This window comes from Pseudonaja textilis, chromosome 1 (assembly GCF_049901715.1).
Source record: "Pseudonaja textilis isolate UNSWEBS1 chromosome 1, rPseTex1.2, whole genome shotgun sequence".
In the NCBI taxonomy this organism is placed as follows: Eukaryota; Metazoa; Chordata; class Lepidosauria; order Squamata; family Elapidae; genus Pseudonaja; species Pseudonaja textilis.
This window is the reverse complement of record NC_141990.1, coordinates 286,844,282-286,965,166: the sequence shown is the minus strand read 5'-3', so window position 1 is coordinate 286,965,166 and position 120,885 is coordinate 286,844,282. Positions and strand designations below refer to the sequence as shown.

The window sequence follows — 120,885 nt, the reverse complement described above, 5'->3', positions numbered from 1 at the left end:
TTTCCTTTGTCCCCAATGATGCTTCCTTTCTGGGTTCACCTGCAATGATTCTTCGATTGCTTTTCCTTGTGTTTTCCTGTGTCATGTAGAGCAGTGGTCGCCAACTGGTGGGCCGTGGCCTACTGATGGGCCACGAGAAAATTTTGGTGGGCTTCAGAGAAATCTCACCCCCAGAGCACCTCCCCCAAAGCAGTTAATCCAGGCTGCACAGAAACATAAGGCTGCGTTGCCCACATGGCTCATGGGAACCCTCCCCCCCACTCACTCCTTACCTGGCAAACTTGCCTGCTAAGTTGCTATTTTTCCTTTTTCCGACCATCAGCCGTACCAGGAGATTTAAATTAGCTAGGAAGCAGGAAATGGTTGGATTTCTGGCTTTCTAGCTAGTCTTTAGATCTTCGGCTCTGCTTTTAAGCAGAGCCGAACCTCCCTTAGGACTGAAGATTCTATTATTCAGTGCAGACTCACAGCAAGCAAATTTTATGTGACAGACTCAGGTAGCTGATGGCAGATAGATCACTGAATGATTCTGTGAGCAACTCAATTTGCCTGTCTGCTTTGCCTGATTTTGGGTAAAAGTTGCTCTTTTTTATAAAAAAAATCAATATTTACGTACATGGTATGTTGTGAATTAATTTTATGAATTTGTTTGCAAGCAAATTTTATGTGACAGACTGAGTTAGCTGATGGCAGATAATAGATCTCTGAATCTGTGATTCTGTGAGCAACTCAATCTACCTGCCTGCTTTGCCTGATTTTGTAAAAGTTGCTCTTTTTTAATAATAAATTCAATATTTATATAAATATTTATAATATTTACATACAAGCCATGCCCAGCCAGACACATGACCACCAAGCCACACCCATAAATTAGGCCATGCACAAGAACCGACTGTTAAGTAACTTGAATCCTACCCCTGCGTCTATATGTTTGTGTGTATGAGAGAGAGAGGGAGGGGGAGAGAGAGAGGCTAGATCAGATCTCTCTCTCCCACCAACATCAGCAAGCCACCATCAGTCACAATTCATATTAGTGGTCCCCGGCATTTAAAATTATGAGTTTGTTGGCCCCTGAGGTCCAAAAGGTTGGCGACCCCTGCTCTAGAGCAACTTTTACCCAAAATCAGGCAAAGCAGGCAGGCAAATGGAGTTGCTCACAGAATCATTCAGTGATCTATCTGCCATCGGCTACCTGAGTCTGTCACATAAAATTTGCTTGCTGTGAGTCTGCACTGAATAATAGAACCTTCAGTCCTAAGGGAGGTTCGGCTGTGCTTAAAAGCAGAGCCGAAGATCTAAAGAGTAGCTAAAAAGCTAGAAATCCAACCATTTCCTGCTTCCTAGCTAATTTAAATCTCCTGGTACAGCTGATGGTCGGAAAAAGGAAAAATAGCAACTTAGGAGGCAAGTTTGCCAGGTAAGGAGTGGGGGGGGGGTTCCCGCGGGCCATGTGGACAATGCAGCCTTGTGTTTCTGTGCAGCCTGGATTAATAGCTTTGGGGAAGGTACTCTGGGAGTAAGATTTCTCTGTGGCCCACCAAAATTTTCTCACGGCCCACCCGTTGGCAACCGCTGATCTTGAGTGCCGAGATGACATAGGTAGTCCTCAACTTATGATCACAATTAAGCCGATTTCTGTTCCTAATTGAGACCGTTAAGTGATTTTGCTTCATTTTATGACCTCCTTTTCCACAGTTGTTAAGTGAATCGCTGCAGCTGTTAAATTAGTAACACAGCTGTTAAGTGAATCTAGCTTCCCTATTGACTTAACTTGTCAGAAGGTTGCAAAAGGCAATCACTGGGACATTGCAACTATCATAAATGCAGGCAGTTGCCAAGCTTCTAAATTTTGAACACATGGGGATGCTGTATAATGGTCGTAAATGTGAAAAAGTTGTAAGTCACTGTTTTTCAGTGCTATAGTAAGTTTGAACAGACTTACTAAACAAATGATTGTAAGTTGAGGTCTACCTATTGTGGACTATCCAAGTTTTTAGGCCCTTACAGAAGCCAAGAAAGTGAGGACAAATCTCACCTTTAGTGGGATAATGTTCCAAAGGGTAAGTAGCATAGCAGAAAAGACTCTTATCCTGGACTTTGCCAGCTGCAAGTCCTTGACATATGGGATCCACAGCATGCCCCTTCTGAAAGCACAAGTGGAGTGGGCCAATCCCTCAGCCTGGACCTATGTCAAAAAGGGCTTTAAATGTAATAATCAACATCTTTAATTGGATCTAGAACAAATCAGCAACCAGTGCAGCTCAGGCATGAGAGATGTTACATGACCCATCCCAAGGGCCCCTGAAACTCTTCATGCTGCTGCACTTTGTGCCAGTTGAAGCTTCCAAATAGGCTTCAAGGGTAGACCCATGTAGAGCGCATTGCAGTAATCCAAGCATGAGATAACTGAGCATGAGTGACTGAGTTTAGGATGTCATAATCCAAGAAAAGGCACAGCTGGAACACACTATGAAGTTATTCAAAAGCTTTGTTAGCCAACTAGCAAATAACCTCTAGGTAAAGCATGGAATCTGTCCAGGGAAGTGCAATCCCGTTGAACTAAAGATGTTAAACTCTCAACTCTTGAGGCTCAGTGTACCCATAGTCACTCACACTGTTCAGGCTTTATCTGAACTCTGTTGTCCCTCATCCAGAGCCCCACAGTTTCCAGGCACGGTGAAAAGGCAGGAACAGGAACACTTTTATCACCCAGGATGGAGATATAAAGTTGAGTTATCAGTGACTGATGATATTTCATTCCATGATGTTGAATGATATCACCTAAGGCTTCATTTAGATGTTAAAAGGAAGTGCAGAGAGTAGTGACTACAGGCTGGACCTGTTGCTTCCTATCCCTGTGAGGTGCATGTTTCTATTCTAAGCTAAACAGGAAGAGAAAAGTTTTGTTCTTATAGATACCTACATATTCAACAAGCTGGATGCAGTTGATTCTTCTGTTAGATTTTGGCACTGTGAGCAATGCAAGGCCAGACTTCACAGCAGAAACAGAGAAATAATCAAGAGGATTAAAGAGTATTACCATTGCCCTTCAGCAGGATTCCTGACTAGGATGAAGCGCCAAGCTGAAGAGACAGTGGAAGGAACATTCCAAGTTATTAATGTCTATCTGGCCAACATGAGGCCCCAAGTCTATTCCGCAATACCTGAAACTTCAGCCTTGAGAAAAACTATGTGGCACAAGCAAAATGAAGTACAGGCAGCATCTTTAGACCCAATCAGTCTGGATGAACTTGTATTACCTGAGGAATACAAGATCTATTTGCCAACACTGGGTGTAGAAGAGTCGTTCTTACCGGGCAATTTCAGAAAGGGACCTAGGACAATCAAAATATTCGGCAGAGGTACTTGATTGTACATTCTGCAATTATCTGACACTTGGTATGTGGACACCACTTTTGCAATTGCTCCTAAAATCTTTGTTCGGGTTTATGTCATCCTAAGCAAAGCAGTACGAGGACGTACTCCTGTGTTGTATGCACTTCTACCTAACAAATAGCACCTTACGTACAAACAGCTGTTTCACTTCATGAAAAACCTAGTGGCTAACACTCAGATGCTGTCCATTTACTGCGATTTTGAAGTGGCTGCCATGAATGCCACCAGGAGATGTTTCACAGAAGTCACTTTCTTCCACCTCACCCAGAACACGAAGCACTTGATAAGAAGTGGAGCTGCCCATAACTTCACCACCAATGCTATAAAGACAAAACTAATTGTGGCCTTGGCATTTGTGCCTGCCCTGGACCTGGAAGAATATGTTGCTGCTGTAGAAGAATATCTGCCAGGAGAGCTGCAATCTGTTCTGAACTGGTTTGAGCACAACTACATAGGTCATCCAGGCAGGAGGGGATAAAGAAGACAAGCTTATTTTTTAGCCCACACAGTGGAAATACAGCATTTTCTGTGGAGGGAAATGCTTTGCGGATGTGTGACAAGACTTAACTTGGAGGGGAAAAGGTAGCTGATCTCTTGGTACTCATTTGGGAGGGTGGGAAAGAGATATGGCATGTCAGGTCTTCGGAGCAGCTTGGGGACCTCTGTCTTCTTGAAACTCCCCGTGCCCTCTTCCACATCTTCACAGATTCACTCAAGCGCACACCAAACATTCAAAGAAGATGAAAGAGTGGGAAGGAAAGCCCCACGGCACTTAAGCTCACAGTCAGCACTCTGATAGTATGCAAACACCAATCTCCCTACATACAACCATCCACCCCTTAGAAAACCTGTTCCATTGGCTAGCAGAAGAGAAAGCGTACTCGTCCATGCCCTCCATCCAACTCTTACTCGGGACCTAGTAACTATTTCTTTAGATGCAGTCCCACCCAGGCTCCTACCCTGGTAATGGGCTATCACCTTGAAGTAGTCTGCCTTCCTCTAATGTTGGGGCTCCTATCTAGTTCTCAGTGTCATCATCAGTGGATTGTTTCCAGCCTCTTGGCCACCAAGTTCCACTTGCTCTCTCACATCTCAGTTTCATCACTTGTTGCTACTGCTGTTGAAAACCCCAGGTCCAGCTGCCAGCTGTTATCTTTGGCCCTTTTGCTTTCGCCAGCTATGCAGCTCCACTGTTGCTGTTGCTTGAGATATTTTGGTTCCACTCTGGCTTCTCTGCTGGATCACTACCATCAGCATCCTTATCATGGGGCTCCATACAACTGCAGCCAGTTCTGGCCCTGATCCTAGCCCTAGCAGAGGCCCTGGCTCCAAATCCAACCCACCACTAAATCCACACCTGCTGGATCCTCGCCTCCGCCTCTGTGCCAAATTGACTGCCATCACTATTCCCAGGACAAACTTTGACCTTACCATTGCTACGCAACCAATCCCCTCCACATTTAGGTAGGAGCACATACACAGGTACTAGCTAGGGGAAGAAGAGGCACTAGAGAGGAGAAGGAAGTGTTAAAAGAATATTGCTGCAAAGTGCCTAGTGCAACAGATTTCAGCAATTGACTTATTGTTTTGTTTCCCATTTCAATTTTCTTTCCCATTTTCCTTGCTCCTGCCAAACTCATGCCCTCCACCAATTACTCATAACTCTTTCTCATTGTTGCTTCTCCATTCTTTGTGTTGCTCCATGCCATGCATATTCCTCATGTTTTACATCAGGGGTGTCCAACCTTGGCAACTTTAAGACTTGTGGACTTCAACTCCCAGAATTCTGGGAGTTGAAGTCCACAAGTCTTAAAGTTGCCAAGGTTGGACACCCCTGTTTTACATGATCTTTTGCCTCTTCCCCACCCCCACTCAACTATTAGATATATTAACAGACTTCTAGTAGCTGATCTGTTAGATTGAGTAGTTTGCAAGCAGTTCCTCCCTCTTTCTCACCCCTGTCCATTTTACTGTAACTGCCACTTTAATGCACAAATAGCCCTGTGACATAATGTGATGGGATTCATTCATTCATTTTTTTCTGGATGTGCATTGTTTTGCAAGTGTGACAATGAAACAGAAAGACATAGGAGCAAGACTGGATGCTTTTAAGCTGTTTGTTTGTTTGTTTATTTATTGAATGTGTATTTCCGCCTATTCGCCCATGGCGACTCGAGGTGGCTTACAGAATGTAAATCCATATTTAAAATAAAACAAAAATAACAAAAAGAATCAAATAAATTAATAAAGTACAACAGAACAAAATCTGGAAAAAAATAAAACAAAAAATCAACTCCCACCCCACTGCCCCGACGACACCAGATCATACGAGCCATTTGATGGGCTCCATCCCGCTCTAGGTTCCCCAGGCCTGCTGGCAGAACTATATACATTGTTTATACACTGTATAAAACTATATACAGCTATATACACTTTTTACTATATACACTGAAGTTATTTACAGCAAGTATTTGCCACAGGTATGTACACCACATACCCAGTGTTGGATTTCCTCCTATGTCTTTGTCTCCCAGAGATAATCCCCCTCTATCTCTCCAACTCATCCTCCATTTCAGGCTTGACGAGAATGCATAAAGAGAAAGAAATGGGCTGTAATTTTAGTATAGTGTGCTCAGAGCAGCTTGACCTCCTGGAACCACTCAGCTGAACACCTGCTGCTTCTTTGAGGGAAGAACCTCCTGTGGTCTTCTTATCTTGATGTTTCAAAATAAAAAATCTAGCTAATGGCCAGGTCAGCTCATCATACCTTGGGACAGCACACCTGCCCATCCTTCAGGGCCAAAACTGACCTTTATACCTCTTTTATTCTTAATGGCTAGCTCAAACAAACAGAACTGCAGCAGGCGAGGCACTAAAACCCATATGTCACCAACAGCCTATAAATTTAATAATAATCAAACCTCTTGAGGCACTTTGCTCACTGCATATGACTACATCGTCTTTCCTGAAAACTAACTCTTAAATGTTGGCTTTCCTGGAGTCATGCTGTGCTGACGAGAAATGCTGTAAGATTTTCAATATTTTTCAAATCTATTAAGTGATACAAAGGATTCATTTTGTGAGCAGAATGGGCTCTTTTATTTAAAACATCTTCCATTCTTGGAGCAAAATAATTAGAAATTATCTGGTGATTTTTCTTTTCAAAATGTCCTTTGCTTCTCCTTGTCTATGAATACCTAAACAGCCCTGTTCCATCAGCATCAGGCCATTTAGCTGCATACATAATGCAATCTTCGCAGCCTGCTTCCTTTAGGAGCAGATTGAAGAGAATGACTTTACAAATGGGAACAATGAAGTTGTAGAAGAAGCACCCAATAAGAAAACTAATCAGTGACTATCTCTGTTGCCCAAAAGGTAATATATTGAAACAAATAAGGACAACAGTCTTTTGTGCCCATCTATTTTAGTATCCTGACTTCCTTATCTAGCTTTTAATGCAGTTTTAATTGCCAGAGTGAATGCTCTATCCCAGAGGTATTTTGCTATAATTCTCCCATAAATAAGCTTACTCTATTTTAAATTAAAGATCTCTATCTAGTTTGAAGAACAGATTCCATCACCAGCTCCCTCTTTATCCTCACCTTTGTTATTTTGCTGTATTGCTTAAACTCCTCATTCTTTTCTCCATTTTCTAGTTAGCCATGCTACTTAGCTGTTCTTTGTAGAAAAGGGGCATCTGTTCATCTTTTCTGGGTTACAATATAAGCAATCTGTGCCCAGTATTTTTCCAATATTCAGCCATAGTATGGATTTAGTTTTGTCTTTTGTATCTCTTCCTCTGTAACTTGCACAGTTATTGATTCCCAAAGTATTTTCCCAGGAATTATTGATACTGTTTCCAAGTGTCAGCTTCTTAATTGTTTAGACAGGGGAAGTTATTCCAGATAAAGGTTGAACCATATTTCTATTTTCTTGGTTATAATTATTGTAATTATTGAGTATTCTCAACAAGAGCTATGGTGGTACAATGGTCAGAATGCAGCCTTAATGGCTAACTGTGCTGACTGCCAGAAGTTCGATCCAGACCGGCTCAAGTTTGACTCAGCCTTCCATCCTTCTGAAGTTGATAAAATGACCCAGATTGTTGGGGGCAATATGCTGACTCTGTAAATCGCTTAAGGGAGTGCTATGAAGTACTATGAGACAGTATATAAGTCAAAGTGCATTGCTATTGCTATTCTATTGTTCATCTGTATGATGGGGATTACTATAGTAAACACTTTACTGTGATCAATCTAGTTGCGTAATAGCAGTTTTTCCATATAATCCAGATTTTGGGTGGGGGAATTGTCCTTGTGGCATATAATAAGGGTGTCTTAGCTGATCGCACTATTGAATCCCTATTCATTGTTATACCTTCTTTTTTTGCATATTGGCCACATTATTGTAAATTCTGTTACTATTTATTAAATAAGATAATCTTCAGTTTTGTATTATTGGACAAATTACGGTGAAACCAAGCTCTCTAGAAAAGGCTCTAGTGTTGGGGAAAGTGGGCATAAAGAGAAGAAAAGGATGACCATCACCAATGAGTGCCTTTGGGAATCTTGACAGACCAGATTAGGGTTAGATTGTCAAGAATAAAATATGTGTGGTTATTAAGAGTCAAAAGTGACTTGATGGCATAAAATCAATTGATCAATCAATCAAAACAGGAGCTAAGGCAAAGTGCTCCTAAAGTTTTTAATGGAAAGTTGCAATCTCTGGAAGTTAAGGATTAGTTAGGTCCATCTAGCTGTGGAATATCCTTCCTCTTTACCACAAATAAAAGTTCTATATCAAAGTCTGTATTCAGATCACTTTATTTTAGATGTGCTAATTTGCCTGATTTTCAGTTATTGTATTTCTACTGTATTTTGCAATTGTGTCAATTGCCTGATTTTTTAAATCAGAAATTTACTGCCTTTTATACTAATATTCTTAAATTTACCATTAGGGTTTTGCGTTTTCCCACAGTATTTTCAGTATTCCATAGAATACTATGGAAGATGAGGGGAAGGCGGAGCCACGTTGCTGCGATACAGCTGCAATCTTGGGGCTCTGAGATTGCAGCTGATATCTTCGCCCCTGGTCGGTCCTATGGATCTAAATCGTCCCGTAGAGACGATGATTGTAAGGGGCGCGTTCTGCTGATCCCAGGGACATCGCAAAGTCCCTGGCTGATCCAGAAGAAGCCCTTTTACCATCGGCGGAGAGGCAGCCCCCTTGGCTGCTGAAGCTGTGGCAGCTCCGGAAGAGAGAGAACGTGCATCGGCTGGTGATAATTTTTTTTTTCGGGAACTCAAGGACACTCTAAAATGAGAAGAATCCTGTAAGACTTAGGACAAAAACTGATGGAACTGATTTAGCGGCGATTTCTTAGAGAGAATGTCTAATTGAGGGTTGGCTTTTTACTTTTACTTTTGTTTTCATTGAACTTCTATTGTGATCTAGTAACTGTAACTAGACTGGTTTCTCCTTTTATATTTATCTAATTTTTCTTTCTTTTTTCTCACTTTTGAGAATAGAGGCTCCCCTTAGTAATTTTTTTTCTTTTAAATATATATATATATACATGTATATTTCCCTCTTTTTCCTAGGCTTTTTGGGGAAAGAAGGGGGAGTGGACTAAAGAAACTTTGTAACACTGCCAACTAGAGGCTTGAAAATACTTTATTGAAAGTTGAAAAAGCTGTGAAGGAATTCTTTCTCAAGGACACTGGAACTTGATTAGATAGAGGGAAGAACACCGGAGAATGTTTTAACAGGTGTTCTTTGGAACTTCTATTATTGAGTACTTGAAGTTTGGCTTTGGAATTTGTGGAGAAGCCATAATAAGAGCCTTGGATAACTAAATAAGATGCAGTGTGCTCTTTTTCTTATCTTTCTTTAGCTGTTTCATCCCTCCTCCTCAACCCCATAGTATTTTGTAATATTTGTATATTCTATTTTCTTTTTTTTTGTTTGACTTCATTTTTAATTTTTAAACTTACTTTTTTTTTTTAAAGGGAAAGCCTCAGAATAGCTTTTCTTTTTCCTTTTGTTTATTGGGTTTTTTGCCTTTTCTATTTTTTATTTTCATTTTTTATTTATTTTTATGGTTATTTTTTTTTTATTTTTTGAGATCCTACAATTGGACTAGGGTGTGAAGAACCTGAAGAATTCTTTCTTTTTCCTTTTTTTTTTGATCATTGTTTTTTAATATTATTGGGTCTTACTCTCTTTTTCTTTTTTACTATTCTTAATTTTTATTTTTGAATCATAATTGGCCATCTTACAATAGGATTAAGGTCTAGAAGAACCTGAAGAATCTCCTTCTTTTTTTTCTTTTTAATCTTCTTTTTCTCCCTCTCTTTTTAATCCTGGACTCTTTATTTTTTATTGGCTTTTTTAAAAAATGTTTTTCTTCTTCCCAATTGGATTATAATTGGCTACCCTACTGATTGGATTAAAGGAGCTTAAAGATCTTGAGTTATTCAAATGAGTAAGAAAACTTTACCTTCTGGCAGTTCAACTTCTGCTCCTGCTTCTCCATCAACTGGAGGACGACTATCAATAATGGCGAAGCAAGATAAAGTACAAATGGATCTAGCAACGATTATACAAGGAATACAAGAACTCAAAATAAGCATTGACCAAAGAACAGAGAGTATTGAACAAAGAATTGCAAAGACTGATGAAAAAATTGAAAACTTTCAACAGATGATGGCAAAACAGGAGGAGAGACTCCAAAAGATCGAGGAGAAAGATAAACAAAGAGATGAGGCAATTGGAAATATTGTTAGCAAATTAACAACGGTGCAACAAGATATAAATGGGATGTTGAAGTGGGAGATGGATAGGTCAGAATTTTATCTCAGATTTCAAAATATTGAGGAAGAAAAAGGACAGGATTTGGCGGCTGTAATGATAGAAATTCTGGCTGGAGCCTTGGAGATAACAGAGGAAAAGATGATGGACGGAGTAGATATATCGTGTTTTTACAAGATATGCAATGAGGAATAAGCTACCAAGGGAGATCCATGTCAGATTTACTAAGAAGGCTATTAAAACACAAATATTACAAGTCGCAAGAGATAAGGGGCTGAAATATAAAGGTAAAGAGATTATGGTTTTAAAACAAGTCCCCAGAAGAGTGAGAGAGATGAGAAGAGAATATCGATTTTTGACCAAAAAGTTATTGGAAAAAGACGTGAATTATAGATGGTTGATCCCAGAAGGATTAATGTTTATATGGCAAGAACAGAGACACAGAATCGACTCAATTGAGAAAGCAGAAATATTCCACAACAAATTTTTTGGAAGAAGAGAAATAGAGACAGAAAAAGAAACCTTTGCAATTGAGCCTCAAGAAGACCAGATGAGATCGGGGAAGGAAGAAGGTGCGGTAGGTGGACAAATGGAGACCAAAGAACAACGTGAAGTAAGATCCACAAGAACTGTTAGACCTAAATATAAAACATAACCATGGAGGAAAAAAAATTGATTTCTATGAATATAAATGGATTGAACTCAGCTATTAAAAGAAGAAAAATCTTTCATAAATTAGAGAAGTTAAAATTTGAGATAATTTGCCTACAAGAAGTACATATTAAAAAACAACATCAACGATTATTGGTAAGACCAAAACTGGGGAAAATTTTTACTTCCTTGACTAACTGTAAGAAAAGAGGAGTGGTCCTGTATATTAAAGAAACTATTGTAGCAAAATTGGTTTATACTGATGAAGATGGAAGAGTATTAATGGTTGAAATAGTGGATAACAATATAAAAATATTACTTGTTGCAATCTATGCTCCGAACGATAAACAAGAAGAATTTTATAAAAGTTACATATGAAATTAATTGGACTGGACCATGTCAATATAATTATGATGGGAGATCTTAATGGAATTGTAGATAATAAATTGGACTATACAGCGACAACATTAAAACAAAATAGAAAGACTCTCCCTAAATCCTTTTTTAAAATGGTAGATGAATTAAATTTAAAAGATATATGGAGAGAAAGAAATGGTAAAACGCAGCAATATACTTTTTATTCAAATAGACATTTATCATGGTCCAGAATAGATATGATTTGGACCTCATCAGAACTAATATCTAACATTCAAGAAATAAATATAGAAACGGGTATATGGGCAGACCATAACCCTATGACAATTAAATGGAAAGGACAAAGAAGAAGATCTAGATGGACATTAAATAACGCTATCTTAAAGGAAAAAGACTTTACACAATGGATGGACAAAGAATTGGCCTTCTTTTTCATTAAAAATAAAAAAGAAGATACTTCAATGCAGAATGTTTGGGATACAATGAAGGCATATGCGAGAGGATTAATAATGGACTATACAAAGAAAAAAATATTAGGAAGAGGCAAACTATTAAAGCTTTAGAAGATGATTATAAAAAACTGGAAAAAGAATTGCAGAATATGCCACAGAAAAAAGATATTAAATTCAAAATGGATATAATTAAACATAAGATGGGTCAGGCGGAGAAAGAGGAGTTGGCACAAAAAATTAGAAGTGCTAAACAGAACTATTTTGAAGATGCAAATAAACCAGGTAGGTGGCTAGCATACAAATTGAGAAAGGAGAAAGAATCTAGGAGAATAGTACAGTTAATAGATGATAAAGGTCAAATTTGTTATGGTAACAAGGAGAAAAAGATAATTATCCAAGACTTTTATGGACAATTATATAAACAGGAGGATTTTGATGAGGAAAGAATTAAGCTTTATCTACAAAATGCTAACCTACCCAAGATACCTGAAGAGACTGAAAAAATGTTAGAAAGTAGCATAACAATGATGGAACTAACGGAAGCATTTAATAGGCAGAATAATGGAAAAGCACCAGGCCCAGATGGGCTCCCGGCAGAATTTTATAAAACATTACAAGAATCGTTGAGCATTCCATTGTTAGAAGTTATGAATGAAGCCATGTTAAATAAGAAAATACCTAAAACATGGTCAGAAGCTTATATCACACTTATTCCAAAAGAAGGGGCTGATCCATCACAAATTAAGAACTATAGACCTATTTCTTTACTGAATGCAGATTACAAAATCTTTGCTTCCATCTTGGCAGAAAGGCTCAAAAGATATCTAAATAACTTTATTCATCCTGACCAGAATGGATTCCTGCCAAGGAGACAAATTAGGGATAATATGAGGGTAATTCTGGACACTTTGGAATATTACGAGGCACACTCTGAAAAACAAATGGCTTTGGTATTTTTAGATGCCCAAAAAGCATTTGATAATGTGAATTGGAGATTCATGTTTTTGTTATTGGAACAGATGGGCTTTGCTAGAAAATTTATTCAAGCAATAGAAGCCATATATGACAAACAAACAAGTAGAGTGATGATAGAGGGAGATTTTACAGATTCTATTAATATAAGAAAAGGCACAAGACAAGGTTGCCCATTATCACCTTTGTTATTTGTATTGACTTTGGAAGTGCTGAATAGAAACATTAGAGAGGATCCAAATATAAAAGGAATGAAAATTAAGAAGGAGGAATTTAAATTGCAAGCCTTTGCGGATGATTTGGTTTTTATTTTGGAAGATCCTCTAGGAACAGCTTTAAAGCTACTGGAAAAGATAGAGATTTATGGTGAGATGGCCGGTTTGAAAATAAACAAAGATAAAACAAAGATCTTGACAAAGAATATGTTATTAAAACAAAGAGATGAACTGGCAGATTTATTGAAAATTCAAGTTACGAATAAGGTCAAATATCTGGGGATATATTTGACGTCAAGATGTACTACATTGAAAGAGAATAACTATATCAAACTTAAACAACAGATAGCATCTGATTTGAAAAATGGGAAAATCTACAATTGTCATTGATAGGTAGAATATCAACAATCAAGATGAATATTTTACCCAGAATTTTATATTTATTCCAAACCATACCAATCAGGCTTGGTAAAGATTACTTTGAAGAATTAAATAAAATTGTGTTGAAGTTCATATGGCAAGGTAAGAAAGCCAGAATAAAATTAAAACTCCTGCAAGATGCTAGAATTAGAGGAGGTTTTGGCCTCCCGAATTGGGAGTTGTATTACCAAGCTGCAAATTTAATGTGGGTTAAGGATTGGATAACATTAAGAAAGACTAGATTGTTGACTCTAGAGGGGCATGATTTATTACTGGGATGGCATGCTTTTCTGTGGTATAAGGGAACCAAATCGCAGGGCTATTTTAGAAGGCATTATATAAGGGAGTCTTTATGGTTGAATTGGGAGAAAATTAAGAGAAAATGTTATTTGAAAATCCCAGTCTGGTTATCAACTATTGAAGCTTTTTCTTATCCTATAATATATGAGAAGGAACAAACAGTTAGATATGGGGAAATATTGGATGAAAAGAGTGAACTTAAAACAATGCAAAAACTAGAAGAACAAGGCATAAAGATGAATTGGTTTTCATATGCGCAAATACATTCAAGGTATCTTATAGATTCTAAAGCGGAGGGATTTTATGATAAATTGACTGATCTAGACAGGATCTTGACAGGTACTGATGAAAAAATGATTAAAAAATTATACACTTATTTGTTGGAAATTTTATTAGAGGAGGAACAAGTTAAAGAAACGATGATTGTTTGGGGGAAGAATTTTGGATATGGGATTGATTTGGAGAATTGGGAAAAATTGTGGTCTCAAAATTATAAAATGACAATGTCAACAGCTTATAAAGAAAACTTGTATAAGATGTTTTACAGGTGGCATTTTCCCCGACAAGAATTGCAAGAATGTTTAAGAACAAATCTGAAAAATGTTGGAAATGTCATCAGATACCTGGCTCATACTACCATATGTGGTGGACTTGTGAGGACGCTAGAAAATATTGGACTAAAATTCGCATATGGTTGGAAAAAATGACAAAGACACATATAGACTTGAAACCAGAGATTTTTTTATTGGGAATCTTACCTGATATATATAATAAAAATTTGAAGTATTTGATTGTAAATATATTAACAGCGGCTAGGATTGTATTTGCTAAGAACTGGAAGAGTGAGAAAATTCCATCAGAAGAAGAAATTATTAAGAAAATATTGGATTGTGCTGAAATGAGCAAATTGACATTTGAAATCAGAGAACAAGAAGATAAACAATTTTATGAAGTTTGGGATCTTTTTATCAATGGTTAGATAATAAAACATAATGATAGAATATTCAGATTTAGCATAAAAAAAATTTTTTTCTTAATATTATCTTTATAAAACATTATTAAGGTAGATTTGGTATGATCTTATGATTTATTGCAAAATAAATTAAGCAAACTATAGTTATCTCGTTAAAATATGAATTAACAAAATTATAAATGATTTTTTTTTTTTAGTGATGATATTAGGTTATACAATTATTGATTGATAATATGAGCTATTATGTAATATAATTATACTGGTGACTAGGAAATGGATGCACAAAAAAAAGTGGTAAACCAATCGATGCACTGTATGTAAATTTATGAAGAAGGATCTTTTTATGTTTTTTGTGGTATGTTTATGTTTATTTTGTTATGTATGTTTATGTTTATCTTGTTATTAAAAAATAAAAAAAATTATTTTTAAATAAAAAAAAGAATACTATGGAAGATGAAATTAACAACGCCAATTGCATTTTTATCAGTGCCAATGCCTTATTTTAATCTGTCCTAATTGCTTGAGCATTTGGCCATTCCAAACTTTTCCTTCTCTTTGATAAAATGTATTTTATATCACAAAATATAGGGATTTGTTTTTATCTCTTGAAAAGATGGTACAGCCTGAAAACTGCAGGTATTCCTCTGCTGGCAGCCAGGCCTGCCCACCTGGTCCCCTCTTACAATATGTGAACAGCATCTTTGTGTCTTTTAGAAAGAGATTGTTATTAGATGCTCCGTGTCAAGATGATGGGAGGCTTGCCTTATAAATGATAATTTGCTGTTTCTAATGTAATCCTATCATCTCATGGTTGTTCCTGGTATAACAACCAAGAGCATCAAAGCCAATCGAAGCATTCAAATGTGAAAATCGCTACTTCCAACAGAAGTTGCTCAGAAATATTTCCTGATTAAAACCTACCAAAAAACTATAAACTTAATCTCATTAGGCAACCTAAATGGAATATTAAAGGTAACTAGATGGAATGGTATATTGAAGTTGAGAAAAAGGTAAACCGATATAAAAAGTGGGCCTCAAAGCAGAGCAGCAACTTATTGGGAACAACTGCTACTCTTGCTACTCCCAGTAGCTTAAAGGGAATTCTCATTTCACATCCATTCCTTCAATGACCTTTCAAAATTGCAATATTTTGGCCAATATAACACACCTGCAATCACATGAACAAAATTCAGACCCACTCAGGTCCATCTGCATTAACACGTGCCTTTTGGTATCTGTCTACTCACTGCTGCCTCTGCCGCCTGCCCTCTCCTCACTCACCACCTTGCATGCCATCACTATACAAGCTGGGGCCTTTTTTCATACTGTCTTCTTTTGCACTGGTAATAAACAAAGCCTCTGTTCGCACCCCAATCTTAATGTGTGCACTAGCTGGGCCCTCCATTCTCACATCAGTCAAGGCCTTTGTATGTGTTGGCCAGGACCTCCATGTCCTGGCCAGAGTCTCCACTGAGGGTGTTCTGCATTCTGCACCTGAACAAAAGAAGGTGGCATAAAAGAATGGCCTTGCAGATACAGTAGTGGCATAGTGTGGTAGATGTAGCAACAAGCAAGGTGTCAGAATTCCAGCAGTTGCCCTAATTAAATCATGAGCCTTGAGCTAAGCTTCAAAAACTTCAAAGAATCTATTAGGAGCGAACATGTCAACATGATCTGTATGAAGCCGATTCTGAAACACGTAATTCACTGTCACCCTTGACCCTGGTTTCCCCCCACCCCTCTGGGTGTATCATAATTCATATTCTCCAATGAAACACATTCATAGCCAAGAGACATCAACCACATTCTCCAATTAGACATTTGCATGACAGGAATTCTGGTAGCTTAGTTATAATTTTTGCAAGGTAGGAATGGAGTGCACTTTCGGTTCCAAATTGCTGCACTGCTCTTTCAAATTTCTCCCTCCTCCGGTTCATGGCAATTCTTAAAACAAGCATATAAACATTTTATGACTTGACATTTGGCTTCCCTCACTTCTTGAAGGTCACCTATACAACAGAAAAAGAAAAACAAATTTGAGTGCAGGTATAGAACTTAGGGTTGTAAAAAAACCCACACTCCCTCAGGCTTAATCGGATTTCCTGCATGGAACCTTCCTACAAGGCAATTGGTGTGGACGTTCTTACTCCTTACCTAAGATGCCTCTGATAAGGGGTAGCCCTTCCATTTGATTAAATATTGGGGTTGTCTCCTGTGCCACCTCGAATCGAGGATTCGCTGCACCTCATAATGGGGTTGGCCTCCTATGAGCACCAGATCTGGGGGCTCACAAGGTAGAGGTTTCAGGGTTGATTCAACACGGGTTTTAAGGGGGTACTATGGAATACCAGGTGTATTTTCCATATCAGTTGGGGCAACTTCAATTGCACCGTGACTGGGTTGATGATCTTTATTATGGGGAATGGTCCCATATACTTTGGCCCCAGTTTCTTGCTAGGGAGTTTTAATCTCATATTTGGTGGAGAGGTAGACCTTCTCCCCCAACTGGAATGATCATTGCAGGGCTCGGTGTTTGTCTGCCTCTCGCTTATTGGTCTGTGCCGCTTTTGCCAGCACTTTTTGAACATTCTCCCAAGTTGCTTTCAGAGTTGACATCCAATCAGTCAGGCTGACTTAAGAGGGGGGAAAGAAAACCCTTCAGACTGTGTAGCACTCAATGGTCAAATGGGATTAATTGAATTTAATGATCCCTAAATGGTTCTCTTTCTCTTTGAGGCATTCTTGACACAGAGAAAAGAAATGAAAAGACTTTGTGCAGTCCATCATCTCCTCATTCAAGAGATTCAAAAGCTAGTCACTCCAATATAAGCAGAAATAGTTTAATTATCCATTGGTGCAAGGAAGGATTTGAACATAATTCTTTGTGATAGAAGCTGCTCCTGGGTCAAAATACAGCCATATGAAGCTCTTAAATCAGTCACAAATATTGGGGTATTTTTATGATAGTCATGCATGATGGATGTGATAAGAGATCTATGCCTTTGCTTAATCATTATTGGTACATAAAGATTCAGCAAACATGCCAAAACTAGCTGTACACTTGACAGTGAAGATACTACCTTTTAGGATTGACATCAACAATACCATACACCATACACCAAAGACTACTACATGGTAGAATAGACTTGAAGGTCTTGGAAAAGAGATCCAGATGCCACATTGTGTACAATCAGGATCATATAGACAATGGTCTTCCCTGTGAAACTTTACAGAAGCAACAACTTCTCTGAAGAGGCAAACTTGAAAGAATATTGTCACATTTGAACTTTGGTGTTGGAGCAGATTCCTGAGAATACCATGGATCACCAAGAAAACAATTGGACCATCAAACAAATCAGCTCAGAATTTTCACTTGAGGCACAAGTATCCAGGCTTAAATTATCCTCCCATAATGTATTGGATACATTATGATCTCATGTTGGGAATGGTGGAAGGAAAGAGAAAAGTATGATCAGCAGCAAAGTGATAATGAACAGGACCTGAAGTGCCAGAAGAAAATCTAGCTGTAGGATCACTAAGATTCATCACCAACTTGATAGAAATATAATTAATAGGTCTCAGGCGGGGTGTTGGGGGGCGGAGAAATAGTTAAGATATCCTGTTTAGTCATAAATCTAGTCAACGGTCAACACATTTAGTGCTTCTATTCAATAGTCCAGGACTATAATAAATAACCAGATGAGACAATAGAAAGCATGTGACTCAACTTCAGATGTCATAGATTAGCAAACAGTTTTCAATAAGTACAATCTAGGCTGCTTCTTAAATTCTTTCTACCTTACTGTAGCTGGCTCTTAACTCTGGTCTTTCCTCAGATTAAGTTTATTGCATACAATTATTTTAATATACAATGTCAATGGAGATTCTCAATCTCCCAGATCATAGTTGTTCCAAAGCAATAGCAATAAGTCTTATATTCTGTTTCGCAGTGCTTTACAGCCCTCTCCAACCACTGCAGCTCTATAAAAAGTGCTTTTTCAAGAGGCAACTGGACTTTCTGGTTTTTCTTTGAAGACATTTCACTTCTCATCCAAGAAGCTTCTTCAGCTCTGACTGGGTGGTGGAGAATGGAAGGATTTATGCTCCTTGCAGAAAGCTGGTCATTTGTATTCTTTTTTTTTAATTTTTATTGGTTTTTAAAACAAACATAAACAAACAAAACATAAAAACATCAGGCCATCTTCCATATATGTAAATACAGTGTGCTGGTTGGTTTACAAATTGTTTTGTGCTTCCATTTTGTAGTCTTCAATTACAATTACATTGTATATGGTCTCGTATTTTCAATCCAATATTAAATACATCCAATATTAAATATCATTATTAATCAATCGTTTGACTGTACTTTTATTCATTCATGCTATAGGAAATAATCATATTTTACTTAATTTGTTTTGTGACAATTCATATTATCATACCAAATCTATCCTAAAATCATTTTGTAGATATAAGGAAAGAATACATCATTATATATTTAGTATTTTCTAAAAGTCTACATATTTCGTTACTATACTTTATTGTCTAACAATTGATGGAATAGATCCCAAACTTTATAAAATTGTTTATCATCCTATTCTCTAATTTCAAATGTCAATCTGCTCATTTCAGCACATTCCAATATTTTCTTAATGATTTCCTCCTGTGATGGTGTTTTCTCATTTATCCAGTTTTTAGCAAATACAATCCTAGCCGCTGTTAATACATTTACAATCAGGTAATTCAAGTATTTACTATATATTTCAGGTAAAATTCCCAATAAAAATATCTCTGGTTTCAAATCTATATGTTTTTTTGTCATTTTTTCCAACCACGTGTGGATTTTAGTCCAGTATTTTTTAGCATCCGCACAAGTCCACCACATATGGTAATATGAGCCACGTGTCTGATGACATTTTCAACATTTTTCGGATTTATTCTTGAACATTCTTGCTATTCTTGTCGGGGGGAAATGCCACCTGTAAAACATCTTATACAATTTTTCTTTATATGCTGTTGACATTGTCATTTTATAATTTTGAGACCACAATTTTTGCCATTTCTCTAGATCAATCTCATATCCAAAATTTTTCCCCAAGCAATCATAGTTTCTTTAACTTCTTGTTCTTCTAGTTTAATTTCTAATAAATAACCATACAATTTTTTAATCACCTTTTCATCAGTACCTGTCAAAATCTTATCTAAATCAGTCAGTTTATGATAGAAACCTTCTGTTTTAGAATCTTTATCATACCTTGAATGTATTTGCACATATCAAAACCAATTCATCTTTATACCTTGTTCCTCTAGTTTTTGTATAGATTTAAGTTCACCCTTTTCATTCAATATTTCACCATATCTAACTGTTTGTTCCTTTTTGTATATAAGAAAATGCTTCAATAGTTGATAGTCAGACTGCAATTTTCAAATGACATTGTCTTTTAATCTTCTCCCAGTTTAACCACAGAGACTCCCGTTATATAATGTCTTTTAAAGTACCCCTGTGTTTTAGTTCCTATATACCATAAAAAAGCATGCCACCCCAACAACAGATCATGTCCTTCTAGTGTCAACAATTTAGTATTTCTTAATGTTATCCATTCCTTAACCCACATCAAATTTGTAGCTTGGTAATATAACTCCCAATTAGGCAAACCAAATCCTCCTCTTATTCTGGCATCTTCCAAAAGTTTTAACTTTATTCTCACTTTCTTACCTTGCCATATATATTTTAACGCAATTTTATTTAAATCTTCAAAATAGTCTTTTCCAAGCCTAATTGGAATTGTTTGAAACAAATATAAAATTCTGGGTAATATATTCATCTTGATTGTTGATATTCTCCCTATTAATGACAGTTGTAAATTTTCCCATTTCGCCAAATCTAGCGCTATCTGCTGTTTAAGTTTGATATAATTATTCTCTTTTAGTGTACTGCATCTTGCTGTCAAGTATATCCCCAAGTACTTGATCTTATTTGAATGTTCAACAGGTCTGCCAGTTCTTCCTTTTGTCTTGATAGCATATTCTTTGTCAAGATCTTTGTCTTATCTTTATTTATTTTCAAGCCAGCCACCTTTCCATATGTCTCTATCTTTTCTATCAATTTTGATGCTGTTACTAGTGGCTCTTCTAAAATAAAAACCAGAAAATCTGCAAATGATTGCAACTTAAATTCTTCCTTTTAAAGTTTCATCCCTTTTATATTCTTTTCATCTCTAATATTTCTATTTAGCACTTCCAAAGTTAACACAAACAACAGAGGTGATAGTGGGCACCCTTGTCTTGTTCCTTCAATATCAATAGAGTCTGTCAGTTCTCCCTCTAGCATTACCTTTGTCGTTTGATTATGATATATAGCTTCTATTGCTTGAATAAAATTTCTAGCAAAGCCCATCTGTTCCAGCAGTAATAACATGAATCGCCAATTCACATTATCAAATGCCTTCTGTGCATCTAGAAATATCAGAGCCATTTGTTTTTCAGGATGTGCCTCGTAGTATTCCAAAGTGTCCAAGATTACTCTCATATTGCCTTTAATTTGTCTCTTTGGCAGAAATCCATTTTGATCAGGATGGAAAAAATATTTAAGTATTTTTTAAGTCTTTCTGCCAATATTGAAACAAAAATTTTATAATCTGCGTTTAGTAGGGAAATAGGTCTATAGTTCTTGATTTGTAAAGGATCGGCCTCCTCTTTTGGAACAAGTGTAATATAAGCTTCTGATCATGATTTAGGTATCCTCTTCTTTAACATAACTTCATTCATAACTTCTAGAAATGGAAGATTCAATTATTCTTGTTTTGTAAAATTCTGCTGGAAGTCCATCTGGGTCTGGTGCCTTTCCATTATTTTGCTTCTTGAGTGCTTCAGTTAACTCCATCATCGTTATATTGCTTTCTAATATTGTTTCAATCTCTTATGGTATCTAAGGTAAATTAGCATTCTGTAAGTACTGTTTAACTCTTTCTTCATCAATATTCTCTTGCATATATAGTTTTCCATAGAAGTCTTGAATGATTTCCTTCTTCTCTTTACTACCATAGCAAACTTGGTCTTGGTCATCTGTTAATTGCAATATTTTCCTTGATTCTTTCTCCTTTCTCAATTTGTATGCTAACCATCTACCTGGTTTGTTTGCATCTTCAAAGTAGTTCTGTTTAGCACCTCTAATTTTCTGTGCTAATTCTTCTTTTTCTATTAGACCCATTTTATGTTTGGTTATATCCATTTTTAACTTGATGTCCTTTTTCTGTGGCATTTTCTGTAGCTCTTTGTCAAGTCCTTTATACTCATCCTCTAATGCCTTAGAGGCTAATCTTTTCATGGTATCTCTTTTCCTTGTATAGTCTATTATCAAGCCTCTGGCATATGCCTACATTGTATCCCATACATTCTGGATTGATGTATCTTCTTTTTTGTTTTCTCTAAAGAAAAAAGCCAGTTCTTTCTCCATCCACTGTGTAAAGTCTTTTTCCTTTAAAATAGTATTACTTAACATCCATCTGGATCTTCTTCCTTGTCCTTTCCATTTAATTGTCATTGGATTGTGATCTGCCCAAGTACTTGTTTCAATATTTATTTCTTGAATATTAGTTAACAATTCTGTTGACATCCATATCATATCTATTCTGGGCCATGAGAAGTGTCTATTTGAGTAGAAGGTGTATTGTTTAGTTTTAGCATTTCTTTCTCTCCATGTATCTTTTAAATTTATTTCATCTACCATTTTAAAAAAAAGATTTAGGGAGAGTCTTTCTGTTTTGCTTTATTGTTTTCTGTGCTGTATAGTCCAGTTTGTTGTCTACAATTCCATTAAAATCTCCCATCATAACTATATTAGCATAGTCCAGTTCAATTATTTTCATATGTAATTTTTAATAAAATTCTTCTTGTTTGTCATTCGGGGCATAGATTGCAATCAGGAGTGTTTTCGTATTATTATCCATTATTTCCACCATTAGTATTCTTCCATCGTCATCAGTATAAATAAATTTCTCTGGAATAGTCTCTTTAATATATAAAACCACTCCTCTTTTCTTGCATTGTGTCAAGGAGGTAAATATTTTCCCTAGTTTTGGCTGTATCAACAATTGTTCATATTGCTTTTTAATATGTACTTCTTGTAGGCAGATTATATCAAATTTTAATTTATCTAATTTATGGAAAGTTTTCTCTTTTTTAACAGCTGAGTTAAGTCCATTTATATTAATTGTAATCAATTTTTTCTCTTCCATGGTTATATTTTATAATTAGGTTTGGCAGCTCTCGTGGATCTTGGTCCACGTTGTTCTTTGTCTTCCTCCTTTCCACCTACTGCACCTTCCTCTTTTTCAGTCGTCATTTGGCAGTCCTCTTGGAATTCAGTTAGTGAAATTTCTTTTTCTGCCTCTTTCTCTTTCCCTCTGAAAAATTCTGTATAAAATGATTCAGCTTTCTCAATTGAATCAATTCTGTATCTCTGTTCTTGCCATGTGAACATTAAACCTTCTGGAATCAGCCATCTGTAATTCACCTCTTTTTTAAGTAGCAATTTGGTCAAGAATCGGTATTCTCTTCTCATCTCTCTCACTCTTCTGGGTACTTGTTTCAAAACCACAATCTCCTTATCTTTATATTTCAATGTTTTCTCTCTTGCCACTTGCAATATTTGCGTTTTAATGGCTTTCTTTGTAAATCTGATGTGAACTTCTCTTGGTAATCTATTTCTCATTGCATATCTTGTGAAGACTCGATAGACCTCATCTATTCCATCCATCATCTTCTCTTGAGTTATTTCCAAAGCTTCAGCCAATATTTCTATCATTATCTCAGCTAGATTTTGTCCTTTTTCTTCCTCTATGTTTTGGAATCTAAGATAAAATTCTGATCTGTCCATCTCCCATCTCAGCATACCACTTTTATCTTGTTCAACCACAGTTAATCTGTTATCAATGTCTCCAATCTTCTTATCTCTTTGTTTATCTTCTTTAATTTTTAGTAGTCTCCCATCATACTTCATCATCATTTGTTGGATGTTCTTGACTTTTTCATCGGTTTTCCCTGTTCTTTATTCAATGTTCTCTGTTCTTTGTTCGATGTTCTCTATTCTCTTTTCAATATTCTCTGATCTTGTTTGAATGTTTTAAATTCCTTGCATAATTATCTGCAGGATCACTTTTTCTTGTTCTTTCTCTTGCCTTAACATTGTCTGTATTGAACGTTGTCCTCCAGATGGTGGAGAGGAGGAAGTAGAAGTTGAAGAACCAGGAGCTGTTAATTTCCTACTCATTTCAAACAATTCAAAATCTTCAGGTTCTTCTAGACCTTAATCCAATTGTGAAGTAACCAATTGCGATTCCAAATAAAAATAGTAGGGAAAAAGAAGCCAAACAGTAATAATAATTTTAAAAAAGGAAAAAGAATTTCTTCAGGTTCTTGTATACCTTAATCCAATCAATTGGTTAGGTAACAATGAAAATCCAAAAATGAAGGAAAAAACCATAAACACACAAAAGAGAAAAAATTGTAAAATCCTAAAAAAGACGGAAAAGTGAGGAATAAAAAGCTTTAAAAAAATAAAAAAATTCTTCAGGTTCTTCAACACCTTAATCCAATTAAGTGGTCTCAAATATAAAAGGCTGCATAAGATAAAAAGAAAAAAAAGCCAGGAAGATAAAAAGAAAGAAAAAACCAGTATTGGAGGCAGATCGAAAAACAAAAGTACCAGAAAAGCAGAAAGAGAAAAAGAAAAAAAGGCTACTCCCTTAAAAAGAAAAGGAAGGGAATCATTAATACTAAAACTTTTCTTTTAAAATAAAAAGCAAACGTAAAAATTTAACTTCCAAAGACAAGCAAAAAAAAAGCAAAGATAAGTTCCAAAGAAGTAAAAATCCAAATAGCTATTTCAAAAAGTAAACTGTTGAGGAGGGGTAGTACAGCTTAGGAAAAATCAAGAGAACACACTGCACTTTGTTTAGTTATCCAAGGCTCTTGTTATAGCACTCTTCTCCAGAAACTTATCACCTTTTCTTTTCCTATAAACTTCAACACCAGACTCCAGCTGTTGATAGAAACCCAGAAGAGCACCTGCAATAATCCTCTCCCATGCTCTTCCCTCAATCTTATCAAATAGCAATGTCCTTGAAAAAAGTATCAGTTCTTTCTTTCTCAGCTTTGTCTGGTCACAAGAGAAATAGAATATTTCCAAGCCTCTAGTTGGCAGTGTTACAAAGTTTCTTTGCTTTCACTTCCCCCTCCTTTTCCAAGCAAAATATAATAAGAATTAGTAAAAAAAAGAAAAAGATATTTTTAAAAAATAACTAAAAGGGAGTCTCCAGCCTAAAATGTTACAAAATCAAAAAGGAAAAAAAAAAATAGATGGAATAGAAAAAACCAGTCCAGTTTCAAAATATAAGATCATGTATAGAAAATCCAGCAGTGAGAAAAAAACATTACTTTGACATTCCTGTTTAAAGTCGCCACTTAATCACTTCTGTCAAAACTTTTACAGATTCTTTCTTTTCCTTAGGGTGTCCTTTCAGATCTTAGAATAAAGAAAAAGTTCTCACCAAACCGGCACATTTTCTCTTTCTGCTCTCTTCCGTTTTGGAGCTGTCCCAACTTCAGCAGCTTTAATGGCTGCCTCTTTGCCACTGGCAAGAGCTTCTCCTGGATCTACCAGGGACTTTGCGGTATCCCTGGGATCGACAGGAAACTCTTCACTTTCACCGTCTCTTTGGGACGGTTTAGATCCGATAGGACTGTCTAGGAGCAAAGATATCGGCAGCAATCTCAGACCTCCATGATCGCATACCGTATCGTCGTGACACCAGCTCCGCCCCCGTCATTTGTATTATTTTAATTAAGGTCACCTGGAGGTTTATCTGTGTCATCAGGATCACCTGAGTGATGCAGATGGGTGTGGAGCCTTCTTGGAACTATTGAAAGGACTGTGTTGTATATTGGAGATAGATGACATGGTAACCCTCCCCCTCTGTTGAGAAATTTTAATATACAAGCAGTCCTCCACAATTCTGCCTTCCCTTGTTCTCTCTTTAAATACTGATCTATTTGTGGCCTGAGAGAAGGAAAACTCAGAATTTACTAAATTTGGATAGTCATGGGCAGAGGAATCTGGTAGCTGTCCCTTTGCTGATTTTTTTTCCTCAAAGGAAGGTATGCGAGAGAGCACACTGCCATGAAAATGGCTAATGACTTGTTCTGCTTTTATGCTTTCTCTTTAAGCCCTTTTCCCAGCCAACATAGTAACCTTAGCTATAAAAGCTATGTTGAAGATTAGTTAGTGTGGTGATTGAGTGTGTTTATATGTGGAAACAAAGCACCAGAACAAGATAATTTTCTCTGACAGTACTCACTTAGTGGTAGGACTCACAAATAGGGGTAGTTGGAACAGCAGTAATAATTGTAATAACAGTGGGAAGAATGAAGTAATACCTTGTGTGTGTGTTGTGTACGTTGTTTGCTCAGCAGCTGACATTCCAGTTCCAATTGTGCTTGAGAACTACCTGTAGTGCAAAAGAATTGATGTTTTGCTGAAGTTGAAGACTGATGACCTGTCCAACCTACTATGTTAGTGCTATGATTTTACAGCAAGAGAGCAACAGCCAAAGTAAGCAGATGTGAGGGAAATACACTTGAAACATAGGAAAGTGATGTTAGCCATCTGACTAATTTCATCCTGCAACTTTTGGTTCACTAAATTAAAAAGTTTTAAAATATTTATGATTTGTAAAAAAAATTGTTTTGCCAAACTACATAGTTTACTATCATCTGATCTTCAATGGCTCTGAAGTGCTGCAGGGAGATACAATCTTTGATACTATCTGCTATTTTCTAATCTTTAAAATAAAAAATCGAAGTACCAGAAATTCAGTGGTGGTATTCAGCCAGTTCGTACCGGATCGGACAAACCGGTAGCAAGGATTTGGCAACCAGTAGTAAGTTCTGGCTGGCCATGCCCCCAACCCGGTCGCTTTCCTGCCCAATGCTTGCTTCACCCTGCCCGCCTGACGTTCGCCTAAGATATTTTTTCCCCTCCTGACAATCAGCTGTACATACGATCAGCTGTGCTGGGATTCCCCTTGCTGAGGCTCAGGAAAGCAAAAAATGGAGGGGGAGCGGCTCAGCTACTGCCCCTCCATTTTTTGCCTTCCTGAGCTTCAGAGGAACCTTATAGGAGCAAAAACGCCTCCCCCAGAGGCTCTTCTGAGGCCAGGAAGCTCCCAAAACGGAGCATGGAGAGGTGCTGCATGCTCTTCCCCTGCTCTGTTTTTTTCCTTCCTGAGCCTTAGAGGAGCCTTATGGGAGCAAAAACACTCCCCCTAGAGGCTCCTCTGAGGCCCAGAAGGCCCAAAAAACAGGTGTGGGGCTGGCTGCAAAAAGCAAAATAAATAAATAAATAAATAAAGCAAGCCACGCCCATCACATGCCCACCAAGCCCCACCCACAGAACCGGTAGTAAATTTTGAATCCCTCCACTGCACGTTTGATCAGTAAATCCACTAATGGATTTACTAATGGCAAGAAAATGGCAAGAAGGTGACGTGCAGCACAGAGAAAGCAGAATTGCTTAATTCCTTCTTTGCAAAATTCTTTCTTTATGCAAAAGGAAAGAAAGGATCTGATATCAAAAGCAACAATGTGGGCTATAGAGCAGGAACAAGAGTCATAATAGGGAAGAATTTGTAAGAGAACACCTATCCAATTTGGACAGGTTCAAATCACCAGGACCAGATGGTTTACATCCCATGGTTCTGAAAGACCTGGCGGATGTGATCTCAGAACCATGGAATAAAATCTTTTAGGATTCCTGGAGCATGGGGGAACTGCCAGAGAATAAGAAGAGCTGATGTTCCAATTTTTAAACGGGGGAGTGGGGTGGTAAAAAAGAGGATTCAGGAAACTACAGGCCTATCAGCTTGACCTTCAGGATCAGTTAACAGATAATTAACAGTTAATCAGAGTTGGAAGGGTCCTTGTAGGTCATCTAGTCCAACCCCCCACCCAAGCAGAAGACCCTACACCATTTCTGACAAATGGCAGTCCAATCTCTTCTTGAAAGTCTCAACTGATGGCGCTCCCACAACTTCCGAGGGCAAGCTGTTCCATTGGTTGATTGTTCTCACTGTCAGAAAGTTTCTCCTTATTTTTGGGTTAAATCTCTCCTTGTTCAGTTTCCATCCATTATTCCTTGTCTGGCCTACAGGGGCTTTAGAAAATAGCTTGACCCCTTCCTCCCTGTGGCAGCCCCTCAAATATTGGAAGACCGCTATCATGTCTCCCCTGGACCTTCTCTTTGTTAGACTAGCCAAGCCCAGTTCCTGCAACCGTTCTTCATATGCCTTAGTCTCCAGTCCCCTAATCACCCTCATTGCTCTCTGTACTTTTTCTAGAGTCTCAACATCTTTTTTATAATGTGGTGAACAAAACTGGATGCAGTACTCTAGGTGTGGTCTTACTAAGGCTTTATAGAGTGGTATTAGTACTTCCCTTGATCTTGATTGTAGACTTGGGAACAAGGGTCTTCAAACTTGGCAAGTTTAATACTTGTGGACTTCAACTCCCAGAATTCCTGATCTAACATGACTGGAAGAGGAATTCTGGGAATTGAAGTCCACAAATCTTAAAGCTCTCAAGTTTGAATATCCCTGGGAAAATCTTGGAAAAGATCATCAAGCAATGGATTTGTGAGCACCAACAAATGAACAAGGTGATTACTAGAGCTAGCATGGGTTTGTTAAAAGTCAGATCGTGTCAAATAAACTTTCTTGACTTCTTTGATAAAGTGACATTAGTGGATCAACGAACAAAATGTCTGTAATGATAAAGTGCAAACTGTGAACCTTATGTATTTGCTTTTGAAAGTGGGACTTGGAATATGACTAACACCAGTTGCACAAGCCAGATTTTATCATTGTGCGAACATGGGCTATAACACGCCAGATTTGTTTTGCTATTTTCCACGACTGCGAAAATTGCTCCTTTTTCTTTCTCAGCAAGACCTTATACTTCCATTTTAAAAAATCCATGTAGGGAACAATTTATCTGTTGATCCGATGTACTTTGAGTGTTTTGGTCTTGGCATCAACACATTTTCAAGCAAAGGAAAGGTTAGAATTAAGCTAGGTTCTGTGGTTTTATCAGAACTTAGCCCACTAATGAACTCCCGACTCTTTAACTGATCCTTGTTTTCATCTGGTTGTCAGGACAGGAGACAGCCTGAGCAGATCTGGTGGTGGCAAAGCGGAATATCCCTCCCCATAATGTAACCGTAGCCAAAGGAAGCTTCAAGGAAGCTGTATTTAAAAACGGATCGCCTATTATTTCAGAGCATTGTGGCTCAAAACTTGGCGACTTTAAGAGGGGAGAACTCCAACTGCCAGAGTTCCCCATAAAGCCAGCTTAAGTCGCCAAGTTTGAGAAACACTTATTTCAGGGGGAAGGAGAAGAGGGGAGTAACAGGGGAAAAGCTCGCGGCCATTTTTCGTGGACGGCAAACTTCATGCGGCTACAGTTTCCGCCCTTCGAGGCCCCTAAAGCGCGGTTCTCACTTCCTCTCGTAGAGGGAACAAGTCCACCCTCGGTCCACATTCCGCTTTTCTTCACAGGGCAAACCCATCCTCTCTTCTCGTGGGCTCCGCGCCGAGCGATTGGACCAGTTATTTTCCTCCCCGCCCCTAAACACACTTTTCCTCTCGTGATTGGTCTCGGCGGAAACTTGGAGCATCATCGTCCTCCGCTTCCGCCTCTTGTCGTCCCCCTGGCGGAGGAGCCAGCGCCTTCTCCTCTCATGGGCGAGGCCAGGCCGGCTTCGGGCCAAGGGCGCGGCGTCCCCGCCTCGGAGTGACGCTCCGGCTTGTGATTGGCTAAGGCTCCCGGCTGGGTTTCCGGTGCGATAAAGCAGCCCTGGGACGGGCGGTGGTTGCTTTCAGAAGTGGCTGCTGTCCGAGCCGGCAAGATGAAGCGCAACGGCGAGAAGGTGGGCGGGCAACCTCGTGCCAACGGCTGCAGCATGCCAGCGAACGGCTGCGGTCGGAAAAACGGTTACGTACGAGGCTTCGCCGGGCCCGAGTCCCACGGGCAGGTAAGGCGGTGGTCGGAGCATCCGCACGAAGGCGCGTCGGCCAGGATGCCTCTTGCAGGTGGCGAAGGCCTGGTCGGCTGTCGCTTCCAGTCAAGAGGCCTTGGGCTGGGCCTTGCTGGAACCTCTCGCTGCCAGTCACGCGGCGGGAGTGAGGAAAGGATGGCCTTGAGCGGTCTGCTTCCTCGGTGACTGTATTCTGCCCTCGTTTCCTGGTGCGTCGAGGCGGCTTGGCGTCTCCTCGCTCTAACCCTGCCAGGAAAAAGTTTCCCTCCCCCCCCCCCCATTGGAATATTGAACCGTAAACTAGCCACAGATAGGCTGCTATGGTTTGTGCTTCTGGGTGCTGTGCAAACCAACGTTGCCTTTTCTAAGGCTAACTCTGGCAGTGTAGGTCCTGAGCATGCGGGGAATGCGAATGTAGATGTTCCAACTATCAAAATCTTTAGTATTGAACCTACAGCTTCTTTCTAGAACTGCTAAAGTACTGTACTTTATTCTGTAAGCTGTGTATTGATTTATGGCTAGCATGTCACTTTCCTATAATCCTGTGAACATTTTGCAACTTGTACAAATGGGACAGTTTTCTGTGCAAACCTACTAATGCAGCGGTAACCTTGTATTTTGTTGTAATGAGGCTTATTTGAGAATGGTAATTTTAAATTACATTTTTGCAAGATAGTTCAGATACTTAACACCTTGTCATAGTAGACTACAATGACTTTGACTGTAGAAGGCTCCTTTCAGGAATTTTCAGATACATTTAAATATGAGTGCCACAAAGGACTTTGTTAAAGACATCTGTAACAGAAAAAAAATATGCTAAATTTGAGTTATATTTTTAATCACAGCTCATCTGTAGATGATTCTTCCCCATTTCTTTAATTTTTCTTACACTAATGGAAGTTACAAAAAAGTTGAAGAGATGTACTTAAGTAACATAATTAAAAACTATGCACTTAAAAATTCATTTGTCAGCTACCATGTTAGTTTTGTTCAGTTTTAGCTCTTGCATTTATTAAAAGGAGAGTGACATTCTTTCTTGCTATTCTTTTCCTCATTTTTTATTTCATTTAGTCTGTCCAAATGTTAAAGCTCAAAAATTGAGTTTGCACAAAATCCAATATTGTAAATGTTAATCAAAATCGTACCCTGAAATAAAATCAGAGAATATTTTACTCCTCTCTATTTTTAATTGAGAATGCCTGCTAACAAAATTAGCAAAAATTATTGTCCCCAGTCAGGTGAAAGTTCTCATTCTGACTAGTTGAAAAAGCTTCCTAGATTTTCACAGAGTTGAAACTTGCCCACTCCTGCAAAAAAATTATACATTTAAAAGATTCAGCCTGGGCTGGGCTTTTTTTTTCTTTTTCAGATTTCATATCCTCTTTGGCAAGTCACAATATTAACTGATTGAGGTTAGAAAGTGTTAGAAAATTTGCAGGTAACACAGAAATATCATCTTAGGGACCAATATCAATATACAGCTTGACAGACCTGAAAAATCAATCCATGAACTGCATTGCCTCCCAGTAAGCTTCCAGGCGCAATTCAAGGTGCTGGTTACCACTTTTAAAGTGTTTCATTGTATGGAGCTAGAATCACCTTTCTTCAGTTGTTTCTGTTCAGCCCACTATATCTGAGTCGGTGGGCATATTCCAACTCCCATTTATTAAACAGTGCTGTCTGGCTGACTCTGTAAGTAGGTCTTTTTTTTGTAGTGCTTGCCTTGTGGAATATAGTACTATTGCAATAGCACTTATACTTATATACAGTTCCATAGTGCTTTATGGCACTCTCTGAGTAGTTTATTAATGTCAGCAAACTGCCCCCAACAATCTGGGTCCTCATTTTACAAACTCAGGAAGATGGAAGGCTGAGTCAACCTTGAACTGGTCAAGATCAAGCTCTGGCAATGATTAGAGATAGCCTGTAATACTGTACTCTAATCACTGCACCTATACCTACATGGCTCCTATATTCTAAGCCAATGGTGGCTAACCTTTTGGGGCTCCTGTGCCAAAAATTGTGTGCATGCTGGCACTTGTGCACTCACGTGCCAGCACCCAGAAGGCCATGCGCACCCCCCATGCCCCCTGCGCAGTCCTCACCCTCTTACTTGCACTGCCCCTCACAGCTGATTTTTGGCTAGTTTGAGGCCTTTTTCGGCCTCCCAGAGGCTTGAAAAAAGCCTCTGTAGGCCGAATTGGCCCATTTCGTTACTTCTGGTATTAACAGGAAGTGACAAAACAGGTCGATTCGGTCTGCAGAGGCTTTTTTCAAGCCTCTGGAAGGCCAAAAAAGCCTCAAACCAGCCGAAAATCAGCTGTGAAGCATGTGCATATGTAGTGAGGTAAGTTTGCCTGTGGCTCGCATGCCGTACAAATGCCATAGGTTTGCCGTCATGGCCCTAGGCTTGCTTTCGCCTCAATTCTGTTGGCATTTTATAAATCCTTGATGACCTGGATGTTCTCATAGCTCAAAAATTCTACTTTATACCAGAAACTTGAAAATATATTTAATGATGAAAACAATAAATAGGTGGAATATCCAATATTCAACATCACTGGATGCAAGTCTTTAAAAAAAAATCTAGCAAATGTTAAATAAATCTCAAGTCTAATTTGTATTGGATACCCCAAAGAATGCATGAGAAAAAAGGGATTGTAGTCAGTATAGTCTTTTTGTTTTGTTATTGGTCTAAGAAATGTAAAGATACATTAACCCACAGGATTTGGTTTTGCCCATTACCATTTTCTTTTCTTTTTTTCTTTTGAATACTATTATATAGTATTACATGTTATTAGATATAAAATAATGATGATGGTAATGATACATCCATTTTGGTGCTTCTATGGGCCAAGTCTCTCCATATCTTGTAATAATATAAAATAAATTTATGGGTAAATATTTTATATTAATTTTGAATTATATTCCAAAATTGTGGAATTGACCATTTTTGACAAACCGAGGTTATAAAAGACAAACAGAATATCTAAAAGAATATGTTGAGAATCTCAAAAATTACATATCAGGTCTAGATTCAAGAAATGTGTAAAGCATACCAATTTTAAGAGTATTTTTCTGCTATTAAAAATGATATTTAGCAGATTTTACAATATTTTACTACACCAGACAATGTTTATGGATACTTGGATATTCTGTCATTGGAATATATGTGTGATATATACAGTTCTGGTTGTCACAAATAATAGAAGAAAAATGTTGGAAGGGACCTTGGAGAGCATTTGTTTAACTTCTTTCCCAATGCAGGAATACCCAAATAGATGACCACCCATCTTATGTTTAAATACATCCACAAAGAAAATCTACCAACTTCCAAAGGAGTTACTTCAATCTATTTCCTTGTCTTTTTATTATATCTATATCCTGCTGAAATCAAATCAATTTTTATATTTATTATTTATCAATTAATACAACCATTCATCTTCCAATCATGACTCTGGGTGGCTCTATAAATCATGTCATGCCAAAGAAAACCACAACAATAAGTTTTTTTTCCGTGAAGTTGAATATTCATGGCACTTAGCATTGTACCCATTGTATGTCCCAAATACTTGTAATTACTCTCAGGTCAAAAAATGAAAAAGCCATTCATTCATCCAAATGACTGCCAAGATCCTAATAGAAGTAAATATTCTTATAATAAATCCTATACAAATTAATATTCAATAAAATTCTCATTCCACATAAATGTAGGTGGTAAATGCCCAGCGATTTTTTAAAGTCAAATAAATGAAACTTTCATCAAAAAATAATTTCAACTTAGTTAATGAAAGTCTTGATGGTCTATTCTTCCTATAGAACATTCCTCAATATACTGTTTATCTGAATAAAATAATCTTATTTAGAAATAAGTTGGGAATGCTTCTTAAAATTTAAAAAAGTTAAGAGTAACATTCATTTTAATAACATTAATTTAGAAATATTACTATTGCCCCTCTAATTAAATGGAATTGCAATTAATATCCATAGAATTCATGGATGAATTGGCAGTTAGCATATTCATTTCATACCTTTTAAATTGTTTTATAATATATATAAATTCATATGTAAATTTTAATATATTCTGCACAAATTACAGCTAGTAATAGGAGATTGAACAGGTTCCTAACCAAAGTAGCTGGTAACTTCGCAGGAATTTTGGGGGAGAATAATCATGTCATAATAGATTTCAATATAACACAGACATAAGCAATAGAATAAAATCAAACCAATGTATTAAATTCTAAAAGAGCTGATTTTAACAAATTCAGAGCTTGGGAAGGAGCACATGGATGAAAATCTTAAAGGAGAAATCAACTCAAAAAACTTGGGAAAATCTGAAAAATATTATTATAAAAGTCTAGTCCAACTCAATATAATTGAAAAATAAAAACAATAAATCCCAGAAGAAACCAGCATGGTTGCACAAAGAACTACTGACAAAGGAAAGAGAAAAGGAATAAGTACAAAAAATGGAAAGAGAGACCCATATCTAAGACAGAATACCAACAAATAGCTCAAACCAGCAAAGATGAAGTCAAGAAAGCCAAGGCTCAGAATAAAGTAACACTTGGAACAAATGTCAGAAATAAAATACAAGCCAACTTACCAAAAACACAATATAAAAAAGATGTTAAGATTCTGGAAAGAGTGCAGGGATGAGCACTTAGATGATTAAGGGACAGTGAAGACTGAACCACATGAAGAACAGTTGCAGGAATTGGGTATGTCTTGTCTACTGAAAAGAAGGGAATGATAGCAATGTTTCAATATTTGAAGAGCTATCACAAAGAAGAGGGGCCAGACTATTTTTCAGAGCACCAGAAGGGAAGGCAAGATAAGACAATGGATGGAAAGTAAACAAGGAGAGAACCAACCTAAAACTAAGGAGAAATTGTGAGAATAGTTAACCAGTGCCTTCAGAGATTGTGGGTGCTCCATCACTGAAGGCTTTTAAGAAGAGACTGGACAGCTTCTTGTCGGAAATGGTATAGGGTCTCCTTAAGCAGGACATCTTGGACTAGAAGATCTCCAAGGTCCCTTCCAACTGTTATTCTATGTTCTGTGTTAGTGTGAGTTCTTTTTAGTATAGGTAATCCTCGATTTATGACTACAATTGAGCCTAAAATTTCTGTTCCTAAGCAAGACAGCTGTTAAGTGAGTTTTGCATCATTTTATGATCTTTTTTGCCACAATTTTTAAGTGAATTACTGCAGTTGTTACGTTAGTAGCACAGTTGTTAAATGAATCTGGCTTCCCCACTGACTTTGCTTTTCAGACGGTGACCAAAGTTGATCACCTAACCCTGGGTACTGAAACCATCATAATTATATGCCAGATGCCAAAGTGGCTAAATTTTGATCACATGACCATTGGAGATGCTGCAACAGTTGTATGTGTGAAAAACAGTCATTTTTTCAGTGCTATTGCAACTTCAGATTTGGATTTCTAATCTGTTGTTATCTCCTTTGCTTATGAGGATATCCGGGAAGGATAATGTGCTATTTTTTTTTCTTATTTTCCTTATTATTGATTGTTTGAGGTGTCTTCTCTAGGTGCTCTTTTTTTATGACAAAAGTATCTGTGTACCAGATCCCTACTTTTAGTTGTAGTTATGGAATGCTATCGTTTCTAGATACTGCATCACAGTTTCTGCTATGACAAATAAATCAGAGGAACACCCATGGAATCACCACTCTCAGTACTCATAGCATTGTATCATCATTCAAAAGAGACAATAAAAAAGTTAAGAACTGAAACAAAAAGGTGAAAAGACATGTACAGTAATCAACACCCAGATGAGTAAATTGGACAAACAATCATGCAGAAAACAATACTCCACTCAAAGAACTTTCAAAGAAAAAACATTAGCAACATTAGCAAGGCAAGCTAATCCCAAATTCATTACCACTGTTGTTACTTAGTTGGGCAATGAAGTATCTGCAAACAACCATACTCTGAGAGCACCAAACTTCTACAGTTGAAGCCGAGGCTACTATATATATCTACTGTTTATATTTTCTGTAATTACAGGTGTCCAAAGTATACTATAAAAATATTTAAGTAGCAATTGATGGCTGGGAAAAAAAGTCAGGGAATGAAAGAGAAGGTGGCTACAAGACTGCTTTTTCTTGCAATATTTTTCTTCATCATTTTTTGTTTTGTCTTTAAAAAAAAACTTTTTGAAACCATATTTTCATTCTCTCATATAAAGTTTATATATTTTTCTTGTTTTTGGTTTTTTGCTTTCTTCTTGTTCTTTCCTGGTTTCACTGATAAATCCATACCAGGAAAGATTAATTATATACAAAACTAAACTCTGCACAGATAGATATTTCATATCCAACAAAATGCTTATAATAATAATTATCCATGGTGACTCTAAGAGACATGAAGACTAAACTGTGTTGAAGAAAAGAACTTTGAATTTGTCAACAAATCAGAGAAATGGTTGGCTTGCAAATTCAGAAATGAAAAAGAAAAATGGAGTGATCTTGAAGCTATTATTATTACTATTGTCATGTTGGAATCTTGAAGCTGCAAGAGGGAGATACAATTTAATTGTTAATTATGTTATACAATAAACTTTACATCTATACTATAATCTGTATCAAAGGCAAGACATTTCCTGAAAAAATAGAATGTTACTTTAAAAAGCAAAATTTACCATGACTTGCAGATACTGTATACAAACACAGATTATGAATTATCCTGGAGTGTGACAATAATGGAAATTTTAGAAGTTATAAAAAGATAAAACCAGAAAGGGTACCAGGTGCACATGGACTCTCAGGAACTATTATTGATGTTTTGAAAATGACCATTCGTAACTCCTTCAGAATATATTGAATGATATACAATATAAGAGTGGATGCCAGAATCATGGAAAGAAGCCAGCATTGCATTAATACCCATAGAGGGACAAGACTTAAACCTAACTAAAATTGTAGACTTATAATCATTACTGAATACGACTATAAAATATTTAGAATAATATTTGCTGATAGATTGAAAACAGTCCTACAAAAATTTACTCATTGTGACCAATGTGAATTCTTACAAAAGATATCTGAAAGATAATGCAAGGACAGGTTTAGATATTATAGAATATGTGGAACAACGCAACAAATAAACATTTGTTTATTAGAAGCAGAGAAAGCGTTTGATATTCTTCATTGGACTTTCTTGTTTAGAGTTCTAGAAGCTATGTTTTTTGTTAAGTTTATAACATGGCTAAAATCAATATATACCTCACAGAAAGCACAATGTATTGTAACTGTAAATTTAACAAGACCTTTTGAGAGTAAATAAAGAATCACAAAAGGATGCTCATCCCCAGTACTGTTTACATTGGTCTTGGAAGTTTTTTTTTTAATTTTATTGGTTTTTAAAAACAAACAAACAAAACATAAAAACATAAAAACATCAAGCTGTCTTCCATAGGTGTACATACAGTGTGCCGGTTGGTTTACAAATTGTTTTGTGCTTCCATTTCGTAGTCTTCAATTACAATTACATTACATATAATCTCATATTATCAATCGAAAACTAAATACTTTAGTATCATTATTAATCATTTGAGTATACTTTTATTCGTTCATATTTTACAAGATAACCATAATTTACTTAATTTATGAATAACAGTTCATATTATCATCCCAAATCTATCCTAAAATCATTTTGTAGTTATAATAAGAAAAAAAAAGTACATAAAAAGTACCCCCAAAAGTATATTTATTATTTTCTAGAAATCTACATATTTCATTACTGTACTTTGTTATTTAACCATTGATAGAAAAGATCCCAAATTTTATAAAATTGTTTATCATCTTGTTCTCTAATTTCAAATGTCAATCTACTCATTTCAGCACATTCCAATATTTTCTTAATGATTTCCTCCTGTGATGGTATCTTCTAAGTTTTCCAATTTTTAGCAAATACAATCCTAGCCGCTGTTAATACATTTACAATCAGGTATTTCAAGTCTTTGCTATATATTTCAGGTAAAATTCCCAATAAAAATATCTCTGGTTCAAGTCTATATGCTTTTTCATCATTTTCTCCAACCACATGTGGATTTTAGTCCAGTATTTTTTGGCATCCACACAAGTCCACCACATATGGTAATATGAGCCAGGTGTCTGATGACATTTCCAACATTTTTTGAATTTATTCCTGAACATTCTTGCTATTCTTGTCGGGGGGAAATGCCACCTGTAAAACATCTTATACAAATTTTCTTTATATGCTGTTGACATTGTCATTTTATAATTTTGAGACCACAATTTTTGCCATTTCTCTAAATCAATTCCATATCCAAAATTCTTCCCCCAAGCAGTCATAGTTTCTTTAACTTCTTGTTCTTCTAGTTTAATTTCTAATAAATATCCATACAATTTTTTAATCACCTTTTCATCAGTACCTGTCAAAATCTTATCTAAGTCAATCAATTTTTCATAGAAACCTTCTGTTTTAGAATCTTTATCATACCTTGAATGTATTTGCACATATGAAAACCAATTCATCTTCATGCTTTGTTCCTCTAATTTTTGCATAGATTTAAGTTCACCCTTTTCATTCAGTATTTCACCATATCTGTTTGTTCCTTTTTGTATATTATAGGATATGAAAATGCTTCAATAGTCGATAACCAGACTGGAATTTTCAAATAACATTGTCTTTTAACCTTCTCCCAGTTTAACCACAGAGACTCCCGTAAATAATGTCTTCTAAAATACCTCTGTGTTTTAGTTCCTTTGTACCATAAAAAAGCATGCCAACCCAACAACAAATCATGTCCTTCTAATGTCAACAATCTAGTATTTCTTAGTGTTATCCATTCCTTAACCCACATCAGATTTGTAGCTTGGTAGTACAATTCCCAATTAGGCAAACCAAATCCTCCTCTAATTCTAGCATCTTGCAAAAGTTTTAACTTTATTCTCGCTTTCTTACCTTGCCATGTATATTTCAACGCAATTTTATTTAAATCTTCAAAGTAGTCTCTCCAAGTCTAATTGGAATTGTTTGAAACAGATATAAAATTCTGGGTAATATATTCATCTTGATTGTTGAGATTCTCCCTATTAGTGAAAGTTGTAAGTTTTCCCACTTCGCCAAATCTAGCGCTATCTGCTGTTAGTTTGATATAATTATTCTCTTTTAATGTACTACATCTTGCTGTCAAATATATCCCCAAATACTTGATCTTATTCGTGACTTGAGTGTTCAGTAGGTCTGCCAGTTCTTCCTTTTGTCTTGATAGCATATTCTTTGTCAAAATCTTTGTCCTATCTTTATTTATTTTCAAACCAGCCACCTTTCCATATGTCTCTATCTTTTCTGTCAATTTTGATGCTGTTTCTAAAGGGTCTTCTAAGATGTGTCCCATACATTCTGAATTGATGTATCTTCTTTTTTATTTTCTTTAAAGAAAAAGGCCAATTCTTTCTTCATCCACTGTGTAAAGTCTTTTTTCTTTAAAATAGTATTATTTAATATCCATCTACATCTTTTTTGTCCTTTCCATTTAATTGTCATTGGATTGTGGTCTGCCCAAGTACTTGTTTCATTGTGTGTCTATTTGAGTAGAAGGTGTATTGTTTAGTTTTAACATTTCTTTCTCTCCATGTATCTTTTAAGTTTATTTCATCTACCATTTTAAAAAAGGATTTAGGGAGAGTCTTTCTGTTTTGCTTTATTGTTTTCTGTGCTGTATAGTCCAGTTTGTTGTCTACAAGTCCATTAAAATCTCCCATCATAACTATAATAGCATAGTCCAATTCAATTATTTTCATATGTAGTTTTTTTATAGAATTCTTGTTTGTCATTCGGGGCATATATTGCAATCAGGAGTGTTTTCATATTATTGTCCATTATTTCCACCATTAGTATTCTTCCATCATCATCAGTATAAATCAATTTTGCTGGGGTGGTTTCTTTGATAATATAAAACCACTCCTCTTTTCTTACATTGGGTCAAGGAAGTAAATATTTTCCCTAATTTTGGCTGTACCAACAATTGTTCATATTGTTTTTTAATATATACTTCTTGTAAGCAAATTATATCAAATTTTAATTTTTCCAATTTATGAAAGGTTTTCAGTTGAGTCCATTTATATTAATTGTAATCATTTTTTTCTCTTCCATGGTTATATTTTATAATTACATTTGGCAGCTCTCGTAGATCTTAATTCACGTTCTTTGGCTTCCACCTTTCCACCTACTGCGCCTTCTTTTTCAGTCGCCATTTTACAATCCTCTTTGAATTCAATTAATGAGATCTCTTTTTCTGCCTCTTCCTCTTTCCTTCCAAAAAATTCTGTGTAAAATAATTCCGCTTTCTCAATTGAGTCAATTCTGTGTCTGTGTTCTTGCCATGTGAACATTAAGCCTTCTGGAATCAGCCATCTGTAATTCACCTCTTTTTTGAGTAGCATTTTAGTCAAGAATCGGTATTCTCTTCTCATCTCTCTCTCTTCTGGGTATTTGTTTCAAGACCACAATCTCCTTGTCTTTGTATTTCAATATTTTCTCTTTTGCCACTTGCAATATTTGCATCTTAATGGCTTTCTTTGTAAATCTAATGTGAACTTCTCTTGGTAATCTATTTCTCATTGCATATCTTGTGAAGACTTGATAAACCTCATCTATTCCATCCATCATGTTCTCTTGAGTTCTTTCCAAGGCTTCAGCAAGTATTTCTATCATTATTTCAGCTAGGTTTTGCCCTTTTTCTTCCTCTACATTTTGAAATCTTAGAATTCTGATCTATCCATCTCCCATCTCAACATACCACTTTTATCTTGTTCAACCACAGTTAATCTATTATCAATATCTCCAATCTTCTTGTCTCATTGTTTATCTTCTTCAATTTTTTGGAATCTCTCGTCATACTTCAACATCATTTGTTGGATGTTCTCCACTTTTTCATTGGTTTTCCCTGTTCTTTGTTCAATGTTCTCTCTTCTTTGTTCAATCTTCTCTATTCTCTTTTCAATATTCTCTGATCTTGTTTGAATGTTTTGAATTCCTTGCATAATCATCTGCAGGGTCACTTTTTCTTGTTCTTTTTTTTGCTTTGACATTATCTGTATTGAACGTTGTCCTCTAGATGGTGGAGAGGAAGAAGTAGAAGAGCCAGGAGCTGTAAATTTCCTACTCATTTTAGGCAATTCAAAATCTTCAGGTTCTTCTAAACCTTAATCCAATTGTGAAATAACCAATTGTAGTTCAAAATAAAAATAGTAAAAAAAAGGCCAATAATAATAAAAAAGGAAAAAGAAGAGAGAAAAAAAGAGGGGACAAAATTTCTTCAAGTTCTTCTATACCTTAATCCAATCAAAAATAAGATAAAGAAAAAGAGCTTAAAAAAAAGAAAAAAGAGAAAAAAGAAAAAGGAAGAATTGTTCAGGTTCTTCAACACCTTAATCCAGTTGAAAGATCTCAAATGGCAAAAAATGCATAAAAATAAACCAAAAAAAGTAGATGAAAAAACCAAAATACCAGGAAAGAAAAAAAAAGGCTTTTAAGGCTTTCCCTTTAAAATAAGAAGCAAACGTAGAGGTTATACTTCCAAAAAAGAGAGAGACAGAGAGAAAGACAAAGGCAAGCTCCAACAAAGCCAAAAACCCAAACAATTATTACAAAGGAGATTTTTAAAAATGCAATAAAACTGGTGAGGAGGGATAGCACAACTTAGAAAAAGTAAAAAGGGCACACTGCACTTTGTTTAATTATCCAAGGCTCTTATTATAGCTCTCTTCTCCAAAAACTTACCACTTTTTTCCCCTCTACATTTCGGTACCAGACTCCAGCTGTTGATAGAAACCCAGAAGAGCACCTGCAATAATCCTCTCCCATGCTCTTCCCTCTATCTTATCAAATAGCAATGTCCTTGAAAAAAGTATCAGTTCTTTCTTTCTCAGCTTTGTCTGGTCACAGGGAAAAGAATATTTTCAAGCCTCTAGTTGGCAGTGTTACAAAGTTTCTTTGCTTTCACTTTCCCCCTCCTTTTCCAAGCAAAATATAATGAGAGTTGATAAAAAAAAAAGATATTTTTTTAAAAAGAGAATTAATTAAAGGGAGCCTCTAGCCTAAAGTATTACAAAGTCAAAAAGGAGAAAAAAAGATAAATAAATATGAACGAAAAAACCAGTCCAGTTTCAAAATACAAGATTGTATATAAAAAATCCAGCAATGAGAAAAAAAAATCAAAACATTACTTTGACACTCCTGTTTAAAATCACCGCTTAATCACTTCTGTCAAAACTTTTACAGATTCTTTCTTTCTCTTAGGGTGTCCTTTCAAATCTTAGAGTAAAAAAAAAGTTCTCACCAAACCGGCACACTTTCTCTTTCTGCTCTCTTCCGTTTCGGAGCTGTCCCAACTTCAGCAGCTTTAATGGCTGCCTCTTTGCCGCTGGCAAGAAGAGCTTCTCCTGTATCTACCAGGGACTTTGCGGTGTACCTGGGATCGGCAGGATGTGCTCTTCACTTTCACCGTCTCTTCGGGATGGTTTAGGTCCAAATGGATCATCTAGGAGCAAAGATATTGGCAGCGATCTCAGACTTCTCAAGATCGCATGCCGTATCGTCGCAACGCCAGCTTCTCCCTCCATCTTGGAAGTTTTGAATGGAGATATGAGGCAAGATAAGGGAATAATGGGGTAAAGACTTTTAAAAAGAGACAAAAATTAAGAGCATTTTCAGATGACATGGTATTAGAATTGGAATATCTGTTGATAGAGTTGTTAATGAGAAAACTAAAATAATTTGGTATGCTAGCTGGCTTAATAAACAAAAATTAAAGATAATAAAAATATGAAAGTATAGGATCAAGTAGCATTGATGACCAGAACAAGTTTTAAGATTGAGAAAAAAGTAAAATATTTGGATGTTAACTTTACAAACATGCTACTCTCAGAATTAATCTGGATAAAATAATTTATGGTTTTGAGTAGGATAAAACTGCATTTAAATTGATTTGAATTGAAATTGTACTAATGATCAAGTACTAATGAACATCTTATAATTAAAATGAGATTAGAAACAGGATGAACAATAAGGTGGGGTTACAAATGTTACAATTGTATAGTATACAAATGTAGCAATGGGAAAACATGTGAACCTAGGAGTTGAATTTTACACTATGTTACAGTCTAAAAGAATCTCTATAAAATAATGTATGGATGGTATTTGTCACCAGACGGTATATATCAGTGATGGCGAACCTATGGCTTGCAGGCCTATGACTGCAGGCACGCCAGCCATCACCACAACCCAGCTCCACTGCACATGCATGCACTTCCCGCCGGCCAGCTGCACTTTGGCTCATGCGTGGGGGCAGGGCCTTCACCGATCTCCACAGTTTCCTCACCAGCGTGCCCTACCTTTCTCCTGCATTCCTGCCACCTGTGCCTCCCCGAACTCTGCAAGTTCCATCCTCCACAGGTGCATCTCCATGGCAGGAACAGAGGAGAAAGCTGGGTGTGCAGGGAGAAACTGCGGTGATTAAGGAAGGCAGGAACGGAGGAGAAAGCCTGGGTGCGCAGGGAGAAACTGGAGATTGGGGAAGGCAGGAACGGAGGAGAAAGCCTGGGCATGCAGGGAGTAACTGTGGAAATCACAAGCCCCCCCCCCCACCCCCCCGTGCCCCTTTTTGGGTCTGATAAGTCACCTGCACCAAACTGGAAGCCAAAATGGGCCGGGGTGCACATGCACAGGGAATGTGTGGGGATGAGTGCATGCACAGGGGGTGCTTGCATTGCATTTTGGGGATTGGGGCACACATGTGCATTTGGGTGTGTGCACGCGCACTTTGGGCACTCAGCATCAAAAAGGTTAACCATCACTGGTATATATAATGGAACTTTTAACACATAAACACCAAGAAGGGACTTTTTATAACTTTTGGTGGACTTGTAAAAACATTAATAATTGCTGGACTGAAGAGCACATATTAAAAAAAAATTGAAGGTCAGTATACAGTTCAGACCAGAAACATTTCTTTTAGAACTGGTGGACAAACATTTGGGAAAATTGCATGGTATTTTATCACTCAATCACTCAAAGCCCAATATTGGAAGGATTCAGTGATATCTACAATGGAAGAGCGGTTGGTAAAGCTGATGGAGTTGGCTGGGATGATTAAATTGATGACTGATTAGAGAAAAGACATTGGCTAAATTTAATACCAATTAGAAGAACCTTGTGGAGTTTCTGTACAAAATAGAAAAAATGAACTCATAATATGGATTTGAATGTTAGGGACATGTAAATGATAAAGATGGGGATTACATTATCATTTTAATGCAAGAACTCAAGTTTTATTTTTATTTGCTTTAAAAAAAGTTGGGAGTCATTAATTTTTATGTATTTTTGTTTGTATTTTTTATTTATTTTACTGCACCTCTGATGATCAGGTAGATTTATAAGGGAGAAAAAGCCATCTTTCGGGGTCCCATGCTCTATATACTAGTATTTTGATCTCAGAAACCATAGGTTTTATATCTTGCACAAAGTACAATCATAACTTGGTGGTTGCCTATGGCTGCTAAAATATAATGATTTTCTTGGTAATCACAGTTTTGCATTAGTATCTCTCTTTCCACTTCCTGAACTTAATGCTACATAAAGAACCTTACAACTGTTATCTAACCTGGCAGCTGTCTCTGAATGTTGTCCAGAAGTATATTGGAAATAATTATTGCTTTTAACCATGATCTTCTCAAGATATTGATGCTGCCACTTTAGTTTTTAATATGGTACTTAATGGTCACTACTCATGTCAGTGAATAGGCATTGGAAAACCAGAATTCTGACAAACAGTTTGGTTTTGCAAACTGGTCTGACTTCAGTCTGAGAAGAGTATAATTTACTCATCATTCCCAGAATTAACAAAATATCGACAAGGTTTGCTAATGTTTAAAATCCTGATGGATTGATGTTTCAGAGAATCATTATTATGGATTGAAACCAAGTAGAAATTGGTTCCTTGGTTGCCAGTGATTGTTTAAGGAGTAGTTTATTTATTTTTTCCTTTTACAATATCAGATAATTGCATTAATATGATTCCAAGATTAATATTCTAGTAACAGTAATACCTAAATATATTAAAGATTTATATTGGAATTGGAACCCCCAAAACAATGGAGATTTCCTTTTGAGTTTTTGGGAGAGTATGAAAATAAACAAGATATAATTTATGAAAATTAACCACAGGCCGGATGCATCACGTGCAGGCTATGCCCATCCCAGTTCCGTGAAGGGGGAAAACATTATGATACATCACATGATGGCAACATGACACTGCAAGTTTGACACCCATGCTCTAACTCCTTAATATGGCTGGCTGAACAAGAAGCATTTGACAGAATCAAAATCATACTATCTGTAAATAAGAGTTAAAAGAAACATCTTATCTGCTACTTTCATTCCAAAAATCTGATTGTTATATTTAAATGTTATTGCAAACACTTCTATTACTAGAGTGAATAGTAAAAATGATAAAAAGCCGCCTTGTTTAGTACCTTTGGGAGCTACAGTGGCGCAGTGGTTAGAGTGCAGTACTGCAGACTATTTCTGCTGACTGCCAGCTGACTACGATTTGCCAGTTGAGATCTCACCAGGCTCAAGACTGACTCAGCCTTTCATCCTTCTGTAAAATGAGGACCTAGATTGTTGGGGGCAACATGCTGGCTCTGCAAACCGTTTAGAGAGGGCTGTAAAGCAGTATATAAATCTAAATGCTATTGCTATTTGGGTGTTAGTTGGATCATAAATATTTTCAAATCATCTTATGAAATACAGCCCCAAATTTGAACTTAATATTTGTTTTAAAATTAATTTACAGAGTTAAAATGTGATTATTAGCTAATGGGATATTAGGTTCTGAGGTATAATAAGCAAAGCATAATACTAACTGTATTTGTCTCTAGGTAGAATAGGAGCTCAAAGGAAATTGATTATTCCCACATTTTTCTTATATTTTATTATTTCCTCCAGATTCATCATATTACACATAATGGAGGTTTATATAAAAGATCTTTCAATGAAACTTATGAAGAAACACCAATGCTGGTTGCTGTGTTGACTTATGTAGGTTATGGTGTGCTCACCCTTTTTGGATATCTTCGAGATTTTCTACGGCAATGGAAAATTGAGAAATGCCATAATGCAACAGAAAGAGACGAACATAAGGTAATATTTTGATTTAGAGATACAGTAGCAGTTAATACACTTGCAGTGAAATAAACACAAGTGTTAAAATAGGCAATCAATGTTTTCCAAGTATAATTTTCAATCTGTACTCGTTAGCATTAAAACATGGACCAAAGCATGCTTAATTAACTGTAGTTTAACATACTGCATTTAAAATTATTAGTTAAATCATGGTTTGTGATGCTTCAAGCTTCTCTTATCCGTATACAGAACTGCCTAATATCAGCATGTGAATTATAGTATATTCTTGCTGTTGGCTATCAGCTAAGATGAGGTGAAGAAACTACTTGCCTTTTCTTGACAGAGGTGAAAATAATATATTCTTGGGTAATTCATTCAAAGAGAGAAAGAGATTTCCCTTTTATTGCTTCTCTCTTATACATTTGTTTTTTCAGGTTTCTTAAAAATAAAGTGCTTTATGTATCATTGTGATGTAAAAAGTCTGGAGTCTTTACCAGGATCTTCAATCGGTCTTTATTCCTGTCCACTATTCCATCTTGTTTGAAGGCTTCCACCATTTTTCTGCTGCCAAAGAAGTTCCCCATCAATAACCTCAGTGATTATAGACCAGTGCCACTCACTCCTATCATCATGAAGTGCTTTGAGAAATTGGTCTGCCGGCCCATCATTTCTGGTCTTCCGCATACATTTGATAAACACCAGTATGCATACAGAAAAAATAGATCTACAGAGGACGCTATAGCCATCACTCTTCACACTGCTCTGATTCATCTAGAACAGCGGGGGGCGGGGGAGGAGCTATGTGAGGATGCTTTTTGTGGATTTTTGTTCTGCGTTTAACACAATTCTGCCACATAGACTAGTGTCTAAACTTCTGGACCTTGGGCTTTCTAATTCAATCTGCCTTTGGATTATGGATTTCCTGTCTGGCCATTCACAGAGGGTCAGATTAGGTAATCATTCCTCTTCATCCCTTCTTATTAACCCTGGTACACCACAGGGTTGCGTGTTGAATTCCTTACTCTATACTCTTTATGCGCATGACTGCATTCCCACTCACGCTAGTAATACTGTTGCTAAATTTGCAGATGATACAACAGTGGTGGGACTTATCTCAGGTGTGGGGGATAAGTCTGCCTACCAAGATGAGGTGGACTGGTTGCTTTCGTGGTATGGAGACAATAACTTGGTCCTCAACACCAATAAGACCAAGGAGCTTATAGTGGATTACAGAAGGAACAGATCAGACATCCAACCCTTGCTTATCAGTGGAGACCGAGTGTTAAGTTTCTGGATATTACCCTAAAAGAGGGCCTGACCTGGGGTGCCCACATTGCAGCCCTGGTCCAAAGTGCCCAGCAGAGATAATACTACCTGAGACTTCACAGAAAACAACAACTGAAAAACTGCTGGTGACCTACTACTGCTACACCATAAAGACCATTTTAACATACTGCACCTCTGTATGGTTTACCAATTGCACAGTGGCAGATAGGAAAGTACTCCAGAGGGTTAATGTCATTGCCCAGAAGATCATTGGTTGCCTTCTCCCCTCTTTGGAAGAGTTTTATAGCTCCCGCTGCCTTAAAGTTCAAAACATTCTCAAAGATCCATCTCATCCTGGGAACCCTTTTTTTGAACTACAGAATAATAAAAACAAGGGCAAATAGGCTAAAAACCATCTTCTATCCCAGGGCAGCAGCTCTTTTGAATTCTCTTGTTTAGTGCAGTGTTGGTGTGGTGTCGGGGCTTTCTGGTTCAATGTGTGAAAGGTGAAGGATATGTGTTTGTGTTTATTTTCATGCTCATGGTCATGATGTGCACTGAAGATGGTGTTTGATTTCGTTGTATGAGGTGCAATGACAATAAAGTAAGCTAAACTAAAAAATAAAAGAAAAAAATATTGGAATTATTTGTCATAAAACTCTTCTCTACAAATTTGACAATATTGGTAAAAGTTATATTTATTTGCTTCTCTTTTGAATATATATATACATACACATACATACATACATACATACATACATACATACATACATACATAAAAAAAGCGAAATACTACTCACACATCATCACAAAATCTCCAGAACCGTAAAGCCTACAAATTTGAAATTTGGCATGTATGTTCCTGTTGGCTTCTTGGTACTCACCAAGAAAGGATTTTTTGAAATGATCATCAGAGCATTAGTATTTCGTGTATTATTATTAACATGCTCAGATGCTAAGGAGTTCTACTCCTCCCCCCCACCTGAAAAGAAATATGTTCCAAATGCAAAACACAGAGTGGAGTTTCAGTTTTAGTTTCACACAGCAAGCAGCTTTAGTACAGAACAGTTAAGCTAAGCCACACCCAGGCTCCTTGCTCTCTGCTTGCTCACGCAGCAAATACTGTGTTAGTTTCGAAACACCCCTCAACTGTCTCACACACTGACAGGACGCTAGCCAGATGAATACCGATGGATGCTGGTATAGGCAGAGGCACAATTTTTTCCCCTTATTTTCCTTCCCAAAAATTAAGACCGATCACATAGTTTCATAGCGAAGCACGGGTATAAAGCTAGTATGTATATAATGCTGACTAAAAAAGCATATCCAGCAACCTACTAGTATAAAACACCTTTCTTTCAATCATTGTATAAAAAGTCTTTTAGGCATAATTCATGTGCAAAGAGCCCAAAATGTTCTATTATGATGTTCCAGTACAAGAAGTTCTAGTCAAGGGGACCTTTACATCCTTGACAAGCAGCAGTTTTTCTGAAATTTTGTTAGCAGTTCGTTAATTTTAGCCCAATATGTGGTATTAGTAAGACAAGCCAAAAATACTTTAATGTTCCAGTTCTTCAACTGTATTTCCAATCACAAGGTAATTTCAACTAACTATTCCCAAAGATGTTGGATAAAACAATATTTTAGCTTCATTCTAAAGCTAGTTTCGGATTTTTAAAGCATGTTTTAAATATAGGATATTTGAACCAATGGTCACATAGTTATCATCTACCTTTAGGCAATAACTGAAATGTATACATTTGTCTTATTGTTGCTTGATTAATAACACATATTGGGAGTGTTATGTTAGCTGGAATTTATAGCAGAATAAATTTCTGAAACATTACCAAACTCTAGTAATTGTGGCAAATAGTATACTAGCAGAAGGTAAAATTTGTACCAAAGCACAGAATTGTAATTGTTATATGTGCAAGGCTATATATGGTCTAGTTTTCTTTTTCTGGATTATTAAACTGTACATTGTGATGTGTGATCAAAAGTGGTATGTGAGTATTTTGTGGTTTATAAAGGGTATTTCTGTTGGGTAAAATGTAATTGTTTATGAACCAATCAAGGTTATAACTGTCTTGGACATGGTGCCTTATAGCCCAAAAAAGGACTTCTGAATGTTCTAAAATGTCACACCACCACCTCTCATAGTCACATCACTTCATTTCTGGTGCTTGACAACTGTCTCGCATATATGACTAGTTACCAAGCATCCTACAATCATTCAGTTGTCTTTTGCAATCTTCTCTGCTGACTTCCCCAAAAAAGTCATTTGGGAAGCCAGCATGGTGTCAGGGTTCCAAGTAATAAATCTTGCTTCACTTAATGACCAAGATTTTTGTCCCGATTCTGGTTAAATCAATCACATCTGTATTTCTGTTTCAGTTTTGATGTAAACTGTGACTGTTGCTTTGAGCTGCTTGGAATCATGAGATGAGATAGGCTGCCATATCAGTTCTGAAAATAAATAAATGTACCCTCTTTCCCAGTCAGAAGGCTTAGATTGTCACAGAGACATCCCCAATAAACATGCATTAGACAGAAGTGTTATCTTTCCCAAACGCATAAGCAAATTTCTCTAACCCTTTACTCTCTTAGAGAAGAAGATAGAGAAAAATCTTGGGGAGTTTGTAAGGCACATGCTCGTAATTAAAGCTAGGAAAAAGGACTTGGCTCTCTTTCTCCTCAGTAACTTCAGTCCTCAGATAGTGGGTAGTTCAAGAATCATAGAGGCAGAAGGAAAATATTTCAGATAATGATTATTTTGGAAAAGATAGGTTTAAAAATTAACTGCAAATTTCACATTGAGTTATTTATTCTTTTCTCTGTATGATAAGGCAAACCTCATTCCTTCATTTTCATTATTTCTTTTATGGAGGACTTCGTGTAGAAATAGAAAAGGGAACAAGCAAATTACCTGATCATCCTGGAGAAAGGAGGAGGAGGAGACAAATAGAAACCAAACTGTTGCTTTTTTCTGGTTTGAAAAGAGCCAGTATATGGACACAATAAAAGTCATTGTTTCTGGTACATGGTGCTAGCATCTGAGGGGGTAGAGGAAGCTTAGAGTGTCCTGTAGTAGAATGGAATTTAAAAGTGCTTGGGCAGCCTAAGTGTTACTAGATGCTACATTCCAGCTTTAAATGTCACAATATGATATACACTGTTTCCTGTATCATTCCTACATGACATTTCTGTGGAATAAATAACCTATAATCTTGCTGAAACCAGGATTGTTTTGCATTCTTCTAGCCAGGAGGCTATTGATCTCTGGAATTGTGCATGCCAATGAAAGATAAATGTCTGTGAGGATTCTCAGTCATCCAAGTCATAGTTGTGTCAAAGGTGCTTTTTTCAAGAGGCAACTGGACTTTCTTGTTTTTCTTTGAAGACCTTTCGCTTCTCAAGAAACTTGCTGACAAAGTTTTGTGAATTGTTGATGTGATCTAACCACCTTAATAGCTCCTCTAGTTGGCAACACCACCCATCACATCAACAATTCATGTGATGAGTGGTGTTGCCAATTAGAGGAGCTAATAAGATGATTAGAGGCACACCAACAATTTACAGAACTTTGTCAGCAAGGTTTGGAAACTAAAACTGGACCCAGATGATGCCATGATTTCCTATGATGTAACTTCCCTCTTCACCTGCATTCCAACAACAGAAGCTGAACATTACTGAAGAAGTGGCTGCTACAAGACAGCACCTGAGATGACAGAACCAACCTCAACCCAGACCACATATGCACCATGCTGGACCTCTCCCTGACCACTACCTATTTTAACAGTTAAAGTTTCCACAGACAAACACAGCTGCGTCATGGGTTCACTTGTGTCCTCCATTGTGGCCAATCTCTACATGGAAGAGGTAAACACCAAAGCCCTAATCATCTGCATATGAATTCCACCCACTCACTGGTATAGATATGTGGATCAAGATCAAAGCATAGGAATTGGAAGCGTTCACCAAACATATCAACTCTGTGGACAGATACATTAAATTAACATGGGAAGATGTTAAGGAAAATAGCCTTCCTAGACTGTGCGCTACAATTAAGGTAGACAGAAGCCTTAACATTGAAGTTTACAGAAAACACACACACAGATCAATATTTATGTTTTGATTCTCACTACCTCCTGGAGCACAAAATGGGAGTTACACCACTGAGCTGAAGGCTTGCCTACCAGCAAAAATGGGAAAGAAAAAGAACTAAAACACATCAAGGAAGCCCTCAGAATGTGTGGCTTTCCCAAGTGGGCCTTATCAAATCTCCAAAAAGGCCCAGCAGGAACTTCTCCATAACAGACAAAGAAGACAACAATAAATGAAGCAACGTCATTCCATATGTTGCAAGAATATTGGAAAAGCTCATGAGGAACTTCAACACAATACACGTGCACACTTCAGACACAAGAATACACTAAGGCAGAAGCTTGTCCACCTCAAGGATAAAACACCCACAAATTGAGCAACGTGGTATATGACTACAATGCAGTGAGCCATGTGCAGATCTGTACATTGGGGAAACAAAGTAATTACTTCATAAGTGCGTGGCACAACATAGGAGAACAAACATATCAGGACAAGATTCAGCAGTCCATCTGCATTTAAAAAACAAAAGCCGCTCTTTTGAAGACAGCAAAGTCCACATTTTGGACAGAGGGACTGCTGGTTTGAAAAGAGGGGTCATTAGAGGCCATCTATGTCAAAATTGAACAGCCCTCACTCAACAGAGGGGGAGGGATACAACATCATCTATCTCCATTGTCTACAATATAGTCCTTTCAACAATTCCAAGACTCCTCCAACACCCATTTGCATCACTGAGGTGACCCTGATGACAGATAAATGTCCAGGTGATCTTAACAACTCTAAAAAAAATGCAAACAACCAGCTGTCTGCAAGGAATATAAATCCTTCTATTCCCCACTATTCAGTCAGAGCTGAAGAAGCTTCTTGGTTGAGAAGAAAATATCTTCCAAGAAAAACAAAGTCCAGTGAGCAGAATAAAGCTTAAGTCCAGTCAAACTTAGGGAATCTGTTTTCTATTATGAACTACTCAGAGCTGACATCAATATCAAAATCTTCATATTTTTTAAAAGAGACATGCTAGAAATGATATCAAGCCTTCAGGGCACCCTATTGTTCATGGAATATCTTGCTGCAGTATTACTGTAATATCAGTAAAGGGATTTACAAATAACACTTAAAATGTCACATTTCAATTAGAGCATTTAGGAGAAGAGTCATCTCAGTTAGTTGCCTAGCCACTTTGAGAGTCAGCCATCTTAAAAGGAATTTCTGGGTGACAATTTGAAAAAAAGCTTAACTACCCTTCTAAATCTCCATATTCACATCCTACATTTTTCATTCCTAAGGAAAATGGTTCTATTAAAATTGCAGGACTACAAAATCCTAAAACTTGGGATCATTAGGGACCTCTAACTGATGCCTCACTTGTACAGTCTCCAGAATGTCCTTTTTATAGGCTTGGATTTGAGAAGCACAATTTGATTAGAATGAAAATAAGTCATGAATATTTTAGCATTGGACACTCATTTATGCCAAATTTGAATACACAGTAATGGTAAATTTCAGGCTGTATTCCAGATTCATGAATGAAATATTTTCTATTTTTGACAAATGCATGGTGGTACTTAGAAACGCACTGAACTTTTGGGATGACAGTTTGCATGATAACCATTGCCTTCTAATCTTGATTCAGAAGATCTTAAACCTATGATTGAAGGAGGGCAGATCCCAGAGGAAAAAAAAGAATGCCAAGTACTGAGAAAAAAACTGGGATGTGTGTCTATGTGAAGTAGAGGCACTACGTAATAAGAATATGGATACAAAAAGGAATAGGTCAGTGTACATAACCCAAGGATTCCATTGTGTCTGTATAATGCACAGAAAATGAAGAGCAAACAGAAAATACTACAAGTCTTACATTTCATTAACATTACTGAAATTTGGTGGGCTGAAAGAGTAGTTTAATTAAGAAGAATAGTCCAGACAAAGAAAGTGCTATTAAATGTAGAAAAAATGCACACATGTTGAGATCCAAGAAACTGAGCATTCAAGAACATTTGACCAAGCATATAAAAAAGGGTTAGTTTTGTTTTGTTTTGTTTTTTCATTTGAACTTAAATTGCTATACAAGTTAAAAGAAGCAAAAGTGAATTGTGTTGCTTAAATTGGCTTTCAATACTAGGAGTGTCAAGCGGTATTGTAAATGTTGTATTGTGTGCACATTTTAACCTGGGTTCACAAATGTGTGCTGCTGGAGGTAACCTAGCAGATGAAGTATATCATCAAGTTGTATTTTCCAAGTAATAGGATTTTGAGAAAATCAATGCTGAAATGTCAAATTCTTTTTCAACATAAGGTGCAAGCCAAAATATGTAGAAATGAGTTCAGTGGGTCAGCTCTTACTTATATAGCTAACTGTTATAAAAAGCCTATAAATAATTAATTCTTGAAGCTTCTCAAAATAAGATTCTCATATTCCCTGGGGTTTGACTAATATAAATTCAATTATTGAATGAAAATCTGATAAATAAATCATCTATGGCTTCCAGATAATTTGCAAAGTTGAGTTATCATTTATATTATTGCACTTCTCATGTTTTTAGGACTTTGTTCCTCTGTACCAAGATTTTGAGAACTTCTACACAAGGAATCTTTACATGCGCATTAGAGATAGCTGGAACAGGCCAATCTGCAGTGTTCCAGGAGCAAAAATGGATATGTTGGAACGAGTTTCTCATGATTATAATTGGACATTCAAGTGAGTAAAAGGTTTTCAAAAGTTTGTAAGTAGCTAATCTTTAGAGGAATTGAACCAGTTGAACAGTTAGTTTTAGAGATAGGCTATGTCCTCAGTTCAACTTTAGAATTGTTCCTGAATTTGGTGATATAATTTTCCCTTAAGAGTCCCTAGGAACAAGAGTTGTACCTCATGGGGCAGCATATTTCATAGTGTGCCTCCTTTCTAAGCTTCCTTCAGGTGGGGGAGGGATCTTTAGCAGGTGCTTTTCAGTTTTGGACAAATACAAGGAAAAAGGAAAGAAAGAAATCAAGGAAAAAACAAAACAATGTAAGGAAAAGAAGTTAAGAAAAATGGAAAATAAAAGGGTATAAAGTGACTATCAATATTCTTCATAATTTATCCTAATTGTAAAAATGTAAGTCACACATTCATTTTTATGCAAACAGTCCATAAGATTGCTGGCTAAAAGCAATCTTATGGACTGTTTGCATAAAAATAATGTTTCTGTCCAATAAAAGAATTTCTTGATTTCAGCAAAATCTGTCAACTTCAACCATTCCTCCATAGTGGGTGGTGCCAAACTTTTCCATCTTGGAAAACAAATAATCTGTTGTGATGATATATTAAAATAATCTTCCCTGGCTTTTTCTAACTGGTTGTCTTATTAATTCTAAAAGGAAAAGTTCTGGCTTCAATAGAATATTTATCTTTAAAATATTTTGTATCAAAGTATGTATTTGGATTTTTTTTTTAGTTTTTTGACATGTCCACCAAGCATAATAATAATAAGAGTAATCTCGAACTTGAGTAAATCCACCAGTTCTGCCCTTGCAATTATTTATTGGTGCTAAACAATCTGGTAGGACAAATACAACAGGAATTAATACTTTGCTTTTAATAATTGAAAGCTCCAATTTCTATTTGGAGTTGAAAATGATTTCTAGGTGGAATGGCATATCATATTTTTTTCAGATTGGCCTATGTTTAAGAGGTACAGCAAATAAAAAGTTCTAGATGTGGTAGGTAAGAGAACTGGCACTTGGGATCAGGAATAATTGTTTTATGATTTGGTGTTACAGTTAACATACTTTTAGACTGTTTTAATATACTTGTATATTAATATATTTTTAGCACTGTCCTTATAACAGCATTCACTGACTTTCAGATGCACTTCCTTTAACTTGATGCGGGATATCCTGCATGAGGAAGTGACAAATAAATGATAAACTAAAATCCTTGTGAACAGGAACATTTTGAAATTAATACAAAGAGATATCAAGCTATTTTAAAATTGCTGATTGATCTGCTTTAATTCTTAAGAGAACTTCCATTTTTCAATGTGCACTCTGGCATTGTACTCATTTTATTTGCTTAAAGTCAATTATGTTAGAAATGTTTTAAAAGCTATAATTAATGATGCGCAATCAAATTGTGAAAAAGAGCAGAATTGCATAATTTGTCTTTGCTATTTCAACCTGGGCCTTAATAGGTTTTGGACAAAAGATAATGAAGATTTTGACTAGTTATCTTTTATGAGTAATGCCAATTCTTTCCACATCATATTATGCTATTTGAACTTCTTTATTTTAAAAAGTAGTTTTTGGCATAGTTTGGAATCTCTGCTTTCAGTAAATTGCTAGAGAACTAAAAACTCGATACATTACATCTCCAAGTCCTTTATTTTCTAAATGCATTATCTAGATTGCAGCCATTACTGATGGTTAATATAGTTAATACCATTGGTGCTCTCTATATAAATTTTTGTGTTTTAATTAAAATATAGGTATACAGGAAGGATAATAAAAGATGTAATTAACATGGGATCCTACAACTATCTTGGATTTGCAGAAAACACTGGTGTTTGCACAAATTCTGTGGCTAAAGTTCTCTCACAATATGGATGTGGGGTTTGCAGTACTAGGCAAGAGATGGGTAAGTTCAGACAAAAAGCTTCTTCACCAAGGCTTCTCAAAATGTATTGCTGCATGTGCTTTCTTAATTCAGTTACTATAGTAGAATTCTTCTAATAATTCCAATATTTTTTATTCTTACCATAAAAGAAAACCTTTTGGGAATATGGTGGTATTTTACCTTACTTTTTTCATATTTACAGGAAACCTGGATAAACATGAAGAACTAGAAAGTTTAATAGCCAGATTTCTTGGTGTGGAATCAGTTTTGGCATATGGGATGGGATTTGCCACAAACTCTATGAATATTCCTGCTTTGGTTGGCAAGGTATGGCTTCAGGAAAATGCACTGACCTCACCCTGTCTTTGCATGTCTTTGTCTCAATAAGTTGTTTAGAACCTTATACTGTAGATCACAGTAATATAAATCACAATATATAGATATGAAACACAATAGCTAAATAAATATTTATATATGTGATAAAAGAGAAGAATGAAAATTCCTGTATTTAATACAATTGTATTTAACAAATACAATTTGTTAACAAATATAGTTTCTCAGAGGAAAAACAAATTACTCTAGGAGAACTTATGCCACTATGATTTTAAAGAAGTAACTTTTCAATATTTTAGGCTGCAGTGAGTCATGAAGATATTAGTGAGTTTTAAATAATTAAATATATTCATTGATTTAATTTAAAAAAATGATTGTCACCTAGTATCTGCTGGTAATCACATAAACATTTGGTTATAGAAAGTATCTGAATAAATTTGTACAGAATGTGCTCTATTTTTTGCAGTTTTGTTATTCTCCCATTATAGCTTTTAAATATAACCAATATTATTTAATATTTTGAGTTAGTGAGAAGTGATGATAGCAGAAAAGACAACAGATCAATCATATAAAAAATCATTAGCAATATACAGACACTATGACTATGCCAAATGCTGGTGCTGATTTTTAACTTTTAATACATCAAGGATTCTTCTTAACTTGGTATATTATTCTTTTTCTTTCAAATAGCATTAAATTGAGAAATTTATTAAAGATGGAATATTCATTGATTTCTAAAAATTTCCTTTCATGAAAACATTCTGTCAGCAAAAGTGATCTAATCACTGCACTATTTTGCCTTCTTATTATCATAAACTATAAATCAAGACAAAAATGCTGCTTATCTACCTTTGCATAAATGTATTCAGTCCTGTGAAAATGAACTAAATTAAAAATCCACCAGGGAATAATATCTGCAGTTATATTGCCCACAGTTTTGAGTATCTGTAGTTAATAAATACAGATCTGATCTTGTTATCTATGCAAAGGTTTTCATGTTTTCGCAGTTTGGGACATATGGTTCTTTTTTGGAGAAGGTTTTTTAGAATATGGAGGGGGGGTTGTAAGTGTGTGTGTTTTATGCATGCTCGAAACAGTAGTTGTCTGTTGTGCAGGCATAAAATATTTTTTCCAAGGTATCCACAATTTCATATGTGTACGGTGTTTCTCATATAATAAGGCCGTGTCTTTTTTTTTTTTTTTTGAGCCCCAAAAAAATAGCTAGGCTGTCTTTTCGGGGGTGACTTAATTCCCCCCCCCCTTGCATCTTTGGGTGGGCGGGTGGCGACAGCTTGGATGTTGACCTCAGCGTTGGTGGGGCACTTCGTATCGGGGTCAACGCAGGCAGCACCATATCCGGGTGTGCAACAAAAGTACTTCCTAGCGGCAAGCCCTCCCACCATTCCCCCCCATTTCGCATGTTTTAATATAGGCCTTAATTTGGGGGAGGGGCTTAATTTCATTTCATGCCTATAAAACATGCTGGGACTTCCTATTGGGGAAGGCCGTATTCTTGGAGAAACAGGGTAGTTGTTAAGCTAGAAAGAAATCCTGTGAGTAACAAAGGGCCATTTATATTATCTTGGTTGGAATATGTGGATTTGATTACATTACAGAAGAAATTTTGTTGTTGCTTCTAAGCTTTAGGCTTCAAATTAGATGGAAAAAGATTCTGGAGGACCACCAAGATTTATCTGTATCTTTCTGAATTATTTCTTTTGGATTATCTCCTTATATTCAGGGTTGTCTAATACTGAGTGATGAGTTGAATCATGCATCACTGGTCCTAGGAGCAAGACTGTCAGGAGCAACAATTCGGATCTTTAAACACAATAGTGAGTATTTAAGTTCTGCTAATATACCTGGTCACTTTTAAAAAATTGGAAGTATTTTTTTTTTGCAGTATTGATAACTTGTCCAATCCTAGTAGAAACTGAACTGTATATTGCAAAATGAAAACCAGCAATTAAAACTATCAGTAAATAATTAAAATAATAACAAAAACCTATACATTACTTTAGCTATCATAAAACTAAAATAATTTGATTTGATTTGATTTTTAAATTTTAATTCAATTTTTAGAGCAGACTGCATACTGAAACAGCTTCCTTGGCTTTTTTACAAAATGCTAGCAGAGACGGTGCCACCTTAATTTTGGGGGGTCAGGGTTAGGGTTATGCTACTGAGAAAAATTACCACCTGCTGTCTGTCTATTGTATCTTACAAAGAGTGGAGGTCTGCAGCAAGCTTCTCTTGATGTCCAGATCTGAGACCAGGCATAATAAATTCTGGCAGGGGATTATTTGATATAGTGGGACACTATATCATAATAGTTTTTAAGGGAATGACTAGCACCATAACTGTTGGGCCCAAAAATGTATTGGTAATTGATGCAATAAATTCAAAATAGGTGTTACCCTAAAAGAGTTGATATATCAATAACTATTGGGTGTCATCCAAAGGCAGTATGTTTACATCCACAGCAAATAGTTCTTTGATGTTTCCACAAGTATTCTTCAAAGATTATCTATAAATACATTAGAAACCAATAAGACATTGTCTTATCCCCTGTTCACTGTTAAACCTCTTATAAAATACTTAACCCAGACATTATCTGTCGGATGTAAAGCTGTGCTAGGAAAAAGCAAAGAATCAGGCTTGGTATCTTCCGGTTTTGTTTCTTCTTTATTGTGTCTCTCCCAACTCAGTTTTGATAAATAAAAATTAAGTTTATGATCAGAAGCTTCGTTTATTACATCAAAAATTTATATTGTAATTTATTACAATAAATTATGAGTGTGTAAATTAACCATTATGAGTAGAATACAGATATAAGGAAGTTCAATAATAATGGAATATCATCGCATATGTGTCCAAATAATGCATAAAGAAACAAAGCCCATAAGCACATTAAAATATAAAAACAAATATTTTAAATAATTTTCACACTAGAAATATAGGCATTTCTCAAGCCATAGTAAGTCAAATTTTGAAGTTATGTTCCACCTTTTTACTTCTCCTTTGGCAATCCATTCATGTTGTCTAAAACATAAATTCAACCTGTCTTAATTGCCCTTGAATTTTACCTAACTTGTTTTCTTCTATGACTTTCTACTTTACAATGCTAAAGTCATATCTGATTACTGTTCAGTAGCTTTCCTGGTCTCTTTCCCTGGACAATCAGTATTGCTGTGCACAGTAAATCAATATTGAGACATTATGATACTATCTATTATCCCTGTGTTTATGTTGAGGTTCATTTCCTTACTGTGACTCATCTTGTACTGATCCTTTTTAAACTTTTTACAGTATCTTTCATTTTTACCATCTGAATACTTAATATTAACATAGAGATCTCATTGTTTACCTTTAATTCTAGTTAATTTATAAAATGATTTAAGAAGTCATGGTATCATTCAATAATTTTCTGCCTAACCCTATTTTTGCCTAATCAGAAATATATTTAATTCCCAGTGTGTTCATGAATTCACCTCACAATAGTTGTTTCTAATGTTTTTCCCTCTTGAATCAGTTTAGACATTGCTCTACTGTATGCATACCTGATTCATTTTCCTTTATGGTTAACATGAAGTGGTGAAATGTTTAATTTCATTTGGACATATATAAATATCATAAATATAGATATGATTTAATTTTCACATGTCATTGTTCCTTTAATCCATATAAGAGAGTAAGGTTTTCTGAGTTACCAGTTGATCTAAACCAGCAGTCCCCACCTTGACAGCCTGTGCAAGCAGTAAGCCACCACACATGCATGTGTGTGTTGGCCTGCCAATCACTCAAAACAAGCTGTGTATATGTATGTATGCTGAACGGTTGCTTGTGCAAGTTGAGCTGTGTGTGTATGTGTGTGTGTGTATCAGCCCGCTACTTGCACATGTCAAGCTGGTTACATGCGCCCTAGCTGCTGCTTGCGCAAGTCGAGCTGTGCATCTGTGCGCCAGCGAACCTCTTGCGCAGCCTGGTTCTAAACAGGCCACAGCCTTTATCTAAATACATACTGCGATTGTGCTTTTTATTTCTGTTTCTGCTTTTAGTCCCTTTCTGAAGTAGATTTGTAACTCTGCTCTTTGTGTATAGATATGCAAAGCCTGGAGAAGCTACTGAAAGATGCCATTGTATATGGCCAACCTCGCACACACAGGCCATGGAAAAAAATTCTCATCATAGTTGAAGGCATATACAGGTAACCTATCACATCATTCCATTGACGTTCACCATATTCATTTGTTCATTTCTGTTCTAAGGCAAAATGTAACCAAAAAAGCCCATAGGATTTTCACTACTTAATGTTGGCAGTATCAGGATTCCTGATACTGCAAGTTGCCAGGCAGTTCTCTTTAATGTAGCAGTAATACACGTGCATGCCCCAAGCAGTACTAATATCAGTAAATCTACTTTTACTTTTAAGCTCTGCAGCAATGGAGTCTGTTTTATGTGCAGACACATGGACATTTTGGGAAGTCCTGGTAAAATGAATAAGTGCTTCAATATTTTCAACAAAAGCAGGTTCTAAAACTTTACTATAAATCTAATAACATCTTTTTCACAAACCCAAAAATATACTGGTTTTGTTGAATTTAAAATGTTAAGTAACCATTTTTTTAAATGATGGTATTAAAAGTCCTTGCCATGATTTTGTAAAGCAGCTGACATACTGATTCTTGAGCATCTGTTACATGAAAAGGTTTACCAAGTTCCCTGTCTATGTATAAACCTAACGCATATGGTTGCAAAATAGCCTCTCAACTTTTGGAAATACATAACCCTACTCAAAATTTGATTCATGGATTTTGGTCACTGGTGTTTCTTTTCCCAGTTGAGGCCTATGACTCCATGCCAGATTGCTACATATAAGATCTTCTGCCATTTTTTCATATAGAAGCAGAGAGGTGTGTTATGCATAAGTGTGTCTACTGCAGTGATTATTAGAAAATATTAGATGAACCATTTTAAAAGATGATGTTGGAGATTCTCAATTTGATTTGTGCTTTTCTGTAACAGCATGGAGGGATCCATAGTCCGACTACCTGAAGTAATTGCTCTTAAGAAAAAATACAAATCTTACCTTTACGTGGATGAAGCGCACAGTATAGGAGCACTGGGTCCCAATGGCCGGGGTATAGTTGAGTACTTTGGTCTTAACCCTGAGGATGTGGATATTATGATGGGGACATTCTCTAAGAGCTTTGGAGCTGCTGGAGGATACGTTGGAGGCAAGAAGGTAAAAAATAGTTATTGAGAATTTGGTTAATTGTAAAGTGGGGAGGCTTCGAACTGTAATATTAGCAATTTACTGATTTTAGAATGTCGAAGCTGGCCATTAGAATTTCAGGTAAAAAGACTTGTTTCAAAAAAAACTTTGCATAAGTTTATGGAAAAATCACAAAGAACCAGATAAGTGGTTTTGTACTATGCTGTTTTCTTTGTACTCTTGTCACAGTGTGTTCCTATGAAAAAATACATAACCCAACAAGTATTTATTTACTGCCAACATATTAAAATTTTAAATCTGGAAGATGACAGTAGTCTATTCTAGCTGCTAGTTATCTTATTCCAAGAATAAAATATAAATATAGTAAATATTGCTGTTCAAAGCTTATTTGATATTTTTGCTTTGATAAAAGTGTCTCCTCTTATATGTATCATGATAGTGATATTACCTACTCACTTTTAATACTGTAGTGCATTATAATGAAATAAAGCCCTAGTACAAATTTCACATTTCAGTGAAAACAAGACTTAATACTTCTTAACTATTCCTGTACACTTTGCTTTTCTTCTATCCTCATTTGGCTTGTCATATTTTCAATTTTATGTGCTTTAGTTAACTTCTTTTATGGTTAGCCAAAGACCATACTACGTCAGCTCAGCAGCCCTTTCATACCAGTTCTTTTATATCGCATAACTTCAGAAGATGCATCCCATGAGGCTGCAGCTATCTAAAAGTTTGAACACTTTGGTGTTATCTGGAAAATTGATGTACAGAACATCAGTTACTTCAATCGTAAAAAAATATGGAAATTTCTTGTACATTTTGAGAGTAGTGAGAATGCTTTATTCATAAAAATGGAAAGATATTAATTCCCACTGGAAGAAATTAACTGGTTTTTTTTTCAATTTCATTGTACACATGTTGTGCATTGACAATAAAGGTTTGATTTAATTTGATTTTAATCAAAGACAATAATACATCTGACTTTTTTCTATCTGGAAACCAGGAACAAATTCAGCCATCTACCATTCCAGCTACAGATTAATTCCTTTGTATATTTGGGTGTAACTTTTTCCAAGACTGGATCTTGGGCCTGCCATCATCAACAGAGTACATTTAGAGCAAAAGTCCATTTGAATTTGTTGCTCAAACTAAAAAACCAGTTATCCAGGGTCCCTAGTCCCATTAATCAAGGTTTATAAGGCTAAGATTACCACAATGCTCTTGTATGGAGCAGAAATTTGGGGTCTTTACTCAACCACAGTCCTAGAACAAACACAGTCCCAGCATTTGAGATGTATTTTGGGTGTAGACCCAAGAACATCTGCTGCAGCAGTTAGAGCTGAATTGGGAATTTATACAATTCAGGCATTATCTAAAATTAGAGCTTATAACTACTGGTGCAAAGTTAATGAAATGGACTACCCAAATTATGCCTACTAGAGCAAATAAAACTACAATCACAAATCTCCTGGATCATTAAACTAACAAATTTTGTAAGAAGCTGTGGTCTTCCTATCTATTGTGTAACAGGAGAACAATCTAAAAAAGAGTTGTCCAAAGAATTAAGGATATAGATGCACAAACTGATATAGCTATCCTTAGTAAGGTAGGTAACTTGAAATGGTTGAGTAAATACAAATGTACTTTCCAAGGAGATAGCTACTTGAAGTCACAACTCCCAAAACAGGGAGATATTCATAAGAGTGAGGTCTGAACAGCTTGACACAATGGTTAGATATGGGAGATTTCATGCAGTACCATACAATGAGCGTTTCTGCATTTGCAGAGCGACAGAGTTAGAGGTCGTGGCTCACATCTTATTTGACTGTTGCCTGTATAAGAGGATGAGAGACAGGTATCTTGGTCTATGTATCAGACGAATGACCCATTGGGATACCCATAGCAAAATAACTTACCTTATGTCCGGCCAGAACTTGAAAATAACATTTAAAGTAGCACAGTATCTAAACAAAATGATTCGGTTGAGATCTGCATATGTGGGATTGATTGGGGTAGATTGCAAGGGTGACTCCAGAATATGTTATTATATTTTATCTATATCTTAAATTATTGTACATTATTACAATTTTATTTTGGATTGTATTTTATTACTATTTCATCTTAAATCGTATTTTGTCTAGATTTCATTTTAAATTGCATTTTATCAAGTTCCATTTTAAATAGTATTTTATCAAATTTCATTTTGAATTGCTTTTATTAAATTTTAGTAACAAATTGTTGCTGGAACTTAGCACTTTGATATGGCCCACGGGCTAATCAATAAAGACTTATTATTATTAACTGGAAACTACTTCTGGATTTTGTGCTTGAGTTAGAAAAAAATAAAGCCTTGACTTGGGATTTACTGATTTATTTATTTATTGCTACAGAAATGACTAGTAAATACTGAGCATATAAAGTAAAATGTTGAGGTTGTAATGTTATTTTATACTACTGTGCTGAAAAGAGTTGGAAGTTAATATTTTTCTCCTTTTTTCCCTTCATCCTGCACTTTTATATTTTCCCCTTTCCACTTTTCCCACTATTTTTAGTTTCAGTAGTATTATGTACTCTGATAAGTAATAAAATTATATTTTTTAAAATCTTCAATATGGCAATAGCTCTTAGACTTACTGTCTGAAATTTTTAGAAATTATATTCAGCTAAATGTGCTTTGAACAATATTCTGTTGAAAGCACTATATAACAAATTTAAGATAGCTTCATACTTCAATATGCTTAATTCATATTAATGCCATATACTAGAAACTATAATAGAATTCAGCAAAGTGATGGCATACTTTGGATGGAGATCTGTCATGATTAATCATGGAAAATACAGAAATTGATCTATATACTAAGAACTCAAGTTCAAAATTCTTAGAAGTATTCTTCGTGTTTTTTTCTTCCTTTTGAATATATCTTGAAAATTGTCAAGACAACTTTGTACTAGTCACCAGGAGGAAAATAATTTTGAATTATCCTTCACCTTCTTTTAGCATAAAGTTTTAAAATAATGAATACTGCATATGCAAAAATGCTATAAATCAAGTACACAATAATATATTTTGTTAAATAGATTAACAATTAACAGTGTCTTGTAATTTTCAAAGTATTAATCCAGTTCTTCTATAGAATTCATTCCTAAAAAACCATTTGGCTAACTGCAATGATGGTGTGTTTTCACAGAACCTTAGTTAATACCATTAGCTAAGTGAATTATCTTTTCACACCCTTCTTCTTTTCTGTTCCAAGATACTATTTCAATAAACCAGTTCCAATTTACCTGTTATGAAGAATATATCTTCTAATATATGGTATATTTGCTTTACCAGGAGCTGATTGATTACCTCCGTGTCTACTCACACAGTACAGTGTATGCCACATCATTTTCCCCTCCAGTTGTTCAACAAATCATTGCATCAATGAAGTGTATTATGGGTGAAGATGGCACAACACTAGGTCAGTCATTACAGTAGTATTTTGTTTTGTTTTGTTTCTTGTATTTGTGCATAAGAAAACATATTTTCTAGCTTTGGCACAAATAAGGGAACAACTTTTTCCAGGAGCATGAAGAAAAGAATAGGTCTATATAAAGCATTTGAAAGAGGCACTTCACAAAGAATAATAAAATAAACTGCTCAGGAGGCTGCTCCCTGTTGCCTTTGCATCTGTCTCTCTGCATAGCAACTTCATTTTCCTGGCTGTTCAGCAGTAATATTGTCTGCATGTATACCTGTGAGCAACTAAAAGGCAGCCTGCAAAGCAATTTTATGAGTCTTGCAAAGGAAACAGCTCCTTTAATGCTTCTAAGAGTGATGCTTTAGTTGCACTAATACGTTTTGTAAAAGCACCTTTCAAATGCTTTGCTAAGCCTAGAAATAATTCATTAAATATAATGAATCCATCTTCTAACAATTGTACTATAAAAATTGATAGACTTAGATCTTTCAGAACATATACAAAGTACAGTCTCTTTTGAAATTGTATATACCAGTTGTCTTCACATGCTCTGTGAACAGGATACACAGGTGTGAAAACACAATTGGAAACAGTTTCTGAAGCCACCATATATGAAAAGACATAGCTGCCTTAACAATTGAAAAAGAGGCATTTAATATACACCCTTATGAATTCCAAAGCTCTGTTTGCAAAAATGCTGCATAGCCTTAGTAATCAGGTGATTGCCTTGGGTATTAATGGAATGTGGGACTGAATATTCAAGTTAAATTCAAGTTTTAAATGGATTCTGTGCCAAGATTAGAGATCAATTTAAGTAAACTAATGCACCTTTTACTAATAGAAACTGAAGTAACTTTGCCAGCTTTCAGACAATTTGAGTAGTTCTTCCTACCCGGCTATATTCAGGATGTTAAAAATACTTGATTCATATTAATAGGATTATATGGGATGATGTGTAAAGCACTGGATTTAATACAAGAGGCCTCTAAACTCACAATTTAATTAAAACTATCCAAATTTTTCTGTTGGCCACTAGATGGTACTATTTATGGAAGTTGTTAAAACTTTGTCTTAATCTTTTATAGAAGAGTCTTTTGGAAAAAGATACATTTATCCTTTTTTTTCATATAGATATAACTTGACATCATTGCCAGTTGAAGACAGGGTATCTCTTTTTTATGAAGAGGAAAACTTGATAAAAGATAAAAACCTTGATTTGATATATAAATATATTAAATATTTCTGTCATTTTGTAAAGGTTCATGTTTGAATAGCCATGCTCAAGTTTACATGAAAAATATCCACTATCAGCTTGTGATGATTTGTCAATAAACTAAATTGAAGAAATAGACTGTCTTCATTGATACTATAGTGGTGTGTTTATATGTTTGTAGATAAGAAAATACAATTTGAGTTTTTCAGATTGCTTCCAAAATGTATCTAGAAAGTTGCCATTGATATCTTCTTTAGAATTGCAGTCACAAAAATTTGGTGAGGTAATTTGCTTCAGATGGTTTTAAAATAGCAGTTGTGCCGAGTTCCGGTTTGTAGTGCTTCGGTGGCAGGCAGAAATCCGCGATCGTGCGCGGTTTCTGCCTGGGCTCGCCACTGGAGTGCCCCAAGCCAGTTGGCTTCGGGGCTAAGCCACCCCGTAGAGGTGGTGAAGACAGGGGAGACCCAGCAGGGTTTGAGGGGAGCCGCACCTCTCCTCCTCAGCTGGCTAAACTCCCTTTTCCGAAGGCGGCAGAGCGGCGGTCAGAAATGGCCGCCTCAAAGAAGCACTCAGCCGGAAAAGAAAGTGCAGGAGGAAGTTAAGAAGTGAAAGTTTTTGGCTGACCGGGACAAAAAGCAACAACTAAGATACCCTGGAATTTAAATTTTGCAAAAGATACATCGCTCCCAAAGAAGAGCTGGAAGCAGCGAACGAAAGTGAAAACGGAAAGTTTTTTTTTTTCCTTCACTCTCCTTCCTCACGCTGACAACGAGAAGATTTGAATAAAGAAATCGGAAAAATCCGCTTTGGCACCAACAGGTAACTAAGCTGGAAATATAATTAAATGCCAAAGGGACAATAAAGATTTCTCAACGCTTAAAAATCCTTTTTTTGCTATAAGTGGGAAGGGAGAGGAAAAGAATAAGGGCAGGACTTCAAAGGAGGAGACTGCTTGGAATTCAAAAGAATTTAAAAGTTAAATCTTAACAAGATTTCTAAAGGATACATTTTAACTGGAACTTTGCAACTAAATAGTAACCCCAAGAAGGGAAAGCGAAAAAAGAAGAAAGTGTTAAAAGAAATAGTTTTGTGTATTTGGATTGTTTGGTGACTTTGGAACTTTTGGAAATCACATTTGAATGACTGAAAACGATTGGGTGGTTGTTTAAAAAAGAAAAAAAGAAAACTCTATAATGGCATCACTTTTGGATGAACGGAATGAACTGGATTAATTGAAAATTGAATTTAAAAAATTTAAAGAACAGGAACAAGAAGGGAAGGGCTCCTCTGGTGTTTATCAGAAACAGCAAGAAAAGTCTGTGCAACAAGAAGACTGGGACAAAGAAGAAGCCATTTTTAATGAACAAGTAATTCTATCTGGGGGGAAAAGGGAAAAGGGGGAAAGAGAATGGAGAATTTAAGACCTAAAAAACAGCCAAAAAAGGGAAAAATAATGTGAAAAGGGGATATAATGTTGGAAAGTGACAGAAAAGGAGAATTCGGGGAAATGGAAGAGGAGAGACGGGGGTAAAAAGGGCAGAGAGAAGAAAGGGAAGAAGCAAGGGAAGAGAAGTTACGAAGGCTTGGAGCAAGATGTAAAGAAACAGGATTTATTCAGAGGTAATGGGTGAAAATTTAACTGAAGGGATTCTGTAAAGGCACATAAGATTGTATAGTTATATTTGCAATAGAAATAATGTTAGAAAATTGGAAACAACATATGATTAAAAAGTGAAATAAAATAGTTTAATTTAGTGAAACTTTTGTGAATAAAATAAATGAAATGAAATAAATGAGAGAATTGAATTAGGAAGGAATGGGGACATTTTAACTACTCAACATATCATAAAACATAAGTGAAGTGGGAAGGAAGTAATTATGGAAAGCTTATAAGTGTTCCCATAGAAGTATGATACCTATTTGAAAAGCAATGTGTAAAATGTTTAAGATTTAAATGAATATCAACATTAATGATAGAATTGAATTGGTATGGATTGTTGTTTTATTTATGTTATAAATTTGTAATCTTTTCCCTTTTTAAAAAATACATTGTGTAGTTTTAGAATGTACCAAGCAGAATCCGAATGGAAGTTATGTATTATATTAAATGTCATAATCTTTAGGGGAAAGATATAAATGCGTTATACTCCAATCAGTGACTACAGGAAAAATTTTGTTCAATGAGAAAAGATAATAGACAGCTGAAATAGGACAGACAAAGAATATAAGTATGATGATTTAAATTGAGATGTAATAAATAAAATAAAATAAAATTAAGAAAGTTGAAAGAGGGGTGAAGTTATATACAAATGGAGAATGGTAATAAGATATGGAATGGAATATAAAAATGAGTATGAATTTGAATTGGTGTCTGCACTAAGATGTAACCGGGATCAGGCTGCTTTCAAGAAAGATGTTTTATGTTTTTATGTTCTGTGTTTTGTTTGTTTATGTCTTTTTTTAAAAATCAATAAAATTTTCAAAAAAAAAAATAGCAGTTGTGCCACTTTATCAAATAATATAATGTTCTTAAATTTGCTTGGTCAATAAAATTATTTCTTTTTTATTTACATAGTTGCCCATCTCAAGTATATGACTGGATAGCTCATAAAGTTAAAATATAAAATATATTGAAATATTAAAATAAAGCATAGCAGCTTATCATAAAAAACCTCCAACATAACCAAAATGGGCTCTGACCCACATCTTAGTCCAGGGGTGGGATTCTACCGGTTCGGAATGGTTGTATAGAACCAGTTGTTACGATTCTGCACAGTTCGGTGAACTGACAAATCGAGCCTGTGGCTGGCCCCACCCCTCTCTGCCCAGTCAGTCCTTATCGTGCATACGCAACATTGCGTGCACGCCCGATATCGCTGACTGCGTTCTTTCCCTCCCAGTCACTCTTAAGGTTTTTTCTTCCCTTCCCAACGATCAGATGTTCCTATGATCAGCTGTGCTGGGATTCTCCTCGCTTACTTACTGCTTCACCCAGGAGGCTTCCTTGAGGCCCAGGAAGCCAAAAAATGGAGGGAAGCCACAGCATCCCCCCCCTCCATTTTTTGCCTTCCTGGGAGCAAAAGCGCCCCCCATCAAGTGTCTCCCTTAAGGCCAGAAGGCCCCAAAATGGAGCGCAGGGTGGGGCTGTGCCCCCCCGGCTCTATTTTTTTCCTTCCTGGGTCCCAGGGAAGCCTTCTGGGATCAAAAAGGCTTCCCTGAAGCCCAGAGGAGGCAAGTTTGCTGAAAAAAACAAACAAACCCACACCCACCCAGTCATATGGCCATGCCCACCTAGCCATGCCTATCAAACCAGTTGTTACAAAATTTGAATCCCACCCCTGTTTTAGTCCCTAGGTTCAGACACACAACTAGGTCTTCAAAGCATTTTGAAAAGGCCAGCTGGGTGGGTGTGCTCAGGGGCTACAGGTATTACCCAAAGTAAGGGTAAGTTAAGTAAATCTATCTTTAATTGTCAGAAACTGGCTGAAAAGTTTGCAAACGGTAATCACATGACCCTGGGATGCTGTAACTATTGTGAATACATGCTAGTTGTCAAGCACCAAAAGTATTGATTACATGATTCTGTAGATAATGCAACAATTGTTAAGTGTCACTGCAAGAACCAGTTATAAATAACTTTATTCAGTGCCATTGTAACTTTGAACAGTTGCTAAGTAAATGGTTGTAAATTGAGGACTACCTGTATGCTACACAAATTCAACTGTCAGAGTGATCAAATTGCTGAGATTTTGTAGCATTTACAGTACGTATAAAGCAGGATGAGATATGAAATATGTTTGAATGTAAGTATTGAGGTGTGTATATAAAGTTGATTAGAATATATTCAGTACTTGGACTTTCAAATCTTGTTACACATTGGTTTTGTAACCTTCCCCATATATGATTAAGTAAGTTAGGTAGGCTTCCTATTATAGGAATAGATAATCGGTTTGTCTGATCAGAGTTTTGATCAGATCTGCCCGTTAGAATTTTTACATTCTTCATGAGGAGAGATTCTGGGTAGGCTTCTTGACCATTTTCTTCATAAGCTATATGAGCAGTTGGTAGCTTTTTAAACTTAAATACATCACTTATTTTCAATGTCTGTAGCATGTTGCTAAGTATTTATAATTATTCCAAAAAAGATCCTTGGCCAAACAGGATGTTGTTAATAGAAGACATATGGAAAGAACACACATGCTTCAGAAAACAACATTTCCAGAATAGGGCAAGAGGTTAATGAAGAATGAATAGTTGTAATTAGGTGACAGCACATGCAGTTTGGAAAGGGGACAGTAGCTTCCTTTCTTTTATTTCTTATTGTTTGTTTCAAGAAATCTTTCAATTCCCATTAGTGTTTCTGTCTAGCACTCATAATGATAATCCCCAGGCATTTGTCTCAAATAATTCATGTAATTTAAGAATATAGTTTCTGACAGTTTTGTATCTTAATTTTACAATTGAGCATGAATTGGTTTATATACAGGTGCTATGTTCTTAAAACCTGTTTCCACATTTTTTATAGTTAGCATATTAGATATTGCTCTCCAGTAACATGTAAGTTCCTATTTTCAGAATTCATAAGTGCAAACAGCCCCCACCCAATATGTTTTCTAACATTTAACTTAAAGTAAAATTTAGACTACCATAGTAAGGCCTCTTTTAAGACAGATTAACTATTTATATGAATGTTCAATTGACCCAAAAAGAACTGAAATATGGAGAAAATATGGTTTCTTTGGAGAAGAGATGTTAATTAAAGCCTTGAGTGCTAGGGAAGATTGATTATACAGATTTAAGGGAATAAAAAGGGAAGGGAAGGGAATTTAAAGTAAACAATGTGGGACACACTTTATGCATAACTTCAGATAGGGATCTGAAAAAGAGGAAAATATTGGTCCAAAGGTATTATGTACATTTTTAAAAAATCACTGGATTTATTTTCTTTTACTCAATTCATGAACTTAATAATTACTAAATGAATTTAAATGGCAATGTTTAATATTTGCAAACTTTAAATAATGGCAAAAAGTAGTCCATAACTCAACCAGGGTTGCCTATCTTAACTATAAATGATTATAAGTAATCTAAATGAATGTAAATATGATGTGTGGTCAATGCTACACATTAATCTGCTTGAATGAATGATCTTTTATTATATAAATATATAGACCAGATTCATTGCTTGCTTAGCTATGGCTTGCTAATCATAGATTGTAAAATAAACCTTGGATTTGCTAGGTTCATCTATCACCTAAGCTATGAATCATTGTTTATCAACCACAAAGGTTGATAAGCAACTGTATAAATATTTTAACTTTGTACATTGCATTATCCTAACCAACATCACTCAAAGAACTTGAAAGAGTGGGGAAAGAAAAACATTCCGTTTCTTTTCTCATTTGGAAATACAAAAGGATAGAATTCACGGTGTAAGTTCCCATATGTATCGTAGAAATTTGTAAACTACCAAGAGGAGATTAGTAGTAAATTTTTTGAGAAGCAGATGTGAGTATGAAGTATAAATCTGCCTCATTTTGAGTCAGCCAGTTGATCCATTTAGGTTTCTAGTGCTTTCCTCTGACTGGTGACAATCAATAGATAGGTGGCTGTCTTTTGTGATGAAAATGTGTCCATGATCTAGTTTTCAGTGAGGATTTAGGAAACATATCATTTGTTTATTAATCATGTTAGCTACTTCTGAATCACAGCCCTCCCTTGCTTTCTTTTCCCAACCCAATCCATATTTCATCATAAGCAAATTCATCTGTTCCACCATTATAAATCATGGTGGTAGGTGGCAGGGACTGCATAGATCAGTGGAAGAATCAATCCTTTCCCTTGCCCAGTGAAGTTACTCCCAAGTATTTTTATATTGTTGATCTAGTCCTTCTGCTGTAGTTCACTGTTTTTTAGATAACTTTTACTTTATGGCTGGACAACTCTACAGCAAATTAAATGGACAGTCTTCAATATCAGTTTTATTTGAAAAAAAAGTATATGGGCCCGACATTAATTCTTCAATATCTGAAGCAAATAAAATTGCTGTAGGGTAGGCATTCAGTGTTTTGAATTATGTCCATTCGCTCAGAAAAAAGGACAGCTATAAGCTGGAGATAGACAAAATTATGAGCAATGTTCTTATGTCCAATAAGTGGACGTTCCATGTTTTACCATGCCCATTGTAAGAGCAGACTCCCTCGCCCCAGACTGTTTTGTAAGGACATTGACAAGGCTATCAAGACTCCAAATTGGCTAATTAGGCCTCAGAGTTTGAAGTCTCTTGAATTATTTCATGGCATAATTTCTCTCTTGAATAGACTCTTAAAATGCTACGGTTAAATTCAATAACTTTTTAATCTAGAAACTTGTTAGGTTATAAAATATGTGGATTCTTCTGGAATAATGAATCCAAAAGGTTGTTTAGTTGACAAAGCAAAATTGTATATACAATTTAATTTAATTTGTTCCTAATATGGAAATTAAGTTATTTTTCTCTTCATTATTTATACATTATTTTCAAAAAGCTAAGAATGTTTGGTTGTACCATAATTATTTCTCTTTTGAATTTGCTCCAATAACGCAATTGTTAATAATAGTGTTGAATTATCACCTTGGGAACTCAGAGACCAGTCAGAACTAATTTGAACAGAGCAAACTTTTGCTGCTGTTGTTCCTGACCTCAAGAATCCCAAGCTGTGCCAAAGAGCTGTTGGGAAAACAAATACTTTGTAGGTCATAAAGAGTTTCCGGCTTCTCCTCAGGGGACTGACAACTTTAAAACATCACTTAGTGGGGCTGTGGTTCTGGCAGGGGGTCTTTTAAATCTAACAGACTGCTCCTTCCCTTGCAGTTCCTTGAGGGTTTAGTGGCTTTTGGGAAGTTCTTGTTGTATGGTCCAGGTAGAATGTTTTAATCCTTACAGAGGAATCTTCAGAGATGCTGAGCTCATAGGACTTTTCACTTCGATATTTAGCAGGGTTTCAAATGTATTGGTAGTTCTGAAACACTCTCTGAAAATGTTAAAAATATTGAAAAAATTGTCTGTGTGTAAAGAAAGTGGCAAACATCTGTATTCCTGTAAGAAGGATAGTGTTTGAACCTATGCTAAATGTCAAATGATGAATTTATTTGAACAAATGAACTCAACTTCAGTCAGTATCACCACAGATATTTTCATTCCAAAACATTTGGACGAACCAAGAAGTTACTTTTTCTGAAAATAAATGAAAAAGTTGTCTGCATTATCAAAACTGTAGACTTGATTTTAAAGCAATAACAAAACAACTTTCCGCCTTATTAGTGATCAGATCTTATTTATTTATCCTATATTTTCTGCAAGTTTTTCATAGTAAATTATAATTCTTGATTTTATATGAATGCTATTTTATTTTAAAATAATGTGATCTATTTCTTATCTAAGTTAGCTTTATGCCCTTCCAGTTCTGCTGTAGAAAACATTTTAATTAGGATGTTTGGATTTATTGAGTTGCTTAATATTATGGCTCTTTGCTACATTAGCAATAGCCTTGGAAAAAATTGACAATAATAAGCAAGTTTTAAAGCCCTAAATACAACAGAAAAATCTTCCTCCTTTCTGTGATAGTTATCAAACAATTACCCAAATCCTTTTTTTAGTAAGTCTGGATTCAAGAAAATAATTAGCACTATTGATTTCCCTAGGGGGAAAAAGTGGCAGATTTGTGGCAAATATGTTCCACATTGACAGGTAAAGCAGTTAAATTGTGTAACTTGGCATTTAAGATGTTTCATTTCTCTGTCTTTGATATAGACATAGGCATATGTATGCTGAAAAATATTAGTGCCTTATTTTATCTGTGTACCAATATGAATTGTACATATACGTTTGTATAATATTCCAATTTGAGTGGCTAAAGTTGTGTTAATAAAATGCAAGTGTAATGTAGGATTGTATACAAAATCATTGTGCTGAGTAAAGAAAATGACATTGCAGAGAAAGAGTTTAATTTTTTAAAGCTTACCACTTAGTTCAAGAAACCCAAATACAAGAAGAATATGTGTCTATCACAACATTATTAAATTGTAGGTTACTGTCCAGTCCAGGGATGGGCTTCAAAAATGTTAGCAAAGAGTTCTCTGCCCGGTTGCTGGGTGGGTGTGGCCATGATGGGCATGGCATTGGGCTCCTGTACCATGGCGGGGGTTGTTTTTGCCCTCCCCAGGCTCCGGAGGCTTTCCTTGAGCCACTGAGAGGGTGAAAATGGCCTCCCCAGGCTCCGGAGGCTCTCTGGAATCCAGAAACAGGCCCATTTCCAGCTTTCCCAAACTTCCAGGAGGCCCGTTTTTCGCCTTTTCTGAGCCTCTGTGCGTGCCCTGCACTTACTTGCATCCAGAATGGGCCATGTGGGGACTCCTGGGAGGGGCGGGGAATCTTATCTAGGGACTCTCCCAAATCCCTGTGAATCCCCAGCAGCCCACTCATGAACCAATCCCTTATTTCATCTTGGAAATACATTCCGTTATCAAATAATCCAAATGCCAGTAAAAAGCACAAAAATTGTAAAGAGTACAAGGAATGGCCTTGGGAGGACAATGGGAAAACCCATTACCAAGAATACAATCATACAAATGTGGTTTAGGATAATTCCAAGAAACTAACTGATTTCTTAGTTATTTCTTTTTACTGATCTATAGTATAGAGCTGACATGTATATTATACATGTCCATAGAAATGGATCTTAATATCTCCTTAATGCCCTTTCAGTCTATGTATATACAGCATAGAAACTTTCTATGTATCATGTAGTAGTATCATAGCAGGTTGAAAGGGAGAGTGGAGATCATATTATTACTTATCTTGCTTAGTTTTTATTTTGTTCTTTCAAATAAATAAACAGAAAAAAATATTTTTTTAGGTCAGGGATCACAAACTCATGGCTTTCAGGTCACGTCATTCATTTTCTACATTGCGGTGAATCACTACATTCTCATAATCATCTAGTTCAGACTTCAGTTATGCTATTGTTTAGTGTTTACATTATATTTTGAAGGTGTTAATTTTGAAAAACAGCTGCACTGTAATCTGGTTCTCTAAATTGCAACGAATTTAACTATTTTCCCAGTATTTAGACTAATTGTCAGCTTTCAGCCCATAATAATTTGACATTTGAACAGAATCTTGTAATTGAAATCCATTCATAAATGTTTTGCATTCTGCACTAAAGGGGATCAAAGTTGACGTACATGACATTCCATCAAATATTTCAAGATTGTCATCCATCTCCTTTTATTCTTTTTTTATCAAGGCTGAATATCTGTAGCTGCTCCAAATTCTACTTTCCACTTAGTTTCTAGTATTCTGATTATTCTCATTACACTATATTGAATCTGATCCAAAGTTTTCTAAATAAATTGGACATACAGATAGGCCTTGGCTTACAATGGCAATTGGAATCAGAATTGCTGTCACTAAGTGACATGGTCATAAAACACAACCACAGTCCTACTTACTGTTGTTAAGTGAAGACCACATATATTAGTAAGCAGGGATTTCACCTGACTGTGATTTTGGACTTCCTGGAGGTTTTCTCACTTATTTTACTTGTAATAAGCAGGCAAGGAATATCAGAAATCCTGATCATGTGACTCTTAGATTCTGTTACTTTTATCTTATATCAATAATGTAGTGTTCTAGTATTTCTTGTGTTTGTTTTCTGACCTGACTACCTCAAAAACTAACATGCATTGAATATTGTTGTTTTCCTTTGAAAGAATGTCTTAATTGAGCCCCTATATAATTGTAAGGCACCTCTGTAGCATTTACACAGATGATGAATAAGTTGCATAGCCACTCCATAAACAAAATATATTTTAACAATTCTCCAGTTAGACTATTATTCCTACCCATTTTTGAGTAAGGAAAAATAACACAAAATGTAAACAGTAGCTGAAAAACCTATTGCAGAAGTTCACATCAATTCAGCAAGCTTGAGTGATACTCTCTGCAACCAGTAGTTTACAGAGAAACTGATGCAAGGCAAGAAAAATGTAAAATTGTTAAGCTAAATGGTTCTAGGATACACATAACAGGATTGTTGGAGACAGTGGGTAAATAGAAGAGCTGGTTTTGAAAAGAGACAGATAAGTTGGTAGACCTACTGGCTCCAGGTTGTAGTTCAATTAGTCCCAGCCTATGAAAATCAGGTATTGGGAAGCCAAATACAATGGCAGAAAAAAGGCAGTTTGCGAGAGGAGGGAGAGAGCTAACTGAGAAACAAGCTCTGGCAAAACAGAGAGAAAAAAGGAATAAAAGGAAGCTTGGAAACACACACACACACACACACACACACACACACGGCACTTTTTTTATTGGCAGAAGGACTAATTGCAAGTAATAGCTGGAAAAAAGATGTGACACTTGGCACAGAGCATCTAGGAACATTAGCTGACACTTGTCCCTAACATAGAGCAGAGGAGCCTGAATTGTCCTCTGTTCAGAGGATGCTTCAGCTGGTAGGTAATTAGTTGGTGGGTGAACCAAGAGGAGAAACAGGCTAAATTCAGATGAGTCAGAGAAAAAGAAGAAGCCTGGAAAAAAGTGATATAAGAAATTTATTCTGCCTTTAGAAAGACTTGAAACTTGATATTTTAGTGTTGTTTAAAATTCCTATTATTCTGTTGTAGCATTTGTCTATTTGTGGGCTGTTTTTTAATGATACATGTAAAAGCTATAAAAAGTTGACAATTAGAAGTGGAATATTCTTTTTCTTTGTTATTGGATACTGAAGAGAGAAAGAAATCTCCCCAGCCCCAGATCCCACTGGATTGAAGCGGTATTATATAAGCAGCAGTAAAATAAAGTTGCATTGAGAGTTCTCCCTGCTGATGGAAACTTTGGCAGCTCTTAATGAGAAGACTTTCAGCAGGAACTAAAACGATTTCATTGAGTGCTGCATCAGGGTTGTGTTTCACTTCAGGGGCTGCGAGGGTGTGGCCAGTTCAACATCCCTCATCGAGGCTCTGTTTTCGGCCACAATGGTCTCCTGCTGCCCTCTGCCAGCGAAAACGGAGCTCCGTTTTCACTGGCAGAAGGCTGCAGGAGGCAGTTGCAGACAAAAACAGCACGCAGCCTCCCCAACCTCTGTTTTCACTGGCAGAGGGTTGCAGGAGGCCATCACGGCTGAAAATAGAACCTGGGAGGACCGCGCATTGCACTCCCAAGCTCGCTTTCGCTGGCAGAGGTGCTGCAGGCCGGTCCTTCATTGTTTCAAGGGTGGTCCTGCAGGCCAGATCTAAGCAGCCTGAAGGCCGAATCCGGCCCGCGGCCCTTGAGTCTGATAGCCCTGAACCCAAAAGATCTGAGTTGGTAAATCTGTTGGGGAATCAGCTCTCAGTATTGCTTTCTATTGCTAGAATACAATTACACTTCTGAGCAGATTTCCCTATATAATCTACATATCCATTATTCACTAATTCAAGAAATTTGGATGAATGGATACAAGATAAATTTCATAGATGATGAGTGATAGGTTTATCCAGATAGCATTTATGATCTGCATGCAGTAGAAGACAATAAATTTGGGCATAATAGTGCAATCATAAATCAGACTGATTTGTTTTTTTATGTGTTCCATATTGTCAAAGTTGTTTTACAGTTTCTTTTTATCTATGTAGGAAAAGCAATAAGATTATATCCTTGCTTCATATTTTATGGTTAGAAGTTTCTAAAAATTAAAATACATTTTCATCTTAAGGTTCTAATTTGAATTTATCATATAAATGAAAGTAGAATTGATATTGAAGGATTTTGCTTCTATGTTTTTGTATAATTCCCATATGAATCTGAGAGTGGCTAGTTAACCTTTGAATTCTAAGTTAGTATTTAAATATCTGCCTTCCAAAAGGGAAGGTGTATCCTCCCTTTTGGAAGGAGGACATTTTTAGTGAAGGAATTAATGGAGCAGTTTGAGGTTTTCCATTTAGAATGAAATTAAATGATACCATATCATGATGCAAATAAGAGCCAATTTTGTGTAGACTTAGACTAGTCACCCTCTCAGTCAGAAGAAGGCAGGACTTTTTTTAAAAAAATTATTCAAATTCACATTAATGTAATGATAAAACAAAAATACGATAAAACTGGATTCATTATTTTTTCCAGGCAAGTTGCGCATACAACAGTTGGCAGAGAACACCAGATACTTCCGAAGACAACTTAAGAAAATGGGATTTATAATATATGGAAATGAAGATTCTCCTGTTGTACCTCTGATGCTCTATATGCCAGCAAAAATTGGGTAAAATTTAGAAATAGTTCCCAATATATATTCTGAAACGTAGTCATTTTGAAAGAGAACATGTTGTGGCACCAGATTAAAAACTCAATGTTAAAGACAAATCTTATTTTTAACAGGCCGCATTTAAGGTCAACAGGCTTAGATTCTTTTTTTCAGCAGTGTAAAACTGCAGAATACTAAGTAATTCTTCTACTGGAATTCCTCTATTACTTGTGCTAAGTAATACAACTGTCATCAGCTAGAGAGGAATGTAGTAGAATTCTTAATAAATTAATGCTCAAGCTGAAGTTGGGGTGTTATAACAGAGTCCTTCAAGTTTTAAGTTACAAGTAGCCTGCTGAAAGACAGCCCCTGCCAAATAGAATCTTTTTAACTCTGAGAACTGGATTATTTTTTTTTAAGAAGACCACCTTAAGATTGAACAAAAGAGATCTTTGTGTACAGATATTAAGTCATAGCAGTTGACAGTAACCTCTCAGGCATTCCTCACCATCCCCACCCCCATTGTGCTAAACAGCACCAATCCTGTTTTTGTTGTGGTTTCATTTGTTCTGCCTTGTCCCTTTGCAGTGCATTTGGACGAGAGATGTTGAAACGGCATGTAGGAGTTGTTGTAGTGGGCTTTCCTGCTACACCTATCATTGAATCCAGAGCAAGAATTTGTTTGTCTGCATCTCATAACAGAGAGATACTAGACACTGTAAGTACCTACGTTTCTGTCTGTCTTGTCCTTCTCAAAAAATCTATGTACTTTTTTGTTTAAATATAATTAGCTGTAGAAATTAGATACCGAAGAAAGACTTTGTTCAGGAGTGAATCACATGAGTCTAGGACACATCAGTAAATCGAGATGGAGAGTCTCTTACTGAGTTAGAGACTTGATATGTTCATTACTTGAGCTAGTGCATTGAGTCAATTATTTTATGCACTAGTAGGCATATGAAGATATTCTACACAACTTTTGTTCTGCAACATTATAATTCTTCCTTTTGGAAAGATTAATTAAATTCAATGTAATAGTTAATGGGGATTTTTGTGCCAATGAAAACTTTGCTTTTGTGTGCCAAATTATAATTTAATTGAGCAATAACAATGTTTTAATATGCTGTATTGTGAAAAGATTGCTCTTTTATAACTCCCGATAAATCTTAGTTTTGGCTTTTTATTTCAATAAAACACTGCCAAACGTTTTCTTTCCAATTATTTAAAAGATCTTGACCTAAGCAGTCAATAGCACACACATACATACATTGCTTCATGTACAAAAACAAATATTATATTATACATTTGCATGGCTAATATAATCAGTCTGGAAAAAAAAATAGCAGAGTGAGCATTTGTATATGTGCGTGTGTGCGTATGTTTACAGAGTAAGAAAAATTATGTATAAACATAACAAATGTATTTTGAAGTATCAGCATTTCCAATTAGGCAGCAGCTCCTAATGTCACCGCCTTTTGTTATTAGAGTATTTTAAAATTACTATTTGAATTTGTATAGATTGACTAAAAGGTACATTCCCTTTCTCAGCAAGCTATTTTGTTAAAAAGTTGATTTGCTACAGCCCAGTCTTAGAAAATTGTTAATCATGTTAATATAGGTAATCCTCAACTTATAACAGTTCATTTAGTGATTGTTCAAAAAAACCTTTTTTAAAGTAAATGTACTTAGATTATATGTAAAGAACTAATAAATGTTTCATGGTATATGCTTTCACTGTTGCTTTTGACAGAGTATAACCCTTTAAAACATATGTAAATATTGATTTTTAAAATCTCACAAATTCTTGATGCTGTAGTGCAGGGGTCACCAAACTTTCGGACCTCAGGGACCACTAAATTCATAATTTTAAATTATAAATTTAAAATACTAACATGAATCTAGCATGCTGCTCGCTGAAGCGCCTGGAATCCCAGTGACAGGATGGGGTCCTTCAGGCACTTAGCTTGGCCGCCTGTTTCTGCAACTTTAAGCACTCCAAGAGCCATTTGGACACGTTTCCCACAGAAAGCAATACACTGGAAGCCACAAAACCTGGGTGGGCGTGGCCAACTCAATGTCACTCATTCCCAATCTGTCAAATGACCACCCCCCAGCCATGCCTATCCAGGTTTTGTGGCTCCTGGTGTTTTCTATGGGAAACATATCTCTCTCCTCCCCCCTCTGATTCTTTGGGACTCATGGGTACTTCTTCCACCCTTTGTTGGTGCCGGACGCACCTCAGTCACTAAGGAGAGCCACGACCTGCTCTCTGCCCCAAGACACTTGCCCAACCCAGCTGTGGCTGATGCTCCGTGTCATAATGGGCTTCAGGAGTAGGAGGGGATGCTGTCTCCCCCATTGTGAAGTATGATAAATTTAACTGCTCCGCAAGGCGCTGCCATGGAGGTGCCAACAGCAGTGGCAGAGAGAAATGGCTGGGTTGGGCTAGTGTCTTGGGGCAGAAAGGAAGTCACACATCTTCCTGAGCAACCCCCAACCTTACTTTCTCAGGCCAGGTGAGGAATGACTGGGAGGTGAGGACGAGGGGCGTGGCCAGCCGCTGGTGGGCTCAACCGACAGGGAGTCATAAGAGGTGGATGAAAGAGCCATGGGTTGCCGACACCCATTGCTTCGGCTGCTCGCTCCACCTCCTCCCCTTGCCACCACAGCACCATTACCTCGTTTCAGCCAGTGTGGGCTACACTACTCTTTGCACGTTGCACCACCAGCAAAGTTACACGTTGCACGTACCATCCTCTACAGCGGTGATTTCCAGCCCCACCACGAGCTGCCTGGCCAGTCCCATATTCTAGAGTTCTAGTCAAATGACTGGCCCATTGATCATCCTTGAGCAGCACCCGGGTGCACTGCAGACCACCAAAATTCTCTTGCAGACCACCAGTGGTCCATGGACCACCAGTTGGTGACCACAGCTGTAGTGAACATACTTCTTTAAGTAAGTAACTTCCATGGTTACATGATATCAGTAACGGGGGTCCATTTTTACTTAAATAATAGCAGTAGAAAATGGAGGCTCTGAAAATCATCATGGAGTCTTAATCCTTTCTTCTTTCCAAATATTGATAATGTAAGAAAAAAGTAGATAAATTTGATTGGTTTTATTGAATTTACATGATAAATAGACTCTAAAGCAGCTTTCCAGAATGTAAACTGAAGAAGTGGGAAGACAGGCCATTTGTACCTTGTCTAATCATATCTGGTCTTATTTTTGCTTACTAAAGTGAATATTGCTCTTTCCTTCCTCCTCCTTCATTGTCAAGAATATTCTAATTTTTCTAAGAAGCTTAAATTTGCAATGCTTTCTTATGAAATCATCCCATATGATAAAGAATAGTTCCCTCTTACAGTGTATAAGTAGGTGATATAAATATATCTTCTTTGCCTCAATCAATCATTTTTATTTAGTCATAGACCAAATAAATAAAAGAAAATGGAAAAATCACAATTAAGATAAAAAGAAAAAACATAGAATTCGAAAACATTGAAGAAAAATTGGAGAAGATACTACAACATACTATATAAACTATAGAGTAGTAGGTTAAAGGTGATCAATGAAATGAAATCAGTAACAACTTGAGACAGAATGATCAGAGCAACCAGGATGTTTCTTGAAAAGTGTAGATGATAATTCTTGGCAACCACCTGCATAGGGGAAATAACATGTTCCATTCTTTCAATTATTCCTCATCCACACAGTTTTTGTTCATAAGAAGTATTTTGATATAACTTTGCCTGAAAATACTTTGGCCCTGAACCAGAGCAAAGATTTTCTATATATAAAATATATTCCCATGGGTTAATTTCTTTTCAGGAATGAAAAATATACTTCCCTAAAATCACGGTTCACTGATGCCTTTTCCTTTGTAGTCTCTGCAAGTCACAATTTATTAATTTTAAATTAATAAAATCCTAAATCTAAGTTCAAGAATAACAGTCTTTCAATAAAAAAAATCAATCACAAATTATTTCCATATGATTTTTTTTTTTTTTGCTAAACTGTTGCCTAAAATAAAATAGCACTAAGATATATTTGGCCATGTTTACTTTAATACCTTTTTTCTTCTTGTTCTCTTTCAGTTCCAAGAAGGTTTATTTAACTTGAGGCAACGAGCAGGGAAAGAAAAAGCTCCCAACTATTTCATTACTTTGATGTTTCAGGATATGTGGCACTCACTCAGTTGTTCATTTTATATTCTTGACTGTTGAATCCAAGTGGTTGTGAATGGATAAGATCTATTGAATTGTTGATGAAGAGCTTAGCAGAGCTTTTCTGAGATGTTGCTTCATAAATTGGAGCAAACATTAAAAGATAAAAAGTGAGAGGGATTATCTCTCTCTCTCTCTCTCTCTCTCTCTCTCTCTCTCTCTCCCTCCCCTCCCTCCCTCCCCCCCTCCGTCTGTCACACACACACACACACACACAGTTGTTTTGTCAAGAAAAGTTGGAGGAAGGAATGCTGTGTACACCACCTTGAGCTCTTGGAGGAAAGGCAGTATGTAAAACTAATACATCTGTCTATTTAAAAACAAGAAAAACAATTTATAATGTAAATGAAAAACAGTTAACAATATTTTCTGTAATCTTGCAAGAGCTATAGGTGTTTGGAGTGAACATTTTATCTATTTGGTTTACATACTGCTCCATTTGTTACTAACTCTGAGTGCCACATATTTCTATTCAGCAAAGGATCAAAAAACTGTAGCAAACATTAAAATTCAGAATATATTTTTAAAAATGAACAGGGACACAAATACTCAACTTCCAAATTGTATTCAGGTTTTCCCAGGATCAGCATTTGCCTGCTGTCTTATTTATTTCTGTTAGTCTTGAATGGATGCCTTCCTAAGCATATCAGATTATTATCTTTAGAGAGCTCATTGAATACTACACTTTCAGACCTTGGTTTAAGAGCTTGAACTCTGTTTTCTTAAAATTAAAGCTGAGATTTTCAGATGTCTACATTTGACCCTGTAGCATTTATAGAATGTATTTTTGGTGTATGCTTATTCAAATACAGCATTTACTGCAACTCAGTAGATATTGCAATTAAACAGTTACATGAAATAAATACAAAGTCACACCATAGCTATATCAGATTATGGTACAGAACTCTGTAACCATTTAGAGAGGGCTGAAAAGCACTGTAGTGGTATATAAGTATAAAAGCTTTTGCTATAATAAAAAAACAGATCTGCCAACATCTAGAAACAAGTAAAGTAATAACTAGCAGTCAGCATGGGTTTGTTAAAAACAGATCTCCAAACCAATCTTATTTCATTCTTCAACACAGTGACTAAATTAGTAGACCAGCAAAATACTGTGGACATAATATATTTAGATTTCAGCAAGGCATTCGATAAAGTAGACCACAACCTACTTCTTAGTAAGCTAGCAAAAAGTGGAATAGATAGCACCACCACTAGATGGATTTGCAACTGGCTGGTAAACCGTATTTAATGAGTTGTCCTTAATGGGTTTAAGTCTAATGGAGGGAAGTAAGCAGTGGGGTGCCACAAGATTCCCTCTTAGGCCCAATACTCTTCAATATCTTCATTAACGACATAGATGAGGGAATAGAAGGGGAATTCACCAAATTTGCAGATGATACTAAGCTGGCAGAAATAGCTAACATCCAAGAAGATAGGCTTAAGATCCAGATGGATCTTGACAGACTAGAATACTGGGCCATGTCTAATAAAATGAAATTCAATATAGAGAAAAGTAAAGTCCTACACTTAGGCAAGAAAAACCAAAAGTACACATATAGACTGGGTGAAACCAGGCTCAATAGCAGTAACTGAGAGGGACCTTGGAGTCTTAGTGGACAACCAGCTAAATATGAGCCAGCAGTGTGCAGCAGCTGCCAAAAAAGCTAATGCAATCCTAAGTTGTAATAACAGAGGGATACAGTCAAGATCAAGGGAAGTACTAATACCACTCTATAAAGCCTTAGTAAGACCACACCTAGAGTACTGCATCCAGTTTTGGTCACCACATTATAAAAAAGATGTTGAGACTCTAGAAAGTACAGAGAAGAGCAACCAGGATGATTAGGGGACTAGAGGCTAAAACATACAATGAACGGTTGCAGGAACTGGGCTTGGCTGGTCTAGTAAAGAGAAGGACCAGGGGAGACATGATAGCGGTCTTCCAATATTTGAGGGGCTGCCACAGAGAGGAAGGGGTCAAGCTATTTTCTAAAGCTCCTGTAGGCCAGACAAGGAATAATGGATGGAAACTGAACAAGGAGAGATTTAACCCAAAAATAAGGAGAAACTTTCTGACAGGGAGAACAATCAACCAATGGAACAGCTTGCCCTCGGAGGTTGTGGGAGCGCCATCAGTTGAGACTGTCAAAAAGAGATTGGACTGCCATTTGTCAGAAATGGTGTAGGGTCTCCCACTTGGGCGAGGTGTTGGACTAGATGACCTACAAGGTCCCTTCCAACTCTGATTATCTGTATCTGTATAATTCCATTTGATGTTACAAAATAACAAACTTTTTCCTGGATTCGCCATTCTTAATGAAACAAAAGGGAGCATTGGAAAGAACTAAAACAGCAAAATACTTCTCCTACTTATAAGCCTCTTCATAACACTACCTAGCTCTTTAAATCCTAGCTGTAGCATTTCTCTACTCCAAGCAGTAGCAATAATACTTACCAATAGCACTTAGACTTATAAACCACTTTATAGTGCTTTACAACCGTAAAAGATTTACAGAGTTAGCATATTGCCCCCAACAATTTGTGTCCTCATTTTACCTACCTCGGAAGGATGGAAGGCTGAGTCAACCTTATTAATTTATAAAATTAATTTACATGTGTTTTATTTTTTCAGGCTTTAAAGAAAATTGATGAAGTTGGAAACCTCTTACTATTGAAATATTCTCGTCATCGAGTGGTACCACTCCTTGACCGACCTTTTGATGAGACAACATATGAAGAGACAGATGACTGAACTCATTTGATGTCTTCTGTGAATTGAGTATGCTCCTTAGAACTTTATATGGTTCAGAGACCAAGGTTTTTGAATGCAACACTTAATGACTGCTCGGAATACACAGAATGACTTTTTACTTACCAAATTGAAGTGGCCACAAGAGCTGTTAAATTATGTATGGTAAATGGCAAAATAAATCTGAATTTTATTCCCATTGCTTCAAGGTCCAGCTATAGGTGGGTGCCTGCCCTGCGTTTTTTAAAATGCTGCATTCTTATTTATGTTGCACTAAGATTCCATTGACCTCTATTGGCACATCTGCAATACTCATCATTCTGCCATGGAGGCTTTGATGGTGTCTTAGTAAACGCTGCAGGGTTTCTATTATTTTCTCTTTATAAATGTCTGACCTTCCTCAGATTATATGACTGGTCAAATGAATCAGTTAAGATTTCTGAGGAGATTGTTGATAGCTAATTAACATGAATAGAACGAATAAACCTAAATATTTCCCTTCCTCATTATTTCATGCTGTTGGGAAGAGTGCCTTTTTATTAGTAAAATGATAATTGACATACAAGTTTAAGGAAATTACGTTCATCAATGCACAAAAGAAGTCTTCCAGACCATTGGCCACTTTGGATTTTGAGGCTGAGTATTAAGCTTTCTACATTTGGGTAAGTAGCAAATAATATTTGAGAGCAGGAGAGATTTTTATGTGAGCATTCTCTTTTTTCTGGAATGGAATTACTCATGCATACTCAACTTGTTCATATTTTCTTCATAGAGAGTATTACAAAATTATATCCTTGTGAATTCAGTTTATGTGTTCCATCAAGGAGTTTGTATTTTCCCCAATATGGTAAATATTTGATTATCACATCCTACAGAGTGAAGCTATAATAGTTACCATGTAAATCTAACATAGTAAATTATCTTGGGCAAGCTTCATCATGGAATGAGCATTGAAGTTTGAATTCTGACAGCTTATATTAGAATTTTCTGTATGAAACATTTTCTATATAAAGTTCTGAATTTCAATTGCTGATATGATGATTTTAGATTGACTGTTTAGATTTTCGATTATGAAGATGACTGAAGAATCTGAATTAAAAATTAAGAGCCAAGCTTCACATGGTATTAATCTTTTGGGGACCAGTAAAAGAATTATGATCTGATGGAAAAATAATTTATGTATTTGTGGCAGCTGACAAAACGATGTTTTCTCAATAAAAGTGTGTACAAAAGCAGTCAGATTATGTCAAAAAGTGACATCATTACCAAAATCTCAAAGTACTCAAGTGCATTGAAAAATGCAAATCTCTGTGTTGTCCATTTGCCAAATGCACCTTCCTGGGCCAGTATTTCACTGAACTATATATTAAAATTGTCTGCATTGTATATGTAACTGTAGAAAATGTCAGAAAATAAACTGAGCAAAAAAATTGCATGGAGCCAGAGGCTTATTAGCTAATGGTGGCCCATATTTTGGTAGTCATTTAATAGGCATTGCACTATAAGTTACAATTTGAAAATCTCAAATTGCACTGTGCTCCTACTTTTCTCTGTTGGTAATAATGTATATATATCCTAGATTTATAAAATAAATGTTAAACATTTTAAATTAACTTTTAAATTAACTTTTTAGTTTCTTCCTGAAATACACCTTTTTTTACACTGAGGAAGTCATATACATTTGGGTGCCAGGTGGGAAGGGAGGAAAAGAAGCAGATTTTACATTGACTTTTAAGAAAATGACACTGCATGTTAAGGTGAGAAACTGCTTGACAGAATCTACTTGTGTTCTGCTTAATAAAGAGTTCACAAAAAGGTGCCTGAACATTTTATTTCTTAAAAAAAAAAATGGTGAAAATTCCTTGCAGAATAAAAAGCTATAAGTTTTACATACTTATCCCTCCTCTTCCTCAGCCCAACTTGCTGAGAACAATTCCACACAGCATCCATTTCTTCAGTCAGTTTGGAGAGGTATCTATTTGCGACTGAGATGTTCTATATGAGACAGCATTTCTGAGAGGGAATCTGACTTGAGTCATGATAAATGAAGTAGCTATAAGAATATATTTATAGATTATAGAAATAGTGCCTAGTAACTATTTAATAGTAGAAGAATCAAAAGACATGTACTTTTGTGCCTGGGGAAAAAGGCAGAAGGAAGTGACCTCAAATTATCAATTTCACAGACATGATTTTTTTTTACATATCCACTTACAGTCAGTAAGGTGCCAAAGAGTTGGGGCCATAGGGTTTGGAGTTCCAACAGCATTACTGAGTAATAGCTGTCCCAATATGACTTTTTAAGGGAAAGTTTAAGAGTCAGATCTTGAAATTTAAATATGGATTTGATATGTGATCTCCCTGAAATCAATTTGATATATCTGTGAGCAATGAACGTGCTATCACAATAACAGATCTAATTGCTTTGGATGCCACCAAGACAAATGTGAATCTGACAATTGGTTCTTTTTGTTTTGCTTGATTTTAACAGGTTATCCACTAAAAATTTATTAAATCACAATTCACATCATGGAACAGTTTTGTACATTACCATGATGCACCAGCCTTTACCAGATATATAGGTCAGTATAAATTTTATAAATGAAACAAATTACAGATTTAATCTGTAGACAAGTCATATGTCATATCAGTCAGCTCTGATTATTCTTGGCAATTGTGTGCAAAAACGTGATCTGAGGTAAGGATCCTTATAGATCCAAATAATTACATAGTATTCACATAGAACTACTACCAAATCATAGGTCACATCTATCTACGTATTAAATTCCTCATCCTTTTGGACCCATTGTGATGTATAATACGGATTCAAGAAATGAATTGCTTCCAATTTTTTTTCAAGAAATGCAGCTGAAGCCATCACTATCATGTCTACAGTGTATTCTGATGATCCTAAATTACACCATGTTTTGCTCTGTACCTGAGATCCCTATTTATGGATTATTTGATAATAAGTGAATCTGATTTTAAAATCCTGTGAAATCAAGATATGATTTGGATTTATGCTTTAGTGCCATCATCTATCATGATGATTCCTGCAAGTGCCATATAGGAATCATAAGAATCCTTGCTCCAGAGCATACTTTTATGTTATGTTGTACATTTGGATCTCAAAAGGTTCAGTCACATGATCACTATGTCTCATTGTAAGCAGAATACATGCAACTGAGATGTGACTAATCAGACTATTATGTACAATTGTGGTTTCATTTAGAAAAAATGTATCCTAACATTTCATGATGTGGTTCCGATTCCCGAACCTGTGCTCTTAGAGGAAGAGGAGGAGGAACTGGGAATGCCTTCCTCCCCAGGACCTTCCTCTGACAATGCCTTCCTCCTTGATAATGCCTCAGGTTTCATCAGACAACTGAGAGGAACAGCCTGAGATTAATCAGGAGGCAGGCATATGGAGCATTCCCTGACAGGGAGTCAAGAGGAAGAATGTTGGCTTGATCCTAAGCGTTGTAGGAAGAAATGTGAGCAGCACCGTAGGAGGCGTGGGAGGGTCAGAGAGTGAGCTGAGTCATTGAGCCACACCCCACAGGGGATAAAAGTGGGCGTGTTGTCGGCTGGAACTTTGTACGGGACAAAGTTTAATCTTGCTTCAGGTTTTCTTTGTGAATGATTTTATGGTCTGCCTTGTGATTTTCTGGAAGTAGCTTTTTACTTTGTATCAGTTCAGACTTGGCAGGCAGAGCCTGTTGGAATGCCAAGGACATTATCAGTTCCAAAGAATTAACTCTATGAAGTCTGAGCCAGCTTGCCTGCCTGTGTTTGTGTGAGTTTGTACTCTTTCATCTTTTGGAAAGAAGAAAGGTGAGACAACATTTTTGTCCCGTACCTGACTTAAACCATCTTTTACCCAAGATGGACCAGCAGCAGCAGTTTCAACAACAGCTGCAAGATGAAAATCAAACTCTACAACAGCAAGTGGGTCAATTAACAGCCCAACTTGCTTTGCTGCAGGCTCATGCAGCTCCCCCTCCCTGTCGGAAATGCCCAGTGGCTGTGCTGGATAAGTTTTCTGGGCAGCCTGAGATGTTCCCGGCTTTCATGGGACAGTGCCAGTTATTTATGGCTATGAGGCCAGAGGATTTCCCAGATGACCAGGCTCGGGTGGGGTTTGTGATAAGCCTCCTTTCTGGCTCGGCTGCCAGATGGGCCACACCTTTGTTGCTCAAGAACAGCCCGTTATTATCTGATTACCAGGGTTTTTGGCAACACATGCACCACATGTTTGAAGACCCCATATGAGTGCAGACGGCAGCCAGGCGTCTTAAGGATCTTTGACAAGGGAAGCACCCCCTGAAGAATTTATTTCTGAATTTCGGCTTTTATGCCTGGCCTCCAACTGGAATGATGCAGCATTAATGGACGCCTTCCAGGATGGTCTGTCAGATGAGCTGCAGGACGAGTCAGTTCGAGTGGAACCAGCCCCGACCCTCGACACTCTGGTGGTGCAATGCTTGCGCATCAACGCACGTCTCCAACTGTGAAACAACTGTCACACCATTCAGGAGCAGCCATCTGCATCTGTACCGCAGCGCCCTGTGTTAACAGCACCCCGGGTCACCCAAGGTGTCATGGACATGGCCAAGGAACCAATGGAGTTAGGAGCGGTCAGACCTCACCTGACAGGAGCGAACACGGAGACGCCAAGGGGGTGTGTGCTTGTATTGTGGGGGGGCAGGACATTTCGCTATTTCTTGTCCTCTAAAGTGAAGTGGGGCACTCAAGTCTGTGCCTGAATCTCGGCGTGATCAGTCGGGAAACAAGGCAGGCCCGGACTGGGGGGAAACCCTAGGCCGGGCACGTATCAAACGCACTACAGGACTTTTTGGACAAAAACTTGGCCCGAGGGTTCATCCGGCCTTCGGCATCCCCTCTTTCAGCCCCAGTCCTCTTCGTCAACAAGAAGGCGGGAGACTTACACTTGTGCTGTGACTACCGCCGGCTAAACGCCATCATGGTGTGGAATAGCTACCCCTTGCCACTCATTCTGGAATTGTTGGAGAGGTTGTGGGAGGCCACTATATTCACCAAGCTCGATCTTCAAGGGGCCTACAACCTGGTGTGGATGCAAGCGGGGGATGAATGGAAGATGGCATTTGGCACCCAATATGGCCATTTTGAGTACACTGTGATGCCGTTTGGGTTGACCAACGCCCCCACAGTCTTCCAGTGCCTGATGAATGACTTGTTTCGGGATATGTTAGATCAGTTCGTGGTGGTGTACCTGGACAATATTCTGATCTATTCTGGGTCCAGGGACAGTCACCTTCAACACGTTTGTCTGGTCTTGCAACGCCTTCAGGAGCACCAACTTTATGCGAAGCTGGAGAAATGTTTCTTCTTCCAGACTTCCATTGAGTTCCTTGGGCACATCATTTCTCCCAAAGGAATCGCCATGGACCCGCATAAGGTGGAGGCCTTATGTAGTTGGGAACCCCCTCATGGCGTGAAGGACGTTCAATGCCTATTGGGGTTCACTAACTATTACCGGACCTTCATCCCGGGTTTTGCCAAGCTGACGGGTCCAATAACTCAGCTCCTTCGAAAGTAGGTCCTGTTCCAGTGGGGGGGCCCCTGCAGCAACAGGCTTTTGAGGCCCTCAAGAATGCTTTTGTCACAGAACCCATCCTGAGGCACCCTGATCTGCATCGTCCTTTTTTGGTGGAGACGGATGCGTCCAACGTGGCTATTGGGGCTGTGTTGTTGCAAGCCCCGGCGGATAGCGCCACTCTTTTTCCCTGCGTTTATTATTCCCGGAAACTCACTCCTTCTGAACGCAATTACACCATGTGGGAAAAAGAGTTACTGGCTATCAAGGCTGCATTTGAGACTTGGTGACATCATCTCAAGGGGGTCCGAAACAAGGTGGAGGTCCGGACGGACCATCGGAATTTAGAACATTTGTCAATGGCACAAAAGTTGAATCAGCAACAGATCCGGTGGTCATTGTTTTTTGCCCGGTTCAATTTTTCTGTGACCTATATCCCCAGTGGTCACAATCGGAGGGCGGATGCCCTGTCCCGCAAACCTGAGTACCTTTGCCCCGAGGACCCCCTTCTTCCACGGACGGTGCTGCCAGCAGAATCCTAGGCCGCAGTCCAGGAACCAGTGGACTTGCGGACTCAGGTGCAAGAGGCACAGCGCCTAGACGCTTGGTCGCAACAGAGGATGGGGGAGATTGGACCCGAATCCCCATAGACTTTGGAGGAGGGCTTACTCAAGCATCAGGGCCGGTTGTACGTACCCACGGGGCCGCTTTGAGCCCTTATGACTCAGTGTCACGACAACCCTGCAGCCAGCCATTTTGGTTTTTTTAAGACCCTCCATCTTGTAACGCAGACTTTTTGGTGGCCTCAAGTATGGCATGATGTCCACGCCTATGTCACATCCTGTGTACCGTGCAGGCAAGCAAAAGCTGCGACGGGTGCTCCTGGTCTCCTCCAACCTCTGCCGACTCCAGAAAGACCATGGAGAGCGATTTCCATGGACTTCTTGACTCATTTACCATCATTTTCAGGATTTACGACTGTGCTTGTGGTGGTCGACACGTTGACAAAAATGGCCCACTTCATTCTGTGTTGTAAATTGCCATCGGCCTGTACAACTGCCCGTTTGTTCTTGCAGCATGTTTTTCATCTCCATGGTCTGCCAGACAGGGTAGTTTCTGAACACGGTGTGCAATTTACAGCCCAATTTTGGAAAAGCCTGATGACCGTGTTACAGGTGCAGGTGTGCTTGTCGTCGGCACACCATCCAGAAACTGATGGTGGGACGGAGGTCATTGGCATTCTCGAGCAATATTTGCGTTGTTTGTAAACCACCGGCAGAACAATTGGGTTGATTATCTCCCTCTGGCGGAATTTGCATTCAACAATTCCCAGCACACCTCCATACAAATGACACCATTTTATGCTAATGTGGGGTACCATCCACGGTTCTTTCCGTTGACACTATTAGATTCCCCTGTTACTGAGACTCAGGAATTCCTTTTGGAACTACACTCAGTTCAGCAGTTAGTTCAGCAGCAACTGATATGGGCCAAGGAAGATTACAAGTGGTTCGCAGATCGATTTCGATGGGCAACGCCTCTGCTGGCTGTAGGAGACCATGTGTGGTTGTCCACAAAACATCTTCAGGTTGACCACCCGATAAAGAAGCTGGACCACCGGTTCATCGGCCCATTTCCCATCGAGACGGCCATCAACCCCGTAGCCTATTGACTGACTCTACTGTGCTCCATGCGAATTCATCCAGTCTTCCACCGTTCCCTTTTGGTCCCTGATGCCCCTTCATGTGATCTTCGACATTCCGCAGCTGATGATCCACCACCTGTGCCCAGTGAAGATGACGCAGTTGACGGCAACATGGTTGGCATTAGGGATTCCCGCTGGCTGAAAGGGCGGTTCCAGTATTTGATCGAGAAGCAGGGGGATGGGCCAGAGGCCCTTTCCTGGGTGAATGCTTCCATGATCCACACCCTGGACCTTATACGGATGTTCCATTACCATTTCTCCTTGAGACCACATCCTGACCGTCAGACTCGGGGGAAGGGCAGTGTTGTGATAGTGTTGTGGCTCCGATTCCCGAGCCTGTGCTGTTAGAGGAAGAGGACTCGGAAGATGAGGAGGAACTGGGAATGCCTTCCTCCCCAGGACCTTCCTCTCTGGCAATGGCTTCCTCCCTGATAATGCCTCAGGTTTCATCAGACAACTGAGAGGAACAGCCTGAGATTAATCAGGAGGCAGGCATATGGAGCATTCCCTGACGGAGTCAAGAGGAAGAATGTTGGCTTGATCCTAAGCATCGTAGGAAGAAACATGAGCAGCAACGTAGGAGGCGTGGGAGGGTCAGAGAGTGAGCTGAGTCATTGAGCAACACTCCACAGGGGATAAAAGTGGGCGTGTTGTCGGCTGGAACTTTGTATGGGACAAAGTTTAATCTTGCTTCAGGTTTTCTTTGTGAATGATTTTATGGTCTGCCTTGTAATTTTCTGGAAGTAGCTTTTTACTTGTTATCAGTTCAGACTTGGCAGGCAGAGCCTGTTGGAATGCCAAGGACATTATCAGTTCCAAAGAATTAACTCTGTGAAGTCTGAGCCAGCTTGCCTGCCTGTGTTTGTGTGAGTTTGTACTCTTTCATCTTTTGGAAAGAAGAAAGGTGAGACAGAACAATTTCAGATCTATGCTTTTGCACCTTGGAAGCATCAACTACCATTTTTATTTGTAATAACTGACTTCATGTGGTAATTTGTGATTACATAGTGGTTTAGCAGACGTCATATAAAACACAAATCAAGACAATCGTTTGGAACCTCAGATCCACGTTTTGGACCAAGATGGACTCTAAAGCCGTTGTAAATCGAATCTGTTGTAGGAATAAAATCTCTCAGACAGAAGCTGTACCCAGGTGAGCGGAGCACACCGGATTTCCCCCACCCTCCCCCTCCGTTTTCCTTACTGGGGAGAGTGGGGAGTCGCGGGTGCGTGTATACATTCCCGTGGCAAACGCTCGCGGCCGGGCCTGCGAGCAAAGATCCTCTTGCGGGCAAACGTCACCGAAGGTTGCGATGGAGGGAAGCCAAGCCACTGGAGGGAGAGCAAGAGCTGCAGACGAAGCTCGGCTTCTGGGGGAGCGCGCGAGGAGACGGCGAACGCTCCGCGAAATCCGAGAGCCCCCCGAACGTGCCGGACTGAGGAAGCCGCGGGGGCGCCAAGGAAGGAAAGGCGAGCCAAGAAGAACCAGCGAAAGAACCGGGGGATCCTAAGGCTGTTACGAGGAAGGCGCCGGGTCTGGGGAAGAACCGAGGCGGTGGCGCTGGGCAGCCAAGCAAGGCTGACTTGGGGGCGGGGGGCGAAAGTGCCTCGCGCCATAGCACCGACAGCTTTGGAACCGTCGGGGGGACGGCCGGAGAGTTTGCAGGACAAAGAGCTGCCAAGAGTCTGGGGGGGTGTTCGAGTCGCAACAGGGGGCAGGCGCACCCTGCAAAATGCGAAGGACACGGGACGCCTCCGGCCAAGGAGCGGCCGGGAACTCGCTGCTGCAGGCACAGCAGCCAAGGTAATCGGAGGCCGGGAGATGCGGCGGCTGCGGGCATCGCGGCGCCTGGCCGGGTTCCAGAGATGGGCAACGTGTGGATCGGCGACGGAGACACGTGAGTTTCTCCCGAAGACTTTGGGATGAAGAGGAGGAGACGGCAGCGGCGTTTCTTTGAGGCGATCCGAAGAGCGGCCGGCCGGCCGGCCGGAGGGACCCTTGTTTCTCCACCTCCGGAGCAGAAGAACCATTTCCCCCGCCTTGGCTCCGTAGAAACTGGGCGGTTTCGGGAGTTATGTGAGCGCCGCTTCTTCAGATTCGTTTGGGCGTCTCGGCTGAGCCACGTGCGGTGAGGACAGCCGGAGCGGCGGCGGAAGAAATCGGACTTTCTCGCCGCGGGACACGCCGGAGAGGAGCCGCTTCCTCCTCCTCCTCTTCTTCCTGCACCTTTTCCAGTCTGCGGCTCCTTCTCGCGCCAGCGCCTTCCTGCAGCCCCGGCGCCTGTCGGGGCGCCAGCTCAAAGCTGGGCAATAAAACCCGGGGCTCAGAAAACGGCGCGGAGCTGAGAGACGGAAGAAACGCGAGCCGGGTTGAAGGCCGCGGGGGGGGGCGAGGACTTTCCCTCGCCCAATTTGGTCTCTCCCTCCCTCCCTCCCTCCCTCTCATTTGATACTCTTCACTCCGACCGTTTGCCCAGAGGAGCGGAAAGGCGGCGAGAGGACCGGCCTGCCTCGTTCCCCTTCTTCGGAAAGGGTTTTAAGAGACCGGCGAGGGTGAAGTAGCGCTCGACGCGGCCGGTCTTCTTGCTCGCCTGCCGTGCGGGGGTGGGGGGGGCAGGGAGGGAGGGAAGCCTTGCGAGGAGAAGCGCTGCGCTGGAGTGGGAGAAAGAGATGTCTAAAGCCCGAGGCAGAGCTGTGCTTATTCTGAGCCTCCTGTTTCTGACAACTTCGCTTGCTGCTGTCCAAGGGCTGCCCTTGAAGAAACTGCGCAGTCCCCACCCGAAAGCAACGGACTATACCTTGGTGGAGGTGAGTGAAAGCAGCCCACCTTGCCTTCTTCTGGCAAGCCTCAGCTGACAGGCTTCCTGGCCGTTCCGCAGCCCTTGCTCGAGATGCTTTCTTAAAGGGCAGAAGAACATATAAACCTTAGCAAAAAAATGAATGAAAGACCCTTCGGTCTGGCTGCTTGATAACTGCTGGACCAAGGTCCCCCCTGTAGCTTCATCTCTGCCCTGAAGTTTCCTCAGAAGGTTTATTTTCTCTTCAGTTTTGTGGCCAGAGATAAAAGCAGGCTATTCTCTTTGCAGGAGCCCCCCCTGTCTCCTGCTGCTTATTCCTGACCTGCAGGCGTCCTTCTCTCCCTTTATGATGCCTGTCCTTGCCTTGGCAGGAGATGATTGACCTGTCACAGACAGTGGGTAAATGGTGGCTCCAGGTGGGGACTGGGGCCGGTGGGGGTGAGCAGCAGAAGTAGCTGCTGTTGCACCTTCCCTACAGACCCGGAAGGAGGCTGCTATATTTGCTTGCTTGCTTGCTTGCATGTGTGGAATGCATGCCCACCACTGGCCACAGCAGGGGGTGGTCTCTGACTTGTGGGTGGATGTGCTTTTTTTACTCTTTCATTTCTTCAGCAATTAAGCCCTCTTGTCTCCTTGCTTTGTCCTTTCCTGAGGTTGGATTTGCAGCACAACACGGGCACTGAACCATTGCTTATTCTGAAAGGGGCTTATTGTGCACAAGCGCATGCTTTACCATTTTGGAGCCATTCTTCCTTTTGAGATGTACCAGATTATTTTAGTCAGAATTATTTGGGGAAGGGGTAATTGCTGAAGATGAGATGGGAAAGATGAGAAATATTTGAAACAGTGGAGGCATCATCTGGGAGGGAAAACAACTTGGAGAAAATGGAAGAAGACCCTCCTTTTGCTAGAGAAATCTCTCTCTCTCCTTTTTTAACATGGTTGGCTCTTTTGAACAACTCATTTACATTTGATACATGAATGAGAAATTAAATCTATTGCCTTCCCCTACCCCCCCACCCCCGCCCCACCCCAGACCCCAATAATAACTAGAAATGTTGTGGTTCTGTATGTTTCTGTTGTCTGGAATTATTGTGACCCTCACAGTAATCAGGATGTTGCATGCTTACATCTCAGCGCCAAAGCACTCTGGGTTTGTTCAGCAAGCCTTAAACCAAGTATTGCGACTTTGTTCAGATGTTCACTTCTCTGCTGTCATAAATGCAAGAGTTTGCATTTCATTGGTTACTGTTTTTTTCTTTAATATCAAGGAGACAACCCAGTTGCTAATGTTGCATTCAGTAAGTGAATATTGAATATGGCAACTCATGTTAAAGAAAATATGTTCCCAAAAGGGAAATATTATGCTTATGTGTGGCATTAAGAAATTATTGGATAGTGGCTATTCCCACTTGGGGATTTTTCACTCTTCTTTGGGTCACGTTAATAATGACTGGGTCCCCATGTAACACAATAATATAAATTTAAAAAAAAAAACTGGCTTCAGAGCTTTTAATTAACCAATTTTTCTGCAGAGGTTCCAGTGTTCTGTATAGCTTGCTGGTCTAATTACTCTAATTAGTGGGCAAGGATTGGGCAGAGCAGCTTTTGAGATGTTCCTAAAACAGCAGAGAATGCTCAGGGTCACTTTTAAATAATCAGATACATGTTTTGCTGCTTTTTCTAAGAGCAAGCCCTAAGTGTCTTTAACTTACATTTTCTCTCCTACAGTAGAATTGCAGCTGCAATTACCAGCTGTTTCCTAAATCTGGATTTGACTTAGGCTTTTTTCCCCAATTTTTTTCTCATAGAATGGATACAATCAGAGAATCCCCAATAGTTTTCAAAGTTTCTTACTGCCAAAAGCCAGTTAGGTGAGCACTGTTTGTTCTGCAGCTGCTGTTTGTGTTTGACACAAATCTTCTGGCTGGCTTTCTGCACAGCAGCTGCTCCCAGGTGGCAAAGCTTGCATTCTTCAGCTGCTGGGCTGCACCAGTACAGGAAATTGGGAAAGCATGCTAACCTTTGAAGTCAGCAAAGGGCTTTTTGCTCTGGATGTATTGAGGCAAATGGATGGCTTCCCCGTGTTGTCCACCTGGAAATTATGTAAACTTTGCAGTGTCTTTTCTTAACCCTGTAAAATGTGCTAAATCTAACAACTGAAATGGTACAGGGCGGGGGTGTGAAACTCACATTGTCATGGCGGTGTCACATGATGTACTAGGACTTTTGTTGCCCTTTTGCCAAGCCCAGGGGCGTGGGCGTGGCCAGCCCGTGATACATCCAGCCCACAGGCCAGAGTTTGACAGCCCTGATATAGGTTTCCTCCTTTATAGGAGATTGGACTAGAAGACCTTCAAGGTCCCTTCCAATGCCATTATTCTATTATTCTGTTAACTGTTCTGGATAGTTTTAGACCAGAACTAATTGAAAAGCAAGAGGAAAGGAGGGAGGGAGAGGGGGAGAGAGAGAGAAAAATATTGTGATTGAAAAACAATATTTCTGATGCTGGAAAATATAATTTCATATACATGTAGGCCTAAATAATTTTTTTTTGCAGTTTCTCACTGTGATTTTTGTCAAGAATGTCACAGTTAGTAGATCTGCTCTCCCCCCCCCCCCTTTCCCTCGGCTCTAATTATTTATGTCCTCTCTGCTTGTTCAGATATCTGGTAACCCTGCTTGTTACAAACTTTAAGATGTCTTATAGAGAGGCCAGAGGAGGTTATTATTCCATTAACTAGGTCAGTGACGTTCTTCAAGCAGTCAAAGTTGTCCAAGCTGCTTGTGGACTTTGAAAGTTTTGTTTCACACTGACATATTAAGCTTCCTCTTCTGCCATCTCCTATTGGTTTAGTAGTGGGTAGAATTGCAGGTTGAAATCCCCCCCCAAAAAAAACCTGCCTGCCTCTCTGAATATAGATAAACAAGCCACATTTCAGTCCATTTCCTTCTTTTCCAAAGAAAGGTCAAAGAGCATAATACAGCCAGGAAGGAAGCAAGTGGTAAAAGCAGCTTTCCTGGTCAAAACAATTAAAAGTAGCATTGAAGCCTTTTGATGGCTAGCCAGAAAGCCTGTTCTCAGTGGTTGGCCACAGCAGTTTTAATCCAGTTAAAGGTGAGAAAGGAACAATGCCAACTTGGTGGAGACTCACCGTGTTTCTGATCTGGGGCCAGAGGGAGCTATTGTATATAAGGTTACTGTGGTTTCAACTTCGTATATAATCTCTTGTGTGACCATTCACAATGATCCTCTATTATCAAGGTTTTTCAAATTGTGTGCTGTGGAATATGAGGGTTCTGTAAATAACTCCCCATACTAGGTAGGTTTGCTCAAACACAGTCAGTTGCTTTTCTCTGGAGATTTGCACCATGATCAGGGTTCCAGGACCCTTGTGTCTCTTCTCCCTCCCTCCCTCCTTAAAAAAAGGCTCCATTCAGTAGTTGGGCAACAAGATTTTAATATGGTCAAGGTCATGATTTTTATACTGGAGTAAAAGAGAGCAGAGTCTGAACTTATCTGGAAGGTACCTCCGTTCACTGCTGATTAGTCAAAAATTGTTCAGACAGAACTTAAGTTGTGTTTTTATAGCTTTTTAATTTACTCCCAATCCCTTAAGAAATAATTTATATATGTAGGTTTATATTAAAATTTCCACATTAGGGTCTCATTTGGCAATAGCCTGTCTATTATAATATGATGTTGTATTTTGAACAAATCTAAATAATTTTAAAATGGTAAAATCTCTCAATTGTGCAACTTTTAGAACAGGGGTGTCAAATTCAATTTCATTGAGGGCCGCATCGGGGCTGTGGTTGACCTTGGGGGGTTGTGGCTGAGTGAGTGGATGTGGCTGACTGTGTGAGCATGGCCAGCTTGACACCACTCCCCAAACAGCTGGCATGTTTCCTCTTTGCATTGGGTAGACCAGGCCAAAGCCATGCAAGCCAGCCCCTTTTTCCGGGACAGTCCCATTGGCCAGATCTGACTACAACGTGGGCCAGATCCATCTCACATCCCTTGTGTTTGACACCCCTCTTCTAGAGGAAGTAATTTTGGCATTTGTGGTTCGGACCATAGCAAATCCAGGAGCTACAGGCTAAAGCAATAGTCAACACAAACATATCAGAAGAAAGCAATAGCTTTTAGAAGCATTTCCATCCTGTTGCCAAGTAAACTACATGGAGATGTCATCATGATTTGGCTCAAGAAAGCCTTTTATCTATTTTGGGTAACCCAGCATCCTATTGTTGGACAGAGCTTTCTCTTGAAAACTCAGATTTGCATTTGATCATCCTTCTGGGTTAAATCCTAAATTAGGCTAATTGGATTTCAGAGATGTCTTTACACAGTTCAAGCTAATATACCAATTACATCCATTCCGTGGAATGCTGGATTAGACTAAATTAACACGTGTTTTCTGTTCATTTTATTTGGACTTTCTTGTACCTACGTGATAGAATGGGAAGAAGACAATTTTCATTAAGAACTTTCATTTCGTGAGGAATTTATTCAGGTGCTTTCAGTCAAATATCAAACTGTCATTTTGGTTTCTCTACATAAACATTTTAATGTAAACTGTGAAAAGGATTCATTGTATTTTACGATAACCAAGGGCCATATTTAATCTTTCTTGCATTCAAGTTAACATACTATCAACAACCAAGGTCTCTTAGGAAAATGAAATAAATATGAGAAGGTATTAGAAACAATTTATTTCCACAATTAAAGAATAGATTTTCCCAAATCAGAAGGGAAAGAACTGCAACAATGTAAGGAAGTCTCAGCTGAGTTTTTGAGAAGAACCCAAGAGCTGAAGTGGAACGGGGTAAAGATATACACAGGCTGAGCTGAGATTATTGCTTTTGTTTTCCTGATTTTGAAGGGAAAGTTGAGGTTTTACTTTGGACATTTTAAACCTATTTAAGTTAATTTAGTGCTTACACAAAACTTTTATGCATTTCCTGTCCCTGTAATTAAAGTCAGAAGAGAAGGACTATAAAAAAGGGACTTGGGGTCCGCAGGGTACCTATACTTTGAGTTAAGGGAAGGGGCTTTTTGTTGACACTTCTTAATAAGTGATCTCTTTTCTAGAGAGTTTTGTACCAGATGAGGCACAGATCTTGATCATTGTTGCTTGTCAGGGAGAGAGAGATGATAAGAGTCCAACCATCCAAATAAACAGAACGAAATAGTTGGAACCTTTTCTTTGATTTTGGTATCTGAGATTCAGCATACCCTATCTGAAGAACCTGGTCTCAGGGCTGACAGAAATAAAAGTATTATTATCTCTTTTATTCATTAAACATGAAACTCAGTCAACTGAACATTTAAAAATGTATCAAAATACCAGTGATTGGTGCTAATGGTTGATATGGGTTGCTGTCAGCATCCTAGGTATCAACCAAGTATCTTCTTAAAATATACTATGTTCCGAAAATAATAATAATAATAAAATATTACTATTACTACTATTACTACTATTATTATTTATTTTATTTTATTATTTATTTATTTATTTTATTTGGTTTGTCAATTGCTTACAAGATAATAGGTATAAGTAAAAACATAGTTATGAATACATGGATACATATAAGAAAAATAAAAAAAATAAAAAATAAAATAAAAATAAAATATAGGATAGGGACGGTAGGCACGTTGGTGCGCTTATGCACGCCCCCTACAGACCTCTTAGGAAAGGGGTGAGGTCAATAGTAGATAGTCTAAGGTTAAAGTTTTTGGGGCTTGGGGAAGAAACCACAGAGTCAGGTAAAGTATTCCAGACATTGACCACTCTGTTGCTGAAGTTGTATTTCCTACAATCAAGTTTGGTGCGGTTAACCTTGAGTTTGTATCTATTGTTTGCTCTAGTATTACTATTAATATATTAATTCATTATTATTATTATTATTATTATTATTATTATTATTATTCCCAATTTCACCAAGTTTAAAAGGAGCCAAGTGGACTATTGATTTTGTTGGAGCAATGGACCTGAAAGAAATAACAGTTTGTCTCTTCTTCATTTGCTGTTTTAATGGTCAAAACCTGTGCTTTTCTCCTTTTCTTTGTGGACCTTATCTGGTAATGAGATGCAAAAAAATCCCATTGATTAGAAGGGTATGAGAATCTTTGCCAAATTGAGCAATCATACTTCCTTCAGTCTTATAGCTGAAGCTTTCTTTGGGGCTCAGAAATATTACTACAAGCCCTTCTGCCAGGGCTGGTCCCACTCCTTAATAAAAACAGCAGAGACCAGCAATCTTCCTGCTGTTTTCTCTCATTTTCACTGTGGGAGAGGAAGACAGGCTCCAGGGCTTTGATGTGCAACCCTTGTAAATCCATCGATGATGCCTTATATGTGCGCTCATGTGAGTCCCAACCAGCTCCAGCTCTTTGAAGTGCTCCAGTGATCAAGATGAAAGTAGTGAGGGGGAAGAGTCTTTCAAAAGCCATCAAGCCCTAATTGCAGGTAATAGAGCCTCTTGGTATCCCATATGGAGGAAGGGGGAGCACCCCCAGTTTCTCTAATTCTGCAGCTAAATTCTGGGCTCCTGCAGTGAAAGGAAGTAGCATACAGAGAACAAGACTTGGGGAACATTGGGAAATGGCTCCTTGCAGTGAGTCATGGTGGGCCTTCAAAGAAAGGTTGGGACAGACTTCTACATTGTGGCAATGGTGCTTCAGGAATTGTAGTCCTACACACATGGAAGACTCCAGACTTTGGAAGACTGGTTCCAAAATATCATTTGTAAAAATCACTACAGTGCACGTTAGGTTGTAAATCATTCCCAGACTATGCTCTTAGGGGTGTTTATATTAATTAATTTTCCAATCCATAACCAATGCCCATATTTTTTCATTTGTAATCATAGAACTGGAAAAAAAAGTACTCCATTGAGTTGAATTCCATCTTGTATAATGCTGCAGAATATAAAGTACATCAACTGCTCCAAACCATGTAATCAGGAGTTCAGAATTAACTTGTTTTCATTGCCCTGATTTCTTTGCCATCCTGAAACTTTTAAACATTTTGTGTTATTTTACTGGCAACCAGGAAACTGACAGTTAGTTGGGATGTGATTGTTATTTATGGTTACAATTCTTTTAATTTTTTTTTATAGCAAGTAACCAGTGAGTCAATTTGCTTGCTTAGATTTTCTGAAAAAAACTTGCTCCTAATTTCATCATGGTCTGAATGTGCAATTGGGGACATTATAGGGCAAGTTTTTTTCAATAGTAAAGCCTAGAAAATATAGCTCTCCTTGAGTGGCCATCATCAGAACCTGCTCTATCTTGCCTTACATGCAAGTTTGCAAGGAAAGGAGTTGTAGTCTAACATGCCTGCTGGGATAAGTGGAAGTTGGATCTTCATCAGGCAGTAAGACTACAACTAACTTTCATTTCAGGTTGCCACATCAGCTGATGTCCCTTCATTCAAAGAAGAAATGCCAAAGTCACACAGAATACAGAACTTGAGGCTGAATGAACAGGTGACACCAGATCAACACAAGCACCATTGGCCATTACAACAGGCTTCAAGGAACCAGTTGGCATCACTTCAATCTGCGGAAATACTCCCAGAAGAGAAAACACCTTTTGTGTTGGACTTACAAAGCCTGACAGGCTTAGCCAATGTGGATCTGAATGCCCAGAATCCAAACATACAGGTAGGCTGATGATTTCCTTAAGCTACTCTTGCTAGTCTAGCCACAGACAAATCAAAAGTGGAAGAATCCTTTGCATCCTTCTTTCTTTCTCTTCCCCTCTTCCCCCTTTTCCACAGGCTTGATTTTTTTTCCTCCTCATTCTCCTCTATTGAGGTGAGCAAACATGAGAACTGTTAACTTCCCTAAAATAATCCAGTGATTTTCATGGGGAATAGCAAGGTTGTTTATACCCCCCCAAAACAGACTCTAACCCCAAAAAAGAATGACTGGGTAATATATAATTTAGTTAATTTTTTTTTTTCAGATCAAGTTTTTACTATTGTCTTTAAGAAACTTGAGAATATTTCAATAAAGAAATAATAACAATAGCACTTAGACTTATATATCACTTTACAGCCCTCTCTAAACAGTTTACATATTGCCCCCAACAATTTGGGTCCTTAGAAGGATGGAAGGCTGAGTAAACCTCGAGTTGATGAGACTCAAACTGCTGAACTGCTGGAAGTCAGCAGTCAGCAGAATTAGCCTGCAATACTGCATTCTAACTACTGCACCACAACAATAATGTCAAAATTAAATTGAAACTATGAGATTGATAATGCCATACATAGAATAATGTAATATTAATCTACTTCTAAATATGTTTCTTAAAGTTTTACATCATTTAATACAATAAAGATTAAAATATATATTAAGAAGTAATACAAGCTCATGGCTATAACCTTTATCTAAAGCAGGGGTCGCCAACCTTTTGGACCTCAGGGACCACCAAACGCATAATTTTAGATCCCAGGGACCACTAACTGGTTCTGGGGGTGTGGCCTAATTTGTGGGTGTGGCTTGGTGGTCATGTGACTGGCTGGGCATGCCTTGTATGTAAATATTATAAATATTTATATAAATATTGAATTTTTTTAAAAAATGAGCAACTTTTACCCAAAATCAGGCAAAACAGGCAGGCAGATTGAGTTGCTCACAGAATCACAGATTCACTCAGAAATCTATCTGCCATTGGCTAGCTCAGTTTGTCACATAAAATTTGCTTTCAAGCAAACTCACAAAATTAACTCACAACACACCATGCATTTAAATATTGAATTTTTTATTTTAAAAAAGAGCAACTTTTACCCAAAATCAGGCAAAGCAGGCAGGCAGATTGAGTTGCTCACAGAATCACAGATTCATTCAGTAATCTATCTATCTGCCATTGGCTAGCTCAGTCAGTCACATAAAATTTGCTTGCAAGCAAACTCATAAAATTAACTCACAACACACCATGTATGTAAATTTTGAATTTTTTATAAAAAGAAGAGCAACTTTTACCCAAAATCAGGCAAAGCAGGCAGATTGAATTGCTTACAGAATCGTCCAGTGATTGATCTATCTACCATCGCCTAGCTCAGTCTCTCATATTTGCTTGCCATGAGTCTGCACTGAATTTGCTTGCAAGCAAACCTTCAATCCTAAGGTTTGGCTGTACTTAAAAGCAGAGCCGAAGATCTAAAGACTAGCTAGAAAGCAAGAAATCCAACCATTTCATGCTTCCTAGCTAATCTAAATCTCCCAGCACAACAGAACAGATGATGATCAGAAAAAGAAAAAATAGCAATTTAGCAGGCAAGTTTACTGGGTAAGGAGTGAGTGGGCAGGGAGGGTTCACGCAGGCCATGTGGGCGGCGCAGCCTTGTGTTTCTGTGCAGCCTGTGCAGCCTTGTGTTTCTGTGCAGCTTTGTGGGGGCCCTCTGGGGGTGAGATTTCTCTGCAGCCCACCCAAATTTTCTCACCAGTTGGCGACCACTGGTCTAAAGTATTTGACTGATCATATCTTATATTATTTAGAGTGAGAAAGGAAGGGGAAAAAGAAAAATGTGATATTGTTATATTGTTTACCTCTCTGGTATCTCTACCAGATGGGCCAATATTTTCAGATTAATAATGCAAATTTAACAACTGTATGAGTGTCAGCTAAGTAAATGAGCTTATTGAATTGTCCCTCCAAATAAATACAAAGCAGAATTGTATTATATTTGTATACACAATAAGGAAATTTATGTTCAAAATGGCATAAGAGAAGGACTTTATTTACTTTACTGTACCTTGGTGTACTTAATTGAACTCAAATACTAAAATAAGGGTATAAAGAGTTTTGAGCTGTGCGATAGAGAGTTTCCAGTCCAGCTTATTAGATCTCTGCAAGAGATCTTGAAAGGAAGGTTTCAATGCATGGGAGCATATTCAAAGCAACCTCTGTCAAATACTTAAGGCAATTATTTCTCTTTCTTTTAAGAATTCAAGACAAAATATTTTACATACAGTTCTGCATATTCCAAAGGAACTCTTTCAAATAATTTGTTCAATTTTATTTGTTTCTTACACGATTTAATGTTTTTTGAAGAACTGTTGTAGATCACATCCAAAGCTTATGTAACTCATCATGTTATTTTCACATCTGCCTGCTGCCTGCCTATCAAACTGAGGATAATTCATAGTTATTGGGATTTGTAACCATGGATAGCCTTATTTTCCATGAATATGCTTGGCCCTTCTTTTAAAGCTGCAGTGGTTGTGTCTATCATTACCTTCATAACAAGATACCTTTGTTAACTATACAGTTTGCAGATACCTGTCTTCTCTGAATCTTTCACCGTGGAGCTTTATTGAATGATTTCAGATTCAAAAGCTGTGAAAGAAAGAGGGAAAGAAACTTTAGCCCATTCACACAATCCATAATTTATATCCCTCAGATAAAGGTAAAGGCAAAGGTTTCCCCTGTCTAGCCATGTCTGACTCTAAGGGACGGTACTCATCTCCATTTCTTAGCTGAGGGACCTAGCATTGTCCAAAGACATGTCCATGGTCATGTGGCCAGCATGAGTATATGCCAATGTGCACTGAAGTGGTACCTATTTATCTATTCGCATTTGCATGCTTTCAAACTGCTAGATGGCAGGAGCTGGGCCAAGGATGGGAACTCACTCTGTCTGGTGGTGCTTGGGTCTCAGAGCTGAGCTATTAGCTTTCCAGCTGACAAGCTCAGCTTCCTTAACCACTGAGCCATCGCACACACACCCCATCCCTCAAATAGTTACGCTTAAATAAAAATGAAAATATGCAAATAGAGTTTGAAAATTTTAATTAAGTTGAAAGGAGAATAAGTGAGTGTGAAGAATAGTTTAGAAAGCAGAAAGTCAAGAGCTACAAGGACTTAATTTTTCGGACAGGAAAGGTAAGATGTGAAAAAGACATATAGAGAGTTGAAGGTAAAATGTGCTGCTTACCTTTTGATTTAGTGCTGATGCTTCCAAAACAGTCTGATTCAATGCCTTGATTTCCAGGTGACCATTGAGGTGGTGAATGATCCTCAAGCAGAGATGGAGATGGACTTGCTGAAGGAGACTAGCAATGACTGGTCCCTGTCTTCCTCTGACTGGTTATCTCATAAGGACCTCTTTTGGCCTCTTTTCTGGGAATACACAGATCCCATAGAGGATGGTGATGACAATTTGAACATAAAGAGCAGGGATGAAGAAGAGGAGGAGGAAGAGGAAGATTATACATCGGAGTATGATGAAGAAGAAATAGTTGTGAGTGGAGTGGGGGGAAATTGGCATCAGAGGTGGCCTAATCGAAAGAATTGGATCTTAAAAGAGAAATACAACTATGGTGAGTCTGCCTTTTTTGCTCTTAGTAAATCTGATCTGCTGAGTATATCTTTCTTCCATTAAGGGTCAAAAAACAATAGCTGGTGAACAGTTCATATTATATGATCTCACTGTGTGTAGAATGAGCTTGTTAAAACTGAGCATTTTTCATTCACTAATGGCATAAAATGTACACTTTCCTTTATATTGTATACTACAAACAGCTTTTCCCAATCAGATATTTAGGGATTGCTACACACACACACACACACACACAAACACACACACATTACTGAGGAACAAAAGGATGAGTTCAGCTTTCAGAAGTCCCATCCATTGATCGTATGTGTGTGTGTGTGCGTGCGCGTGTGTATCATCTCACATTAAGAACCCTGGGGAAAAACTAAGCCTTCATGACAGAAGTATAGCTCACACTGAATTCTTCTATGTATCTTGTAGGAGGATTGTAACTTTGTTCTTCACCAGACTTTGTTGAATCTTCATGTGTTTTGTTTTATGTTGTTGCTGTTGCTGCTGGCTCCAGATTATGAAGATGAAGAGGACTGGAGTCCTTGGTCTTCCTGCAGTGTAACCTGTAGCAATGGCCATCAGAAGAGAACCCGGTCTTGTGGTTATGCATGCACAGCTACAGAATCAAGAACTTGTGAGCTGCAGCACTGTCCTGGTATGTTCTAATTTTCTTGGCTGCAATATTTCCATAGGCTCTGCTTTAACATTAACCCTTCAGAGTTATTCATTCATTCTATTGCTATCTCATCTGGACCATGTAGAAGTTCTTTTGAATTTTTAGAAATTGTCTTTTCAGACATCCTATGAGAATTAATGTGGAATCTGAGGAGGAGGAAAATGCTTTTGGCTGTGATTCCTCTCCCATTCTTTGCCCTTGAATGTTGAGAAGTTCCTCTTCCTCCATTTCCTTGATATTATAAAATGAAGATATTTCTGGAACTGGATTGTCTCCTGCAGTAAAGCAAGATTTGATGACAGTCTTGAAAAATCAATGGATCCATTATTAATGGCAAGCATTTCCACTATACCTTTACTCAGCTGTTTGATACACCAGCTCTATTGAGGCCATCAGCTGAAAGCCTATTGTGAAGTTAAAAAGAAAGCTTTTAACCCTTCCATATGTGGAAGCAGATTGTAGTCTTGGAAATGATTAGAAAACTAGTGGAGGAACATGTTCAGTTTCTATTCCTGTAGACCACGGGCGTCAAACTTGCATCATCATTCTGCTGTCACGTGGCATTTCATGATATTTTCCCCCTTCCCAGAGCTGGGGTGGGTGTGGCCTGCGCGTGGCACATCCGGCCTGTGGGCTGCCAGTTTGACACCCCTGTTGTAGACCTTTTACATAAATCAGACTGTATCTCACAGTGTACACTCTGACCTGTTTGCTTCTATGCTTTTCTCAAGGAGAAGTTGGGGAATTGGCTTCTACCACTGAAGAGACACCATTTGAAGCTGAAAATGCCACGGAGTTTCTAAATGCAGGCCAGTAAAGTCCTTGCCCTTAAGGCAATAATATTAGGATTGTTATTAAGAAATAGCATTGTTCTTAATTATTATTAAGAAACTGCATTGTAATGTGGATCTGTCTCATTCATACTTCTAAGAACTATATGTGAACAAAAGTATTGGTAACCTTTGACATTCAAATTTTGCTGTCCCAATTTTATGCTGGAACAAATAGACATTAAGATATGCAAAGTTTTGTGGAGATCTTTATTAATACTGCAGATGGATGCAGAAATAGAAAGAAAATACAATTAAGAGTGGAAAATAAGAAGTTAACGGATCCCTCCACTCTTAATTGCTACACTGAATAATTACTTTGCACCTTATCAGTGTGTCTATGTGTATCTGCTATTGCTACTACTGTATTTTCTATAGACCCAGAAAAATATATTTTTATAGTAAGTAACGATTTCAAAATAGGCTCAAGGAACTCTGTTTTACTTCCTACTTTGCTATTTGTCCTCCAAACTTTTTGTAAATACCTGGGCTTATTCTCCAATATGCTTAAAATCACCCTTCCCCAATCTTTTGATATCTGCTGGATTACAAAATCCATAATTTCTAAGCAGTATGAGCCTCCTCACAGGAAGCAACATATTTATCAACTTCTTTGGCGGTCATTATGGTGGGAAAGGCTAAGCTGAACCATGGAAGCTGTAGTATAAAGGATTTGCTTTCTGAGAATTTGGACAAAAATTCTAAGACATAAAATCTTATATTGATTTGATTCTCCCTTCCTTTCCCAGATGTGGATAGTTGTGAGAAATGGCTTAATTGCAAGAGTGATTTCCTCAACAAATACCTAAGCAAAGTGCTTTCAGACCTACCCAACTGTCCCTGCTCTTACCCTTTAGAAGCTGTTTATAATGCTGTAAATGTGCAAGATGAGCAGAAGGGCAAGAACTTCCGATGGCAGGATGCCAGTGGGCCAAAGGAGCGATTGGACATCTACAAACCCACAGCCCGTTTCTGCTTGCGTTCCATGCTGTCCCTGGACAGCACCACTCTAGGTGCCCAACACTGTTGCTATGATGAGAACACCAAGCTCATTACCCGAGGCAAGGGAGCAGGAGCGCCCAACCTCATAAGCACAGAGTTCTCTCCTGAGTTACACTACAAGGTGGACATGTTGCCTTGGATCCTCTGCAAAGGGGACTGGAGTCGATACCATGCTGTGCGGCCTCCCAATAATGGGCAGCAGTGTGCTGTCAACCCTCCAGAGGATGAATACCTGTCTCAACTACAGGAGGCCAGAGAATATTAATACAGCAACCAAAAAGAAGCTGAGGAGATCAGGACGTCCTTTCTGTCTCCCCGGCTCAACAACATAACGTGTATTGTTTCTCCAACCTCATCCCAATATTTATGTCAAAGATCTCTGCAACTTCAGAATGATATATTATTTTTTATCACCTTAGTAACAAGGTAAGTTTATAGGGCAGCTTAAGCAATTTCCACAGACGTTCCGGCCCTGACTTCTCTATAACAACCTCTGCTTTCCTTTCTGTCTTTTCTCAACACTCAGAAGTTGTCCCAAGCTGACTGGCTTTCAGGGGTGTTTCAGAAGGCTAGCAATTTGTCTGGAAGGATTTGGGACAAGAGAAGAGCCCAAGGTTTTCAGAGGATATCTTGATTCATTTGCTTTTATGTTTACCATGTATTACAATGCAGGTTGTGAATTCCTTTTGCATAAATCTGATGGGTGCTCATGGTGTATGAAAGTCCAGAAATAGATTAATATCCCCAAATTATAAATTTAGATAAAAGGAAACTTTGTCAGAGTCTTTGTAGAGAGAAGAATCTGGGTGCCTTTTTATGTAATTTTGGCGTAGTCCTGGGAAAGAAAACAATACACCGTCTTGGTATGTTACATTCCGTACATTTCAGGGAAAACTAGAAGATGAAGTGGAGATGTTAGAAGGTTAGGAATGCAATTTCCAGGATGGATATGGAACATGCTCTTACTAAGTGGAGATGAGGCTGACCTGCATCCAAAGCTGATGGAACAAACCAAATCCAGTTTCTATCTAACCCGAACAGATAACGTTTTGGATTGTTGAATCCTCACTCTCCTTAACCCCTCCCCTTTGAAATACGCTACAGGTATACATGAAAGAATCCAATTGCCCTAAGAAAGTACATATAACATTAATCCAGCTTTCCCTACCAAACTTGCATCTCTCCATATTTTCTTTCTATTGGGAAAAAAGCTGGGAACTCTGAGTAATGTATTCTTAACTTTTCTACAAGACATTAGATTAGGAAAGTCTTTCCTATACCATGTCCTTGAAAAACTCTCAGGATGGTGGAAGAGAAGATTGTACTTTGAGACCCAAATGTTCCTGCTGGCACAGGTTTGTGGTTGTGCTGGGCAGATGGTCCTTGGCAAAATCTGTATCTATGCTTACGCATTTTGTACTGAATTCTGTCAGCTACTAATCCAGTCAAATCTCTTTACTGCTGCCGCTAACAGCATATGATAGCACTACCTCAGCAAAACTCACCATTCTGCATACAGAGTCCTGACCCAATTTCTCCTGGAAGTGCCTGATATCCCATAAGCCATTGTACCTAGAGAGGGTTCTGGTCTATCTTACAGCTACAATTGAAAGGGCTACACAGTCATAAAAGCCAGCAACTGGATAGGAAGAGAAGTCCTAAAGTATGCTGATAATCCAACTGAAGATCAGCTGATCATCAGCTTCCAAAAACCTCTCCCCCATGTCCCCTGGAAAGCCTGCCTGCAGATTCTTGGGCTGCAATGCTAAGGAAAACACTACTTTCATGCCAGAATACCTTAAACTGGATTCAGTTGCCTCAGCAGAAGGTTAATAACAAGATGGTTATGTTGTGAAATTACGTTGAGTAACAGTTAACAAATCATTTTCATGCCACTGCAAGTAGGGCATACTGCTGAGGTCTTCTGACATCAACAACTTTTTCCTCAATTTAAGATAGATAGAAATGAAGTATAAAGGAAAGGGAGAGAAAAGCAAGGAAAGGAAAAATGACAATACTCCCAGCTGCATTTATTCCAAAATAATCCCTATCTCTCATTCCTGCTGACACCCTCTGTGCTAGCAATGCTCTCTACCATACTCGCATTGCATATCTGCTCTGCCAGTCCTTGCCCAACATTGTGATGTTTCCACAACCTGCAGAAAATAAGCTGCCAGAAAAAAAGGCATCTCCAAAATCTAACTACCAGGTCAATTCCACCAAAATGGTCTATGAAAAGAAAAACATGTTTGTGGAAAGAAGGGAGCCAGCCTTTTGGGGGGAGGGGGAAAAAAAACAGAGAAAGACCTAGATTCCCTAGCTGCAATAAAGCCCCCAAGAGTATTAAAACAATCCAGAAAGTAAGAGAAACACATTCAAGGCACATTCCTGCCATGAACACACAGCTTTGTTTGCCTGACTCATGACCTATCCCCATCACTAAGCCAGATGGGATATCAGGAACATATAAACTGCACTGTTGGGTACATTGCTTATTTGTATCGGGAAATAAGCGTATATTTTAAGAACTTTAGGGTAAAAATTTCTGCTGGGTTTTTAATCCTTATTTGGAATAATTATTGGTTGTATATGCTAAAAAGTGGAGCGACTTTAAGCAAGCCTGACCTGTCTGGATATGTCTTTAGGCTTTGCAGCCAACCAATTCTAGGGAGACATATTCAGAGACAACTACATATGATAATAGGTTTTATAATGGAGAACTGGATCTCCCAGCCATTCTATTGCTCAACTCAATTTCATCCAGGATTAAATAGGGAGGTCTCTATAGCTATCTCATTGTAGATTAGGTTGGGATGTCTGTATAACGGGGCTAAGCGAGGGAAGGCTCCTTAACTCGAGTATTTTGGATTACAACTGCCCTTGCATACTATAACAGGTTTTGGTGTTTATGCTATATGGTGATTGCACCTGCTCCATTCAAGATTGTTTGCAGTGGTAACTTCTAGTTTAGGGCTCCTTTTTGGTAGAAATGGGTAGGATAAGCAATATTAATTACGTATCTGTTGGTTTCTGAACTTGTGTGAGAAAAACATTTCCGAATTATATTCTGATTTTTTTATTTTTTAAATTTCAGTGGGATTTTGTCTTCTTTTGAGGCAATGCAGTTCTTTTCACATAGGCAAGATGAGGAAAGTTAATATTTGGAATATTTGATAACCATTAAGATGTCGCTGGTTGTTTAACATCTAAGTTCTTCATATTTTGGACCTTTCTTTAGTTAAAAGAAATATTTTGTTTAAATAAATTATATCTATAAACATCTATATTAATTGAAATAATTTATAATGCAAATATATCAGGCAACAAAGCCCTCTTTATTATGACTTTTTCTCTCCTAAATTGTGATTTTTTTTAACGTTTGCTAGAAATGCTTTTTTTAAAAAAAAAACAATTCAATGTTTCAGATTTAGTACCAATTAGCAAGTTTCACCCACTCCCATAAGGTCACCTTTGGACAGTTATATGCATGTTAATATGTACTCTAATTTGCTCTCTGCAATATCTATCATGCCAACTCCTTGGATTGCTGCTCTTTTTCTCTCCTGAGGTCACTGCTTGTTAAATGTTGCTTTATTGTTGCACTGTTGCTATCACTGTTGTTTCCTTTCATTATTATTATTGCAGAAACTGGATAGATCTTTTGGAAAAACCAAAAGCCCCTTTTCCCCTTTAGCTGGTGCTGATGAACCATCTGCATGTTTCTGGAATGGGATGGTAACCATATGACCTCTAGTGTACAAATAAGGAACTATGTGGAATTGTTGGGTGGATAATTAAACCCAAATCTTGATTGAGACAAGGAAACTTTGCTTATTACCATAGCTACTTAATTATTTTTGGGTATTTATCTCTAATTAGAAATGCATCTCTCAAAAGTAGCAATAGTAATAGCTTTACTTAGTGCCCATAACTAAGCATATCATGAAAAATATAACTTGCAGTATCTTGTTTGTAAATAAAACTCAATTAAAAATTAAAGCCAAATAATTCCTTGGCACAATATAAATATATCAACCTAGTTCAATAAATTAAAAACGAACTAGCACAATAAAATCAACTAAGTGCCATACAAACCTGTGACCATAAAATAAATGTCAATATTTCAAACGGTCAATAAGAAGACCAACTGCTGTATTTCCAATGCTGTAGTGGAGGATGTGTGTGCATGCCATCCAACAAAAACTTGCAACTTCATTGTCATTTTTTTTGTTTGCTACCACCAAGTAGTTAGTGGACCATAATTAGTCTGTCTCCTTTTGCTCTTTTCCTGGCTCCAATCAAATAACAGGTCTTTTGCTTCCACAACAGTGTATTTGGCTTTGTGGTCTCTGATATTTTAGTTTGAATATTCATCTTCAAGTTTCAGAAGTTGTCAGCAGTTGGTTCCTTAAGTTTCTGCTTGTCATTTCCCATTACATTCCATTTTTCCCCATTTTGCTGGATTAATTTCTGAAGTCATTACTCCTTCAGTCCTCACTGAAACTTGCTAACTGATTTACTTTGTTTTGTTTTAGGGTCTTCTGGGTTTTCTTCATTTTTCCTTTTTTTGATTTCACTGTTTTCTTCTCCATATAAAATAGTAATACAATTACAAGAGCATCACCTGTGTTTTATATACTGCAATAGATTATGTTGCTATTTTTCTGGAGCTTGATATGCAAGAAGAGAAATCTGAGAATGAGACATGTAGAAGTCTAAGCTCAAAGCATCCAATTTCAAAGTGTATATCAAGGAGATAATTCTTGATCCACATCTCCATATATCCTTTCGTTATCCTAGTGTTTAAATGGTAAGGATCATCTAGCTGCTGCATTTTCTATCACTTATGCTTTTTTTCCTGTTGACAATGACCTTATGTTTGTCACATCAAAATTAGACCAACTTGTAGATAAGAGATCATTGTAATTTGTCTGAATGAGGGTCCGGAAACTATTTCAATAACCTGCTTGGTTTATTATTCCAAAGGATATATTAATGATTTATCACCTAAAATACAAATACTGGTTGCTAAGCAACTGATTATACAACATACACATGTCTATATCCAGATGTGATAGTTGTCTTACAATCCTTTTTGTGGATGTTACTTTTAATTGCCTTTTAGATCATAACTATCTGCTACTATGGCTGTTATCCTTTTTGGTGGATAGGCATAGTTAGAAGGTTCCTCTGTATTGGCAAAAGATGGGTAACACTATATATTACCTAATTCTGCACTATTGCAATTGCTCATGGATACGTTTCAGTCCTTTGTGAATCTTAGATTCAGGCAGTAACTCATGGCTTGTTGGGCCACATTTCAGACTATGATTTGATGCATCTTGATTGTTTATCCCACTTTCAGAAACCAGCTGGGGCAAAGCTGCAATATTGCCATGCAGAAGGTGGCTGTTAATGCTACCACTATTAACCATTTAAAGTGTTGGATAACTACTGTTGTGCTGATATAGTAGTGAAAATAACACCTCAACGATTTCTGAATGAAATTTGAAGGTAGTATAAGTGATTATGGGAGAAAATGGCCTGAACTGTCTTATTTAACACTTTTCAGATAGGCATATAATATACAAAAATGTAAATAAACTGCTACAGTTTTAAAAAAACAAAATAGTTGAACATTCATAAATAAATCATCATGCAAAAGCAGATTCCAATGACAAATGGGATTTCTCTTTATTTTCACATATCTGGAAGATCAGCTGCCGAGGCTCCCACAACTATATAAAATAGAGTGTGTGAGTACACAAAAATAAGAGAAACAAATGGCAAAAGTTTACAGTGTGAACTTGTATGAGGTTATATTACTCCCAGTGTGTTTATGGTAGTTGAGTTTGAGAAAGTGGTTTGCCACATTTAAGCAGCAGTCACTGTAGGCTCGTGTTTAAAATTGAGCTATATACCACTGCATCCAGATGCTCAATCCAATTCAGTCCACGTGGTAATGATGGAGAAGGATGATAGGATTTGGGAAAGCTGCCTGTCAGCTTTCAGACAGAATTGACTTCTTTTCTTTACTTCTAAAAAAGACATATCATAGACAAGCCCTGGTGGTGTAGTGATTAGAATGCAAACTGCCTACAGCCTGGAATTCTATCCTGATAGGTTCAAGGTTGACTCAGCCTTCAGTCTTTCCAAGGTTGGTAAAATGAGGACCCAGGTTATTGGGAGCAATATGCTGACATTGTAAACCACCCAGACAGTGCTGTAAACACAATGGGATGAAATATAAATCTAAGTGCTATTGCTATATCCTTTATAATATTGATAGTCTCTTAGATGCAAACTGAACATATTTCTTCCCCATAAATGCTGCCTAAAAAGGAGCAGGTCTGTGTAGTGGTTCCTTCATCCACTGCTCTGGTCTTTCTCCACAACTTTTTTCCATAACAAATAGGAATCCCCATTGCTGAGTTAGTGCCCTCAACCATCTCTGGGGTTGCAGAAATATAACAGCATAATAGGGCTGATCTCCAGCCTTCCTTGATTCCCTATTGATTGATTCCTTTGCTACCTCCTTCTGCATGACTCAGCCTGCAGAAAGACATCTCCTAATATACAGAGTTGGAAGGGACCTTGGAGAGCTAGTCAACCCACTATTCAAGCAGAAGTATCTATGCCATTCTAGACAAATGGTGGTCCAATCTCTTTTTTAAAACCTCTAGCGGCGGAACATCCAAAACTTCTGGAGGCACGTAATCATAATACTGCAGCAGGAAACATGGGCAGGGGAGAATGGAGGCTGGCTAGAGGATTCTATCTATCATCTGTGGAATTCTTCCCTTCTTTCACTTTATTTTCTTATAGCATGAGCTGAATAGAAAACATTAAAAACCTACAGAACTGAATCACAAGCAGCACTTTTCCTTCTGAATTATTTCCTTTTCCTTTCTTCCTATACATGCTTGCCTGCAGATTCTTCCCTCCTCTAGTAGTTCCATAGGCAGAGCAGGGAAGAATTGGTTGTACGTACAATCTTATTTCAGGCTGCTTCCTAAGATGTTTCACTATTACCCTGTTTCATGCTGTTTGAATACCTAGGATATTTTTCTTAAAATCTAATCACTGTTGTATCCAACTCTCTGGGGAAGTAGGAGTAGAATAGCAGTAGACAAGACTGGCTAGAGAGGCAGTATGGAGGTATGCCCCCAGCAGCATGGAATGAGCAATAAGTAACACTAATCTTTGCTATTTGTCACCTGAATTCACACAATAGGTGCCACAGAGTAATATTTGACCCACCTTACAGTGGCCCCTGGATACCTACAAAGGGAGGTGCCACCACTGCTTCATTTAAGGACTATATATTCATACACCAAAAACAAGATAAAGAAATTGTCAGGGCATCTGAAACTGGGTATATTGCAGTTGAGGCTCATGATTAGGTGTTAGTCTATATTTAAACTAGAGAATCCATTCAGGGCTGATGGCTGTCAGGTTTCTGGGGTATTAAAAAGGAATTAAATGAATCTAAAGAGGTTTGGGCTATCAGTAGGGTTTATTGAGCTGCTTACTACCTCCAGACAGAATACTTTTAGGGTTGACCTGAACAAACATAATTCTTCATACTTTTTTAATGGTTTGTTTAACTTCCTTTCTTCTTGGTCAGAACTTTGTCCCTAGTTTTATTTTTTCCAAGGAATCTATTTAAATATCCTTTAAATTAATAAGCCTATTTGCTTACTAAAACTCAATATCCCATCCTGACATTAAAAATCCATTACCAACAATGCTTGTCTGTGAGGCACAGGGTTGTCTGGAGTCTAGGTCCAATGAGGAAATTCACAACTTGTGAGCAAGGGTGGGAATCTGAACCACAACTGCCTGGAAGGAGTTGGGACTATCTACTTCTAGTGTATCCAATGTTGCTGGTTATCAAAAGCACCTTACACTCTGGAAAAGCTTTACAATTTCATTTGGTCAAGAAAATGATATGGAATGAATTTTATTTTTATATCAGGTAATTAAGATTCTGTGCATTTCTATTTATGCAATTTTTAAAGTATTGTATGTATATTGTTCCTTCATAATTTTATTGGTTATTTCAATATACTTTTGAATAAAGGTTTAATAGCATTTATGAGAAAATCTTTATCTGACTATAGATAAAAGCACTTTATTTCAAATTGCATGTGTTTGTGATTGACATTATTTGGTTCTTAGGTTGCTCGGTCATTCAGTTGATTTTGACAGAGACAATACATTGCCAAATGATGCATCTTTAGGGAACTGAATCTTATAAACGTGGTCATTAAGGATCCAGAATGTGCTACTGTTTGCTCGCCTGTCTGCATTTTAATTTTAATGAATGAATCTCAAAGTAAAGGAACGCCCCAGTGTTTCCTTTCAGAAGTTAAAGCTTCTGTTTTAGCTTAAGATAGAGATCAGTCCTTTTTTCTGAGCTTTTCTTAACACAATTTTTCCCTGGTGGAGAAGTGAGTCTTTTAGATATAGTCCCTCAATGTCAGGATGAGAAATCAGTAGTCCTCAAGATCCTTCTGAATTAGAATCACCCACAATCCTGTTTACTGGATTAAAACCTCTATCTGAATTGATAGGAGTCGTAATCCAAAAACCACAGAAGGGCATCTTATTCTAATTGTCTAGCCCAGTTCAGTAGAATGAAAATTATGGGTCAGTCTATCCCCAGATTTTCTCTTGTATTATATTTATTGTTTGTAATACTTAATATCTTAAGGAATGGAGATATTCAGGACACTGAATGGGACTTTGATCTCAGAGGTTGTATGTATGAAATGCCAAAAGGGAAGGAAGATTTCAGGTTCTTCTGTTACAAATAAACTCTATTGTTACACTCTGTATGCTTCTGCCTCATTATTCTGCACTTGAAAATGAAAAATGTTAATCAGTTTTAGATTGGAAACTGGAAATTCTCTGGCATAATTGTGGACAACCAAAAATGATACTTTTTAAATACTTTGGGGAGGGAAGCGATTAGACTGATGGAACAATGACACAGGTGAAATTTTCATTCCTTTTAAGATGTTGATGGGCTTCAGGGTGCCCAAGAATGATACATATGGTCTAAGGTTGCTCAGTTCTACCATTTATAGAGTTCACAATAGTGTTGTTATCAACTACTATTCCCAGTCAGTCTTGTGTTGGACAACAGCAAGCCTCTGAATTCTATAATATCCATCATCAAAGATGGACACATATGGTCCCTTTTCTTAGCACGTTTTATGGTTATGATATCCCAAGAAGCCAATAAAAGAAAAATAGATGTATGTATATGTATGGAGCATTGCCAGTGGCTTTTAGCTGGAAACAGTTTGTATTAGGAAAGTCTTTTATTTGTTTTGCTACAGAAATCCAGCTGGCCTTTTGCTGCAGGCTTGTATGAAAGCCACACTCCTCACCAGTTTGTCTTTAAGCAGGTTATTCTCACAGCTGGACTGCAGCCGTGCACAGGGACAAGCATTTGAAGCTGAGCCAAGCTTAGTCTGTCAATGAGGGTCGGTCAGCCCCACCGGGCGCCTTCAGCTAAGAATGCAAAGCACTCCCGATTGGGACCAAGTAAAGAGTGTGAGCCAGCATCTAAATGTAGCCAGCATCAGATTTCAAAGTTCTCTCTAAGACTACAAAGCAAGATCCAGCTGCTTAGGAAAGGGTGTGTATTTAAACAAGGTGCTATTGAAAAGTTTGATGACAGACCCAAAAAGAAACCCAAACCTTGTCTATAAACCAGGCGTTTCTCAAGAGATATAGGGTAATGGCTTTCAGTTGATTTACGTATATTATGTAGCTGAAGGTCTTTGCAGAAAGGCTGTAATGGGATCTTTTCCAGGCTGTTAAGTTTCTTTCTAGCCGATTGTTAAAAGCTCCAAATATTATAGCTGTCCCCTATGCCCTCCTGTTATAGTTCCAAAGCAGTCTTGCCCTTGTTGTGTCATTGGTAGAAAAAATAAATCCAAAAGAAATGGTTAGTCAACTAAACACTCAAACCATATTGCAGTATCAATATAAAGAAATGCAGTATTGTCACCTGTATTTCTGCCTTAGAAAATTGATACAGCTCTACCATGTACACAAATAAAGTTGGAGATCAGAGAGAACGTGAATCAACTTAAAAAGACAAATCGATAGTAAGAAACTAGTTTAGTTTACTTTATTGTCATTGTACCTCGTACATGGAAATCAAACACCATCCTCTCTAGTCACTGGAGAAAAGGCAATGACGGGGTTTACACCTTGCATGGGGAAACAAACCATAATGATAGCCTTGCATAAAGACTACGGTTGTTTCCCGGTGCACATTAGAGCTGCTGTAACTTCACTGTGGGTTAAGCAAAACTTTTTGTATTGATTCATTTGCTCTGATTTGGCTGGCGAGTTGGCTGAATGACAGCTGCCTCGAAACATCTTTGTTTTCTGTTTTCTGCCCTCCCGCTCCTTCATATTTAGAAAATCAGAATGGAAGACAGCACAGCTGTATTCAGAACATAATTTATTTCCTGAATTTGGAATTTGTTTCCTAAGACAGATTTCAGATCACCCCACCCCAGCCTGTGCCTTTTTACCTCTGAAATTTGAGTAAAGGAACCCCAACAGCTTTCTGGCCTTTTCAAAAACCTAATAATGACAGCTATATTCCTTCTGGAAGCTTCAAATTGGCCAAATAACAGGGAGGGTTAGTTGAATGGTCAGGGCAATATATGCTACCCCACCCTTTTTAAGAGGGTGATCACCCACTCACCCCTTTCCCATTTACTGGGAAGGCTGTCTGGAGAGGCTTTCTTTGTAGCATTTGCATACTGTATCTACAAATACAGCAGACCACAGCATTTGTTTTATGATCCCACAGGGTGCCTCATTGGCTATACAGAAATAAAACGGCTTAAAATATTCTCAAGTGACATGATGGGTTTCTAGGGCACTTTATTTATCAAGTGCTTACAGGCTGTTAGCTTTTCTATATTTTTCCTAGATTAACTTTTGTGTCCAAATTCAGCAAAACCTCTGAAGGGAAACTTAACGCAGGCTTCCCAAAACTCTGAGCAGCAACTCCCTAGTGGTTGCAAAACATTTGTAAACCTAATCAAGCAACGCAGGAAGCAAAGCTTGGACTAAGTACTGCCTGCACTCCTACTACGCTTGGGCAAGCACACAGTGGACTCATAAAGTTAAGGTAAGTGAGTTTAGAGATGACTAAACCCCCCTATCATGTCTTCCCTTCTGTCAAAATAATCCACCAATCCCAGTAACACTGGAGTGGGGCAGATTGTAGAAGTATACAGGTGAGCAAATACCAATATTTTTTGTCTTATTTTCAATATCTAACAATACAAAATGAAGATGATTTTGTTGGGTGGGAAGAGGAAAACTGATGATGACCAATTGTACAATAATGTAGATAAAAGCAAAAGTATAATGAAAATGTTGTCTAATTTAATTGTTAGGTTCTTTCTTTCCCAAACCTGACTGCAATGCAATCAGTCATTTAACTGAGGTTTGCACAAATTCTTTCATCACTTTAGGGGGTGACAAGGGTGCAATTGATTGGAAAACCTCTTGTCAACCTGTATTAATACTTCAAGTGAATGTACCTTTATGAACAAGTCTTGCTCGTTTTAAGCAAGTATTAGAGATAGCACATTTCTCCTTGGTTTTACCTATCCCTCACAAATTATCCCCAATT

The 120,885-nt window shown here is 37.7% G+C and overlaps 2 protein-coding genes and 1 pseudogene across 6 annotated transcripts; all 3 read left to right on the top strand.

Annotated features, from left to right (window-relative positions):
- The first annotated feature begins 29,306 nt into the window (after positions 1–29,306).
- SPTLC2 (serine palmitoyltransferase long chain base subunit 2) lies at positions 29,307–87,092 on the top strand. Its single transcript, XM_026712487.2, has 12 exons — positions 29,307–29,646; positions 45,655–45,849; positions 53,745–53,899; positions 55,665–55,813; positions 55,995–56,119; positions 57,867–57,960; positions 60,227–60,332; positions 61,151–61,370; positions 64,699–64,825; positions 78,181–78,316; positions 78,887–79,016; positions 85,161–87,092. The coding sequence occupies exons 1-12, from the start codon at positions 29,521–29,523 to the stop codon at positions 85,278–85,280; spliced, it is 1,683 nt and encodes a 560-aa protein (XP_026568272.1). The 5' UTR covers positions 29,307–29,520; the 3' UTR covers positions 85,281–87,092.
- Positions 87,093–90,504: 3,412 nt separating this feature from the next.
- On the top strand, positions 90,505–91,624 carry LOC148128242 (uncharacterized; annotated as a pseudogene).
- Positions 91,625–94,280: 2,656 nt separating this feature from the next.
- Positions 94,281–118,046, top strand: ISM2 (isthmin 2). Of its 5 annotated transcripts, none has more exons than XR_015741106.1 (7): positions 94,281–95,368; positions 102,769–103,029; positions 106,365–106,692; positions 107,215–107,355; positions 108,108–108,185; positions 108,956–109,634; positions 113,744–118,046. XR_015741106.1 is itself a non-coding variant. In XM_087922021.1 (6 exons), exons 1-6 carry the CDS (start codon positions 95,231–95,233, stop codon positions 109,471–109,473), a joined length of 1,464 nt encoding a protein of 487 aa, XP_087778147.1. In that variant the 5' UTR covers positions 94,281–95,230; the 3' UTR covers positions 109,474–118,046. The 5 variants fall into 5 exon arrangements, 2 of the variants coding, with proteins under 2 accessions (XP_087778147.1, XP_087778148.1); XR_015741105.1 differs by having other exon boundaries at positions 112,303–118,046; XR_015741104.1 differs by having other exon boundaries at positions 109,735–118,046.
- The last annotated feature ends 2,839 nt before the right edge of the window (positions 118,047–120,885 follow it).

What these genes read in the sequence shown, in the direction of transcription:
- SPTLC2 (XM_026712487.2), top strand. Translation starts at nt 29,521, where the DNA reads ATGAAGCGCAACGGCGAGAAGGTGGGCGGGCAACCTCGTGCCAACGGC. An exon ending in TTCCTGCTTTGGTTGGCAAG is followed by an intron (nt 56,120 to 57,866) that starts GTATGGCTTCAG and finishes CCTTATATTCAG; the next exon opens with GGTTGTCTAATACTGAGTGA. An exon ending in GATACGTTGGAGGCAAGAAG is followed by an intron (nt 61,371 to 64,698) that starts GTAAAAAATAGT and finishes TTGCTTTACCAG; the next exon opens with GAGCTGATTGATTACCTCCG.
- ISM2 (XM_087922021.1), top strand. Translation starts at nt 95,231, where the DNA reads ATGTCTAAAGCCCGAGGCAGAGCTGTGCTTATTCTGAGCCTCCTGTTT. An exon ending in CGGACTATACCTTGGTGGAG is followed by an intron (nt 95,369 to 102,768) that starts GTGAGTGAAAGC and finishes CTTTCATTTCAG; the next exon opens with GTTGCCACATCAGCTGATGT. An exon ending in AAAAGAGAAATACAACTATG is followed by an intron (nt 106,693 to 107,214) that starts GTGAGTCTGCCT and finishes TGCTGGCTCCAG; the next exon opens with ATTATGAAGATGAAGAGGAC.